This window comes from Sciurus carolinensis, chromosome 9 (genome assembly GCF_902686445.1).
Source record: "Sciurus carolinensis chromosome 9, mSciCar1.2, whole genome shotgun sequence".
NCBI lineage: Eukaryota > Metazoa > Chordata > Mammalia > Rodentia > Sciuridae > Sciurus > Sciurus carolinensis.
The window spans coordinates 66,336,989-66,480,853 of NC_062221.1; the positions used below are offsets into that span (position 1 = coordinate 66,336,989).

The 143,865-nt window shown below is 39.3% G+C and overlaps 1 protein-coding gene and 3 pseudogenes across 1 annotated transcript; 3 read left to right on the forward strand and 1 right to left on the reverse strand.

The window, feature by feature from the left end:
* Positions 1–47,665: 47,665 nt before the first annotated feature.
* LOC124993839 (uncharacterized) lies at positions 47,666–47,793 on the forward strand (annotated as a pseudogene).
* A 5,741-nt stretch (positions 47,794–53,534) lies between these two features.
* Positions 53,535–75,968, reverse strand: LOC124992681 (UAP56-interacting factor-like). The gene is made up of 4 exons (XM_047563817.1): positions 75,519–75,968; positions 71,991–72,119; positions 54,289–54,378; positions 53,535–53,871 (listed from the first exon to the last, which is right to left on the reverse strand). The coding sequence occupies exons 1-3, from the start codon at positions 75,619–75,621 to the stop codon at positions 54,335–54,337; spliced, it is 276 nt and encodes a 91-aa protein (XP_047419773.1). The 5' UTR covers positions 75,622–75,968; the 3' UTR covers positions 53,535–53,871; positions 54,289–54,334.
* Positions 75,620–121,590, forward strand: LOC124993643 (GATA zinc finger domain-containing protein 1-like; annotated as a pseudogene).
* Positions 121,591–138,298: 16,708 nt separating this feature from the next.
* On the forward strand, positions 138,299–138,426 carry LOC124993838 (uncharacterized; annotated as a pseudogene).
* The last annotated feature ends 5,439 nt before the right edge of the window (positions 138,427–143,865 follow it).

The following is a 143,865-nucleotide window of genomic DNA, read 5'->3' on the forward strand; positions in this document are numbered from 1 at the left end:
AGCCTCGATCCGCAAACAGCCTCTGGGATTAGGGCAGGGCAGCCAGAGACCTCTTCAGGCGGCTCTGCCCACTCCGGCTGCAGGCTCTCTTCACGGGGCGATCCAAGATGGCGGCCTAGAGGGAGACTGCACCCCCAGTCGCTCCAGAACCCTGGAGTTAAGAAGGGGAGGCATTGAGAGACTAGGACTGAAATAGAGCCACGGGTGAGTCTGCCCACTGGGTAAAGCTCGGCCCGGGTGGCAGGCCCAGATAGAGGTGGCTTATTGGAGCCGGGCAGGGCAGCTAGAGTCTTCCCAAGGTAGCCTTCCACACTCCGGCAGTGGGCTCCTCCCACACGCCAGCTGCACGGCGCAGGCCCACAGTGAGAGCATTTCCGCACAGAGCCAGTTCCAAACCGTGGAACCAGTAGGGGGCTAGGGGCAGTTTTCTTTGGATGCGCTGCTTTATCAGATTCCTCCAAGACATTAGGCTACTGAAGGCTGGGAGGTGATACACTGGAAATCTACCGGAACACTATAATCCAGTAGCGGAAAACTGCAATATCTCAGGGTCCCACTGACAACTGACCAATATGAGAAAACAGGGGAAGAAAATGTCCCAAACAAACCTAGATACTACATCAATAAAACCCAATGACAGCACAGCAGAAGAAATGTCAGAAAGGGAGTTCAGAATGTACGTAATTAAAACGATCAGGGAAGCTAATGAGGAGATGAAAGAGCAAATGCAGGCATTGAAGGAGGAGATGAAAGAGCAAATGCAGGCATTAAATGATCGCACCAATCAACAGTTAAAAGACCAAATACGGGAAGCAAGAGATCATTTCAATAAAGAGTTAGAGATACTGAAAAAAAAACAAACTGAAATACTTGAAATGAAGGAAACAATAAACCAAGTTAAAAACTCCATAGAAAGCATAACTAATAGGATAGAACACCTGGAAGACAGAACCTCAGACATTGAAGACAAATTATTTAATCTTGAAAGCAAAGTTGGCCAAACAGAAAAGATGGTAAGAAATCATGAACAGAATCTACAAGAATTATGGGATATCATGAAAAGGCCAAATTTAAGAATTATTGGGATTGAGGAAGGCTTAGAGAAACAAACCAAAGGAATGAACAATCTATTCAATGAAATAATAACAGAAAATTTCCCAAATCTGAAGAATGAAATGGAAAACCAAATATAAGAGGCTTATAGAACTCCAAACATACAAAATTACAACAGACCCACACCAAGGCACATTATTATGAAAATACCTAACATACAAAATAAAGACAGAATTTTAAAGGCCGCGAGAGAAAAGAATCAAATTACATTCAGAGGGAAGCCAATAAGAATATCAGCAGATTTTTCAATCCAGACCCTAAAAGCTAGAAAGGCCTGGAACAACATATACCAAGCCCTGAAAGAAAACGGATGCCAACCAAGAATCTTATACCCAGCAAAACTTACCTTCGAATTTGACGATGAAATAAGATCCTTCCATGATAAACAAAAGCTAAAGGAATTTACAAAAAGAAAGCCAGCATTACAGAACATTCTCAGCAAAATATTCCATGAGGAAGAGATGAAAAACAACGATGCAAATCAGCAACAGGAGGCGCTAGCCTAAAGGAATAGCCAAATAAAGGAGAAACCAAATCATGTCAAAAACAAATATGAGTCAATTGACCGGGAATACAAATCATATCACAATAATAACCCTGAATGTTAATGGCCTGAATTCATCAATCAAAAGACACAGACTGGCAGATTGGATTAAAAAGAAAAATCCAACAATATGCTGCCTGCAAGAGACTCACCTCATAGAAAGAGACACCCATAGACGAAAGGTGAAAGGATGGGGAAAAACATACCATGCACACGGACACAGCAAAAAAGCTGGAGTATCCATCCTCATCTCAAATAATGTGGACTTCAAACCAAAACTAATCAGAAGGAATAAAGAAGGACATTACATGCTGCTTAAGGGAAGCATAAATCAGCAAGACATAACAATCATAAATATCTATGCCCCGAACATTGGCTCATCCACGTACGTCAAACAAATCCTTCTCAATTCCAGAAATCAAATAGACCACAACACAATAATACTAGGCGATTTTAACACACCTCTCTCACCACTGGATAGATCGTCCAAACAAAAATTGAAAAAAGAAACTATAGATCTCAAAAACACAATCAGCAATTTAGACTTAACGGACATATATAGAATATACCATCCAACAAAGAACGAATACACTTTCTTCTCAGCAGCACATGGATCCTTCTCTAAAATAGACCATATTTTATGCCACAAAGCTACTGTTAGCAAATACAAGAAGATAGAGATACTACCTTGTACTCTATCAGATCATAATGGATTGAAATCAGAAATAAATGACAGAATAAAAAACAGAAACTTCTCCAATACCTGGAGACTAAATAATACACTATTATATGATGAATGGATAACAGAAGACATCAGGAGGGAAATAAAAAAATTCTTAGAAGTAAACGAGAACAAAGACACATCATATCAAAATCTCTGGGACACTATGAAAGCAGTACTTAGAGGAAGATTTATTTCATGGGGTGCATTCAAAAAAAGAAGTAGAAATCAACAAATAAACGACTTAACACTACAGCTCAAAGCACTAGAAAAAGAAGAGCAGACCAATACCAAAAGTAGTAGAAGACAGGAAATAGTTAAAATCAGAGCCGAAATCAACGAAATCGAAACAAAAGAAACAATTGGAAAAATTAACAAAATAAATAGTTGGTTCTTTGAAAAAATAAATAAAATTGATAAACCCTTAGCCACACTAACAAAGAGAAAGAGGGAGAAAACTCAAATTACAAAAGTTCGGAATGAACAAGGAAACATCACAACAGACACGAGTGAAATACAAAACATAATTAGAAGCTATTTCGAAAATCTATACTCCAACAAAACAGAAAGCCTCGAAGACATCAACAAATTTCTAGAGACATATGAACTACCTAAACTGAACGAGGAGGACATACACAACTTAAATAAACCAATTTCAAGCAATGAAATAGAAGAGGTCATCAAAAGCCTACCAACAAAGAAAAGTCCAGGACCAGATGGGTTTTCAGCTGAGTTCTACAAAACCTTTAAAGAAGAGCTCATTCCAATACTTCTCAAACTATTCCATGAAATAGAAGAGGAGGGAACCCTCCCAAACTCATTCTGTGAAGCCAATATCACCCTGATACCTAAACCAGACAGAGACACATCGAGGAAAGAAAATTTCAGACCAATATCCTTAATGAATATCGACGCAAAAATTCTCAACAAAATTTTAGCAAATCGCATACAAATATATATTAAAAAGATAGTGCACCACGATCAAGTGGGTTTTATCCCAGGGATGCAAGGTTGGTTCAACATTCGGAAATCAATAAATGTCATTCACCATATCAACAGACTTAAAGTTAAGAATCACATGATTATTTCAATAGATGCAGAAAAAGCATTTGATAAAATACAGCATCCCTTCATGCTCAAAACACTAGAAAAAATTGGGGTAGTGGGAACATTCCTAAACATTATAAAGGCAATCTACGCTAAGCCCATGGCTAATATCATTCTAAATGGTGAAAAACTGAAAGCGTTCCCCCTAAAAACTGGAACAAGGCAGGGATGCCCTCTTTCACCGCTTCTATTCAATATCGTCCTTGAGACTCTAGCCAGAGCAATCAGACAAACCAAAGAAATTAAAGGGATACGAATAGGAAAAGAAGAACTCAAACTATCCCTGTTCGCTGATGACATGATTATATATTGAGAGGAACCTGGAAATTCCACCAGAAAACTCTTAGAACTCATAAGTGAATTCAGTAAAGTAGCAGGTTACAAGATCAATGCTCATAAATCCAATGCATTTTTATACATAAGTGATGAATCTTCAGAAAGAGAAATTAGGAAAACTACCCCATTCACAATAGCATCGAAAAAATAAAATACTTGGGAATCAATCTCACAAAAGAGGTGAAAGACCTCTACAATGAGAACTACAGAACACTAAAGAAAGAAATTCAAGAAAACCTTAGAAGATGGAAAGATCTCCCATGTTCCTGGATAGGCAGAATTAATATCGTCAAAATGGCTATACTACCTAAAGTGCTATACAGATTCAATGCAATTCCAATTAAAATCCCAATGCTGTACCTTACAGAAATAGAGCAAGCAATTATGAAATTCATCTGGAAGAATAAAAAACCTAGAATAGCTAAAGCAATCCTCAGTAGCAAGAGCGAAGCAGGGGGTATTGCAATACCAGATCTTCAACTCTACTACAAAGCAATAGTAACAAAAACGGCATGGTATTGGTACCAAAATAGACAGGTAGATCAATGGTACAGAATAGAGGACATGGACACAAACCCAAATAAATACAATTTTCTCATATTAGACAAAGGTTCCAACAATATGCAATGGGGAAAAGATAGCCTCTTCAACAAATGGTGCTGAGAAAACTGGAAAACCATATGCAATAGAATGAAATTAAACCCCTATCTCTCACCCTACACAAAACTCAACTCAAAATGGATCAAGGACCTCGGAATCAGACCAGAGACCCTGCATCTTATAGAAGAAAAAGTAGGTCCAAATCTTCAACTTGTTGGCTCAGGATCAGATTTCCTTAACAGGACTCCCATAGCACAAGAAATAAAAGCAAGAATCAACAACTGGGATAGATTCAAACTTAAAAGCTTTCTCTCAGCAAAGGAAACTATCAGAAATGTGAAGAGAGAGCCTACAGAGTGGGAGAATATCTTTGCCAACCATACCTCAGATAGAGCGCTAATTTCCAGAATCTATAAAGAACTCAAAAAACTCTACACGAAGAATACAAATAATCCAATCAACAAATGGGCTAAGGAAATGAACAGACACTTTACAGAAGAAGATGTACAAGTAATCAACAGATATATGAAAAAATGTTCAACATCCCTAGTAATAAGGGAAATGCAAATCAAAACTACCCTAAGATTCCATCTCACCCCAATTAGAATGGCGATTATCAAGAATACAAGCAACAATAGGTGTTGGCGAGGATGTGGTGAAAAAGGAACACTCATACATTGCTGGTGGGGTTGCAAATTAGTGCAGCCACTCTGGAAAGCAGTGTGGAGATTCCTCAGAAAGCTTGGAATGGAAACACCATTTGACCCAGCTATCCCACTCCTTGGTCTATACCCAAAGGATTTAAAATCAGCATATACAGAGATACAGCCACATCAATGTTCATTGCTGCTCAATTCACCATAGCCAGATTGTGGAACCAACCTAGATGCCCTTCAGTTGATGAATGGATAAAGAAACTGTGGCATATTTATACAATGGAATATTACTCCGCAATGAAGAATGATAAAATTATGGCATTTGTAGGCAAATGGTCGAAATTGGAGAATATCATGCTAAGTGAGATAAGCCAATCTCAAAAAACTAAAGGTCGAATGATCTCGCTGATAAGCGGATGAGGACATATAATGGGGGGTGGGAGTGGCTAGCATTAGGTTTAGGGTTAGGTTTAGAGTTAGGCTAAGGACAGCGGCAAGAATGAAGGAAAGAAGGACTGTGTAGAGGGAAAAGAGGGGTGGGAGGGGTGGGGGGAGGGGAATAATAAAATAAACATCATTACCCTATGTAAATGTAAAAAAAAAAAAATATGAAAAAAAAAATATCTTTTTTCCTGCTGTAAAAAAAAAAAAAAAAAAGAGAGAATGTTCTGTAGTGCAGACTTTCTATTTGTGGATTCTTTTAACTTTTGTTTATCATAGAAGGTTTTTATTTCATCTTCAAATAACTTAATTTCCTGGATATAAAATTCTTGGTTGGCATCCATTTTCTTTCAGACCTTGAAATATGTTGTTTCATGGCTTCCTAGGTTTGAGGGTCTTGGTTGAGAAATCAGTTGAGATCTTAATTGGTTTTCCCAATTGCTTTTTTCTCTCAGTCTTTAAGATTTTATCCTTATTCTGTATTTTAGTCATTTTCATTATAATGTGTCTTGGTGTGGGTTGGCTGTAGTTTTGTACATTTGGGGTCCTTTAGTCTCCTGTATTTGATTTTCCATTTCATTCTTTAGGTTTGGAATATTTTCTGATATTGTGTCATTGAAAAGATTGTGCATTCCTTTGGTTTGTATCTCTGTGCCTTCTTCTATCCCAATAACTCTTAAATTTTTTTTTCATATTATCCCATAATTCTTGGAAGTTCTGTTCATGGGTTCTTATCATCTCCTCTGCATGGTTGACTTTATTTTCAATATTAAATATTTTGTCTTCATTGTCTCAGGTTCTGTATTCCAAATGGTCTAGTCTGTTGGTGATGCTTTCCATTGAATTTGTAAGTTGGTTTATTGATTCCTTCATTTTGAGGATTTCTGTTTATTTTTTTTCCCACAATCTCTCTTTATTGAAATGATCTTTCACTTCCTGTTATTTCCTCTTCAATTTCACTCTTTATATCATCCTTTACTTTGAAGATCAAATTAACTATGTACATTCCAAACTCCTTCTTGGACATTTCTTTCTATTGTGTTGTCAGTGGTTTCTCTTATTGGGATATCTTTGTTTGTGGCACTTTGTTCCCTTGTTTTTTTCATATTGCCTGTGTGTTTATAAACCACATATTGCCTGTGTGGTATGTGGAGAAAAATGTAGAAAGGGAATCTAGGGAGACAGACAAGCGAGAGGAAGAATACATAAATTTAGAGAAGAAAAAATTAAAAAGAATATACAGACTATATAGCAGAACTGCCAAACACCATGCATATATAGTCCTGGTCACTTAGAATAGCAGCATAGGCCTAAACTCAGAAACTTTTAGCTGTTTGACCATCTCAGGGTAGGTCATGGAATTGCGTTTTATCTAACTAAGTGCACATGAATAGAAAGGTCATGTGCCATTTTCAGCTCTGGGGGCTAAAAACCTGGTATGGGCATTCCTCTAAGTTCATTTTCACTAGGATAGTAACACTCATAGCAAACTTGGAAGTCACATGTTGTAATGGAAAGGGCTATTACAAACCTAGTCTTTAGATGACTGAGCGAAGATTCATTGCTAACCTAGTTATCATAAGAAAAAAATAAACATCATTGTGTGTGTGTGTGTGTGTGTGTGTGTGGTGTGAAAGCCATTGAATTTTTGAATTCTGCTTGCTATAGTCATTTACAATAGTTACATTAATCAGCTTTTTGTTGCTGTAATAAAAATACCTGACATAAGCATCTTAAATGAGGAAAGATTTATTTTGGCTGACAGTTTCGGAGGATTCAGTTCACGGTCAATTGGCTCCCAGGCAGAACATCATGACAAAAGGGCACAGAGTAGGAAAGCTGCTGAACTTGTGGCAGTCAGGAAGCAGAGGGAGAGCAAGGGGCCAGAGAGAAGATAAACCCTTGAAGGGCATGCCCCAGTGACCTATTTCCTCCAACTAGGCCCCACCTCCTAGTAATCCGTTCCACTCTCACTGAATTCATCCACTGATGAAGACAAGAGCCCTCACAATTCAATCACTTCCCAAAGCTCACCCCTGAACACCTGAGGCTTGGGGGACATTCCAAGCCATAACAGCAGTTTACCTCACTCCATCTCACTATAGTTCTTTCTTTCATGAACATAGAAGTTTTCTGCATTCATTGGAAACCCTCCCAACAGCTGATGGTCTCAATGGAGTCTATTTCTCAAATTCCCCCTCCAAACTTAAATATCCTTAGTTTCTTGCAAATGTATATGAGCTCTTACTACATAGTAATCACTTCACTTAGTATCTTTGTCTTTTCACACTTACATACCCCTCTCATCTCAACAATCTTAAAATTTCTTATCTTTTACTTCTTTCTTCTGTCAGAAGAGATAATCTCATGGGTGTATTCTCCATTCCAGCTTCTCTCACCTTCCAAAATAACTTTGTATTTCTTATAACACCAATCTCTCCTTCTATGTCGGGTTCAACCTTTCTGCCTATGACAGTGTTTTTCTAGATCTTATCAGCCAATGAATCCCCTTTCCCTCTTTTTGCTTCACTCTTTTTTGACTGCTATCTTTACCTCTATTCTTCCTTCACTTATCACCAAAGTATGAGGAATTTGAACCCCCCCACACACACACACACACTGCATTGACTCTGCTTCAGGATCTCCTCTTTCCTCTTGAGATTGGCTTGTCCCATGCTTACCTAAGAATTGCTCTTGCAGAAGTCACAGTTACAGTGTCAGAGGTGTTTTCTGTTTTACTTTTGACTTCTCTCCCTTTTGACCTATTTATCATTTTTTTCCAAATGAAATATCTCCTTCCTCTCTCACTAGTTGGACCTCCAGTTTCTCTACATTTCTATTTCTTCCTGGTTGATGCCTCTCTCTCTGGCTCTATGCTGAAAGCATGTGTTCCCTAAGGATTTGACTCCAGCAACTTGACTTTAGGTCTGTGCCATTGCTCTTGACTTTCTCAAATATTCAGTATGGTCATTCACCTTGTTACCAACCAAATGCTACAACCTCTATGAAGCTTTCTCTTGAGTCCCTCAGACAGCAAAAACCTTATCTGTTTGAATTCTTTTATGTATTTTTATTCCTAAGTCAGGGAATATTTGTATAATGTGGTTATTTGAGTACTTCCCAACATGTAGCCAGTCCTTATCAACTTTCTCCTTCAGGGAAAGAAGATGAGAATGTTCTCCTGTGTAATCACAAACAACCATCAAGATCAGGAGATAACATTTTGTCCTCAGATCCCATTTCAGTTCCTCCAAATGTTCAAAGAATGTTCTTTACAGCAAGTAATGCATTTAGTTTTGTATTTAGACATTCTCTTTAGCTTCTTTCAGTCTGGAATAATTCCTCAGCTCCATTTGACTTTCATGACCCTGGCATTAGTAAAGGATTACAGGAAAGTTATTTTGTAGAATACCTGGTTTTTATTTTTAATTATTAATCTCATGGTATATACCTTTGGCAGGGATAGTATTGAAATGACATTGGGTCCTCCTAATTGTATCCTGTTGGGTCACAAATGATTTCTACTAGTCCCATACTTGTGATCACTGGATTAAGTGGGTTCTTCCAGGCTTCACCACTGTAGAATTTTTCTTTTTCTATTGTGGTTAAAAAATGGTTTGAAGGAGGTACTATGTATAAAACTATGTAAATACATCATTACACATTAATCTTTCAATTTATTCATTGATATATTTATATCAGCACAAACATTGGGATTCTTATTTTACTCATTAATTTTTGGTATATTGCTCTATTTTTGAAACTTTAATTGTCTGTCACCAGGGAAGCCCCTGTAAGCTGGCTTATGTGCCCCTTTGTGTATCCCCATCCATCTTTGATGACTTCTTTATACCCTGGCCAAGAAATATATTCCAGGCTATCTTGTACTTTCCCTGTCTCAGGCTTGGGATCAGTCATTTCTCCACAGAACCTAAGTCCTTTAAGTGTGAAACAATATTTAGAAGCCAAGATGTGGTTGCAATGTGTGCTCATCATGATCAGAATGGTACTGACCCTCCACTGTGGGTGAAGCTAGGGAACAGAGTCATTTTTACATACATAAATGTGTGTATATGCACATTTACATCTTACTTGCTATGTGTATTCACTAATCTAATGAAAAAAATCACAAGATTAAATCAATACCTCCAATTCCACATCAGGGTCCAAGGTTTCATTCTGGTTTTCTTTTTCTATTTTTATCTTCCATTTCCAATTGTGAGAATATAGGCCCCCATTATCCTTAATATTTCCGCTTACTTAATCAATCTCCTGAAAACAATCTCCTCTCATAGCTCTGTTGCTCACTTGGGCAAAGTCCACCCGCTATTCTGCATGGGTTCTCATGTCCTCCACTGGGTCACTGCCCAGTTGGTGACACTTTAGGAACACCTTCTCAGCCTGCCAGGCTCTGACATACCTATTTGCCAATACTGATGCTCCTCCCCAGTGTAAGGATACCATCTTCTCACTTGGGGTCCAGTACTGCAGGTTCAGCTGCTGTGGTCTCTGGGTCTGCCATTCTCTGCATGGGTGACTCTGATACTCTGAACTGGTGCAACACTTTCCCTTCACATAGAAGCTATCCTCATCATCTGGAGCTCTGATACTGGGTCCTCTACATAAGCATTTTCTCATCCTTCTTGGACTCCAGTGCCCCATGGCAGGTTGACATCACATCATCCCTCTAGTGCAGGCTCGCTTACCCTTCTCAGAATGAAATAACCCTACAGAATACTATCACCACATAAGGGTCCTACAGAGGCTCTACGACCCAAGCTGCTTTCTCACTCTAAGGAGTTACAACACCCAGTTTAGGCTCAAACCCTTTGTGTTGGGCTACCCTGCCTAGTAGATACCCTTTTAATCCTGTGCTAGGCTCCCTTGCTCTGCCCCTTCCACTCATCTGCCCAACCCAGCACTCATCTAGTCATTTTCGCATGGCATTCTTTGGGAAGGAAACAGGAAGAGAAGTTTTATTAAAAGGATAGAATAGAGAGAATTCTCCACAGAGAAGGGGCCCCAGAGCTGGGTATATAAGGAAGTGGGTGGGACCTGTTCCTTTTATGCATTTTAGATTTTTTTGTTGTTGTTCTTATGCGCTTCTTCTTCTTTATCTTGCCTACATGACCAGGGACCAAAAGATGAGCCAAAAGGTGAGAAGGAAGGCTTCCAAGGGTGTCTTCTCCATGTCTGCCCAAATGGACAGGAAAAAAAGTTGTCTAGGAGTTGCTTAATAATGTTTTGGGAGGAACCATTCCCTATAGGCAGGTAACGTTGGTAATGGGTGGAGGAGGAGGGGGAAGGGCTCTGATGGTATTAGCATTTCAATTCCCAGAGGCAACCTCCATCATCCAAGACCCAAACCAGCTTCCATTTTCCAGAACCAACTCAAATACTTATTATTTACACTGCCTTTGGTCCCTGGGCATCAGTCCCCGCTCTGAGAATGCAACTCTAATTGCTATGAGAGGAAAATGGGCTATGACCGCTCTAGTGGCTTCAAGTTGAGGGGGGGTGATAAAGAGCAAACAGTTTGGGCTTCAATTTTAGGAATGTTTTGGGTCAGTCAAGAGGTTCGTGGCAAAAGTCTGGTTCAGAAAAAAACAGATTGTAAAGTCATCCAGGGTGAGTGCTTCTATGAGAGAAACAAAAGACATGTGTACTGGAATGTGATTAATACAAAATAAATGTTGTAGCATTTGGAATATGTCAATAAATACCATGATGACAAAAACCATTAATCTTTCACCAGGAGGTGCAAGAGCTAAAAAGTTGTCCCCATGAAAAGGCCAGTGAGGACAAGGCCTTTATTTGGGAAAGTAAAATTTAAACACTGCCAGACTTATGTAAATACAACACTTAGTTTTTATAATGTCACAGATGCCCCCAGAAGATGTAGTTATCTAATGTCATCCGTTTTGGTAAAATATCTTTCTATTGGCATGACCTCTTTTATCTCTGTTACTTACGGCTAGATAATCAAACTAGCAAACACAGGTTAGGAAGATGTATAGGCCTTAGATTGACTATTGACTAAAAAGCTTTCTGATTCTGATAGTCTCTTTTGATAGTTATCAAGCACTCCTGTCTAAGAATCTGTTTTATAGCCTCCAGTCTTATTCTTGGTGGGGCTAACACAAGTGTACATCTTAAGTTACATTAAAAGAGTTAGTCTCTTTTCTTTTAAATGCCAGGTATGGCTGTACTTTGGTTATAACTTCTTTTGCTAGGTGTTTAAGACAAAACTGGTCAAATTGATCTTGTTCCTATCTGTTGTTAAGAGTCAGCTGAGGGCTGGGGCTGTAGCTCAGTGGTAAGCATTTGCCTAGCATGTGTGAGGCACTTGGTTTGATCCTCAGCACCACACAAAAATAAATAAATAAACAAGTAAATAAATAAATAAATAAATGTATTTTGTCCATCTATAGCTTCAAAAAATTAAAAATAAAAAGACTCAGTTGAGTTCCCTCAGGGGGTTACTCTTGGGAATTTGAGAGCAGACTCTTAGCTCCTTTAGTGCCATCTGCCAGGATGGGTCAGGGTCTTTTGACCATGTAGTTTACCTTCAAAGCATCAGGGATATCTCCTTCTCCAATGATCCTTTTCTTTGCAGCATGTGCACTTGTTGGTTTTCTGTCCTCCAGGGTCTTATTGATATCCCTGATTGGGAGCTCATATGACCCAGAGTTGTAAAGTCCTTAGAGAAATCCTGTTGTTCCATTGGTTTGAGTTGACCTCATAGGACAAGAGCCAAATATTGGGACTTGTCCCTTTTACTTTTTCTTGACCCTTTTACTTCCTAACTTTAGTCTCCAAGTTTGGGTTTTAAATATCCAGCAAGCCAGTTTCACCAGTCTTAAAGAAAGAGTACAGGGTTTTAACTTTAATGTTTATAACTTTATAGTTATTTATCTTTTCATTTAGTTGTGGATCAGTATTAGTACTGGAAGTCAGCCTTACATCTTGACTGTCCTATAGGTGATGGCCTATTACCTCAAATCAACTCAGTTGCTATTTAGAAGTTGTATTTTTGTAAATCATTAATAGACAATAGTTATAAAGTTTATAAGAACAATATAAAACAAAAACATATTTAGTTTATAATAGCTATGGACCAAGAAACACAATTTTTATAATCCCAAACCTTTACTTTAAACTTTAGTCCAAGGAACACCAGCTTGGAAAAAATGTTCTCCTAAACCTTATATTTTAAAAATTTGTATATGTAGAAGATATGAATATATCTATTAAACCAACAGTCCAGTAACAGCACCACTGATGTTCTTATATTAACCATGTTTAGTTTTTAAGGAAAAATTTAGACTCTGTAATGTAGTGTAATACTCTAAAATAACAGTTGTTCAACCAGAGTTATACAAACCATATTTCCTTTAAGATTAGTTCCTCTAAATAACAAAACTTAAGAGACACAGATCATCATCTTGATGGATAAGAACAGATTAGTGTTTTAACAAATCCTTTTCACTTCAACACATAAATTAAACTTTGGTTTATATAGTACATTAATATTTGACTTAAGAAAAGACTTGAGTGGCTTTAACTGATCATGCTACTTATATATAACCAATTTAGTTACAAACTTTTTGAAATTTACCCTTCATAAACCTTCTACAACTTACTTAGACATTCTATCACTTTTTATTTCACCATACGAAAGACTTTCTCATCCTGAAACATTTTTTTCCTTCTACTTTCCATACTAAAAGAGATTTCCATATCTAGAACCTTTCCTGGCTGTTGATCCCTTTTTAGAATTCATAATCTGAAACAATCCTTATGAAATTTCTGAATTTAGAGAAATTACTTCACATTAATAAGGTGAAATATCTTTTTGTGGTACTTTAATTGAAAACAAACTGAAATCTTTTGTATTCTTTGTATCTAAAATTATACCTGATAGAATTTCAATTCCTAGTAAGCTTTTATCAGTGAAGACACAGAAACAAAGCAATCTCAAACCTTTTTTCATTTATCCATTTATGAAAACACACATAATGTTTAAATATATTACCTTATAGAATTTAAGAAGTCAAGAGTACTTGATTCTTATTGTTGATGTTTTAGCATCTTGCTCTTTTAATAACAACTCACTCTCACAGGAACAAATGGTGCCCCACGTGAAGTTCATTACTTCCAAGCGCATCATCCCCTGTGACAAAATTACCTACCTCACATTAGGCCCCACCTCTTAAAAGTTCTACCACCTTGCCACCACCACACTAAGGACCAGACCTCCAGTCTATGAACCTTTGGGGAACACACAACATCCACATCATCACAAGCTCCAACAAAGCCAACAATGTAAAAGCAGTCTGCAACAAGTGTGTATGAGGCGGTGGGGGAAGGTTGCTCTCAGAAGTCACTGGAAGCAGTCAAGCCCCCATTCCTGAACCTCTGTGATGTCACACTTGATAGTTCTTCCCTTCCATCCTGTAGTCATAGCACTCTGGATGCCAACCCAGAAGAGGTAACTGATGATTTCATTTCTCTGAAAACAGGAGGCCTAGCCATGTCATTCTCAAAGAGTGTCATGCCCCTACTCCAACCTCTGGTCAGATATTCCTGGTTTCTGACAAGCCTGTTTGCTGCTTTTAATGTAGTAGCACTGGTCACTCTCACTGGCCTCTTCTTTACTTTCCTGTGAGTCTCCCATGCAAGCTGTCAGGTTTCTTTTAAAGAGAAGGAAAAATAGACAATTGATAGTGCAGAGAAAGGGAAGTGAAGAGAGGGTCAGGAGGGGAAAGAAGTGTATATAATTAGAAGCGCAGAGGTCTAGAGTACCTGATACATTTGGGGAACTGTGGGTAGCTGGTAATGCTGGTGACATTTGGTGGAGTCTTCATGTTCTGTCTCTAGCCTGGATATTTAGATCTGTCCTTAAGTTGTGTGAATCCTACCTCAGGTGAGCCAGGCCTTGTAGGGAGATCTGGGCTGCCTCAGACCAGAACTGAGTCTGGCTCTGGTTTCAGATGCAGAATGGGAAGAAGGCCTTCTCTTTGTCCAAACTTTCTGCAGTTGTCTTGTGCTTAATTTCTCAGATCCTGGTATCTTGCATTGAGGTAAATCCTTAGATTCCTGGGAGAAGGAGGTGGCACCCCAAGAGTTGATGTCTACAGGGGTGATTTCTAAAGTGCTAACCCCACCTATGGTCTCAGGATCCCTTCCCTCTGTGTCATCATTATTTAAAACCTGGCACTTCATATCCCAAGTCACTGAGGTGTGAAAAAAAAAAAAAAAACAGAATCCTGGAGGTTTTCCAGTTGCTTTAGAAGGGGGACTGGGCAGGCTGGCAAGAGAGGCCAGCAGGCTCTTCCAAACCACGCACTTCACTCTTCATCCTTCCCATTTCACAACTTCAAGCACTGTTCACTATTCCAAAGGGTGGAGCTACATGTAGAGCTCTTCTGACTGGAAACTTTGACTGCCAGCCCATCTGGCAATAGGGACCAGGATTCCCTTGCCCATTCCTCCCCATTCTTCTTATTGTCCAGTGATGCTATGGGGATGTCTGAGCCAGCAGAGTAATGTAAGAGCCTCCTGCCACTGCCCAAACCTCTTCCCAAGCCAGGCTTCTTTGAACAAGACCCCAACACGCCATATGTGGCATGGATGTACTGGAGGACCTTCCTAATGCCATGATGCCTAAAGTACTGCTTCCACCATGAGCCCAGAACCTCCCACTGATCCTCGTGAAACTTCTGTGTGGGGGTGAGTACTCCTCCTCCCTATCCACTCAACAACCCATCCCCAGGTACCTGTCCAGGATCAGGCACCCCACATCATATGTGGGCCAGGAGTGGGTATGAGATCATCTTCCTAGACTACTAAAAGTGACCCTCAGTCACTCTTTGTCACATATGTGACCGCCTCTGTGTCTGCACCTGCCTGAGAGGCTGGCCTTGCTTGCACAGATGCTGACCTGCAAAGGGCATCACATCTGTGCTGAGTCTGGTGGAGTCATGGGTAGGAAAGGCAGCCCCTGTCCCATGCCCTGGCTTGCTGATACCCAGAACTTTAGGCTGGCTGCTGCCCTGTTCTGGGGATCTTTGCCTGTCCCAGTTGGAAGACTTCCTGGGTTCTGAGAGCTCTTCTCTCATGTGCACACCCTGCATAGGTTTACAAGTACAGAAGGCTGTCTGGGAAAGGGGGTTCTTTTTATCCTTATCCAGTGTCTGAGAAAATAGAGGTCCAGAGTTATTCTATATTCTGCTTGAAGTGACACCAGGCAAGTCTAGTCTCTAAAGACCTCACTCATGATAGGTAATGAGCCATGGAGTACTAAATGTGCTCTAACAATGAAAATGCCAGTTTTCCCATGGAGATGGGAAACTATGTGTAGGGCCAAGAGCAGAGGTCGTGGGGGGCTGAGTTGGGGGTGGCCTCAGCTTTCGGGGTGAAGGATCCCAGGTCAGATAGATCAAGTCCTGCTTTCTCTCCCCTAGGAGTTTGACCACCATTGCAAGTGGGTCAACCAACTGCATCTGTCATTGGAACTTCCCCATCTTCCAGCTGCTGCTCATGTCCCTGTGCTTCTGCCTGGTGCTCTGCTGGCTACCTGTAGTGATATTCCTCCTGTGCAGGAGACACATGCCCTTCTCCCTGGACAAAGTCATGGCATATCCACATAGTTCCAAGGGCCCACACTGGGAAGGGCACAGGCAATGGGGAGGCAGAGGTAACCAAGGACAGTGCTGACATGGGTGAACTACAGGGAGAAACCACTTGAGAGGACCTGTGAAGGACATGTTGAAGGCAAGTGGGGTCAAAAAAAAAAAAAAAAAAAAAAGGATCTGGCCAGGCCACTGAGTCAGGTAATGAAGGTGAAAAGGGAGAGGCAGGGTGACAGTGCAGTGCAGTGGGGTTTCACTTGGGTGTACTGCACTAACTATTCAGTCCAGGGAGGAAGGGTGGGTGGGCAGGGCTACCTGGGGTGGAACCAGGGAGGGATGAAATGGGAGGAGGGGCAGGGCCAGCAAGGAACTGTCCCTCCCCTTGGCTTCTGAGCCCACACACAGCTTCATAGTGGCTGTGCCTGTCACACCTCCTGCTGCCAAACATCCTGCAGGTGCTGATCCAGGCCAAGGAGGTGGGCGCAGGCCAGGCACCCCTATGAGAGCCAGGTAAGAGGGGCTATGTGTGTGTGCCATGAGACCCAGCTGTGCAGAGGTGTGTTGCACCTCTGCTCCTTGGCACTTTCTGCGCTTTCTCCACTGCCTTTAGCCTGATGGTGCCTCATGAGTCCTTCCAGATCCACCTCTTAGGATGCAGCTCAGATCTCTCCTCCCTCTGGAACTCAGTGGTCATTCTCCCTCCTGGGTGCATTGAATGGACAGCCTACTGTGCTAGGCTGCGTGTTATTTGGGGGATGGGAATACAAGTGAGTAAGTACATTCTGCACTTGTGCTGGTAAGCAACTTGCAATCACAATAACATCAGTAGACACCCAGGAATACTGAGAAGGGGTCAGTCCTAAGTGTTGGAGCAGACTGGAAGAAACAGCGTTTGTCAAGGCCTGCTTTATAGAGTAGGACAAGACACTCTGAGTGTCCTAGGTATGATTTTGGAGAGGCAGAGGACAAGAGGGCATTTTATGTGAGAGGCACACCTTTGCAAAAAGGCACAGAAACCCCAAAGTAGCTGTTACTAGAATGATGAAATGGCTCTAATCCAAGCACAAGGTGGCATGGGCAATCAGGTTGAACCTGATGAGGGTCAAGATTAGAAAAGTCCAAAAAGTCAAGTATGGAATTTAGTTTTTTGAAGTGGAAACCTGGGAGCCATGGAAAAAAATTTTTTTAAACGTTGTTTATTAAGAAATAATTTACAAACAGTAAAATTGACCCTTTTTTGTCTACAGTTAGGCATTTTGACAAATGGATACCATCCTGTATTCTCCACCATGATCAAGATTAGACCAGTTTCATTAACCCAGAAAATCCTTCCATCATCTTTTGTTGTGAATTTCTCTCCCTACATCCTTGTGGTTTTTCTTTTTCCAGAATCACGTATAAATGGAGTCATTGCCTTTTTCGTCTGGCTTCATTCATTCAGCACAATGAATTTGAGATTCATCCACGTTGTTGCTCATATTAGTTTATTTCCTTTTAATTTTTTATATTTGTTCTAATTAGTTGTACATGACAGTAGAATGCATTTATACATTTTGAAAGATCATACACAGAGTGTAATCTCTTGGTGGATGGTAGAAAGGACTCTGGAGCCAGACCACATAAGTATAAATCACAGCTCAAGAACACACCAGCAGGGAGATCTTGGGTAAGCTACTGAGCCACCTGCTCATTCAGTTTCCCTATCTGTAAAACAGGGAAGTGTGGGTTAATTCAAATAAGACACACAGAACAGTGGCTGGTACCAGAAACTGTCCTACATGCTGCTGTTACCATTACTACCATTCCTTCCTGTGGTCATTTACACATGTTAGTGGCTAATTTTAAAACCAGGTAACCCCCACCTTTAACATCCCAGGCCTCCCCTCCACCTATTGTACCCTCTGTGCCTTATTCCCTCAAAGAGTTGACCCTGCTCACTAGCCCCACCCTTCACTTCCTGGCCCACAGCAGCACAGCCCCTGCCCTTGCTATCATGATGATGCTCTCCTCAATGGCCAAAGCCAGCAGGCCTTCCTCAGACCACTCTTTCTGGACTAGACAGTCACTGAAACTGGAAGTAGCTGAAATATCCCTCTTACATTTCTTAGCACTTAACGCTCTGGGCTTCTCCTCTGCATGTACCTGGTGCTGTGGGCTGGGTTGCCTGCTCTTTCCCATGATACCCTCTCTCTGCGCTCCCCTGGCCACTCCCCACGGTGCTCAGGGCCTCCTGTGGCAGCTGCCGTCACCACCCTGAAAGTAGGCTGGCCGTGCTGTTAGCACTGTGCTATCAGCCCCCAGTGCAGGGACTGGACTTTATTTTTTTGCTACTGGGTATTGAACCCAGGGGCACTTTACCACTGAGCTACATCCCCAGTCCTCCTATATTTTATTTTGAAAGAGGGTCTCACTGTTGGTGAGGCTGGTCTCAAACTTGGGATCCTCCATCCTCAGTCTCCCAAGTCACTGGGATTACAGGCTTTTGTCACCGTGCCCAACTTGACTACGGCATTTTTGATGCCCTGAAATATTTTTGGCTGGAAGTGTATCTGAATGGTACAGCATGTTCTTAGCATGTGCAAAACCCTGGGTTATTCAATCCCCAGCTCACAAAGAAAAGAAACCTGAATAAATGAGTGAACCAAGAAACAAAAGAGTCAAGATCTGGGGATAGAAGAAAAGAAAGGAATACAGAGAAGCCTGATGCTCTGATCCCCCTGGGCTAAGGGGAAAAGGAGAAGCAGGAAGTCAGACAGAAGATGGGGCAAGAAGATGCCACTTGATTTTGGTCCTGTGGAGTGTGTGGGCATTTCAGACACAGAATTGGAGCAGCAGTCCCAGGAGTAAAGCCAGTGAGAGAGGCTAGTCTGGGTGCTTCAGAGCTGTTGGATTCTATCTGTGTCTGATAGGGTTCCATGTGGAAAAGGAAGTTATTCAAATTATTGCTCAGTTCTTAAAAATTTATAATCATTCCTTTAAACATTTTTCTATAACCTATATACATTTTCTATACTTTATACACATCTAATAAAATTTTTCTCTAAATTTAAAAATTCTGTAAAAATTTTTAATACTGTGCCATAAATTGATTTTTTCCTGCACTAGGGATTGAACCCAATGGTTCACCACTTCACCACTGAAGCTACATCCCCAATCCTTGTTTTATTTTGAGATAAGATTTCACTAAGTTGCTGAGGGCCTTGTTGAGTCTCTGAGGCTGACTTTGAACTTGTGATCCTTCTGCCTCTGCCTCCCACATCACTGGGATACAGGTGTGTGCCCACTGTACCTGGTAGGATACTAGTTAATTCTTAAGTGCTGTGAACACCTTAAAGGAGGCAGAACCTCATAGAACCCAATGGTTCATGTTGTTTTGGGACATGGTTGGATATTCCAGAGCTGTCCTCAAGATCAAAGTCTTCGTGCATGGACCATGGGAGAGTTGGGGGTGGACAGAGGTGCTTCTGGGCCACTTCCCATTGTGACAGAATATTTGCTAGCTAATGCTCTTGAAGTTGGGGTGAGACTCAACCTGGTCTGGGAGGAGGAGGGGATGAGACTGATGGAGTGGGGGGAAGAGCAAAATGGCATAAAGGATAGCAGAAGCCAGTCAAAGGGGGGGGCCTTGACTTTTGAGCTTGACATTTATGGTTTTGTGTACTGAAAACCTTCACCCCAGATTTTCCTGGACCATGTGATTTTTTACTAGGAAAATATGATGGGGCATTCCCACTGCCACTGCCCTCCCAGATAGGGAAATTCAATGAAGGCACATTTTTAGAAAAAAAAGAATAGTTGGGAAAGTGAAATGGGAGTGGGTGGTGACACTGTCTTTGAAGAAGTTGAGAAGCATAAGGAGGATTTTAAAATGTATCTGGAAGCAAGTGGCGGAAGGACATGTGTGTCCAATGGAGACAGAGCAAGGATGCTGCAAAGAGAGGTGCAAGGTGATGAGAGCGCCCTGGGAAGGCAGGAGAGGTCAGTGCACTCATCTGGGGAGAGCTGCTCATAATTGTGTCGAGGGAGGTCACTGTTTCTAAGAGCCCAGGAAGGCAGGAGGCTCTGGCTCACTCTTGGGTTTCCCTACCCTTGGGAGTCTTGCTACAGGCCTGGGTTGATCCCTGGCTTAGTTAGCTGGCCAACTTAGCCAGGGTCACTGTGAGATGGTCTTGCCCAGTCCTGCTGGTTCTGAGCTCCTCTTCCCATCCCCATCTCCCTCCAGGGTAACAACCCCTTTGACCAGGGTTGTGCCAGAAACTATTTAACACTTTGTGCACCACTAGGACCCAAGTGAGTTGATAAACCAGAGGCTCAAGTGGTGAACCCTGAAGCTGGTGGGGTAGGGTGAAGTTGGGTCTTCTCCCTACCCTTACCCCAGCTCCCAGGCCCTGACACTTATGGTTCCTTTCCTTTGGGGTTTTCTCCAGGGCACTCAAGGAGCCTCTGGGAACTTCCCTCTCCCTTGCCCTCTGGAAGGTGCAGGGTCCAGGTCAAAGGGCTTCAGAACATAAACCTTGCCTTTGTATGTTCTTGCCCCAATAAATGAGGTACAGGGAACTGCAGCCTGAATGAGTCTCCTGGATGAGAGCCCTGGGCTCTGTGCTCTCCAAGCTGAGGGGTGAGGGTGGTCAGGGAGAACAGGCCAAGGTGGGTAGTGACCCTTTTCATTTGGCCTGTTACTTCCCAGTATATATTGAAAGCTGTCTGGCTGCAGAGAGAGGAAGGAACTGAGTGGAATCCCATGGAAGCCTTGTGCTCACCAAGATACTCCTCCCCATACCATACCACAGACCTCCCTGGGCCCAGGTCTCTAACTATGGGTTTCTACACAGGTGGACAGGCCCCCGCAGGTAGTAGTTAGACTGAAGTTTTCCAGGAGGTGAGGAGTAGTGGGTGTGCATTGGGAAAGGGGTGTCTGTGGGTTGCACATGTGTTGGGGGAAGGCCCTGAAGTTGGGCTGGCCCTGAAGTTGAAATGCTTAGAGCTTAGGGGGTGAGATTATGGACCTGGAGGGTGCAGGGTCCAGGACACAGGGCTTCAGAGCACACAGGTGTCCCTGGATAGACAAAGAGAAAAAATTGTAATGTGAACTTGTTCCTTGGCCTTGAGTCAGTCCCTTACCTTTCTGAGCCTCAGTGTTTTCAGCTATTAATGAGGACTGAGACTAGTCCAGTAGTTTATCATGTTTTAAAGAATATTTCTTTTCTTTAATGGAAATTTTTACTTAAATTCCCATGTGAAACATATGGAGGGGAGCATCAGGAGTGCAGTGGGGTGGGTAATCCACAGTGCCACCCACCAAGGGCCCTGCAGTGAATTGTGGTGCCAGTCCTCTCCTCTGTCCTGCCTCCAGAGCCCAGGGACTTGACTGTGAGTTGCAGGGTGGAGGTTAGGGAGAGCCCCCATGTACTGACTCTGTGTTTAGCTTCCCATCAGCCCAATCCAGCAGCAGGAGGCCCCCAGGGGAGGCTCAGCCTTCCATTCATCCTTTCACATCTAGTGTTGCCAGGACATGCACCTCAAGTTTATCTCCTGAGCCCCATATGGAGGTATCTCATGCCTGAGCCCTTAATCACTCCCATGATGGAAGTACCATGACCCCCATGCCCGTTAAATTTTCATAAATATTTTTTGTTTCCTATGTCTGCTCTGCAAGTCTCTTCTAGGTTCAGAGAAGCATGCTTCCTGGGGGTGTGAGGGAGGCTCTGAAGGGCTGGGACAGAACCCTCCTAGAAGGGAAGAACATTGCTCTCTGGAGACCCAAGGTCAGGAACCAACACCGTCTGGCTCTTTAATCTTGGGCAACACAGTGAGCATTTCTCTCATCCTTAAAATGTGGCAACAGTAATAATCGCAGTTACCAACTTGGCTGGCTTTCTGGCAAGGTCTGGAGATGAGAGGAGAGAAAACCCACCAACTTAGACAATACCAAATGCACCTCAAACTATTCCATAAAACAGAAAGGGAACTTATTTACTATTAATTCTAATACGCTAGTATATTAGTCAGAAATTAAAAGTTTCAGTTAGACATGAGTAAGTTCCTGTGATATAATGGACAGTACAATAGTTGCAGTGAATTTACTGCACACTTGAAACTGGTAATAGAGTTGGGTGCAGGGGTGCACAGCTACTCAGGAGGTTGAGACAGGAGGATTACAAGTCAAGAATCAGCAACTTAAAGACAATTGTTTTGTGTCTCAAAATAAAAAATAAAAACAACCCCAAAAGTCCTGGGGATGTAAACAGTCCTGGATTCAATCCTCAGCAGTGGGAAAGAAAAACTGACAAAAGGTTTTGTGGGCTTTTCCTTTGTTTAAGATGAAGTACCACTATGTTGGCCAGGCCAGTCTTGAACTCCTGAGCTCAAGCAATCCCCCTAAATCAATGTCCTAAGTGCTGGAAGGCAGGGGTATACCACTGTACTAGTTAGAAAACAGATTTTAAACCAGGTTTGGGTATATGACTAATTCCAGCAACTCAGGAAAAGGAAACTGAGGCAAGAGGATAAAACATTTTAGGCCAGCCTCAGCAATTTAGCAAGACTCTATCTCAGAATAAAAAGGGCTAGAAATAAAGCTCAGTGGTAGAATGTCCCTGGGTTCCACTCCCAGTACTAGAAAAAAAAAAAAAAAAAGGAAATAATGTAACTGTTCTCACTATAGGAAAAGTGAGAATTAGTATGTTAATTTGCTTGAATAAACACAATGTATACATATAAATATCACAGTGTACTCCATAAACAGATTTTTGTCAATTCAAAAATTTTTTTCTTTTGGCATTGCTGAGAATGGAACCCATGACCTCGCACATGCAAGGCAAGAAATGTCCTATAGAGCTACCTCCCCAAGATGCCCAGCCCTAAATTTCTTAAAAAATGACCTCCTATATGTTTCTCTTCACAGTTTTATAGAAATGATTCACATATCACAAAAATCACCCTCTTAAAGAGTACAATTCAGTTAGACTTTGTGCATGTACAACTATGTAACAAATCCCACTATTATATATAATTATAATGCATCAATAAAAAGTGGGGGAAAAAGTATGATTCAGAGTCAGAACAACATCACTACTACCTCATTCCAGAACACTTGCATTATGCCATTAGCAGTCACTTCCCATTCTCCCCTCTTCCCAGGTTCTGGCAACCATTACACTTTACTACATTTGTCCATTCTGGACATTTTCAAGTTTATGGAATAAGATTATGATTTAGAGTGGTGTTTTAATCCTGACTGACATTTATTGAGTTTTTCTAATTTGGTTACTTTTGTGATGCTGGCGATGGACCCCAGGGCCTTAGGCAAGTGCTTTACCACTGAACTACATCCCCAGCCCTAAGACTTTGAATCTGAAGACTTAAACTTTTCTCTATAGTTCTGGAAAATTTGCTGTGCTATTTTTTTTTTCAGTTTCCCTCCCATCATCTCATTGATACCCCCATGAGATAGAAGATAGAACTTTAAGCTCCTCTTTAAAGTGAAAGAAGAAAAGACAATTGACAAGTAATCTGTTACAGAACCCTGAATTTTCATATTCTACCTCAAATCTTTTAGGGTTGTCTTGTACAAGTGTAACTCAGTATTCATCCTTACTGTAGCAACTAGTGATGGTCATTAAAAGTGTTTTACTTGAGTCAGGTGTGGTGATGCATACCTCTAATCCAAGCTACTCAAGAGGTTGAGGCAGGAGGATTCCAAGTTCAAGACCAGACTGGGAAAGACTGTCTCCAAAAAATAAACAGGGCTGGGGAATGCAGCTCAGTGGTAGAGTGCTTATCTACCATGGACCAGGTCTTGGGTTCAATCCCAAGACCACTGGGGTCGGGGAAGCACTCAACTTGGTTTTTCAAGAGAGTAATTTTCTTTTTATGCTCATTTCAATTCAAGCAGTATTGACTAAAATTATGAAATTGCAATAAGTTTCCCATAAGTACAACCAACTCAATAAATGTATAAATCAACAGAAAGGAGTATGATAGTTATGGAAGAGCCAGCATTTAGCATCCCATGGAACTGAATTCTGGCTAATGCTACAGAAGTCAGTTAAGGGACTGTGCCCACTGCCCTACACTGTTTCCTCTTCTGATGACTGTACTCATCCTGATGACTCAGGTTCATTTCTTCTATGTGGTAATTTTGTCTCTCTGATTGCATTGACTCTTTTCAGATAGATAAGATCATAAGCTCACCTCTATTTGGGGACTTGTTAGGGTAAGGAACTGTGATGGGCAGTAGCTGGTGCTCTGCTCTGAACTACTTTCAGTGGGAGTGGTGATGCTTGCCATGTGTTACAGGGGTGGGGGAAAATGTCCTGTCTCCTGTCAAATTTTGATTTGACAGTTGTCCTCTTTGCCAATATGTAACACAGGCAGAGAGAGATTTTCCAACTATTCAGTCTTTTACTATGGGTCTCTCCTTTCACCTACTCCAGGAAATGAGCACCTTTAATATTTCACCATTTCCCTGCACTGATTTTCCTTTTCTCCCTCTGGATCTTCCCTTTATTTTCTGCCTTGTGGAATCTTCTGAGTTTCTCAACCACCAACACATTCCTTGTTTTTGAGCATGGAGATAAATGTGCTTCGAAGATATTTTTCATAATTCCTATGAAGTGGGTAGGAAGAACAGGTTCCATGTATTTAACTTTATCCTCTTAAACCTGGAACTCTTATGGGTTTCTGAAAAATATTCTTTACTAGGTAAGGTAAGTGAAGGACATTTCCTTTGATCCTAGTTGTTGTTGGTACTATCCTGAGGACCCAGGGGACTTTACCACTGAGCTACATCCCCAGCCATTTTAATTGGTTATATTAAACAGGGTCTTGCTAAGATTAAGACAGGGTCTTGCTAAGTTGCTGAGGCTGGCCTCAAACTTTTGATCCTCCTGTCTCACCCTCCGAAGTTTCTGTGATTGCAGGTGTGCTTCACAGTGCCTCGCTATTTTTGGTTTTCTGAAAGATTTAGCCTCAAGAGGGAAGCTTAGTCTTATTTACAGGCTTTTTAAGACTAAGATGCCATGTTTCTCCTTTAGCCTACTAAAATAATAAATTACAGTGTGTGTCACTAAATGGGTATTCTGTAAGAATTCCTACTTCTTCAGGTCATGTTACAGTTTTACTATATGCCATATTCTAGTTTGGAAATATTACATTTTTTAAAATTTGACTGGTATTTGTGGGTAAAAGCTTTTTTCAGTTTAAGTATTATAATCCTGCTAACCTTTTATTAAGAAAATTCATTTTTATTCTAGAACAATAAACATAAATAATTCTTTTAAAGATTTACTATAGGTGCGGCACCAGCCTCTGATCCCAGTGACTCAGGAGGCTGAGGCAGGAGGATTTTTCAGTTGGGGGGCAAACTCAGTAACTTAGTGAGACCGTATCTGAAAATAAAAAATAAAAAGGGCTGGGATGCAGCTCAGTGGTAAAGCACCCCTGGATTCAATCCCCAGTATCTAAATATATATATATGATTTGTTAGCCCTATATTTTTTGTCTCCTTTTTTTTTAATTATACAAATAATTACATCAAATCATGTTTCAGCTTGCTATCTTAATTTTACATAGATATCTTTCAATATCAAAATACAAATAAAGCTTGCTTATTTAGTGGTGCTGGGGACTGAACCCAGGGTCTAAAATATGCTAGGCACTCCTCCTACCACTTAGATACAACCCAAGGCCTAAAACATATTCTTAAACAGTTGCATGATACATATAATTTCCTGAATGTGCCAAAATTTATGCTTCAATAGAATATTACTATTCTTTTATATCTAGGATAAATTTCAAGCAGGGGGATGGATCAAAGACTATTAACTACCATATTGTCTTCTATAAATGTTTATGCCAATTTAGTGCCCGATGTAAACTTTTGACTAGATAAGGTTTTTTAAGACTTGACGTAAAAACTAGAAGCCATAAAGCCAAAGACTAATTACTACTGAAAATTTCTGTGAAGCAAAAACGCAAATAATTTGGGCTATTGAAGAATTTTACCCTTTGGAGGCACAATTTTTATAACCTTTACAATTAATAATTAATTTAACATCTTTACAACAAAAATGATGCTGTGATTCATGAAGGAAGAAATCAGTATATCTTGCTGGATGTAGTGGTGCTCCCAACTGTTCAGGAGGCGAGGCCGTGGGATTACAGGTTTGAGACCAGCCTTGGCAACTTAGCAAGACTGTTTCAAAAAATAAAAAATAAAAAGGTCTGGGAATATAGGTCATTAGTTTAGCACCCCTGGGTTCAATCCCCAGTATTAGGGGGAGTGAAATCAGTGTATCCTGTTTGTTGCCACACTCTTAAGAACCAGCATAGTGGCTGGTATACAGGACCTTCTTATCTTTTAAAAAAATGAAATAGGAGCATTCCAATAGAAAAACAGATACAGGAAAACCATGCACAAACAAAACCTGTTTAACACATAAAAAGATGTCCAAAATTAAAAATGCCAAATTAAAACCCTCATATCATCCATAAGACTGGCAAAGCTGACTGGTTTAACTTCTTGGAAGGTAATTTAACAATTTTCTTAAAATTTTAAGTGTGAATGTTCTTTCACCAGTAATTCTAATACCAGGAATTTAACTTACAGAAACAAATGTGTAAGTATCAAGAATTTCATTGCACTGTTATAGAAGAAACAACTGGAAATCAGTGTTAAGTGTCGATCAAGCAATTAAGGATTCATGAAATCGTTTGTGGAGCTCTACGTAATACAGCAATATAAAAGGTCTCAAGAAAAATATCCAAGTGGCTAAAGGGAAAGCCATGTATGGGAGGAAAAAACTGGACTCTTCTAAGAAAAGCTAATGGTCAGCAAGTGTGGGTCAGAGGTTGAGGGAGAAGAAAGGAAGAGTGCATACCAGAAAGGCAGACTGAAAGTTGTTCATCATCCACTGAAGATGCTTTTGGATTGTTCTTCCCACCTCCCAGTTGATTTGAGTTCATTGTACACCAAGAGAGCTTCCAGTGGACTTTTACAATCAGGGTGGTTCCAGCAACTGAGAACTAATTATGTTCTGCTTGAAAGATCCATCCTCCTCCCTCTGGCAGGAGTAACCATTTTGAAGTTTCTTCAGACAGGCCCATCTACACTTCTCACAGATTTATCTTCTCTGGTCACTGACAGCTTTACTCTATCATCACTGACAGTGCCAAGTTTCCTGATCCAGAGTCATAATTTGTTTTTCAGTTTCTGAAGTGAACCTCTTACTAGAACGATGTTCTGATAAGGGTATATCATGAATCAGCTCTGTACACTCCCACTTAGGAGAGGAACAAGGTGATTGGTCCCAAGTGTATGTGGCGGTACCGTTCTGTTGGTCAAGAAATGCTCCACCTAAATTAAGGTCCTTATCCAATAAAGAGCTTCCTTTAGGGTGGCCATTGGGCACAAGGAAGTTCTTTCCCTTCACAACATTGCTACCATATCTGGGAAGTATGGCTGATGCTGACAAGAGGGTCTTTAGGTTTTGGGGAAGGAAATGAGCTGCAAATGCCACCCTTGGTATTGTCCCTAAGGATGTCCTGGTGGTACCCAGTGACTTTCTGTACCCAGCTTTGCTGGGCTTTTCTTGACTTGCAAACTTTGCTTTTGTTCTGAAGTGCTAGGATCTGAGAATCCTATACTGATATCTAATCATGGATAATTTCTCAAACCTCATCAGAGGAGACACTTTTATTCTTTGATGTTGATTAAACTGGAACTTTTTGGAATCAGGGGTTCCTCACTCCTGTGGTGCAGTAGCCCTTGGTAGCAGTCAAAACAAAAGCGCTTTCTCTTATGATTGCTCAAGGTGATCATAATCTTGCCACTCTCACCTGGACTTTGGCTTTCCCCAATGAACTTCATGTGAAATTCGGAAACCTGTGGCTCTGTCCTAGGTCTATGACCATTGGTCTGACCTAACGCACTACTTGCTGGCAAGCCAGAGACTGCCTTCAAGGGACTCTTCTCTCCACACTATTCATGATATGAGTTTTTTGTTGATGATAGCAACTTCTTTGCTTGGAGTTTCAGAAAACTCCTCAAGTAAGAAATGAAGTGATCTTTTTTTCACTTTAGAGGACAAAGTACTAGCATTTTGAGTAGCCACACTGGATTTCGTCTTAGCACAAAAGGATTCACCTGACTCCATGATTTTGGATTTGAAGAGCCCTCTTTCTACAGTGGAAAACTGACTCAACTGTCTATTCTAAGTAAATGGCCTTCCCAACTTAGCATTCAGAATGCATAAGTATTGATGAAAGTAGAATTTCTTAAAGCCTCCAAACCCAATATTCCGTTTCTCAGAAAAGACTAAGTGGATTCCTCTCTTCCACAGAATTTTCTTCTGTTTTTTCATTTATCTGATACGTAATGAGATCTGGATGTAACTACAAAGAAGAAAATATTAAGAAATGTTACATATCAATCTAAAAATAAGATCATAAAGGTATTCACAGAAATGAAAGCAAAAAATTTGAAAAAGGAGCATATAGACTTCAATGTAGGACAAATGAAAAATGAAATCCTACCTGATGAATGTTTTGATCACAATGAAAATTGGGGAAGAGGGAAGACATGAGCACTCTAACAAGATCCTGTTTACCATATACCTGACTTGCGTAGAAATCAATTTCAAAAATCATTTCTCAGGATGGAGTCACAGGGAAGGGAGTCAGAAGAGAACTTTTTAAGTGTTGGCTCTGCTTCTCATTAACTAAGCAACATTAAGGAAGTCATCCAAATTTTGTGTTCTCATTTATAAAATGAAGAACAGAGAAGGGAAAGGGAACCAAATACCACTTAAAACTAATTCCATATCTTTATGTTTTTTTTCCTGTTTCACTGGGGACTGAACCCAGGATCTTGCATAGGCCAGGTAACTGCTCCACCACTAAGCTACATCCCTAACTCCCATATCTATTTATTTAGAACTTGCCCATAGCAAAATAACTTGTTTCATATAGCAAATTTTTAAAAGTGAAAGTACATTTGCTCTGTAGAGTCATCCACAGATAAAAACTCCATCAATACATGAAATCAGTATCTCAACAGAGATCACAATCCTTTTTGGGGTGGGGGTAACTGGGGACTGAACTCAGGGGCACTTGACCACTGAGTCACATCCCCAGCCCTGTTTTGTATTTTATTTAGAGACAGGTTATCACTGAGTTGCTTAGTGTGTTGCTTGTGCTGAGGCTGGCTATGAACTTATGATCCTCCTGCCTTAGCCTCCCAAGCCACTGGGATTACAGGTATGTACCACCATGCCCGAAAGACCAGGTTGCTCTTTGCCAGCCAGTCCAAGACTCTGAGTGACTATGCAGGAAGAAGATACCATCAGGTGTTCTCACCCAGGTATTCTGGCTCTCAAGTGAATATAAGGAACAAGAACCAATACAAGCACACACACACATGAACTTCAGAAACACAAAGTGGCAAGTGCTCTACCACAAAGTTACTATAGAACTACATCCCCAGCATGTAAATTGAATTTTTTAAAAGGCAAAGCCCCTGCAGGATGAAGACAAGAAAGAGGGGATTAACTTTTTGAAAGAAGCAAGCAGATGAATGGGTAATAGCAGACCCAGCAGGCCAAAAGGACTGAAATCAAAACCAATGGTAGGGAAAGCCAAGAAATAAGCTATAGTTCAGAAAGGTTTAAAATTAGGAATGACAAGTATGATGAAAATCAGGAGTATGGGTGAAGCTGAAAAAGGAAGAACTGGTTGAAAATCTAAATAAGCAGGTGGCCAGCTGGGTACAGTAGCACAAGCACGTGATCCCCATGACTCAGGAGGTTAAGGCAGGAGGATCCCATGTTTGAGGTGAACCTCAGTAGTTTAACAAGACCCTACTTCAAAATATTTAAAATAAAAAGGACTGGGGATGTAGCTCAGTGATGGAGTGACTGTGGATTCAGTACCCCACAACAGCCAAAAAAGCAACAGTACTTGGACCCCCACAGCCCTTTCCCCTACAACAAAATAACAAAATTGGGAGCAAGGATAAGCTAGGTTAAGATACGATAAGTAAGTTTACACAGTGAACTCCTTGTCCACCTACTTCCCTATTTGGCTTCCAGAAGACTGGCAGCCAGGTGTATATACCTATGAAGGAAACCAGTACATGGGGTGGGGCAGATGGAACATAATACCTCAATAAAGCCTGAACAATTACTCTACCAGATGCTCTAAAGGTTAAGAAACAAACTCCAGATCCCTCCTAATTCTACTGCTCCTCCGCTACCCAAGACTTAAATTATTCAGAAAGAGTAAAACAGATGATCTGCAGACAGGGATTCCAGGCAGTTTGAAAATGAAACTACACAATGAATATGAGATTGCCAACATTTCTTCCCCTTGTTTCCCAGAACCCTGGCAGTCTTGTCTTATCCATTCAAGCAGAAGATTGAAAGATGATTCTCTGGACAATCTTTTTAGTTCACAAGAAAACCCATAAAGATACAGATATTCCCCACAAAATGGCCCAGCATGGCTCACAGTACACCCCAAAGGAAATGTCCCACCATGTAGTCAAAATTTCCAAGTAGCTTCTTAGTGGCCATTCTTTTTGTTTGTTTTGTTTTTTTCTTTTGGTGCTAGGGATTTGTTCAACCAGGGTTTCAAGCCTCCTACATATGTGCCACCATGAGCTGCACCCTGAGGCCCTTAGTCATATATATATATCAGGGATGGAAACCAGTGGCACTTAATCACTGAGCCACATCCCCAGCCATTTTTTTTATATATTATTTTGAGACAGGGTCTTGCTAAATTGCTTAGGGCTTCATTAAATTGCTGAATCTGACTTTAAACTTGGGATCCTCCTGCTTAGAGGTGTGCACCACTGTGCACAGGCTTAGTGGTTACTATTAAAAATGATGTAAAAAAATCAAGAATCACCAGACTTCTAGGAATGTAAACCAGACTAAAACAAGCAGAAAAAACAAAAACTATATATAGATTAATCAAAAATTTTAAAACTAACAGAAAAAAAAGTTGGAGATATTATCTGTGGTTACTGGTTTTAATCCTCAGTATCACACAACAAGGAAAGAAAGAAAGCCAAACAGAATCAAAAGATAATTGATAAACCTAAAGAAAATACTTGTGATATATATCATAGATTTAGAGCTATAATATTCCTAATGAATAAAGAGCTCTTAAATTGAGGAATAAAGCACAAAAAGGTTGATGGTCTGGTGGAAAGATGAAAGAAAGACATAAGAAGACAATTCACAAATAAAATTTTCTAAATGGCTCTTAAACATAAGAAAAGATGTTCAACTTCACTCATAAGGTCGGGCATGGTGGCACACACATATAATGCCAGTGACTTGGAGACAGGAGGACTGCAAGTTCAAAGCTAGCCTCAGCAACTTAGAGTGACCCTAAGCAACTTAGTGAGGACTTGTCTCAAAATAAAAAGTAAGGGGCTGGGGAGATAGCTCAGTGGGTAGAGTGCTTGCCTTGTAAGCACAAGACCCTGGGGGGTTCGATCCCCAGCACCCAAAAAAAAAAAAAAAAAGGCTGGGGATGAGCTTAGTGGTCAAGTGCCCCTGGGTTCAATTCCTGGTAACCAAATAAAAAAGGCAAAAAAAGAGCTCACTCATAAGATAATTGGCAAAGTTCTGGCCATATAGTTCAGTGGTAGAATGCTTGTCTATATGCATGAAACCCCAGTTTCTATCCCAGGATTAAAAAAAAAAAAATCAAGTCAGAGAGAGAGAGAGAGACATTCTGCAACTGGGGAGAAAAGACATACTTTCCTTCACACTTTGCTGGTGGAATTACAAACTGATATAATACTTTTAGAGGAGAATTTGGTAATACTTAATAAAACTACTAAAGTATTTATCTTTACATGCAGCATCCCAACTTTAAGGAATTTACCCTGAAGACACACCTGTAACAATGCAAATACATATGTACAGGACTATTCACTGCAACATTGTTTCTAATAGCAAAATACTGGAAACATAAATACACATACACAGGAAAGTGCCTGAATAAACTATGACTCATGCACATGATGAGTGAAGCTGTAACAGAACAAAGATTTAGCCCAGCATGATGGCACAGGCTGTAATCCCAGCAATTTGGTAGGCTGAGGCAAGAGGATGGCAAGTTCAAGGCCAGCCTGGGCAATTCAATGAGACCCTCTTTCAAACTAAAATAAAAAGAGAGGAAGACAGAAGACAGAAGTAAAAAATTAAAGGAAGAGTGAAAATGTATATTTTGCTCCATGTATATTTTTTCCTCTATCTGTTTGCCTTGATTCTCTCTTTTCTTCTGCTAACAGAAGGATAGGCAAAACACATACCATTCACATGGATCTCATAAACAAGTAGGGGTTTCTATGCTCACATCGGATAAAGTGGATCTCAAGCCAAAGTTAATCAAAAGGGACAGAAGGACATTTCATACTGCTTAAGGGAATTATACATCAACAAGACATAATTGTAAATATTAGGCTCCAAACAATGGGGCATCTACATACATCATACAAACCCTTTTCACTTTGAAGAATCTAATAGACCACAACACAATAATACTGGGTGACTTTAATATGCCTCTGTCACCACTGGATAAATTCTCTAAACAAAAACTAAATAAAGAAACTATAGAACTAAAAAATACAATTGATAATTTAGACTTTGCAGACATATATAGAATATTTCATCCATCAATGACTGAAAACACTTTCTTCTCAGCAGTACATGTATCCTTTGCTAATATAGACCATTTTATGTAAACTATCATATATATTGGCATGCAACTGTAATATTACCTTAGTATATTTTTAGCATCTGTAGGGTTATTTTGATGCTTACTTTTCCATTGATATTAATTTTTGTGTTCTTGCTTTTTTCTTGATTAGACTTATTTTAATCAACTTTTAGCTGTATTATTTCTTCTCCATTTGATATATTTATGCTATTCTTATTTTGTTCTTCCTACTACCTACTATGGAAATAATGTTAATCTAGTTTCTTTCTGATACAAGTACTTTAAGTTATAAATGTTCATCCAAGTACTGTTTCATCCCAGAGATTCTGTTATTTTAAGCATTTATTATAACTTAGTTTAAAGCACCTTTTATCTACTTTTCTTGTGCTTTCTTCCTTGACCTGTGAGATATTCATAAGTGTGCCATTTAATTTTGAAGTAGTTTACATGTGGAAGTGAGGTTTATATATCTCAAGGTGATTGATTTTTAATGTAATAAATCACACAGGAAACAGTTCACATAATTTCAAATTTAAAAATGTAATGGAAATGCTTTTTATATTGATTGTATTGGTTACATACATGTCAAAACATGTCAAAACTGATCAAATTGCACACCCGAAATATGTGCATTTTATTATACTTCAATTTTAACTCAATAAAGTTATGAAAAAAAGACTAAGGTTACATGGCAATAAAATATGTAATCCTAGATTGAATCCTAATCTAGAAATGGAAATTAATGGGACAACAGACAAAATTTGAACAAGACTTGCAGACCAATTAACAGTACAATTTCATAGTTTTGATTATGTGTCAATTACATAATACTGTAGAAAACAGGTGAGGTACATATGAAAATTTTATATTGTGTTTTGTAAATTTTATACACACATACACACATATTTGAGGAACTAAGGACCGAATCCAGGGGTGCTCTATCACCAAACTACATCCCCAGTCTTCCTTTTTTTTTTTTTGGAAGTGCTGGGACTAAACCCAGGGCCTGTACATGCTAGGTAAGCACTCTACCACTGAGCTACATCCCCAGTCCCCTAGTCCTTTTTGTTTCTTTTGTTGAGATAAGGTCTCGATAAATTACCAAGGCTGGTCTCAGACTTGAGGTTCTCCTACCTCAACATCCTGAGTTGCTGGAATTACAGACATGTGCCAAAATTACCTGCTTTGCAACTGTTTTTGAAAGTCTGAAGTTATTTCAAAGTCCCATTTTTTTTTTAAAACAAACATTTACAATAGAGGAAATCTCCCAGAAAGTACCAAAAGACAACAAAACAAAGTAACAATAAAATACTGGATCAGGCCAGTAGATCAAATATCCAAATGAGGCTGGGCATGGAGGTGCACACCTATAATCCCAGAAGCTCAGGAGGCTGAGGCAGGAGGATCACAAGTTCAAAGCCAACCTCAAATAACTTAGTGAGGCACTAAGCAACTCAGCGAGACCCTTTCTCTAAATAAAATATAAAAAAAGGTGACATTGCTTAGTGGTTGAGTGTCCCTGGGTTCAATACCTGGCACCAGGTACAAAAGGAGCCAGTGTGATAATGTACACCAATACTGCCAGCGAGTCAGTTGGCTGAGGCAGGAGGATCCCAAGTCTGAGGTGAGCCTGGATAACTTAGCAAAGTCCTAAAGCATTTTAGTGAGCTCCTGTCTCCAAAATAAAAAAAGGAAAAAAAAAAAAAAAGATGGAGGATGAAGCTCAAAGGTAAAGCACCCCTGAGTTCAATCCGCACTATCAAAACATTTTGAAATTTAAAAAATAAAAAGGGCAAGAGTCTAGGAATTAACTCCAGAAAGAAGGCTAGAGTTTCCCACCTTTAGCTTATAAATTTACACTTTGTTCCTTTATAAAGCACTGTGCCTCACAACTATGCAAGGTATCTGTCACTCCAAATAATAATCATCCACTTCAGATAATTCATGTGTTAGTCCTATTAACATGTATTGGGAGAGGCCAAAAGATCAGATCTGGAAATATTTTTCTATAAAGATCTTCATGTAACTCCTTTTATTTTTTTGTTCTACTTCCACCTCCACAGTACATGACGACTGGGGATATAGAGAGATGGTCTGCATACAGAAGGCCCTGGGTTCAACGCCCAGCAACACCTTGGATAGGGGTACTGGGTGTGGTGGCACATACCTGTAGTTCAGCATTTGGGAGACAGGGGAGGATGGCTTGAGCCCAGAAGCTTGAGACCAGCCAGGGTAGCATAGTGAGACCCTATCTCAAAAATAAAAAAAAAAATAAAAACATGATGTGCTTTGTTAGCACATCATATGACTAATCCTAATACTTAAAAGGCTTTCTGGCAGGGGGCAGTGACAGACACCTGTAATCCCAGTAGTTGGGGAGGTTGAGGCTGTCAGCAACTTGGCAAGACCCTGTCTCAAAATAAAATAGGCCCTGGGGATGTGATTCAGTGGTTAAGCACCTCTGGATTCAATCCCTGGTACAGGGGGAGGAGGAGAAAGATTTTCTGACTCTCCAATGTCTGCTTGATTCAACTTTCTCAAGGCTACTAAGAAGTTACTACTAGTTTTTTCTGCTTTCCAGCTTCTAGAATTTTGTTATCCTTTCTTCTCTTGTTACTTCTCATTCTGAGGCCAAAAAAAAAAAAACAAAAAACAAAACTCCTCTACTCTTTTAATGGCATTTTCAGGCTGGCACAGAATTACATATATATGTCCAACCACTCCACCATCTTTAACATGACATATTGTCAAAAAAAAAAAAACAGTCTTGGACAATTAAGCAAGACCTTGTCTCAAAAAATACAAAGGGCAGCCAGGTGTGGTGGCACCCTCCTGCAATTCTAGGTGCTCAGGAAACTAAGACAGGACAATCCCAAGGTCAAGGCCAGCCTCAGCAATTTAATGAGACCCTTAGTAATTTAGCAAGACCCTGTTTAAAAAAAAAAAAAAGAGCTGAAGATGTAGTTCAGTTGCTCTTCCCATTATTGTTGGAGAAAAAAGTCAAGTTGCTAAATAATGTATATGAACCATTTTTGTTAAAAGGGGAAATTATTAACTGTAAGTTTGAATAGAGGTAAATGTCTAAAAGAATATACACCAAAATGCACCAAATTATTAAAAGCTTAAGGTCACAGTTCCCCAACTGCAACCTAGGGTTTTGCAGTGAATTCACAAGGGTACCACAAGATATTCTAAACTAGAGGGGACAATAAATAATAAATAAATAAATAAACTGAAGGTAAAAAGCAATTTTGCATCTGTCAAACACCCAGTAAACACTAGTTCAAGACAGTTCAGTTTAAAAAGTAGATCATGATAGTGCATGACTCTAATTCCAGTGACTAATGAGGTTGCAGTAGGAAGCCTGCAAGTACAAGGCCAACCTCAGCAATTTAGTGAGAACCTGTCTCAAAGTACAAAATAAGCCAGGAGTGGTGGCTCATGCCTGTAATTCCAGTGGCTAAGGAGGGTGAGGCAGCAGGTTCAAAGCCAGCCTCAGCAACTCAGAAAGGCTGTAAGCAACCTAGAAAGACCCTGTCTCAAAATAAAAAATAAAAAGGGCTGGGGATGTGGCTCAGTCGTTAAGTACTCTTGGGTTCAATTCCTGGCATGACAATAAAAATAAAATAAAAAGACCTGGTGCTGCAGCTCAGTGGTAAATCTACTGGGGTTCAATCCCCAGTGCCACTACTAATACTAATACAGGTAAGATGATTGGGAGTACAGTGAAAGAGACTTCCCTATTATTTGCCAAGACTCTGGATTCAATCCCCGCTAAACAACAACAAAAAACTATCACACACAAACAAAAAAGCTGCATAATTTTGATTTCACAACGAACTCTGAATGAGTAGGAGGAAAGCATATAATTAAGTTCTTAAATATCCTCATGAAATTATAAAAAATTACCTCACTATGCCTTTAAAAGTTAAACTAATCAAACATGATTTGGGTGGTTGTTTTTACCAATAATGCTAAAACTGTAAAGAATACAAACATCAATTAACATTTTAATTCAATAAATTTCAGCTAACATGAAGGCATTGAGCTTTCAAAGAATTTGTAGGCTAGTAGGAGAGTCATTGCCAACAAATATTAACAAATGTGATGCATACAAAAAAGATAAAATTTAGGGAGTTATGTGTTAGGGCATTCCAAGGTGGCTGGATGGGGGCAGGGCATCAGGCAGTCCATGTATTAAAGCACAATCAGTCAGACCTTGGCAGGTAGACCCAATGGCGCCTTGCACTCGCCTGTCAGTCAGCGGGACCACCCAGCCAATCCCAGAGGGACAGGGGTCTCAGCAGGGTATCCAGCAAACCCCAGGAGGACTCTAAACCCTTAAGCCTTCCCCTGCCTATCCCGGACTACAAAAGCGCCACCCAGGCAACCATGCTGGCTTCCACACCCTTCACTCTGGCAGAATGGTGAACCTCTCCCAGGAGCCCATCCCAATTAAGCTTTGTTAAGTCGCTTTTGATCTGACTCCTTTTTGTCTAACTGCAATCGATATCACATTATGAAAATGTCTAGTAAATGGGTCAGGGACGACCTCTCCAATTAATTATTTTTCAGTTAAGACAAAAAGTGACAGGCAAAACAAATCAACAAACAAGTATCCCAGAGAGGGAATACAGTATTCCAAGGAACGGAACAAACTTCAGTACGTCTTAAAAGAGAAGCTAAAGAGGTAGAAAAGAAAAATGATGGTATTTAACAAGAGGGTGGTATGAAGTCACTGAAAAGGGAGTACAAGATCTGGTTTGTATTGTTGAAAAGATCACTCTAACTGCAGTATGCAGGATGGCTTGAGAGAAGGCCACAAGGCAACCTGTTAGGCTGTTACAGGTAAATGTAGGCACGGTGTGACAGCTGCTTGGATTAAGGGAAAAGTTGGGAAAATGTGGCAAAGTAAATGATCTTGAGATCTTTTCAGGACACATTTCCTGAATGACACGTCTTCAGGAAAGCCTCTGGTTGCGGGGTAAGAGCCCTGACATAGGTAGATAGTGATATGATTTATATGGAACATAAATGGAGAAAGACTAAGGAAAGGTTACACCAGCTATGCCCTCAGTTTTTGTGACATTTTGAATGTGAGGTGTCTATTAAGATATCCAACTGGACACATATTGTTGAACATACAGTTTTAGCTGTAGTTAACAAATGTTCATAAGTCCATCAGACAGCAGAGCCCAGAGAGTTTTTCTCAAACTGAGTTCCACAGGATACTAGGCTAATACTACACAGAAAGTGGTCATGCATACTAGGAGAGAGGAGAAGAGAGGGGAAAAAGTCCATATACAGAGTCTTTATGATAAGCCAGAATATGAAAAATAAATTGGTACTAGAGATTGAACCGAGGGATTGCTCTAACACTGAGCTACAATGCCAGCCCTATTTATTCATGTACTTTTGAGACAGGGTCTAAGTTATCCAGGCTGTCCTCTAACTTGTGATCCTCCTGCCTCTCTGTTCCTGTCTCAGCATCCAGAATTGCTGGGATTGCAGAGGTGCACCACCATGTTTAGTGCAAAATACTCTTATATCAGAATTTTTCCATGGTTTTTGAAAGCTCTGCATAAAAGTATAATTTTATGTAATTCTGTCAACCAACAAACCTAAGCAACATTTGGTAAAAAATTTCAATGTAATTTTTACTACTTTCATCAAAAAAAGTATTAAGGAGTTTAACTGGTTAAGAAACTACAAAAACAGAATTCCACAGAGAACTTTTTTCCCTTCTGGGCTCAAGGCACAATAAAACCCAAAATAGAGCAAAGCACTGTGGTGTATGCATGTAATACTGGAGATTTGGGAGACTGAGGCAGGAGGACCTAGTTTGAGGCCAGGGTGGAAAAATAGTGAGACTGTCTGAAAAAACAAAAACAAACAAGCAAAAATACCAAAAACTGAAGTAGAATTTTTGATTCAAGTATTGTTATTTGTCAAAGAAAGAAAAAGAGAAAAAAATTAAGGTAGCAAACTATTGGATATCTTGCTGAGCCTGTTTATAAACAAAAATGTGAAACCTCATCTGTATCTATTTTCAAGCCATGAGCACCACCGGAGAAGCTGTGTGTGTGTGTGTGTGTGTTGCTAGGGATGGAACCCAGGGCCTTTTGCATGCCAGGCAAATATCCTATCACTGAGCTACAACCCCAGCCTTTGTGAACTTTTTAAAAAAATTCAGAGTTGGGAATACAGCTTAGTTGCAAGGTGCTTGCCAAGGCATTCATGAAGCCCTGAGTTCCATCCCCACTAGTGAAATAAGTAAGTCAATAATATAAATGCCCACATAGCACTTGAGCCCTCTGAAGTAGGGTATAAGCATCTGGAGCTTTTATTATTATTACTATTATTATTACTTTTATTATTATTACTATTATTATTATTACTACTACTATTATTATTACTATTATTATTATTTTGTGACAGGGTCTATGCTGTCTAGGCTGACGCCTGGGCACAAGCAATCCTCCCACAATAGCTATAAGCATAGGCAAGACTCAAGTCTGACTTAAAGCACTGACTGCATCTCTTTCCCTTCTCTCCTAATTCTTGTAATTTGCAGTTGGTTTGCAAGAACAACCAGCTGAGTGACTAAGTAACTCACTAGAGAATACAGCCAAGCCAGAAGTGGTCCACAGTGACCACCTGCTACAGTGCCAAGTTGTTCTCTGGAGAGTGCTAATGAGCTTGAATGGAACACAATAAGTAGTCTCTGGGTGGTAGAAATTTCATTTGGAGCCAGGTGCAGAGGCACATACCTATAATCCTTGCTACCCAGAAGACTGAGGCAGGGGGACTGAAAGTTTGAGGACAGCCTCAGCAACTTAATGAGACATTGCCTAAGATTTTAAAAAGATAAATAAAAAGATCTGGTGATGTAACCCAATGGAATAGTGCCATTGGGTTTAATCCCCAATACTAAGAAAAAAAAGAAAGGAAGTTAGAAAATTGTTGTTTAGTGATACCTTTATAAGCTTGCCATGCAAAAAAGTTTGAAAATAAGATAAATTTTTTTTTTTTTTCAGTTCTGAGGATAAAACCGTGGGCCTCACACATGCTAGGCAAGTGCTCTACCATGAAACTACATTCCCAATGCCTGAATTTAACTTTTTAGTTTTTTAATGTTTTTTTTGTTTTTTCTTTTTTTTTTTTTTTTTTTTGCAGTGCTAGGGACCGAACCCATGCCTTTTTATGTGCAACCTGTCTTTTGTTTTTGCTGCACAAATATTGGATACAATTCTGCATTAAACTTCAGTATACACTAATTAATCGCCACTGAAATGAGGTGATTCCCATCCCTTCTTCTGGTCTGTGTTAAATAAGAGAAACCTTTCTTGTTGTTTATTTCTTTTATAGAATGGTAGAATATTCCTCTTTCACACACATCAGAACTTAAGGCTAAGAGCAGACCAACAGACCTCATAGTGAATATATAATCAGGTGTCACTCCCAAAGTCCTTCACATCTCAGAGTCACAACTCAGGCTATGAAGATCATCTAGTCCTCCTCTGGTGTGCTCCTTTCCCACCTTTGGCCACAGCAATTAACTTATAAGCTTTTATTACCTACTATCTGGTTCCTGAATTGTGTGAAGCACTTTTCCTCATCACCTTGGAAGTCATTTTGCTCTAAACTTCTTATTAGTTTGTTTTTTTGAGACAGGGTCTCAATTAATTGCCCAGACTGGCTTTGAACTTTTAGTCTTCCTGCCTTGGCCTCCTAAGTAGCTGGGATTACAGTACTCGCCACCATGCCAGTCTCCAAAAGTTTTTGAACAATTTTTCCTTCCTCTGTACTTGAATATCCTCTCTTTGCTTTATCCATTTAGGGCTGGTGACCCAATCTTGCATTCTCTAGTTGGTTCCAACATCCCACTTCCCTGAGATGTTGCCTCCCAAGTTGTTCCTCAGTTGCAGGCACCACAAACCCAAAATCAAACAACTGCTTGCCCAAACCCTGCCCAGTCTCTGCCCAGCACTCAGCTCTCAGCCCTGGAGCCCATCTCCCCAAGAGTTCTCATGCATGGACATGATGGCACTACTTCTCAGATCTACCCAGCCAGTGTGACTAGGAGAGGCACATTATGTGGAAACTCCAGAAAATTAATGTGAATATCTTGAACACCTCTCAAGAGACCTGATGGTATCACAATGCCAAACATTTGGGATTCAGAAGGAAGAGACTATCAGATTCTCTTTCTTAAAGATTCAATAATATTAAATACAATGTGGCATCTGGATTGGATCCTGAAACAGAGACAGGACATTAATGGACAATATGGGGAAATTTGAACAAAGTCTATAGTTACTTATTGTACCATTTTTTTGTTTTAATAAATTCAATGATTAGGAAGATGTTAAAATTGATTGAAGTTATCTGAAGGGTAGATGAGCTCTGTCTACACTATTTTTTTGTACAGGTTATTGAATTCAGGGGCACTTTGCCACTGAACCACATGCCTGGCCCTATTTTTATATTTTATTTAGAGATAGACAGGATCTCAGTGAGTTCCTTAGGGCCCACTAAATTGCTGAGGCTGGTTTTGAACTCAAGATCCTTCTGCCTCAGTCTCCTGAACCCCTGGGATTACAGCCATGTGCCACTGCACTCAGTTGTTGCACGTTATCTGGATTGGTTAATGTAATTTGAGAGATGCTGCAGACTTTTGTGTGAACAGGGTGTCAAAATCTAGTGTGGCCTGCAACTTGAACCCTTAAGAATGCACTTCAGGGCTGGGGAGATAGCTCAGTCGGTAGAGTGCTTGCCTTGCAAGCACAAGACCCTGGGTTAAATCTCCAGTACCACAAAAAAAAAAAAAGAATGCACTTCATCAATCCCTTCATGATCCAGTGTACTGGATCCAGCCACTGGTCAAGATGTCTGGTTACATGATAGCATCTTGAAGAGTAACAGAATCCTGGCCTCTGAAATGTTTCCTTCTCTGCCTCAAGTGAACTTTTCAGGTAAGGTTATAGGCAGAGCGCTTCACAGGACCAAGAGCCCCAGGTTGTAGTGAGCGACAGAACAGGCTGAAGGAAAGCTTTCACTTCAGTGTTTGTGAAACTCTCTTCTAGGTGTGTAATAGAATTTGGTCAGACACTTGCTCTCCTTACAATTGGTAATGAGGTTGTAAGTTATATACTAAAGTTCATCTGCATGGGAAATACTCAAATTTGCAAAAGAATTATCCTGAACAAGATGGAGAGGAGGTATAGTGTCTACTCATGTCTTTGATTCCTTTTTTTTTTTTTAAATCTTCCTCTAAGAAGCACAATGATGGGTCTTGAATTGGGGATTTAACCCAGGGGTGCTTAACCACTGAGCTACATCCAGTCCTTTGTTATTTTTTTTTCAGACAGGGTCTTGCTAAGTTGCTCAGGGTCTGACTAAATTGCTGAGGCTGGCTCTGAAACTGCCAATTCTCCTGCCTCAGGCTCAAGTCCCTGGGATTACAGGTGTGCACCATGATGCCCAGCTTAAATGCAAAGGTTTTTATTTATTTAAATAATTAATTTATTTTGTCATTCTGGGGATTAAACCCAGGGCATCACACATGCTAGACAACTACTCTTAACACTAGCAAGTCAAACCACCGGGCCCCACCATTTTTTTTAACACTAATGGACTCCAAAATCCTACCTAAGATATCTTAGGAAGCAGGCAATATCTGTCAAGACTATCGCTTCTTCCAAAATCATTGCCCAGTAGCTGGGCATTGTGGTGCACTCCTGTAATCCCAGCAGCTTGGAAGCCTGTGGCAGGAAGGTCATGAGTTCAAAGCCAGCCTCAGCAACTTAGCTGAGGCCCTAAGCAACTTAGTGAGACCCTGACTTAAAAGGAAAAAAAAGACTGGCATGTGGCTCAGTGGTTAGCTGCCCCTGGGTTCAATCCTCAGTATCTACTACTACTAGTACTAGTACTACTACTAATAATAATTTATTGCCCAATTTTCTGCTGGTTTAGAGTCAGTGCTGTTAAGGTCCTCCTTACCTTAATTACTTTTCATACTCCAAAACTCAACTTCCAGTCCCAAACAAAATATCCATTCTCTGAAGGATAAACAAAGCTGCACTGGAATCTAGATTAACAGGTTAATGAAATTGACAACAAGAGAGGAGTGGTGGTGGTGTCTAAGTCCCCAAAGGATGTTCACAAGAAGAGACTCCTAGTTCAAATAGGGCTCCTGCTTGTAGAACTGGGACACAATTTCAACACCCATATGCCAGAGGAAAACACCTGGAACTGTTTTTCTGTTTTAACTGTTCTCTCACATCTCTTCAGCAAAAGGAGATCTCAGGGGCTCCATAAACAAGTGAGAAGAGGCTTCTAGAATTTAATCAAGTTTTTTGATTGGTGGTCTGGTTAGAAGCTAGTAAGAAATGTGTCTCAGTAGCAAGCAGATCTCCACAAACAACTGAGAGCAGCAAATGGGTGGGTACATTCCACATTGACAGAATGAGATACACAAACCAAAACTGCTATCAAAAGGGGCTCGATTAGTACACAAATCACTTCATGGCTTCTAGAAAGTTCTGCTACAGCTTCTAGGGACACTATATTCTGACTTCAATATTTTGTAAATCTGAGTTAAATAAAAATCCTTGGCAGCACATTCTGGGCAAGTACTCTACTACTGAGCTACACCCCCAACCCCAAATTGCTTCATTTAAAATTTTCAACAAGTCCAACAATTTAAACTAGCCCATCTGTAAAGTTTCCAATTTAAAATCAAAATCTTTCAATAAAATCTTCAATGTTCTCTATAAAGCATTATACATTTCTGTCACTTATGTATAGGTAATTTATATTTTTGCTCAAGTGTAGATTTTTAAGATTACATTTTTTTGTTGTCAACATTTAATGATATAATTGACTTTGGCACATTGATTTGTATCCAGTAAACTTGCTAAATTTCTTAATAATTCTAATAATATATCATATGTCCCTGTGTTCTCATCTTACCTGGGAATAATGAGTGTTTTCTTGTTTTCCAATTCTTATGTGTTTGATCTACAATTTCAAATTTAAGTGGTGATAGTAAGCACACTTGCTTTGTCTTGATTCTGAAAGGATTAAAGATTTTGATTTTGAATTGGAAACTTAATGGATGGGCTAGTTTAAATTGTTGCACTTGTTGAAAAGAAAATTTTAAATGAAGCAATTTGGGATTGTGGGTGTAGCTCAATAGTAGAGTATTTGCCATACAAAATGAATAGAACAAAGGGAAACAAAAATAAATTTTCAGTGCTGGGGTTGTGGCTCAGTGGTGGAGCACTTGCCTGGCACATGTTAGGCAATGGGTTTGCTACTCAGCAACATGTAAAAATAAATAATTAAAATAAAGGTATTGTGTCCATCTATGACTAAAAATATTTTTAAAATAGATTTTCTTAGTATGCTCAGTCTGGGTGTGGTGGTGCAAACCTGTAAACCCAGTGACTCAAGAGGTTGGCCAAAGAGGATTGTAAGTTTGAGGTCAGCTTTGGAAACTTAATAAGACATTGTCTCAAAATAAAAAAATAAAATAAAATAAAATAAAAATAAAAAGGTCTGAAGATGAAGCTCAATGATAGAGCAATCTGGGTTCAATGCCCAGTACAAACAAACAAAAAAGCTGCTTGGCCTATATAATACACAAGGGATCAATATTCATAAATTATGAACGGGAATGGTCTGAAAAAATAGGAACCAGTATTGGTTCCCCTCCTGGATAGACTTTGGGTTGGGAAAAACAACTTTATCTGAGTTGCTGAAATTTAAAATATGAGAATGTATTTCTGTATTACGTAAGTACTTAGACATTTATTTGTTTTTCATGATGGTGAATACAGGACCTTGTGTACCCTGGGCAAATGTTATACCACTGAGATTTACAGCCCAGGCTCCCATTAAAAAAAAATTAAATAGTATAAATGATTACATCAGCCAGGCACAGTGGCCCACACCTGTAATCCCAGCAGCATGGGAGGTTGAGGCAGGAGAATCACAAATTCAAAGCTAGCCTCAGCAACTTGACAAAGCCCTAAGTAACATAGCAAGACAATGTCTCAAAATAAAAAATAAAAAAGGGCCTGGGATGTGGCTCAGTGGTTAAGTGCCCCTGGTTTTCAATACCCAGTACCAAAAAAATAAAAAATAAAAATAGAAGATTACAACAGTATAAGCTTTCTGGAACACTGGGAATTTAGTGTACTAGACCTGTTTGCTACCCCTGAAAAAATGTGGCCTGCTGATTCTGAATTTGACTCAAGATGCAAAGGGGCCCCAGGCTTCTGGACAGCCAGAAGGTACATTTAAGTTCTTGCAGAATGGTGGTGTAAATCTGAGTGTAGTGGGGGCAATGCAAGCACTGGGTTTTTCACCTCTGATAGGATCCCTCTGCGAAGAGAGTATCAATGGTACCAGCGCCCCCTGGAGGGATCTCAGGGGCCAGAAGCTGCCATGATGAACTTGCTCAAGGTCCCCTGTGTCCTGTTTCGGTCTTCTCCCACTAAATGTGCAACCCTTTAACTCTATTCAAGTTGCATGTATGGCTTCAGAGGTTATGAAAACAATTACATTCCTTCAAAATCAGCTATACAACTGAGATGAGTCCTGGAGAGTTGAAAAGTTCTTTCCAGTTAACTCAGAGAGGCTGAGGATAGTGGATAGGTCAAAATGCTGTCTGAGAAATACTGAGCAAGTTGTTTAACCTCTCCTGCCCTTTTCCTCATATCAAAGAGTGAGCATAACAATCCCTATCAACCATGTGTAAGTATTAGGGGAGAAAAAAGATGTGGAAGAAGGTGTGCTATGAAATGTTAGAGAAGAATTATAAAAAATTGAAATTAAACAGCTTTCACAAGCAAGCAATGATGGGCACTGCTCTGCATTATTTCTATTTCCTTTCCTTACTAACAATTTCTTTTTAAAAAGTAATTCTATGTTTAGTTTTTAATTTTTTTTTTTTTGAGAGTCTTTTCATGTTGCCCAAGATGGCCTTGAACATGCAATCCTCCTGCCTATCTCCTGGGTAGCTGGAATACAGATGTACACCAGAGCACCCAGCTGTACCGTTTTTATATGTGTGTGCATATAAATATTTTTATTTAGTTGCTGATGGACCTTTATTTATGAGGTGCTGAGAATCGAGCCCAGTGCCTCAGACATGGTAGGCAAGCATGAGCTAGAAAACCACTGAGCTAGAAAACCAGCCCTACTCAGCTTTTTTTGTTGTTAATTTTCTTAGATGTTGATATACCTTTACTTTATTCATTTGTTTATATGTGGTGCTAAAAATCGAACCCAGTGCCTCACACATGCTAGACAAGCGCTCTACCACTGAGCCACAACCCCAGCCCTCTATTCAGCTTTTAAAAACACTTTTCCTCAGAATATCTTAAAGCAGTGAGGTGCTAGGTGAAAATTCTTAGTGGGATAGAATTAACTGTTTCTGGAAAAGTTTCTACCTTTTTGACATAAGTATTACTCCTTCTTGCTTTTCTTTTGTCTCTTGCACATCCTTGCTTTTTCCTGCCTGACATCTGAACTTGAGACTGGAGGTATGGCAACACGCAGAAGGATATAAGCCTACATTCTAAGTATCAACAGAGCCCATGATCCTGGTGGCACTGCTGGACTACAGGACAACCCTACACTACCACATTTTTTTTCAATTTTTTTTTTTAGTTGTAGATAGACACAGTACCTTTATTTTATTTACTTATTTTTTATATGGTACTGAGGATGGAACCCAATGCCTCACACATACTAGGCAAGCACTATACCACTGAGCTACAACCCAAGCCACAGTGGACTTTCCTACAAGTGAATTACATTTTGTCTGTGTGCGTGTGTGTTGCTGGGGTTTGAACCCAGGCCCTTGCACATGCTATGTACACTTCAACACTGAGTTACATTCCCAGTCAAGTCCTATTGGTTAAGGTAACTCTTCTATACCTGTTACTTAGTCATCTCTCTCTCTCTCTCTCTCTTTGGCGGGGTACCAGAGATTGAATACTCAGGTTATCCCTGAAATTCATCCCCAGGTCTTTTTATTTTTGAAACAGAATATTCTTAAGTTGCTGAAGCTGGCTTTGAACTTGAGATTCTCCTGACTCAGCCTCCTAGCCACTGGGTGTGTACCACTGCACCCAGTGCAACATCATTTCATAAGACAGAGTATGAATACCTTTTTTATTTTAAACAGATGAGAGGTGGGGAAAGGACAAACAGCTCCGTGCAGCAACCTCAGTTTGTTAATTCTCCATTAGCTCCTTCATTTATCATAAAGTGTTGTCCAAGGATACAGTTTTTTAAAAATGGCAGGGGTGTAGCTCAGCTGCAGAACTCTTAACTAGAATATACAAGGCTGCAGGACTCTGGGATTTAATATTCCAGCATTGAGGGTGGGTGGGGGAGGAAGAAGAGAAATAGAAAATCACACTTCTCAAATCCCTACTATGTGCTAGGTACCATTCTAAATATGGGAAATTACCTCATTTAACATTAAAAAAAGGTCCCTATGATGTAGGCCTTTGTATTATCACCCAAAACAAATAAAGAAATAAAACCCCACCAATTTATGGTAACACTTTCCAATGTACACACTGTGAGACTAGTGCTGTTACTAAAAGTATCACTGCTTTTCCCATTGGCAGCAAAATTTTAATTACATACCTCATTTTTATTTAGCATTCTTAACTGCAAACATGGTTATATGATAAAACCAAGCAAAATTAAGCTTTATTAAAGTTCTGAATCTTGCAGTGCTTGTTGATGGAGAAATGTGCAGCCAGAATACTCAAATACCTCTACTCATGAGGCCCAGTGTGCATTGGCTGCAAATAACAGCCTCCTAGAAGTGTACAGAGTGGTTGTTTTTTTGATTTACCGTAAGAGACCCTGGAGATGGCCCTTTCCAGAGCTCTGATCCATGTCGCTGATCTACTGCTATTCCCAATCTAGGCTCCAGACAGGAGTATAGGTGCCTTTGGAAAGCCCCAGGGCAAAGTGGCCAGCATTCACATTGGCCCAGTCATTATGTCCACCTGCACCAAGCTGCTGAACAAGCATACAAGGAGGCCGTAGGTGGGTCAGGTTGAAGTTCCCTGACAGCCAGAAAATATACATCTCAAGTAGAGCTTTACTAAGCATAATGAGGATAAATTTAAAGACATGGTGGCAGGGAAGCAGTTCACACCAGATGGCTGTGGGATCAATATATCCCTAATCATGAGGTTCCCTGGACAAGTTTTGGGCCCTGCACTCCTGAGGGTTTTCATTGCCCCCTCCTTAATCACACACTTACCAATAAACTCTACTCCCTTTCTAAAAAAGTCCTCAAATACTCAGATGAGTAATATCTTGAAGAACTGTGCTGTCATAAAAAAATCCAGAAACAGGTCAGAGAAGGATACATGGAATATATCAGTAGCAAAACATGCATGGGTGAAATAAAATAGAAAAGTATTTGCTATACCTACAATGCAAATTATATAAAAGGGATTACACACATACACACACACACACACACACACACACATTTTCCTCCTGTGGTGTTGGGGATGGAACTTAGTGCTCCCTTTTGCATGCAAGGTCGGCATCAACCACTGAACCCCACCCAAAACCCACCGCCCCCATGGCCTAGCCTTAGTTTTAATGACACAATCATTGTCTGGGGACATGCCCCAATAGATCTACAGAGGAAAAAAAAGGTCAAACATTTAAATAATTCTCATGTCACAAGAGTGTGAATAAAATCGTGACAATGTCTCTAGTAAGAACTCAAATGCTTGAGGTTGTTTTTAGTTTATTGAAAAACAAAGTTACTAGCAGCCAATATTAAAGGATCCTAACATTTAAGGAATATTGAATGTAAGATGTCTTCTAGTTTCAAAAAAACTCAAAGATTTTAATGACAATATAGTAAAGCAATCAGACCAGATTTGTTGTTATTCATTCCTTCCTGTTATAGCCCAGATCAAGTAGAGTTTGAAAGCAGTTAACTTTTATTTTTAAATATAGGAAAAGACGAAGTGAAGTAATTAAGAAACAGAAAGACATTTTTTTTGCAATGCATTTGATACTGTATATAATTACAGAGTTAAGAATGAAAGACAGGCATGCAAGGCATTCTCAACTCTATTTTGACTATTAAATAAAAAAGGCAGCACAACTAGGAAATGTTTCACATGCTACAGAGCACAAACTAGGATAGACAGATAAGGTAATATGACAGAGGCTGAGGAAGGAGAATAACAAGTTCAAAGCCAGCTTCAGTAACTTAGTGAGGCACTAAGCAATGTAATGAGATCCTGTCTCAAAAAAAAAAATACGAAAAGGGCTGGGGATGTGGCTCAGTGGTAAAGTGCCCCTGAGTTCAAGTCCCAGTATCCGCCCCCCCAAAAAAGGGGAAAAAAAAGAGAAGAAACAAATACAGGTTAAGCAACCCTAATCTGAAGTCCCAAATGCTCTAAAATATGTGACATGACGCTACCAGTGGAATTCCACACTTGCTATCATGTGATATTTCACAGTCAATGCAGGCGCATTAGAAATATTGTATGAACCAGGCAGGGTGGCACATGTCTATAATCCCAGGAACTCAGTAGGCAGAAGCAGGAGGTTTACAAGTTGGAAGCCAGCCTCGGTAATTCAGCAAGACCTTGTCTGGAAATAAAATATTTTAAAAGGACTGCGTATGTAGCTCAGTTGGTAAAACCCCTGAGCTCAATTCCCAGTATAAATAAACACATACACACACACATATACACACACACAAAAACACACACACACAGTGTATAGACATGCAAAGAATTGCCTTCAGGTTGTATGTGTAAGGTGTACATGAAACATAAACTTTTAGACATGGATCTCATTCCCAAGATATTATAGGTAATGCAAGTATCCTGAAATCTGAAAATATCAGAAATCTGTAATATTTTAGTTCCCAGTATTTTGGACAAGGGATACTCAACTTCTATACCAAAAATTATATACCTGAGTATTGTTCCTTTCCAAATAATCAACATTTTGAGTTATAATATAAATGATATCATTAATTACTGAACAATTTTTTTTCTAGAAAGAAACATTTTTAGTCTTTTTCCCTAACCTTGAACTAGCATATACAGGTAAAATGGCTATACTCATTACTAAAACTAAAAACCTCTTACGAAGATACAGGCACTTATCAACTTTTATTTTCTTACTAGGAATGCAAGCTGAGCCAGCCTTCTCTCCACTTAACCATACACCTAGGTAAGCTTAGGTAAGCCTTCAGCATTCCTCTGGGTGTTCACATTGCTGTTCTCAGGAATGTAAACACTTTTTTGGGGGGGAGGGGGTGGGGTACTGGGGATTAAACCCAGGGGTGCTTAACCATGGAGCCACATCCCCAGACCCTTTTTATTTTTTGAGACAGTTGAAGCTGGTCTTGAACTTGTGATCCTCCTGCCTCAGCCCCCTGAGATGCTGGGATTACAGGCATGTGCCACCATTCTCAGTCTGAAAACACATTTAGTATCACACTACACAAAATTACCTGGAAGGTAAATCTGCTGCACGAGTAATGCACACTCTAAGTTGTGAGGAAAGTTTAAAGAATTTTCTTTTTTTGACTGGGTGCAGTGATGCACACCTGTAATCCCAGTGACTCAGGAGGCTAAAGCAGGACAATTGCAGTTTGAGATCATCTTGAGCCACTTAGACCCTGTCTCAAAACAAAAAGAACTACAGATGTAGCTCAGTGGTAAACCATCCCTGGGTTCAATGCCCATTACTAAAAATAAATTTCAGAATTTTGATTTTTTAACCACCCTTACCACTGCGTCCTCCCAGTCGCTAAGATCACCAGGAGTGCATGCATGTTGTGTGTTCACAGTATGTAGTAGACAGTCCTTCAAAGAGCTTACCAATCCATACTAACTTCATGTTTCAGATCCCTCCCCCAAACAAATGGTCACAGAATTTAAAAGCTAGGAATTCCCATGCACAGTGGTGACTCTGGAGGCTGAAGGAGGAGTGCAAATTCAGGCCTGCCTCAACAATATAGTGAGATCTGTCTCAAAATAATGAATAAAAAGGGCTGGGGTTATAGCTTAGTGGTACAGTGCCCCTGGGGTACTATCTCCAGTATGGGATTAGGGGTTTAGCTAGGAATAAAGTCCTTTATTTCACAAGGAAATCTGAAGAAAAGCTTTAAAAAATTTCAAAATCCCTATCAGTGATCCCATAGGCTAACACGTGGAGGGAGCCATCATATATATATTTTTTTGGGGGGGGTGCGGGGGGAACTGGGGATTGAACCCAGGGGCACTGAAACACTAAGCGACATCCCCAGTCTTTTTATTTTGAGACAGGCTCTCAAAAAATTACCCACACTGGCCTCAAACTTGTGATCCTCCTCCTTCAGCCTCTTAGTTGCTAGGATTACAGGCATGTGCCACCATGCCCAGTGAGCCAACTCTTAATGTAAGAATCCTCTGGAAATTCAGTGACAGTTTAACAACCTGAATCTCTTGAGAGGAAGAAAAATAAATTGGAGCTGTTTGCACTTCAGGATTGCCAACATTACCCTCCCTTGAACTCTTTCATAGTCTCCTCTCAGAGTCAATCATTTATACCAAAGCTCAGAGATTGATATGCAAATCTGTGCATACTACAAATCTATTTTAAAGTAATAAAATAAACTAAAAATGAAAAGCAAATGTTACTCCTTTCCTGAAAAGCAGGGGCGGGGAGCTGCTTCACAATGCCTTAGGTCTGACTGTGGTGGTAACAAGCCAAGGGTAAGCCAGTCAACTTTTACTGAATGTTTGGTGCAAGTCACATTCGACAGTGGAAGTATTCCCTTTGCTGGTGTGAAAACAGCAGCCTCCCAGAATACCATGAATCCATGACGACTTGTACTTCAAGCTGCTTCATGGTCACGTGGGATCTCAGAGGCCACCATCCTAAGCTCTTAGCCTCTCCACCAGTCCCCTCCAAGGTAGGAAATTGTCTTGCTTATAACAGAATCAGATGTCTGTGTGAGATTTTTTCTTTTTCCAGAAGAGGAGGGGAGCTTATTATATCATAGGCTGTACTGTTTCATTTTGTAATAACAGTAACTTTTAAAATTTTTTTTACCGGGACCAGAGACGGCCCAGGCAGTGAAGATTTTTAGCCACGCTGAAGAAGGAGAGTGTTTTGTAACTTAGAAAGGTCACTCAACAGCAGTGTTGCCACAATGAAGTGTGGTGAAGACCAAGTAGTTATAAAGCTGATGCAAAAATAATTCAGCCTACAATGCCCAAGGGACAGAGAGGAACAGCTCCAAGAGTATTAAGGAGGTGGAATCTATAGGACATGAAGTTTCCAGACACGGGAGCCCAGAGAAGAGGCAGAGCCCCAGATGAGTCCAGAGGCTGATGGCAGTGCCAGCCACTTGGTCTTCCTATGTAGGTGATATTGAAACCAGCTGTGCACTGAGGTGTGAAGGGTCTGTGTGATGTCCAGCATTTACCTGAAGTACAAAAGAGGTATTTGAAAAGGTATGTCTGGAAGTGACAAGACTCAAATCCAATTGTCTGGGAACAGCAAATTGGGGGAATACAGAGAGTCAGGGGAAGAATGGCCAGAAGTGCAAGGGAAAAGTCCAGAGAATGGTGCCTCAGAAACAGAGGGACTCATTTGAGGGAGGCAGATTAACAGTGTACGGCATCACAGAAGTCATTCAGCAGGACTAAAAGGGCCCAGTTGGAAAGGATATTTAACGACATGTTGAAAAGGCAGACACACTGACAATGAAGCAAAAAGAGTAGGTATGGTCTCTTCTTTCCAAAACTTGAGATGAGAAAAGTCCAAGTGAGTTTGTTTTAAATGCCAAGATTTGTGAACATGCCTTGGTTTTGCTGAGGATGAGACAGCACAGGGAGAGATGGCAGGTGCAGCAGAGCCAGGATAAGACTGTGTGGCCCGAGCACCTAGGAGATTATAGGATATGGAGGGCAGGTCCTTGGTGGCTTAGCTACTGAGAGGAAGAATATCTTCACTGAGACTGGAAGATGGCAAAAGTAGGTAGATAGACATAATTATTGTTACTGCTTATTTAGGAGAAGGTTACATTCTTTAAAATAATATCTTTAAAGATTTTTTTAATATATACATGCTAAAATTATTTTTATATTTTATTATATTTCTATTCTTTGTCTACAAATTAAATCTCAAAGGTCAAAACAAATAGAAGTTATGTAATTATTATGTTAAAATAGTTCACTGCAGTAGCAAATAAGAAAATTAACTCTTTTTATATGGTTTCCATTTGTCATACCTTCTGTACTAAAGAACGCTGCCAGCATTAGGTTCAAATAGTTTTCTTTCCTGTACTCTGCTAAAAATCATGCCCTACTAAATGTGGACCATGTCCACATTTTATGTTTTGTTTTCCAAAAAGTAGCCATAATTGTTAACAGTTTAATCTCAAAACCTGATAATTAAGAGTGTTACAACTCACATTTGGGGAGTGTAACAGACAGAAACAGATTTTTGCATACAGGGGAAAAAGGATTACGGTGAAGGAAAAATGTTCTATTGTTTTCAAGGTTTTACGAATTTATATAAAGGTCTACTAGATTTTCTTCTATTCATATAAAAGCAGTAAAATGGGGGGGAAAGAAGAAAAAAACTGTTTTATTAAAGTAAAATAATAGGCAATGAAAAATAAATATGCTAATTTACCTGGTGGTAAAACTATTACAACAATGACATATGAAAACTCAAAACTCAAAAGTGTTTGAGGGAAAAAACGAAAATAAAATACAATTTATTTTGGACTTAATTTCATTTTGGGTCTCATTTAATTTCTTTCAGACAGGGGCACATGGTAAATGGAGTAGCTGGTGTTCTGTGAATTTTAAAATGACATCTTGAAAAACAAACTGAAACTTACTGACAAGTTCTCTTTGCTACTGCATCGTCTAGCAGTTGTTCTGTGTTCAACTGGTCCTGAACCTAAACAGAAAAAAAAAAAAAAAGAGCAGTAGAACCCAAAGAATTTGGATCCAAGCAGCTACCATGCACTATAAAACTTTATAACCCAGTGTTGCATATGTGTGAGTGCAGGAGAGGGGTCTGTGCTATACAGGCAATACCTGTCTGTTGGGGGTTATTATATTAGAAAAGTGGCAAATACAAATTTATTACTAAATAACAAATTATAAGAAGTTGCTACTAAGGGCAAGAAAAGAAGAAATGTAATAAAGAAGTTGCTACTAAGGGCAAGGGAAGAAGAAATGTAATAAAGAACTAAGCTAAAGTTGTTCCCCAAATTCCAAATGTAATCCCTGCCTCAACCAAGAGCCATTCCTATGATTAAGAGTAGAGAATTCTCTTTAGGTAAAAGAAAACACCATCAAGGCTTTTTAATACCTTCTTCTGAAAAGAAAAGTTGCCTGATGAGTGTCTTTTTGATGGCTTAATATATTTCCACTTCTGGTAAAATTAGCTGGGATGTTATTTCTGCAACAAAAACAAATTTATCATGAGTAATCTCAGACACTTTACTTTTAAACATCTTGAGAAAAAGTAAGCACATAGTTAAATTCATAGGCTGAAAACTTGATGAACATTTAACAGACTTCAAATTGTTTATTTACATGAGGGTATTGAGATATGATTTACAAATATTTCCTACAGCATATCACATAACAAACTAATTTTGAACTCATGATCTTCCAAATATTTAATTCTCCAATATTCCACCTTTCTTCTGAAGACATTTACAAGATTACATTTTAATGCTATTTCTTGTTTATAAACTTGGTGAAAACATAAATATATAGATTTGTGTGTAGGATTAGTAAAAGATAATCATACCTAGGCACATTCATGCCAAACTGAAAACAAACATAGAATTTGAAAACAACCTTTCCTCCTCTTAGCTTTCTCTTCCTTATTAACACAGAAACTTTTATATATTAATATGAACTCACGGAGATACACTTTTTCACTTTCTTATTGTTTCAGGCACAGAATGCACTTTGTAAATTATATTTGACTTGACTTTCACCACTTCCCTTCTATTTTCTATAGAAAGTTGGTGAAGTATGAGAAAACAAAAATTCTTATCTACTACAGAAACAGGTGCTTAACAGGTTACCTAATCCTACTTCCAAATGCAAAATTTCTCTAATTAGCCTAATTAACACATAAATCTAACATTCTTATTTGAGAAGGTTCCCTTTCAAAAAAGGTACTACTAGATGATTCTCCAAAATGAAAGTTAAGTGAAACTGCAATTGTACCCATTCCATTCATACAAAGACCTCATTCCCAATTTTTTTTATGCATTATCTTCTATTAGATAAATAAATGGTATTGGACACTGAAATAATAGGGCAATTTCAGTTTGTCAGCTTCCTTTCTGCCTACTTTGTCCTTAAAGAGAACAGATGCCACAAGTATAACTTTTAGTTTTGTGCTATTTCTTTTAATTTGGTATAAAAATAATTTCAGCCTAAGAAACATTCACACAGAATTTTTTCTTTCTAGTTTGCTTTTTCCTCAAATAATCTACATTATGATTCAGTGTTTTAGTAAGAGACACAAGACTGAATAATCAATTCAACTTTCAGAACTCCCAGTCCCTAGGGCTGGGGAGATAGCTCAGTTGGTAGAGTGCTTGCCTTGCAAGCACAAGGCCCTGGGTTCAATCCTTAGCACTGAAAAAAAAAAATTCCCAATTCTGAATAATTCTAATTGAGGTGTTAGAATTTTTACCAAAATGATCCGTTTTACAATTTTATTCTCTTTGTCAATGGAGGTAAAGAAGAGTGATGCTTTTAAAAATTTTTATATAAGTTTAAGTCATCAATAAAACTGTCTAAGAAATAAGGAAACTACTATTAAATGCTTCCATGTAGGATTTCATATAAGACATCTAAAATATTTGTCTTGAAAATAACAAGAATCACTGTAAATGTGTTCTTCTGAACACCTACTAAAAGAAGTATTTATTAATGCAGGACAATGCATTATTGACTTACATCTGAATACTTACTTTCTGTTTATCTGGTATGTCTCTTGAGAACTGCAACGGGTTTCCTTTGCATTTAATTTTGTCGAGAAGTTTTGCCTTCTTTTTAATATTTTTTTAGTTGTTGATGGACCTTTATTTTTATTTATTTATTTATATGTGGTGCTGAGAATAAAACCCAGTGCCTCACATATGCCAGACAAGTGCTCTACCACTGAGTCACAATCCCAGACCCACTGCCTTCCTTTTTAAACTGGAAAATATCATTCTATATTCTTTCAGAAGGCAAAAAACTATACTAATCAGATTGCTTTTTGCTAATAAACCATACTACAATAAATATTTGTAATGAAGAATGGACAGAGACTAACAACTGCTTTAATCAATAAATAAGGGTGATGGACAAACTAAAATGATTTAAAAATTTCCAAAGTGATTGAATAAACAACAGCCACATTATACTTAAAATTCTTGTGGTACTCTGGGGGATGATGGAAAAAATGTGATTATGGAGCTCAAGAAAAGAATCAAAAACAGATGAAAACTAAGGAATAACTTATATAAATGTGATTCTGATTCTAAGTGCTATGGTTTGGATAAGCGTCCTTCCCAAGATTCATGTTACAGGTAATTCCCAGGGTATTGCTACTGAGAGGTTGTGGAAGTTTCAGGAGGTAGAGCTTATTGAGAAAGCCTTACATCACTGGAGGTGTCCCTTGAAGGGGACTATGGGACCTTGGCCTCTTCCTCTTCAGTCATTTGTTCTGCTACATGCTCCTGCTATTATGTGCTGACCTGCCAAAGGCCCAAAGCTCTGAGTTCTGCCCCTCCCAGTCTTGGACTGGAACCTCCAAACTATAAGCTAAAATATACCTTCTTTATTTGTAAGTTAATTATCTCAAGATAGTTTGCTATAATAACAAAACACTAACACAAAGTGAAGGGGTAAGAGGGCCAAATTCCAAAACAAATATGTGAAAAAGAACAAACAGAGGTTATAATAGCAAAGAATTCAATCTGAAATGGTTAGAGGGGAAAAGAAGAAAATTTAATATGATAAAAAACATAAGTGAATGAAATGTCCACTTTTCTTTCCTTCATATTAAATTAAGTCCACCATTAAAGCCTAATTCATATTTCCATATCTTGCATGAGGACTTCTCTAAAATGCTTGAGCATATGGATGTTATCTTATACTTTACTGAATTCCCCTGTTATTCTAAGCATATGAGAAATGCTTATAAACATCTACTGACTATACAGGTAAACCATGAAGTCTTCATTTTCATAAACATTTAAAAGAAGTAAATGTAAAATCAAAGATAAAGATTATCAAGAACATAGGGGAAAAGACACAGATCAGACTGATGGCCTATTCCAGGCTTTGTATTTTGTCTTAATAACACCAAGGACATATTCTATGATGCTGTTGTTCATGTAATTTTCCTTCAAGTATCTGGCACATTATAATCATATAATTGTGATAACTTTATATCTTGAGTTTATTAAACATAACAGACTTATTTTTCTTGTCCCATTTTTCTAAATAATATAGTAAAACAATTATTTACATACCATTTATACTGTACTTGGTATTATAAGAAATTTAGAGATTATTTAAAGTATATAGGAGGATGTACATAAGTTACATGCAAGCACTACACCATTTGATATAAGGGACTTAAGCAACTACAGACTTTGGGGTTTGAGGGGTGTCCTAGAACCAGTTCTTCACACATCTGGAGGGATGACTGAGAATGTGGAAGTTTAGATATTCTTCATGACTAGAAATTATTTGTATTTAGTTATTAAAATTTTTATATAAGCCCCAAAATACTGAAAAAAAAAATTAAAATTAGCTGATCATGGTAGTGCGTGCCTGTAATTCCATGATTTGGGAGGATTGCAGGTTCAAGGTCAGCATCAGTAATTCAGCAAGGCCCTGAGCAACTTAGTGAGACTCTGTCTCAAAATTTAAAAAGTAAAAAAAAAAAAAGGGCTGTGGATTAGTGGTTAAGTGCTCTTGGGTTCAATCCCACGTACCAAAAAGAAAAAAAAGTTTTCTCAAGTTTATTCATAAAAATGTAAGTACAAATAAAGGAAAAGTATTTCTATCTTAGGATTAAGTCATCATCCTACCTTGCCACTTAGAGGTAGACTTAGAATTCTAGTCAGTTAGAGGTCAACTTAAAATTCCAGTTGCCTTCCTACCCACAAAACCAGTGATAACTACATAAGGACATCTCTTTCCAGGTGTTACTCTTCCTTTACGGTTCAAATTAGTTTTACTAAAACCTGTAAAAGGAAAAGAATAAGACACAATTGCTGGATGTGGTAGCATGCCTTTAATACCAGCTACTTAGGAGGCTAAGGCAGAAGACAAGTTTGCAGCCAGCCTGGGCAATTTAGTAAAACCCTGTCTCAAAATAAAAAAATAAAAAGGGATGGGGATGTAGCTCAGTGAAGAAAGTACCTAGATTCAATTTCCAATACCTCAAAAAAAGAGAAGGAAAAGGAGAAGAAACTATTAATTTAGGAATGCAATTGTGAGGGTCACAGGATACTCAATTGCTCAAAAGAGTAGATGAGTACTTTATAACTTATTATTTCCATATTTTTTGAACTACACAAAATATTTCATTTTTAAATGGAATAGAAGTCCATTGGGAAGGGTTCTGTGGTTATACTCAACTGCAAAGGAACAGGTGATTCTCACACGTTCCCTTTAGCCTTCTCTTCTGTCACTACTTCCTCAACAGGACAATCTAGACTGTATCTGTGCATTGTGGTAGACACTAAACACAAAACTACTAAGCTCTGTCTGTGTGTGTGTGTGTGTGTGTGTGTGTGTGTGTGGCAGGGGTGCTGGGGATCTAACCCAGGACCTGGTGCATTCTAGGCAAGTGCTATATAACTAAGCCAAATCCCCAGCCCTATATGAGGCTACTGAATGTTTGAACTATTATTAGGCTGAATTGAGATGTTACAAATAGTGTAAAACACTTCACCAATGATTTTATATTAATTATATGTTTAAATGATAATATTTTGAATATACTGAGATAAATAAAATTTATTACCATGTGATTCACATTTTGTTTCTATTTGATAGAACAGAAACTCATCCAGAGTAGAATCACTCTCTCATCTTCCATTTACTTACTACTGCATTGCAATCTGACTTCTTTTCTTTCAGCTCTACTCTATTCAAATTGCTTTTCATCAGTCCTCCAATAAGTGTTCGTGGACATTATTTTAATTTCTGTGGCAGGTAATATTACTGTGCTTTTCCATCCTGATTTAAACAACTTTTCCTTAACTACTAAAGACACATGCTCACTGCAGAAATTCTACAAATACATAACATTAGTTTCAACTATATTTAAGCAACTCAAAATTGACTAGTACATGCAGTACCATGACTACTGCACTATAATACTACCATTTTGTATTAGTAAATAAATAGGTGAACCTTATAGTAATCTTGTAGCAATTATAATTTTAAATTCTATGTACTGTCTTATAGTCTACGTTAATACTACTCTATGAATATTATCCCATGTTTTTATAGTCTTTTCTTGCATTACTTTTTAATGTACATTTGATCTAACACATTTCTTACTAATTGATTCTTGTTTTGAACATTTTTTACACACATCCATATTTTCTCAAGACATAAATTTCAAGAAGATGAAATACCAGATGAAAGATAAAGCAAACTCTTAATGATTTTTACTTATATTGCAAAAATCTCTTCCAGAATGAGTGCATTCATTTATATTCTGAAAAACATAAAGAAGGGTGCTACTTTTTCTCTTATCACTGACAAGTAAGAAGATTATCATTCTTAATAACTTTATTGCTTAGTGTTTGAAAAAAAATCTGCCTTATTTGGTAGTTAGATTACTAGTGAGAATAAACATTTTCCATGTGTTTTTATGGCCACCTGTATTCTTTCATTCATGAACTGTCATGTTCATGAGTCAGTTTTCTGTGGTTAAGTTCTAATTTCCTTCAATGTTTGGACAGAGGAATTATATTAATTTTTTTAAGAACTGACATCTTGACCAGCTCCGACTCCCAGAGCCAGTGGCAAGCTCCAACCCGCAGGCAGCTTCAGGGACCAGGACAAGGCAGCCAGGGACTTCCCCAAGCAGCCCTGCTCCCTCCAACGGCAGGCGCCTTTCAAGGCTAGCTTCTCGGAGCAGATTGCCCAGTGAGAGCCTTTCTACACAGAGCCAGCCACAAGTCCTGGAACCAGCGGAGAGCTCCGGCCCACAGGCAGCCTCTGGAACCAGGGCAGGGCAGCCAGAGACTTCTCCAGGCGGCCCTTCTCCCTCCAGCGGAAGGCTCTTTCCATGGGGTGATCCAAGATGGTGGATTAGATGGTGACTGCATCTCCTGTTGCTCCAGAACCCAGGATTCAAGAAGGGGAGGCACTGAGAGACTCAGACTAAAATAGAGCCAAGGGGTGAGTCTCCCCAACCGGGTGAAGCTCGGCCTGAGCGGCAGGCCCTGATACAGGCGGCTTCTCAGAGCAGGGCAGGGCAGCTAGAATCTTCCCCAGGTAGCCCTGCTCCCTCCGGCAGTGGGCTCCTCCCACACGGCCAGCTTCTCAGAGCAGGCCCCCCAGTGAGAGCCCTTCTGCACAGAACCAGCTCCAAGTACCTGAGTCAGCAGCGAGCTCCGGCCTGCAGGCAGCTTCAGGGACCAGGACAGGGCAGCCAGGGATTTCCCCAAGCAGCCCTGCTCCCTCCAGCGGCAGGTTCCTTTCACTGGCCAGCTTCTCGGAGCAGACCGCCCAGTGAGAGACTTTCCACACAGAGCCAGCTCCAAGCCCTGGAACCAGTAGGGGGCTAGGGGCAGCTTTCTTCGGAAGCATTGCATTATCAAGTTCCTCCGAGACTTCAGGTTACTGAAGGCTGGGAGGTGATATAATGGAAATCTAAAGGGACACTATAAGCCAATAGAGGAAATCTACAATATCTCAGAGTCCCACTGACATCTGACCAATATGAGAAAACAAGGGAAGAAAATGCCCCAAACAAACCTAGATACTATATCAATAAAACCCAATCACAGCAGAAGAAAAGTCAGAAAGGGAATTCAGAATGTACATAATTAAAACAATCAGGGAAGCAAACAAGGAGGTGAAAGAGCAAATGCAGGCATTGAAGGATGAGATGAAAGAGCAAATGCAGGCATTGAATGATCGCACCAATCGACAGTTAACAGAGCAAATTCAGGAAGCAAAAGATCATTTCAATAAAGAGTTAGAGATATTGAAAAAAAACCAAACAGAAATCCTTGAAAGGAAGGAAACAATAAACCAAATTAAGAACTCCATAGAAAGCATAACCAATAGGATAGAACACCTGGAAGACAGAACCTCAGATACTGAAGACAAAATATTTAACCTTGAAAACAAAGTTGACCAAACAGAGAAGATGGTAAGAAAACATGAACAGAATCTACAAGAATTACGAGATATCATGAAAAGGCTTAGAGAAACAAACCAAAGGAATGAACAATCCATTCAATGAAATAATATCAGAAAATTTCCCAAATCTGAAGAATGAAATGGAAAATCAAGTACAAGAGGCTTATAGGACTCCAAATATACAAAATTACAACAGACCTACACCAAGGCACATTATAATGAAAATACCTAACGTACAAAATAAAGACAGAATTTTAAAGGCCGCGAGAGAAAAGAATCAAATTACATTCAGGGGGAAACCAATAAGAATATCAGCAGATTTTTCAATCCAGACCCTAAAAGCTAGAAGGGCCTGGAACAACATTTACCATGCCCTGAAAGAAAACGGATGCCAACCAAGAATCTTATACCCAGCAAAACTTACTTTCAGATTTGATGATGAAATAAGATCCTTCCATGATAAACAAAAGCTAAAGGAATTTACAAAAAAAAAGCCAGCATTACAGACCATTCTCAGCAAAATATTCCATGAGGAAGAGATGAAAAACAACAATGCAAATCAGCAATGGGAGGAACTAGCCTAAAGGAACAACCAAATAAAGGAGAAACCAAATTATGTCAAAAAACAAAAATGAGTCAAATGACTGGGAATACAAATCATATCACAATAATAACCCTGAAAGTTAATGGCCTGAACTCATCAATCAAAAGACATAGACTGGCAGATTGGATTAAAAAGAAAAATTCAACAATATGCTGCTTGCAAGAGCCTCATCTCATAGAAAGAGATACCCATAGACTAAAGGTGAAAGGATGGGAAAAAACATACCATGCACATGGACACAGCAAAAAAGCTGGAGTATCCATCCTCATTTCAAATAATGTGGACTTCAAGCCAAAACTAGTCAGAAGGGATAAAGAAGGACATTACATACTGCTTAAGGGAAGCATAAATCAGCAAGACATAACAATCATAAATATCATGCCCCGAACATTGGCTCATCCACGTACGTCAAACAAAACTTTCTTAATTCCAGATATCAAATAGACCACAACACGATTATACTAGGCGATTTTAACACACCTCTCTCGCCTCTGGATAAATCCTCCAAACAAAAATTAAATAAAGAAACCATAGATCTCAATAACAAAATCAACAATTTAGACTTAATGGACATATATAGAATATACCATCCAACAAAGAACAAATACACTTTCTTCTCAGCAGCACATGGATCCTTCTCTAAAATAGACCATATTTTATGCCACAAAGCTACTGTTAGCAAATACAAGAAGATAGAGATACTACCTTGGATTCTATCAGATCATAATGGATTGAAATTAGAAATAAATGACAGAATAAAAAAACAGAAACTTCTCCAATACCTGGAGATTAAATAATGCGCTATTATATGATGAATGGATGACAAAAGACATCAGGAGGGAAATAAAAAAATTCTTAGAAGTAAACAAGAACAAAGACACATCATATCAAAATCTATGAAAGCAGTACTTAGAAGAAGATTTATTTCATGGGGTGCATTCAACAAAAGAAGTAGAAATCAACAAATAAACGACTTAACACTACAGTTCAAAGCCCTAGTAAAAGAAGAGCAGACCAATACCAAAAGTAGTAGAAGACAGGAAATAGTTAAAATCAGAGCCGAAATCAACGAAATTGAAACAAAAGAAACAAAAGAAAAATTAACAAAATAAATAGTTGGTTCTTTGAAAAAATAAACAAAATTGATAAACCCTTAGACACACTAACAAAGAGAAAGAGGGAGAAAACTCAAATTACTAAAATTCGGAATGAACAAGGAAATATCACAACAGACACAACTGAAATACAAAACATAATTAGAAGCTATTTTGAAAATCTATACTCCAACAAAACAGAAAACCACGAAGACATCAACAAATTTCTAGAGACATATGAATTACCTAAACTGAACGAGGAGGATATATACAACTTAAATAAATCAATTTCAAGCAATGAAATAGAAGAAGTCATCAAAAGCCTACCAACAAAGAAAAGTTCAGGACCAGATGGGTTCTCAGCCGAGTTCTACAAAACCTTTAAAGAAGAGCTCATTCCAATACTCCTCAAACTATTCCATGAAATAGAAGAGGAGGGAACCCTCCCAAACTCATTCTATGAAGCCAATATCACCCTGATACGTAAACCAGACAGAGACACATGGAGGAAAGAAAATTTCAGACCAATATCCCTAATGAACATCGACACAAAAATTCTCAACAAAACTTTAGCAAATTGCAAACAAAAATATATTAAAAAGATAGTGCACCACAATCAAGTGGGTTTTATCCCAGGGATGCAAGGTTGGTTCAACATTCGGAAATCAATAAATGTCATTCACCATATCAACAGACTTAAAGTTAAGAATCACATGATTATTTCAATAGATGCAGAAAAAGCATTTGATAAAATACAGCATCCCTTCATGCTCAAAACACTAGAAAAAACTGGGGTAGTGGGAACATTCCTTAACATTGTAAAGGCCATCTATGCTAAGCCCATGGCCAATATCATTCTAAATGGTGAAAAACTGAAAGCATTCCCCCTAAAAACTGGAACAAGGCAGGGATGCCCTCTTTCACCACTTCTATTCAACATCGTCCTTGAAACTCTAGCCAGAGCAATTAGACAACCAAAGAAATTAAAGGAATACGAATAGGAAAAGAAGAACTCAAACTATCCCTGTTCACTGATGACATGATTATATATTTAGAGGAACCTGGAAATTCCACCAGAAAACTCTTAGAACTCATAAGTGAGTTCAGTAAAGTAGTAGGTTACAAGATCAATGCTCATAAATCCAATGCATTTTTACACATAAGTGATGAATCTTCAGAAAGAGAAGTTAGGAAAACTACCCCATTCACAATAGCCTCGAAAAAAATAAAATACTTGGGAATCAATCTCACAAAAGAGGTGAAAGACCTCTACAATGAGAACTACAGAACACTAAAGAAAGAAATTAAAAGAAAACCTTAGAAGATCTCCCATGTTCTTGCATAGGAAGAATTAATAATGTCAAAATGGCCATACTACCAAAAGTGCTATACAGATTCAATGCAATTCCAGTTAAAATCCCAATGATGTACCTTACAGAAATAGAGCAAGCAATTATGAAATTCATCTGGAAGAATAAAAAACCCAGAATAGCTAAAGCAATCCTCAGTAGAAAGAGCAAAGCAGGGGGTATCCCAATACCAGATCTTCAACTCTACTACAAAGCAATAGTAACAAGAACAGCATGGTATTGGTACCAAAATAGACAGGTAGATCAATGGTACCGAATAGAGGACACAGACACAAACCCAAATAAATACAATTTTCTCATACTAGACAAAGGGGCCAAAATATGCAATGGAGAAAAGATAGCCTCTTCAACAAATGGTGCTGGGAAAACTGGAAATCCATATGCAACAGAATGAAATTAAACCCCTATCTCACCCTGCTCAAAACTCAACTCAAAATGGATCAAGGACCTTGAAATCAGACCAGAGACCCTGCATCTTATAGAAGAAAAAGTAGGTCCAAACCTTCAACTTGTTGGCTTAGGATCAGACTTCCTTAACAGGACTCCCAAAGCACAAGAAATAAAAGCAAGAATCAACAACCGGGATAGATTCAAACTAAAGAGCTTTCTCTCAGCAAAGGAAACTATCAGAAATGTGAAGAGAGAGCCTACAGAGTGGGAGAATATCTTTGCCACTCATACTTCAGATAGAGCGCTAATTTCCAGAATCTATAAAGAACTCAAAAAACTCTACACCAAGAATGCAAATAATCCAATCAACAAATGGGCTAAGGAAATGAACAGACACTTCACAGAAGAAGATCTACAAGCAATCAACATATATATGAAAAAATGTTCAACATCTCTAGTAATAAGAGAAATGCAAATCAAATCTACCCTAAGATTCCATCTCACCCCAATTAGAATGGCGATTATCAAGAACACAAGCAACGATAGGTGTTGGCGAGGATGTGGGGAGAAAGGTACACTCATACATTGCTGGTGGGGTTGCAAATTAGTGCAGCCACTCTGGAAAGCAGTATGGAGACTCCTTAGAAAACTTGGAATGGAACCACCATTTGACCCAGCTATCCCACTCCTTGGCCTATACCCAAAGGACTTAAAATCAGCATATTACAGAGATACAGCCACATCAATGTTCATAGCTGCTCAGTTCACCATAGCCAGATTGTGGAACCAACCTAGATGTCCTTCAATTGATGAATGGATAAAGAAACTGTGGTATATATATACAATGGAATATTACTCCGCCATAAAGAATGATAAAATTATGGCATTTGCAGGCAAATGGATGAAATTGGAGAATATCATGCTAAGTGAGATAAGCCAATCTCAAAAAACTAAAGGACGAATGATCTCGCTGATAAACGGATGAGGACATATAATGGGGGGTGGGAGGGGTTAGTGTTAGTGTTAGGGTTCGGGTTAGGGTTTTAGGGTTAGGGTTAGGGTTAGGTTTAGGGTTTAGGGTTAAGGAGGGTGGTAAGAATGGAGGAAGGAAAGATTGTACAGAGGGAAAAGAGGGGTGGGAGGGGTGGGGGGAAGGGGAAAAAAATAACAGAATGAATCAAACAACATTACCGTATGTAAATTTATGATTACACAAATGGTATGCTTGACTCCATGTACAAATAAAGAAACAACATGTATCCCATTTGTTTACAATAAAAAAAAACTGACATCTTTACAACACTGTTATCATTTAGGAACACGGCATACCCTTCTACCTATAGAAATCTTTATTTTGTCACAAATTGGTTCAGTATAGCTCCCTTTTCTTTACATAAATCTTGCATGTTTCCTTTTAAACTTGTTACTATTTTATACATCTTGTTGTTAGCTCTAAAAGATTCGGTTTTAAAAATAATTTTCATACTGTCATTCCTTGCATTACTGAAAGCTACTGAGGTTTTAAATACCATTTTATAATTAGCTGTTTCACTGAAGTCACTTATTAATTTTTATAGTCCTTTTCAAACTATTTTCCCGGGATTTTTTCCTCCCCACCCCCCACCCCCACTGGTGCTGGGGATTGAAACCTAAGTGTCACAAATACTAAACACATACTCTACAACTGAGCTACACCCTCCAACCTGACATTCTTTTTTCCTTTAATATTTTTGGGGTAGTGGGGTGATAATTATGTTACTCTCAATGATATGGTCTTCCCTCTTCCAAGACTTATACCTCAGTTTTGAAAAAATTTCTTAATGCAACATCCAGAAATTTCAGATGATCATGCCAAGTAACAATTTTGATAGAGGTCACTCTCATCTTATTTTGGGGGGTAATGTCTTTAGAATCTTATCTGATACTTTACATCTGCACCATGGTGGTAAGTCTTGCAACAAGAAAGTTTCACAGCTAAAAATAAAGTTAAAATGTTTTCTTTAGTATAGGATTTCTTAGGGCTAATGTGTACTACGATTCTCTAAGAGAGGGCTGATTGCATACATCAACTCTTAAAACTTTTTGTGTAATGTCTCTATTAGTAATTTTGAGACTAGAGTCCAATAAGACAGTTATAAAAGCCTATGTTAAGATGACTGAACCACTTACCAATTTATTGCCTTTTCGCTTCCAATTCACCCCTTACTGCCCTGGCTTCTGATACTGGAAAAGTATTTTCTTGTCAACTATGTTAAGTTTTATCAGTAGAGGGCGCTGAAGAGATCTGAGGATAAAGGGGCTTTTCTTTTTCCAGTACGCTTCTCAAGGTGTATTACTGTGTCACAGGATGTCAAGTGATACCAATCCTTGGTATGCATCAGGCTAATACTAGGTGAGGCCAGAGAGAAAAATGTTAGTTAAATTTTGTCCCTTAGGCGTCTGCCTAGTTCTTGGCCCTGCTGACTCCTTCAGTGAATTTAAGCTAGCCATCCCCATAGGCAGCCTTCCACTAAGTTCCATCAACATGGACATTCAATGAACTTCTTTCTATCCAGAGGCCCCATGGCCCCACCCTCTCCAACAAGGTCAGGGGCTCAGAAGGAGGAAGGTGGGGGGCAGCGGTCTTCAAGATCTATTCTTTTCTCAGGGGCTGGGGTTATAGCTCAGTGGTAGAGTGCTTGCCTACCATGTGTAAGGAAGGCACTGGGTTCGATTCTTGGCACCACATATAAATAAATAAAATAAAAGTTGTCCATCAACAACATATCATATATATTCCTTTTCAGGTGTTATGCCTCGGTCCTAAAGATATTTATTTTATAATCAGAAAAAAGGCAATAAAGACATAAATTCTTTAAAAATTTTTAATCAAATAACTGCTGTCTTGTGTAGGTTTATGTTGGGGGAACCTATACATTAATTCAAATCTATAACTTGCTATTTTTATTTGTATTAAACAATGAAACAGCTATCCCTTACAATGCTAGACACTGTGTTAAATACTTTATATTGCTTAAGAACCTGAGGTTGATGCTAAAATCTTAATCTTGCAAATGAGCAAAGTGAAGCAAAGAACAATGATTACCAAGAGGTCACAGTTTGAAAGAGTAGAGATATGATCTAGGTGCAGGTGGGTATGTCTCCAAAAACTGAATGTATGTTCAAACTGGGATATAAATCTTAAAGGGCAATAAAAAGCACAATATAATCAATAATACACTTCAAAGGAAAAAAAACTATTACAGAAAAAGTAATACAAAATTACTTACAAAATGGGTATTATGAAATTAGCAAGATATGAATAGGGAGATAGACATGATTAAGTCTGCATGATTAAGTACAAAGATATGGGCAACCACAGCATATTGAGAGATAGTCTGGGGAAAAGGATAAAAGGTGAATGGACATGTTGAGCTCAAATCACACAGGGCTTGGAACAGGGATAAAGACTACCATGACGAGGAGGAGGGGGTCACTGTATTCACACTCAGACTACAATAACCTACAAGGAGAACTATGGAATGATTGAAAGAGGGAAACAGAAGGTAGGTAAGACCATTTCAAATGCTACTGTACCACTCAAACATGACATGATAAAGAACTATGAGAGGAATGGAGTGTGGGGGGTCCTCCTTGCCACGACCCATGTGGAGAAAAGGCTTAACTGCCAGAGAATGATGCTGGTGGTTTTTCTATCTATTATCCAAAAAACTTATCTACTCAATAAACACACAAGAACCAATACTCTTTTTAAATGAGAGGGGGCATGACGGGTCTGGCCATACCAGCTCTGGCCTCTTACAACAACAACTTGCCCAACTCTCTTTTGATTATAATATACAGGTAAAGGGGGCAAGGGCAGGGAGGAACTGCTTCTGTGATGGACAGGACAGGGTGGAGTTAGGGGAGCCATTCTCTTAAGGGGGAATATTCCAGAAGGAGACAGGGAACCACTCCCGCCCAGCAGCACCACACGCTTCCCAAGAGTTCCTAGAAGCCAGGCATCTGCGTCCTATGGTTCAACCTAGTCTGATTCTGCTAAATAAGGATGGCTTCCATAATGGAGAAATTTGATAATATTCCAAAAGAATGAATTGGTAGGGCAAAAAGAAATATTAAAGGGAGAAGAAATCTGTTATAATGCTATGGTTTCAGGAGCAGATGAGACTGATGAGAAAGTCACTTAACAAGAATAAAATTGATTAAAACAATAAAAATAAGTGGTAGAATACTATCCCTTGGTGCCTTCTATTTCTATCTGTTTACAGTACATGGTTCCCATACATATCATCCTTTTTCACTGTCTTCTATTTCTCTCTTTGAAAACAACTAAAACTAGAGAGAGCAAATTTCCTCTTTTAAATCCCTAGGCTAACCCCTTTAATTCATTAATTAAAATGAATTAATTTCACACATACATCATTTGCCTCAATTGTTTGAGGACCCTTTAAGAGGTAATTAAAGACACAAGGGTGGAGCCCTAATGAACAGGAACAGTACTCTTATAAAAGGGACCACAGAGAGTTCTGTATCCCTCTTTCTGGCATGTAAGGTTATCATAAGACATTCATAATCTGCAACCCAAAAGGTAAGTTCTCACCAGAACCCAATATGGCTGGCATCCTAATTCAGGTCCAACCTACAGAACTGAAAAACAAAACTTTTGAGATTTACCAGCCACCAAGTTATAGCAGCTTGAAATAAGTCACTGCTTCCACTTCAATCTATTTTAATTATCACAACATATAGATTCAAGAAAAGTCTACTGTATATTCATGAGAGAATAAAAACACAATTAAGGTCCTAATATAAAAATGGTTTTGACCTTGTGGACCCTTGAGTTTTGGGGATTCCCTTGAGGTGCCCAGACAACATTTTGAGAATCACTGCTGTATGACTCTACCACTGAAGGACAGTTAGGTTGTTTTAAGTACTTAATGAGTGTCTAAATCGTATTTCAGGCATGGAGTTAGAAAGACTTAATTTACTTACTTATGCAACAATCAAAAATGAGTATCTGCCAATGCCTCTCAGGTCTCTTACCTCAAACTAATATTCTCACTAACGTTACATGTGGAAATCTAAAGTACTCCCAATTAGAACATAAGACAATCCCACATCTTTCTTTACATTCAGTAACAGTGGCAGTTGTTCTTTTTTAACCTGTCACATGTAAGCAGAGAATGAAACCAAGTACAGGCTCAATTTTGTGATATCTAAGCTGTTGCTAGATATCACTTATCTTGAGACTCAGATCATAAGTCCCATAAAAGGAAAGTTTTTCTGATCTTTTATGGACCACAACATATTTCACCTTATCTATTAAATCACCCCTGATCTTTATAGCACAAAATTCCTATTTGAAGTCCTATAAAACTATCCAAAATTCTCTTATGACATTTTTCACACTCTACTTTTCTATTTTACTTCTGTTACTAGAAAGTAATTTCTTAGAGCAACAGACTACAACTTTACATATACCCAAACCCAGTCAGTTCAAAGCATTTAAAAATATTAGTTACTTTTGGTTTCAAAGAACTCTAGTTACTTTAAAATATACAGTATACATATAACATATGTAAAATCACATACAAAAATGGTATATTTAACATTTATTAAAAATCTTTAAATATAAATCAATGAAATTACATATTCATTTGCTACAACTAAATGCCCCATCATAAAATTTACTAGCTTAGGTTCAGCTATTTAAAAAATTATTGAGAATAAAGTATTTTATATAGAGTCTAATCTCTGTTACACATATTTTGAGGACATCCTGGCATATTAGCTGTTAAATATAGAACAAATTATTTTCAACCTACTGGGGATTACATTTTGTTTTTCAACATATAGAAAAAAATTAATTGAAAAGTTAGTTTGTCAAAGAATTTTTTATATATGAAAAAAATTTACTTTTTATTTGAACAAAGGTTTATTCTAAAATGCTGATGTGACTACCAAAAAAGTTGATGAATCATATATATGTTCAGTTACTGCCTTCAATTCATTTTAGAACAAAATAAGCTTCCAGATTACCAAAAGTAATCATATATATAATTTCAGATTACATCTAAAGCATTCAATTTGGAGTGTCACCTCTGTAGGATTTAATAAATCCTAAAGGTTTGAAACGATAAAAAAAAGAATCTGGATGTAGGGGCTGAGAGATTAGTTCAGTGGTAGAGCATTTGCCTAGCATGCATAAGGCCCTAGGCTCAGTCCCCAGCAGTGCAAAAGAAGAAAAAAGAAAAAAAAAAAGGTTTGGATGTAATTTTCTATGCAAAATATATAGCAGTCTCCATACACTAAAAGGATTCTCATTTAGAAAAGGGAGTTTGCTTCCTATAACATTGTAGAAGTAACAGACAGGCATGTTTTAATTCAAATTAAGAGAATTTTCTAGTAAGTAGAATCATCTCCAACAACAGAATAATTTGTCTTGGAGGTGGTATGCTTTCACTAAACATTTAAACTGGAGTCAATTATTCTATCAAACAGACTGTTAAATGAACATGTCACTGGGAAGAAGCTAGGATCTCATGATATATAAAATCTTTCCCAATTTTAAACCCTAAGTATGATTGACTATTTATATATTAAGGTGTCCTTAAAATGACTTAGTATTTTTAAAAAACAGTATCATCACCTATTTAAGGAAAGTTAAATTTTTTTAAAACAAGGTTTTAAGTATATGATATAGGGCAGATCCGTGGGATCCAGAGGGAAAAAAGAGGAAGAAAACAGGGAGGAAATACAAGAATGTATTTAACAAAATCATACTATGAGTATATATTTATACCACAGGAAATTCCATCTTTAAGTATATGTAAAAAGCACCAATCAAAATAAATGAATAAGGGCTTGGGTTGTAGCTCAGTGGTAGAACACTTGACTTGCACAGATGAGGCACTGGATTCAACTCTCAGCATCACATAAAAAATAAATAAATAAAGGTTAAATTATTTTTAAAAATGAATGAGCAAAAGGAAGATCAGTAGAATAGAGAAAGGAGAATATGGGGAGGGTGGGGGAGGAAAACTGGGACTGCAATGGAGTAAATCAAATTTCACGCATGTATGACTTTGTCAAAATGAATCCACTGCCATGTGTAATTATAATGCTCTAATAAAAAAAAATAGTATACTAAGAATCCACAAATAACAGCATTCCATTAAAGTTTACTTTCAAAACTTACCAGAATTCTGTCGGATCCTCCACCATACTCTCATCTTGAATTGCTGGATACTAGTTTGCTGGAGTTCTCTATTTAGTCTTAGAAAATTCTGATTCTTTCCTTCCTTTCGATTCAACTTGATAATATCATCTACAACAAAGGAAATACCATAATTACTTTCATTTGAAGTTACTGACTAAATTACTCAGTCTCATTTTTTAGTTAAGAGACTTCCTATGTCCCTAACTTTGAAAGCATTGCCAATAAGATGTTAATAATAATAAGATAAAGCCCAAATCAGCCATTTTGCTTAGTGTTCTGAAGAAAATTTTTAGGAAAAATTCAAATCAATATCCTAAACAGATCTACTAACAAATGAAATGTTTTACTGTCCACAGCACTTCTTTCCCTAATGAATATAAATAAGCAAAAAGTCATTCACAAAAATTATTCATACTGTGCTTACTTTCCATACCACAGAAGTCTCCATTTTTAAAAGATGACCACCTTTATTAAAATCATAGGCAGTCAAAAAATAAGTAAATCATTCAATCGCAGACCAAAATTTCTAAATTTCATCTCAACAAATACTTATTGAGTATGTACCTTGCACAATGATTGTATATGTAAGGCTGTGCTGTAATAGAAACAACAAAAGTATAATATAGTTCCTGACCTCAGTAAAAGTATTGATGAAATAGATGTGCAAATAACAAATATGAAATTAAACACAAGTGCCATGATAAAGATACAATATTTTAAAAAATGGTACTAGTTCACCTCCTTTAGCAAAGTCACTCGGGGTTACTTTATTTTTCTTTTTATACTGATTTCTGTAATTCTGTAAGCCTCATTATTTCCAAAAACCATGTTCAAGGATAATTCATAAACATCACATTATGCTAATACAACAGAACAATGTGAAGATCAGAACACTAAATGTACTCCAGATTCCTATTTATATCTGTTAAAGGTTACTAGAAACCAACAATACTTATTTGAGAAACATCCAAACACTTTCTCCACAGTTCAAACTCCAATATTAATTTTAATGATTGATACATCAAATGAACCAAAGAAACTGTACATAATCAACTTCATAATAAAACTTAACAACGATTAACTTCAATTATCTTTTCCAAACTGCTTTAAGTACAAATAATCTATGTGACTAGAATCAGACTTTTCTAAGTCAGAAGGAAATAGGTTATAAGGATCAATGCTAATATATTATGGTTCTACCTCACCCATTTGTAATCTTTAAGACTCTTAATCACATTCAAAAAACTATTCATATAAAATACTTCAAATCTCTCCAAAGTATGTCTTCCTAAGATCAATCTTCAAGCACAAAAGGTCTGCCAGCCAGGCATGGTGGTGCACGCCTGTAATCCCAGCAGTTGGGAATCCCAGTGGCTCAGGAGGCTGAGGCAGCAGGAGGATCACAAGTTCAAAGCCAGTCTCAGCAACTTAAGGAGGCCCTAAGCAACTAAGCGAGACCCTGTCTCTAAATAAAATACCAAAAAAGGACTGGGATTGTGGCTCAGGGTTTAAATGCCCGTGGGTCAATCCTTGGTACCAAAAAAAAAAAAAAAAAGAGAGAGAGAGAGAGAGAGAGAGAGAGAGAGAGAGAAAGAGACAGACAGACTGACTCTGAGCTGTATTTTAACTCTCCACAATGAAGAGAATTACCCTTCAGTTTGCTTGAATATCATAATTACCAAATAAAATACAAAAATTACAAGCTTAAGAAATGTATTAGTTTTGAGAATACATATTTTACATTTCCCTACACCACCTATAGCTTGAATCTAGAGGCAAACAAATCCTGGTTCTACCACTTATGAGCTTGGCTATATGACTTTTTGCACGTTACCTAATTTCTCTATGCCTCAGGTTTCTGTAAAATGTGAATAACAACGATAACTTACATACAGTGTGTATAAAAATAAAGTACAGTGCTTACTGTGTACTAGGAACTGTTCTAAGCAGTTTGTACATGCACATTCACTCTTAATACTTAAAAGAAACCTATGAGGTAGATAAACTGTTACTATCACCTTTTAACAAAAGAGACACTGCCAAGTAATTTGCCCACAGTCACATGGCTGGTAAGTGGCACAAGAAGCAGGGTCCCCACTTAAGACAGTGTGTCTCTGGATTCCATGCTGTTTATCTCTAGGAGTATAATCCTCATGGGGTTATTATGAAGACAAACCAAAGCAGCTCATAAAAATGTCTAGTCCAGGGCCTAGCAGATAGTAAACAATAAATATTGCTATACATTTTCTTAGCTTTAGGTCAAGATTCTTCTTATCTTTCGAGCTTTCTACTGACTAACAGTAAGACAAGACTTGAAGGCAAGCATACTATTTCTGATAATTTAGTTAATTCCCACACTGGGTTATGACCTGTGGCAATCCTAGAAAACAAGAGTTCTTGACGTTTGACCAAGAACTTCCCAGATAAACCACAACAAAAGAGAAAAAACAAATGGAAAGAAATGTTGACTTAAAAAGAATGTTTCCAGGCCCAACACTATCCTAAATACCGTCCTTAGAAAGTTTACACCTCTAAATCCACTTAGGCATTTACTTTTCAAAACTCTGAAAAACTTCAGGAAAGAGAAAGAGCAGGCAGACCTGACTACATACATACAAAACCATAACTTGAATCCCGACAAAAGCATAATTACTTTGGGACCAGCTAAGCCAAACACACAAAGAATGGTGCCTCGACAGTGTGAGACCTACTGTTTTAACGGAACCACTGATCCTGCTTTTCTGTAATCAGCACCAAGCCATGCCACCCTTCTCACTCGAGCGGGACCCCCCACGCTTTACCTTGCTTCTCAGCGATCCACCGAAATCCCTCGGTTTTGCTTCCTTTTCCTAATTAGCTAATAACTTCGGGGCCAGGATAGGGAGAGTGCGCTTTCCCAGACACACGAACAACAAGCATCTGACGCGGTCCTCGCCTCACCGTATTCTGACAGCCGCTCCAGGCGCCGGCAGAGCCAGCCGAGGCCTGGACGGTTATGCCCAACAAGCCTCGTCGGGAACCACTCGCGCCGAGCGGTCACGGACCCGGCTGCGCTCTCCGAGCTCTCCCGAGAAAGCACAGCTCCACGAGTCCCCACTCCCGATAATGCCCCCAGCGAACACGCTCCAGGGAAGCCCTCGGAGTTTCCCCGACAAAGAGCGGGGTAACCGGCGAGGGGTGGCGCCGCTCTGGGGAACACGAGGGCACACGCGCCCCCGGACCCTCCAAACCTGCGGCCCGTAGCGCCCCCGCCCCACGGTCCCTCGTCAGACACCGCCTCCGCCGAGGGGGCGCCCGGATCCCTACGGCTGGACCCCGGCACCTGGCGTCTAGCCTGCGCTCCGGGTTCCTCTGGGGACCCCAGCTCGGTTCCGCCCACCCCCACGAAAACTCGATCTGCAAACGCCGTCAACGGCCCCCTTCCCCCACAGACCGCGCCACTTGGTTCCACCCACACCTCCCCCCACACCTCCCCCCACTCCAACTCGGTCCAACTCGGCCCCTCACCCAAAGACATATCGATTTTGTCGAGGTTTTCGTTACTGCGGGCTTTCGGCGGCGGCGACGAGGTCGCGGTGGCTCCCACCAACCGGGTACCAAACCGGTTCATGGCTGGAGACGTCGCGCTGGAAGAGTCAGCCGGGAAGGCCAGAGTCAGAGACCTGCCACCTCCCACTCACGCACGCAGACTAGCTGCACCGAAGGAGCGCGCACGCGCGCTGGCGGCGTCCTCGCTCTCCCACCCGCGGCCGCGGGCGGGGGAAGGGGCTACCGAGACTAGCTGTCGGCCAGAGCGGCCCACGCCGGCCTCGCTCCTAGCGGCCCTTGCAGTCCCGGCGAGGCATTCGAGCCGCTGCCCTGGGCGCTGCGGGGACGGCGGCTTTAACAGTTCGTTATTCGGCCCCGGTTGGGGCATGCCAGACCCTGAGCACCTCAAAATGTCATGTTCTAAATGGTACCATGATTCTCCGTGTCCATCGGTCCCTCCTGCTGCGGAAAGACCCCTTGTGCCTCGGCACACACGAACCTTGCACACCCTACTGCACTGCAGCCTGGGGAGGCAAAGCAGACCCTTGCGAGCATAGGTTGCAGTACTGCGTCCCGGCTCTCCTCTCCCTGGCACGCGGCTCCACCTGCAGCATGCGGAGTTGCCACGTCCGGTCCGAACGCAAAAACTGCAGTGACTGCTCTTGCGTCACCTTAACAATAAAAGTAAATGCTAACGTTTCCCTGTCTCCACCACTTCTCAATCAGCACTCTCAAAGTATTTGGCACAGTACCACCTTAATAACACCTCATCTTTCCTTCGGAGGGTAAGTACCTCTGCTTATTTAGCTGCGTTTTTCTCTAATTCTTTTGCGTTAGAAATTGGTAGGACTCGGGATTTTTTCTAATTATTCCTATAGGAAAGCTTCTTAATATTTGGTGAATTTCTTTTTACTGTTCATTCATTCTGTTTACAAAATGTGATATCCCCTTTCTTCTTACCTCATTCTTCCCCCTCAGAACGCTCATAAGGAAGTATTATTTTATCTTTATAATAGACTTTGGCATCTAAAGGAAAAACGACTACAATAACAACAACAAAAAACAGCGGCAACTATTCTGTCCACCAGAAATATCCGCAGTCTTTCCAATTCCTAAAATTTCTTTAGCATAGAAACAAGCCAGAACTTTATGATGACCTAAAGTATCTCAAAACCGCAGTAGCCTATGCTTAATTTAGTACTGTCACAATGTCATGTGGTTTCCAACTTCAACAGCAATGACACAATTGGCTGTTTTTTGCTTGGGGATCCCATGTCTTTAAATATTTCTTATTTTGCACATTGTGTTTGTTAGTAACTTATTTCCCAATGTTTATTAACAACAACAATGACAACAAAAAAACATTTATGGCCCATCATCCCTTTCTGTATCTGAATTCAAAGCAGAAGATTGCAGTGATAATTTTGGAGTTATCTTAACAATAAACTGCAAGTGAGTGTTCTTTGTATCTGTAGCATGAATAAAACCAAGCACCATTCCAGAGAGTTACGTCTCTTAATTATAAGCAAAGAACCATGACATTTGTGGTGTGTGTGTGTGTGTGTAAACCTGGATAGTCTTGAAGAAATGTATGGTTTTTATTAAACTTTTGGAGAATTTATAAGTTAACTGCTTATTCTCAAAGGTCAAGTTGGCTTTCTTCCCAGTGCCAAAAATATAACTCTTCAAAAAGAGTGAATCAGCTGGGACGCACCTGTCAAGATTACAAGGAATTTTAATGGCAAAGGAAGGTTTTAACTAAGAAAGACCCGAGAAGGACTGGAGATGTATCTCAGTGGTAGAGCACCTACTTAACATGTGTGAGACCCTAGGTTCGATCCCTAGTCCTGCAATAAAATTAAAAAATAAATAAATAAAATAAAATAAAAATTCAGCTTGTCAAGGAGAATAGCATGGATTCTCTTGGCACAAGGTTTTTTGTTTGTTTTGTTTTGTTTTTGTTTTGTTTTTTTTTTTTTTGACATACGGGTCTTGATTTTACTACTTCACCCTATAACCTCCACCCTTCTCTGCACTGCTAACAACTAGGGAAAGTGGGTTGTACAGTTAAAAGTCAGTGGAACACCTAGGTTTTATTGAGTGATAACTTTTTCACTCATTTCAGTTATTCACCATGTGATCTTGGGAGTACTTCTTCCTTATACTCCTCTTCAAAACAAGAAAGTAGTGATACTAATTATATAAGTTATACTAAGTTATTTCTAGAATTCCTTACAGTTCTAAAATCCTCTTCTCACAAGACACTTTTCCCCACATTAGCCTTCTCTCAATAGAAATAACTTCTGCAAACTCTGTTCATTTGTAGGAGTAAACTACAGAGAGGAACCTTAGGTTATATTTCTAATTTTATGTAAGAAAATTAATGTACTTAGCATTTGGAAGCATTTTATATTTAGGTATTTATAGGACACATAACAAAAATCCCAAATATGTAAAGTCCTATCATAATGTAATATAGATTTCCTTTTATTTTAGTCTTCTGTTCAAACTTAAGCCCTAACCCAAATCTTAACTCTAAAAAGACATGCCCCAATATTTTCATTAAGTAATTCTTGCTGTTGTGTTTTGGACTTTAAAGTTTGCCCCTAGACTGAGGGTCTCAGAGCCCAATCTCCTCAGATTCCAAAGGGAAAAGCAAGAAAACAAGAGTGAAAGGCATTGTGGGTAATAGTAGGTCTGGTTACACACAAAACAAAACAAAATAGCAACCTGAAAAACACACAGCAAAGTGAAGAAGAAGACAAGCCAGGATATCAGAACTGGGCCTTGTCCAAGAATTCTATCAGCCAGCTATAAGGGCTGGGGTTAAAGGGTCAACCCTGCAATTTTTCAGGGCATGAGAGTCAGCTATTCATTTAATCATGTATTCATTGAGCACCAGGTATTGTAATAGGCCCTAGGGATAAAATGGTAAGCAAGATGGATGCAGTGCTTATCTTCTCACAGCTTGCAGAGCAAAAGGTATTTTCTGAGCAGCTACTATGAAAAATGCAATATGCTGGACACAGGAATACAGCAGTTCAGTAACTTCATCTAAATCAAAATAAACAATTCAAGCAGTCACCCTGTTTAGAGATTCGATTTCATAATGTAGATAAGACAACATCTAGGAGAGCAGGGTAAATAAAAGACCCATTAAATTTGGATTTCACCTATAAATAATGAACAATTTTAGTGTATGTTCCAGGTTTTTAGATAAACCACATTTTCTAACTACACTGTTTTATCAATATTTGGGATGTATTTATACTAAAGAATTATTTGTTTATATGAAATTCTAGTTTAACCAGGAGTCACTTTTATTTGCTACATCTGACAACCTTAACAACATACTATACTTTCCTAGTAACACTTTCTGCCTCTCATTTTACAATTATATAGAAATCTACATTCTCAAAGATAAGCACAACTTATATAATCCCCCGCCCCTTAACTTTTTCCTTTTCTTTTTCTTTTTCTTTTTCCTTTTCCAGGGCTTCATACTTGCTAAGCAAGCACTCTCACTGAACTACATTCTCAGCCCCTTAACTTTTTAAAATTAGTTTGATATGCCTTTAAATTTTCTTTTTCTCAGTTTTATTGAGATGTTAATAGGCAATAAAAGACATTTATTTAAAGCATGTAGGAATTTCAGGCCAGTCAATGCACAGGGGAGCAAAAGTCCTTTGAGTTGAGCAAACTCCTCAGGACAGTAATAGGCACACTGTTTGAATGGCTTAGAGATGCTCTGCAACTCCTCTGTCCTTGAGGCCTGAAGACATTATCTTGTTATAATACCATTTGGTACTAGTGTGCTCTGAGAAGCAAGCAAGTTATGTGACCTGCCCATGCACAAAGCTAGCTGCACTACTAACCTAATGTAACTTGATATGACCCTGGAATAGATAATAAACTGAACTGGCTTTCCCTTGGCAGCCACTTCTTGCTGTTCACCATCCTGTGTTCTTGCCTCTTTATTAGCTCTGCCCTTAACCCTTATAGCTGGACCCCAATTAACCTTTACCAAAGTGTTCAATATATATAGTATGCAGTGCATATACCTATGAAAAATACCACAATAATTGGAATAATAAATGTGTCCACCATTCCCAAAAGTTTTCCTGTGCTCCTTTGTAATCCTTCCCCTCACCTACTGCCTACGCAACCACTGATCTGTTTTCTGTCACTATAGGTTAATTTTCACTTTCTAGAATTTGAGAAGAATGGAATCATATAGTATGTACTTTCTAAAAACTGGATTATTTCACTTAATGTAATTGTTTTTAATTTGTATGTTTCAAAATTTCTTAGTGGATTGAATAGAGACTCTAATACCATGTTTAATCATGGTCAAATGAAAGTGAGTGTTTTTGCCTTGTTTCCAATCTCAGAGGGGAAGCATTCATTCACCCTTAAATATGATGGAATTATTTTTTAGATGTCCTTTGTTAGGTTAAAGAAGTTCCCTTCTGTTGCTGGTTTGCTGAGGGTTTTAATAAAAGAATATTGAATTTAACACCTTTGCTGAACCTTTTACAAAAATCAAATGTTACTAACATGGTGAATTACATAACTTTTCCATTGTTACATTTCTGAGATAAATCTTCTTGGTCATGATGTATTACCATTTTTACATATTGTTGCATTTAATTTGTTAGTATTTTGTCCAGGAGTTTTGTCTTTTCATGAGTGATACTAGTATGTAAGTTCTTTTTCTTGTCTTTTGCATTAATTCTTCTGCTTTTCACAAGAGGTTTTCTAGAATTCTTTTGTTGATGTAATGTGTATAAGTGAGTGGTAAAATTTGTATTTTACATGTGAAAAACAAAATACTAGTTAGTACACTAATCAGTAAGCTTATATATAAAATACAGTTTTTTTCTCTTATCTGCTCAATTCTTCCCATTGTCTTGTCTTTGCCAGTGCTTTCTGCTATCTTAGTTTTGATTTTGTTTTTGTTTTTGTTTTTCTACCTTGTTAAAACTTTATTGTTCCTCTCCTGTTTTGCTCATTCTTTGGTTCTAACTTTTGCCATTCTAGTCTTTTGCCTTTTAATCTGAGGATTCATTTGTTTATTCATTCATTCAGCAAACAGGTTGAGTTCCTGCTGTGTACAAGATAGTGCTAGATGTTGGGGATACAATAGACCATGACAGCCAGGGGTTCAGGCAAAACTGCTGCATTTAAAAAAACTCAGGAGTTATTGAAGAACCTGCCCACCCCAGCTAACCCATTTAAAGGACTAGTACTGATCCTGACTTTATCAGTTTTTCTGTAACTCTGGGAAGCTGCTTTGGGTAGACAGGAGAACTTGAAGGGGAATTCTTCCTGGACTCAGGGCTGGAACCTCTCAGCTCTCTCCTATTTAGGTCTTGCCTTCTCTGGACAGGATGGGGGTCTTGACTACCAGGGGTTCTAGATCCATTCACTAAATGGCCGACTGTAGAATTTTCTAAAACTAAAATTTTCATAAATCACATAGTTTCCCCCTACTTAGATAAAATTTATTTCTTTAAAAAGATAACCTCAGTTCATACTGGACTGATTAGTAGTCTTGGAAGGTTCAGTGGAACCAGAATCCTAGAGTCATGGGGCCTTTAGGCATTCCTGTTTGTCCTTATGCTTCTTCTCTTTGCTCCTCAATTCCCTGCTCTGGAATGAGGAACACAATCTTGTCTGAGGACTAACTGTTCTCTTTCACAGAGGGTCTTTCCTCTGGGTTCAGCATCCAGCCAAAACTTTAAGAAGTTGGAGCAAGGACAAATTGAACATTCTTCAACTGTTAAGGTTTGGCTCAGTGTATAAATAATTTTTATTCATTTTCATTTTAAAATTAAAAATTCCAAATTTGCATGGTTCAAGGCTGGCAATAAACTTTGCTGTGTAAGTGAATAAATGCTTATAAGGGGTGGATATTTTTTGTAAAGACAAAATAAAAACCAGGTAATTAAAACTTGGCAAAATCCTTTTTTCTCTTTCTTTCTTTTTTTTTATTTATTATTATTATTTTTTTATTTTTAGCAGACTGGGTGTGAAACTCAGGGCCTTACTCAGACTAGGAACTGCTCTGCCACTGAGCCACACCCTAGCCCTCAAAAGTTTCTGAAATCATAAAGTATATGACTAAAATAAAAAGAATTTTGGTAAATCAGTACATTTGATAAATTAAGTAAATTGATCTTTTGGCAAAATTGGCTAGGAAGACTTATAAAAGTGACAAACTACTTGGAAAACAAATTAATTTTAAAATATATTCAAAATTAATCATAAGCTAAGCTAAGAAATTTCCATGTGAAACACTAACATTTTGATTATATTGATCAGGATACAATCATATGAAAATAAAACCATACTAAGATCCTTGCTTACTTTTTAAACATTTGAATCTAGATAAAAGTTGCAAAACATAGTACATTGAATACTCTTCACTTAGAGTTACAAATTATTAAAGTTTTGCCACATTTGCTTTGTCTACATGTAGGTAGGTAGACATAATTATTGTTAGTTTATTTTGGAGCATGTTACAGAAATCATTATTCTTTAAAATGTATGTTTAAGGATGTTCTTTAATGTAAACATGCTAAAATTACCAACTTCAGGAAATTTAACATTAATGTACAGTACAATTGTAGTCCATAACCATACAATATATAGTCCATAACCAAGTTTTGCTAATACTGAAAAAGCCTTTATAGAATTTTTTTTCCAGTCCAGGATCTAATCCAGTTTCACATGGTGCATTTCTTTGACCTGTCTCTCCTTTAATCTGAAAAAGTTTATCAGCCTTTATTAGTCCTTTATGATATTTATTTATCTATTTTAACCATGCTGGGGATTGAAAGTGCACTACCACTGAGCTACATCTCCAGGCCTCTTTTAAAATAAAAATTATTTTGAGACAGGGACCCCCTAAGAGTTGGCTGGCCTGGAACTTACCATCCTCCTGCCTCAGCCTCCAGAGTAGCTGGGATTACAGACCTGCATCACTGCACTCAGCCGATATTTACATTTCTGAGGCTTGAAGGCAGTTGTTGCATGGATTATCACTTCATTTGGTTTTGTCTTATTATTACTTTGGATTAGTTGGAAGTTATTATTTTTGGCAGGAATACTATGCAAGTCACATCATGCCCTTTTCAGTGTCTAACATAGGGAGACACATGATGTCATTTTGTCATTGGTGGTCTTAATTTTGATCATTTTGTTAGGGTGATGCTACCAGGTTTCTCCACTGTAAAGGTGTTTTCCCCCATTTGTAATGAAGTCATCTGTGGGGAGATATTTTGAGACTGTGTAATTATACTGTTCAGAACAAATTCTTTGTGTGTGTGTGTGTGTGTGTGTGTGTGTGTGTGTGTTGGTTACTGGGGATTAAAACCAGGGCCTATGCCTGTTAGGCAAGCACTTTTCTACTGAGCTGTATCCCATCATAGTTGATTCTTGACTGAATCAATCAATTATTACTATGATGGTTGCAAAATAGTGATTTTTCTATCAATTCCTCTATATTCATTAGTTGACATTCTACTGTGAAGAGGTTTCCCTTCCCTCTTTCTTCCTTCCTATTTTTATTATGTATTTATTTGTTTCATAGAAACTGAAGGACTCATTTTGTGTTAAAAAATTCTACTCTGAAAATTAAAGGGGTTAAGAATGTAGGGTTGTGTTTACCTTTGAAGATAAGGTAGATATGTATATACATCATGAGTTTTGAAAATAATTTTCAAACTCAATTTGATTCTAAAGTTCTTTCTGATTTGGCCACTGATTTGGAAGACATTGCTAAACTTTTAAAATTTGAATACTACAAAAAAGTTGCTAAAAATAATTTTAGTGAATATATTTAAAGAGAACATATTCATGACTATATTACTAGTTGTTTAATATATTCAAGAATACTAATCCTTAAAAGCATTTGGCAAGTAGATAAATGTTATTTGATTAACTAATCCTTGAGTAAAATTAGCTTTCTGCCAGTGGTTCTGTAAGACCTACTGTTTGTATAAAAATAGCATTCTGGTAAACTTGAAAACAAACAGACTGATCAGGATCATATAAACTTCTTCAGGTTTTGTGACTTTTAGAATACGAATTCAGGAGTGGAGGTGTAGTTTAGTAGTAGAGTGTTTGCTTAGCATGTGAGAGGCCCCAGGCTCTATCTCTAGCCCTGCAAGAAACTAAAAATTTTTTATTAAAAAATCAGTAATTGCTAAGTAAGGCCACTGCATTTCTGTGACACTATTGAACCATGATGCTAGATATTTTTGTATATTTGGCAAAAATGCACAAAATTGGGTTAATCATAATTCTTGGTTCATGATATACTCTCATCAGTTTCCAAGCATGGTATTTTCATTTAGTTGGTTAATTAGTTATTTTAAATAACTGACTATGATTATTCATAACTTAATAACTAGTTATTTTAAAAATCATGCACCTACCCATGATGCAAATATGAACTAGAACAAGCAATTCTACTCTTCATATGCATTTAAGAGAAACTCTTGCTTATATTCAGAAGGAGACCTGTATGACTGTTCACAGAAGGAGTTTACAAATGCAAAACTCTGGAAATTCAAATGCCTATCAATGGGAGAGAGAATGAATAAACTGTGATACAGTGGACTAATGTATGAACTAACTGTTCATACAGTGGACTAATATGCAGCTGTCAAAATCAACGAACTGTAGTGTCATAACAACACAAGTGAATCTTATCAATGTTAAGCAAAAAAAGTGAGACCCCTATAGAATACCACTTAATACCCTTTTTATAATGTTACAACACAAAAATATCTAAATAATATTCTTTGGGAATATAGATAGATGCAAAGAAACCATATAATAAGGGAAGCAATGGAATAAACACAAAATATTTAGGTTTATGACAGTCTGAGATGATGGAAAAGCACAGAGTGTGGATACACAGCTAGTGTAGATTATTGCCATGTTTACTAACTGCTTTAAAGAAAATACATGTAAACCCAGACTTGGATATAAAAAGAAAATCCTGTTTTCCATAACTTTTACTATAATCATAGTTTTAGGATTCCCTAATAAAGCTGATTGTAAGTATATGTTGAGATCACATTGCATTGCTTTGGGATTATACTGTATGTCAAAAAGTGAATTTCATACATTTGTAGAAGCAGAAAGTAGTGAAATTCCAGTGACTAATGCTGCCTCTTTATTTAAAAAGCATAAGTTCTTTAGTAGGAAAATATGAGAAAGTTTGAACAAAGAGAATTTTTATATAAATGAAATCATAATTTTCTTTAAAAGCTTCTCTCATTTCACTTTTAATTCTCGCACACACACACACATTTTCCCAAGTCTGAAATTCCTAAGTTGTGTTAATAGTCATTAGTTTTTCATGGAATTATCCTTGATCCCTTCCCATCCTTCCCTTGCCATATCCACTCCTTCATAGATAAGCACTGATTCTATTGTCCTAGTATTGCCACTGCTTTAGGCCAGCACTTGCAAACTAACAACCCAAGGGCCAAAGGCCACCTGCAGCCTACAGACAAATTTTGTTTGATCTGTGCAATGTTGAAATTTTTAAAAATTTGTTGCCCCCCCCTCAAATGTTGACAACATTTAAAACCTTGGAAATTGTACCTAGACAAGATTTCAGCTGCTTTTTCTTTTTTTTTTTTTTGTTTTGTTTTTGTGTTTGTTTTTGTTTTTGCAGAGCCTTATACATGCTATGTAAGCACTCTGCCACTGAGCTACATCCCAGCTTAGGTTCCAGCTTCTTTTGAAAAAATCAGAAGATGTGGCAACTCCAGGCTCATATGCTGATTTGACAATACTCAGTTACAGCAAAGGTGAGACTTCCCTTCTTGGGTGAGGTCTGAGCTTTCCAATTAGGAATTCCTGCTATTTCCTATTGTTTCTGGAACAGGTTCACTTCACTCATTGGCATTACCTGCTTGGTTTCTGTAAAGATTCCAAGTCTCCTCAGTCTTTTCTTCCACCCTTACCTTTAACATAGGGCATCCCTGTCCTGTCTCCACGTTTCCAAAGTTAGCTTTCAATGGTTTGATCAAATCCCATGATATTGTATGTCCTTGATATACTAATTGCTTCAGTATAAAATCCAAGTTCCTTAAAATGGCATTTCACAATCTGGCCTACCTGCTCCGGCATGCCACATCATTGTCACCCTTTCCCAGCTTGGATTACTACTCAGAATCAGCAGTTCCCAAACCAGCATACTTCCTTATGTCTGCCTGTGCTGTTCTCTTCACCTCGCTTCCCCTTTTCTCCTGGTTAACTCGTGCTCATCCTTAAAAACTTTGCGCTGACTTCAGTCTTCCAGGAAACCTTCCCCCAAAACCTTTTCCTGTCACTTTAATTTTGTGATCCCAAAGCGATTTGTGCCCTTCAGAGTATGTGCACCCTTTATTTCAATCCTTGAGGTCTCCCAACACTATCAACAGGTGTTAAACCAGGGTGGGCTGAACTGGAGTTAACCTGAGTCCAGTTCCGAGGGTAAAGAGGATAGAAGTGCCTAAGCGTCTGCACCCTCATGACTTCCTGAAACCAGGCTTCTACCAGATCTAGATCCCACCTGCCAGCCAAGCGCAAACCCCGCCCACCCGCCGGTGAGGTCTGCAGTCCGTTGCGAGCGACATGATTCCTTCATTTTTCCCAAGTGAGAATGGCTATAAAAGTATATAGATTAATTCTTACAACATATCCAACTTAAAAAATACATTCCTATTGATTATACTTCACTTTATCTAGTTTTCTTCCTAAACAAAAAGCTAACATAATATCTAGACGTCTGAAAAAGTTGTTACCTTCTGCCCCAGAGCCACATCAGTAGCGGTAAAAACTGTACGAGAAGTCCTAGGGAGAAAAAAGACACAATCAGAATTAAGATTTCTAAATCACTGCTATTAATAATATCCAAAGACTTTAAGTTGAAAAAGGATCAAAGGACACTTAAGATTTAGCATCTTAAAAACAAAACAAAACCAAAAAAAAAAAGGGAAAAGCCAAGGCAAACCTTGTGGCCAAAATTTTTATTTGAAATACCTCAGACCTACAAAAACATAGGGGAAAAGATAAGGAAAGAAAAACATACACTCATGAATACCTTTCCCTGGTTAAGAAACAAAGAACTGCAAATAAACTTGAAGATTCCCACTATGCCCTTTCCTACCTCCAGCATTCTCCCTCCACCCAAGAGGGCTGAGGTTGTGGCTCAGTGGTAGAACACTTGCCTACACGTGCAACCTAGGCAAGCGCTCTGCACTGAACTACATACCCATCCCAAAATGAATGTTTTTATGGCCTATAATCCTGCAATGAAATTGTCTTTTAAGTATGTGATGGGCAATTTTTCCATCTAATAATCCCTTACCATCTATGAGAAACAATATTAAAGAGGAAACAATAATGTAAAGTTATTGCTAACAAGTAGGATTTTTTTGACAATTGCATTATATATTTACACAAATTCCCTAGGGTACCACTCATTGAATACAGTGAGTGCTCAGTGTCAGGGGGATAAAAGAGAGATTATACTGAATACCCAGTAAGTAGTGAATATTATCACAAGAGAATCATAAACACTTAAACCTTGTCCAATTTTTTCATATCTTGTATATTTTTTCTTAGGGTCACCTATGCTCACAATAGTTCCTATTTTAAACAAAAACAACGTTGAAAGCTCAGTCAAGCTTTTTAAATACAAATTAATTTTGGTATCATTATTCCTTGTAATAAACTCTACTGATTTTAAAACAATGGTTTTCAAACACATCAAGTTTCAACAACAATTTGTTTCAAATGAAACACTGAAGGAACTTAATAAAAGCAAAAAAAAAAATGCATCAGAAACAAGACGATACATAATCTCCATTAGATTAGGACTCCTAACTAACCGCTTTCTCAAAAATCATGACACTTCAGAACAGCCAATTGTTTTAGTCTGCCTGAGACTTAAGGGGATTCTCAGGATATACAGTTTTCCAAATGGCAATTCCAGTAGGGTATAGTTGGAACATGCCTGTAATTCCAATTATTCAGGAACTGAGAGGCAAAAGAATCACAAGGTTGAGACCACTCTTGGAAACTCAGTGAGACCTTGTCTCAAAACAAAAAATAAAAAGGTCTGGAGTGTAGCTCATTGATGAAGTACCCCTGGGTTCCATTCCTAGTACCAAAAACAAACAAAACTTGGCAATTCCTGGTAAATTGGTCACTCTACTTTTCTACTCGACTGCATGTATTACACACTAGTGATAAGTTATGAAATTACTTACTATCAGTAATAATAAATGAATGCTATCCAAATGAATAACTCTAAATGCTTCTCTAACTATTCCAGTGTATCTTCTTTTAATATATTTAGGAAACCACCTGCTACTATAGAGATCACTCTAATAGGAGCAAATCATATATCTATTTTAGGAATGTTCAATGTCATAAGCAAGAAATTGTAAAGTTGGAGACTGGATATAAAATCATAACTAATTCTTATGACCAGTAAGTCAAAACATAAAAAAAATCACATTAAATTTTCACTTACTCAAGATAAAAGAAGACAGGGACATATCAAGGAAACTCACATAAATAATCTTTTGTAGGTACTCAATCTAATGTTAGCCACTTAGGTTCAAGCCAAGAAGCTAAGGGCAAAAAGATAGGGGATATGATAAAAAGGTCACAAGTGAATAGTCACAACTTCTATTCTAGTTCATTTTTTAGAAGCAGCAGCCCTCCTAAAATAAGGACTATTATATATAAATAACTATAGGATACCACAGTCAAAGCAGTTTTATATTTGAAAATATTGAGGATTCAAGAACAAATAAATATACAACATATACATGGAATAGTCCTCTGTTTCTCAGAAAAATTCTTTCCCCTATGATTCTTCTATATATGCCACAGTCAAAATTCATTTCAGCCAAAACAATCAGAATTTGAAATTGCTTCCTTGCTAGGGTTTCTCCTTTTAGTGTTACCTGCTTCCATGTGGCTTCAAATTGTTCTGTAGAATTCTCCAATTTCAGATTAGAGTGGAAAAAGTCTTCATTTAACAACCACCACCATAAAACCTTTCTTTCTCCCCTCAAGAACTAAGTTAACAGAGCAAAGAGAAATGCCAGTGGGTGTGAGGCTTAAAATTTGTGGAATCTATTTCTGCTGAGTTTTGTCATTTTATTAGAATTTGAGGAGGAGTTATTTTAGATATGCAGTAGCAATCTGTTGGCAAGAAACACTGGACCTAGAGAAGGCCTGTGGAGGGAGATGGAAGGACTGGATTCCAATCCTGACTCTTCTCCTGGCCTGCTATGCCATCTTGGTAGAGTTTGTTAAACTCGCTGAACCTTGGTTTTCACCATCAATGCATAAAAATGGTGATTGCTTTTGAAAGGGTTGCATAAGTGAAAGCCATTTTCCCTTAAATATATCTATCATTTTAGAAAATATTTGCCCCTTCCTCTAACCATGTACCTGTGACAGCACTGTGAAATGTAGGAGACTAAAGAGAGATGGGCCACATTCTGGCAGGTCCCACAAACTTGTGTATTAAGCAGATTTTAAACATGGGACCTCTCTCAGTCTTAGTGCCTGTAAACTGGGTAACAATGATGGTCTCTGTTGTTCCTACTTCATAGAGTATTTTAAGGTGAAGAGGATAATGATTATGAAGATTCTGGAAAGAGGTAAACAGCTCTTATTTTATTATTTTGGTAGTCCACAAAGGTATTGAGAAAGCCCACATGGGTCAAAACTGCCATGGCTCATATTCATCTTCTTTGTTTATGTTCCTTAATACTTTGGAGTTTCTTAGCCCCAATGTTCCTCAACACAACTCTTGGAAGAGGATAAGTTCAAGAGTAATTCATCATTCTGATTTCTGTGGAAATGTTGCATTCCAAATGAGACCTTTCCAGGTCAAACTTGGGGAGTAGAGAATGAAACATCTATCTAAAGAACATCCAGATGACACTGCAGAGTATTTGACATATCTTCAAACACATATGTGGGAAAGGTCTGTCATCCTCATTTCACAGATGAATCAAGCAAGCTTCAGAAGGTTTTATTGAACCCACAAGGTCATAAACTTGTTAAATCACAGGAGTATGATTCAATACTTTTGATTATTTCTTTATTAAAAATCCTAGGTTCTATTTCCAAAGCACACCACTCCTTATTCAACCAGGAGTATAAAAATGGACAGAGCACTCAGGGGAAATTTCCTTTACAATAACATGAAGGTGAGCACCACCTGCCAGAGGAAGGGCTGAAGGGTCAACCTGAAGTGTAAACATAGCCAGGGGAAGGCATGCAGTTGGGCTAAGTCTCCTCTTGAGGACTATGTGAGCCAGGATTTGTCACTACCTAGAGGCAAAGCTCCCCTTTCACTTAGCCATGGTTCAATGGATATTCATTCTTTCATTTTTCTTCCTAAAATGGCCATGCCTTGCTCTGTTACTATGTCTTAGTCAATTCATGCCGCTATAACAAAGTACCACAGGTTGGTGACTTATAAACAAAAGGAATTTATTTCTCACAGTCCTGGAGTCTGGAAGTCCAAAATCTGGGTGCTAGCATGGTTGGGATCTGCTGAAGGTTTTCTTCCAGGTAGAAGACCATCAACTTCTTGTGTCTTCAAAGGGCAGATGTAGAGCTAACTAGATCTCTGGCCTCTTCTTACCAAGACTCTACTCCCATTCATGAGAGTTCTACTTTCATGAAATAATTACCTCCCCAAAGCCCACCTTCTCATCACCTTGAGGTAGGGAATGCAAATATTAAGTTCCCAGCAGAAGATTTCATGAGCTACTCCCCCACTATAGGGCCCCATGGATCCATCACCTGCCAGATTTATAGCCCATCTGTTAGCTTCAGAAAACAAGAGACAAAATGCACCCAGAGTTAGAAAAAAACTGAGCATTCTGAAGGAGTGTTCTCAAAGTACACCTGTGGACAAATTATCATCATGCAAATAAAAGTACTTCGAGGAGAGATATACAGTTCACGGTTACTTTCTTAATTCTCTATAAATCAAGAATCCAGCTTTCATCATCCTGTGGAATCAAATTTAGATATAAATTGGCCAGGTACAATGGCACAAGCCTGTGATCCCAGCAACTCTAGAGACTGAGGCAGGAGGATGACAAGTTTGAGGCCTGCCTGGCCTTCTTAGTGAGACCCTGTCTCAAAATACAAATATAGAGGGCTGGGGATGTAGCTCAGTGGTGGAGTACTCTGGGCTCAATCTAGGGGAAAATCTGAGATCTAACTTTTGTTAATTCAGGTGTTCTAGGGTCCCTCCCGCTAGCCATTTAACTCCCTGTGAGTTGCCAATATCAACTTTCCTGCGGCCTTGGGCCCTCTACAACACATTTGGGGAGGCCACCACATCCTGAGCTTCTTTCCTACCCTCCACCTCTCACTGACTTACTGCTCAGACAAGCTCTGTGTGTCCTTGGCTCTAAGCCACTGGCTCACTTTTCTTCAGGAAAGGACATGCGCCTCCTCTTTTCAGAGGGGATCCCACAACAGGATGACTCAGCTCCAAGGGCAACTTGCAACCATTTTCTCCCCAGGTGGAAGCAACCCCTTACCTCTGTTGCTTAAATAGTACATTCACTGCCCTGAAGTTGGCACCCAGCTCTCCCTCCCTTCCCAGGCATGAGTTCAGCTGCTGAATCCATTTCGGTAGAGTTTGCATCAGAGGTGCTTCCCCACTCACCAACCATTTATCATAGAAATCTGGATCTATTTCCATGTCCACTTACCCCCTTTTACCCCCATTTACACCAGTGTTCGTTGGTGAAGTCTTTGTCAGAAATCTCCCAGCACAAGTACAGATGGATCTTTAGGACAATCACCTGTGGCCACTCACCAGTCAGAACCGTGGCCCACTCCATTCCACTCTAAAACAATGGAGAATCCAAATGTTGCCTGTATTATTGCCAAAACAGTTCAAAATTATAATAATTTTTGCTTTACTGCACTTCATGTATTGCATGAATTATTCCCCAAAATTCTTGCTAATTCTTCCCTTCTTAACCCCTAAAAGTATTAAAATTCAACAAAAGTTTAGCAAGTGCCAGGTGAGTGCTAAAACTTGTAGTAGGCACTTTCATATGTATTTCCCCATTGAAAATTCAGAATAATTCCCTACAGTAAATATTATTATTCATATACATGGATAAAGACCCAAATGCTCAAGAGGTTAAGAAACTTGCCAAAAGTCATTCAAGTAGTAAGAACTTTTATTTCTGCAACTCAAATCTAATAATATTCAGAGCCACTAATACTGGCTTTCATTTAATGAAGTAGCTTAGTATTTTATAAATGCAATTATTTGGGTTTGCATTTTTTTAAACTTACATGATATTTTCTTGTCAAGACATTATCAATTATTTGAGAACATCTGATAATTCTGCATAGTTGTGTGTTGGTACAAAACAAATCACCCCAGCGCATCACAGCTTAAAACTATAACTTTTTTTTTTTTTTTTTTGGTGGTACTGGGGAATCGAACTCAGGGCCTTGTGCTTTTGAGGCAAGCACTCTACCAGCTGAGCTATCTCCCCAGCCCACTATAACCATTTTTTATCTCCCAATTTTGTGGAGCAGGAATTCAAGGAAGTTTCAACTGGGCAATACTTCTCCACATGAAGTTAATTATACTGTGGGGATAGTGGTGTTCACTTGGAGGATGGGCTCCTCTGGGTAGCCCAAGAGGTTTCACTCACATGGCTGGTGACTTGGCAGGGGTGGCTGGCTGAACTGTCACTCAGGTCACTGACAATTGGAACCTCCAGTGTGGTACTCTTAAGAAATCAAATTTCACACATGGTAACTGAGGATTTCCAAGAGGCAAGAAATAGGGCCTTCTCATTTCATAAATTGACATAATATCACTTGCTCCACATTTAGTTAATCAAAGAAGTTTGCAGAGCCTGTGTGATTTCAAGGGGACGGGAGGAGTGTCAAAGACATTATAGTTGTCCTTAAAGTTCCACAGCCTCTTCCATATTTTCTAAATATGTGATCATTACATGTAAGTGGAAAGAGATAGTAATTATATTTTAAGGGCTACCATTTTTAATACCTGCAATTGGACAAACATAATGTAAGGCAGATTTTCTCCAACTCAGCACTGTTGACATTTTGTGCTAGTTAATTTTTGTTGTGATGAGCTATCCTGTACATTGTAAGATGTTAAGCAGCATCTTCCACCTCAACCTGCCAGATACCAGTGACCTCTCCCTTAATTTATGAGAATCAAAAATTTCTTTGGACCTTGCCAAATGTCTCATAGAGGAAATATTGCCCCCACTTGAGGTTCCTGCTCTTTGTTAAAGACTAAACATAAGGATATGTTCTAGTATAGCATATAAGTCTCAGTAGAGTATAAGACAGATAGTATAATTATTCCCACTTTATAGAGAAGTAAACCGAAGTCCATCTTCCCCCATCACTCCAACTGCTTGGTCTTGCTGGTTATTTGGCCATTACTGCTTCTTGCATCAGAAAAGCAGAGACAGCCTCTCTGGCAAGGACACAAAAGAAGCCTGTGTGGGAGGTGACTCAGCTCAACACTGCTCTACCATTGGCAACCAAAAGTGAGGCAGTGCCCCCAGCAAGCCACTGCCTGCAGGGAGGCTGCAGGCCAGACAGTGCCAGCTCTGTCATGAGTGCAGTGGTACAGCACTGCACAGGACATAAGCACAAGACCTTGACCTGGGCAGGTTTTATATCCTGGCCATGTGTGGCACTGCTCTGTCACCTGGACAGTGACCCTGAGAGTAAGCATATGACTGGATAACTCATGCCACATGGCCCCCAAACAGGTAGGTGACAATGCTCTGAGCTAAGGAGAGAGGAGGAGTTTTGTACAGATGTGAAGATGTCTTCCCCACTGACTTCTGATGGAGGCTCTAGGACCCAGTGGAAAGGACACAGGTGTGGGAGCCACCTGATAAGCTTGGAAGCTTGCTCCAGCCCCTCACAACCATGTGACCAGAATTCGTCTGCACCTCAACATCCAGTTAAGTGGAGGAAAGAACAAGGAGATGGAGCTAACTGACATTGGACTAGGTACTTGACTGCTCTCATCTGGCTGTACCTCTCTACCACATGGGAGACAGGTGTGCCAATCTTGTCTCACATGTGATCATACACCCACCTCACGTGTTTGTGAAAATTATGAAACAATATAGGTGAGAGCTTCATTACACTGCCTATTATTGTTATAATTATTATCGCTAAGTGCTATTCCCATTCTATAGATGAAAACCCTGAGTCTGGGAAGCCACATAGCAGGGATCCTACTCCAGCTCTACCTAGTTTTAAGGGCCCTGTCCTGAATCACATAAAACAATTGCTTCCTTATCTCTCTCCTCTTTCCCCAATGTTGGTGAAATCCATAGAAAATGAGTTCAAAAGGAAAAAAGAATTTAGTCCAATGATTCTTGAACAAATAATTTAATAATAATTAGTTTTAAGAAAGTATTACTGTATTTATTTTAAATTTTTTCTATACATATTTATAAATTGCTATTTATAGTTGGTTATATAATGTCTATGGGACATTAAAAAAATACAATTAGCCATGAATTCTTCCTGCCCACAGTTTGTAGTCTAATAAATACATGCAGAAATCACTTTAGTGGTAGTGGGAGTAGTAAATAATAATCATAATACACTGATCTGTACTGATGTATGCCATATTTCAGACATAATCCTCAGCATCTATATACACTTTCTATGAGTATTTAGAATAATTCTCTGTGATAAAAATTACTCCAGTTCTACACAGAATAGAGCCGAGCTCAGCAAAGTCACATAATTTGGCTAAAATTATGTAACATAGAAGTGGGACAGAACCAAGAAGCCAGCCCAGGTCTATCTGACCCAAAGACACCCTCATAGCCATTGTGTGGCTCTTCCTCACCCTCCCTCACCACCCTGTCTACTTACAACTGTGAAACAAACTGGTTTTACTGAATGGCTTTAATAAAGAGCAGAATCCCACCAATCAGCGATAACAGACAATGCTACCAAATAAAATCTTGGGAACTCCTGTTGACCTTCCAGTTTACTATTTTATTCTACCACCTCTGGTCTTCCTCCACGTACAAATGCAGGTCCCAGGGCAGCAGCGACCCTGCTCACACTGCGGTTCACACCAGCCTTTCATCTGTGGCAGCAGACTAACTCCTGGCTTTCTTCAGGTGCAGGCCACTGTAAGCTGCCCTTAAATATTGATGACAGTTTTCATCTTTTTCATCTTCTTCCAAAGGTATATCTGAATGCCCTTATCAAGGGATAAAATAACAAGGTCATTTGTTTTTGTCTTTTTCTTCCAAGTTGTTGGAAGATAACTGATCCAAACGCAGGTAGGTTTGACGTCACATGAAGAACAGAATTGGGAACAATGTTGAGGACAGGAATTAACTGCAGGTAAATGGATGCTTCCTCGTCAAAGGCACACAGAGGCAACAACTTAGCAGAAGCACCACTCTCTTGCTGAGAGTTAGCAGTGGGAAAAATATTCTTTCTCACTAGACTCAGCGACTTTGGGGTGACTGACAACCTCTCCACCTTCTGTCAGGCAAACATGGTTGCACCTGCCCAGGGATGCTTGCCAATCCACCTCTCCCTTCGTCATGTCATGCATGCCCTCTTCAACCACACAAAATGATCCCTTAATTATTGATTCCATGTCCCCCATCTGGGAACTATTCAGAGCCCAGGTCAGAATTCACCTTATTTGTGAAGACTTCTGACCACCCAATTACTTCTGCCTTAGTATCCTGCCTCCCTCTGGGTCATAAACTAGCACCTCTGTCTTCCCAGTAAACAAGTAGCAGTATGGACAGCCTTTATCTAGATCTACTTTGTCACCCTGTTCATCATGAAAAACTAAACAGCATATGCTCTAATATGTTAGGCAGCTTTGCATCACTGTGACCAAAATACCTGACAGAACAACTCAGAGAGGGAAAGGTTTATTTTGGCTCACTGTTTCAGAGGCCCAGTCCATGGTCAGCAGGTTCCAAGACAGAAACATCAGGTGGAAATCTGCTCAGTTCTCAATAGACAGGAGGGACAGAGAGAAAGAGAGAAGGGAAGACATAATCCCTAAGTCTACCTACCCAGTGTCCTATTTCCTTGAGCCATGTACTATTTGCCCACAGTTTTTACCACCTCCTGGTAAGTCCATTCAAATTATTAATTCATCAGTGGATTAATCCACTGGTGAGGTTAGAGCCCTCATGATCCAATCATTGCTTAAAATCCCTACCTCTGAACCTTACTGCACTGGGGACCATGTTTTCAACATATAGTCTTTTGGGGGCACATTCCAGATCCAAGGCATACTAAGGACATTGTCAATGACCCAGAAAGAAAACAAGTATACAAAATATTAAAGATCATCATACCCTCTGGGAAGGAAAGTATATTGATGACAGAGTAGTGAATGAAGGGCAATGACAGCCAACTTAGATGAGTGATCCAAAAGGACTCTTGGAGGAGGCAGAATTTAAGCTGAAACCTAAACAAAGTGAATGATGCAGTCCCACAGTAGACTAGGCCGAGAGAAGGAAGCACAGAATTCCTCTATGAAAAGAGCTTGATGTCTACAAGAAAAAGAGGAGGCCAGTATGATGGAAAATGGTAAGAAAGAGTGAGAAGAGGTTAGAGGAATACAGAGGAGACCTAAGGCCAGGCCAGGCCAGACTGGCAAGACCTTGCAGGTACAGGTAGTACAGAGTTTTGATTATTCTAAAAGCAATAAGAAGTTTGTTATGAATTAGGTGGTGTTTTCCCATTTTCAAAAAATTCCCCAGTGAAATGGTGGTGAGAGGTACTGGAACCTACAGAAGGTTTTTGGATCATGAGGGCTTTGCCCTGATGAAGGGTTTCATGCCACTCTCACAGGCCTGAGTTAATTCTGGGAAAGCAAGTAAAACCTCCCTCTTCTGGGACTGGATTAGTTTCCTCCAAAGTGAGTTGAAATAAAGCAAAGGGGTCCCTAGTGTTCTGTGTCTTCTGCCCACATCCACTGGACCTTTGGCTGTTCTGCCTTGCTGCAGTGCAGCATGCAGTCCTCCCCGAAGCCAGGAAGGTGCTGGTGCCATTCTCTTGACTTCCAGCCTCCAGAGCTGTGAGCTAATATGCTCCTTTTCTATATGAGTCCCTCAGTCTCAGGCAACAAAACAAAGACATAGTCATTGAAAACCTCTTTGGGGGGAAATGACTTTATGTTTTGAAGGGTTATTCTGACCAATATGTGGGGAAAAGCTGGATTGAAGGGTAAAGAGGGATAAGAGTAGAAATAGAGAGCACTGGGGACTTTTGTCCCTTTGCTAACCACAATGTCTGATACAGCAGAGGTGCTCGATAAAAATGTTCAGAGTGATGAATAGATGAATGAGTGAATGAGTGAAAGAATGAATGGGTTAGACCACCCTGGGCTTTAACGAAAAGTGTGACCAGCCTTTATTTCTCCTGACTGGTTCTACTTTATCTCCCATCCACCCTTAGTGCCAGCAGCATATGATGTATTCTGAGAAACTGGTAAAAAATGCATCCTGGAAAATTGTCACCCATCTCAGGTCCAGATTTCCATTGTCACACACTTGGAAAAATCACCATCTTGTCCTGACAGCATTTTACCATGTTTAACATCATTTTTTGCCACTGTTCTTCATTCCTGTGAACAGAAAACAGCCTCCTGTTTCTGGTAGGGAAAAAAGGCAGGTTCTGCTTCAATCAGAGAAAGAAAACAGAAAGAGAAGTGGGGAATCAGATGAGGACTTTCATCTCCTGGTATCAGGAAGATACCTGATAGGGCCATGATTGGAGGTTTGACTTTAGACCTGAAAACCTCAGCTTCCCCAGAGGAGCCAGCAGGAACAGGCTCTTGGCACATGCAATTGCAGAACAGCACAAACATCTGCTTTTCCTCAGCAATCTCCTGCTTTATTAGCTGTTTCTCTGAAGCCCAGATGGGTACATTTCTTGCCAAGTTTAGGGTGAAAGCAATTTGGCAGGTTACGTTCCCAGTGTGCTCCAGAAAAGAGACAAGAGCTGTTGAACAGAAGCCATGCTGGGTACTTTCCTAAACCAGCAGGAATCAGCTGCTTTGACAGTGGGGTGTGCTAACAGATGGAAAAGTCTTCAGTGGGAATAGAAGTTGAGGGAACCAAGAAGGTGCTAAGCACTCTGTATGGATAGGATTCCAGCAGAGAGTTTTCCCAATATCCTGTACATCCTGTAAGGATCCTTAAAAAGAACATAGAAGTAATTCTCTGACAGATACAATTTTTAAAATGTAAAAACAAAAAGTTAAATGGACTTTCAAGCTAAAAGGGAATTTAATGTTCAAACAGTTCCATTTCTCAAGAGAAAACTGACATGTCAGGATGGGAAATGACTTCCCAAATGTACTTGCTGTGGAAGAAGTCACAGATGCTCCAGGTAACCAGACCCTACTCTGTCTAGCCTCTTTCCAATGCTATATTTTGTTGCTCAGGAGCAGTAAAAAGAGGTTATTAATGACTATTTGGATCATTAGTAAGTCAAAAAGACTTAGGATCCTGCAAAATTCCAATGGGATCTCTATGTGACACTCACAAATCTATGACCTTTGATGTGTCTCCTCCTTGGAAATACATGGACATAGTAATGGTCCCTACCTCATAGATTTAAATGAGATAATGACAATATAACATCTGTACACATAAATTATGTTCCTGTGTGTTCACCAAATATTTTACTTCCTTGTGGAATGGAGGATAATTATGCTTTCAAGTCCTTTTGTGCCTGGGTGGGGCCATATGACTAATCTGGCCAATGGAATACAGGCAGAAGAATGTGCTTATTATAGTTGGAACCTGGAATGCCCCCTAAGACTCAGGGGTTGAAGGGTCCCCAAGGCAGCAATGTTCAGAGCTGGAGCTTTTCAGAAGTCATTGGATCGTGAGGGCTCTGACCTCATCAGTGAATTAACCCATGGGTAGCTGGATGGACTCCTGGGAGGTGGTGGAAACTCTGGGCAGCGGGGCAAGATTGGACAAAGTAGGTCACTGGGGATGTGCCCTGAGAGCTCTGAAACTGTGAGCCAAAATATACTTTTCTTCCTTTAGTGTTGAGTCTTAGTTAGTGTCAAGTATTTTGGTCAGAAAAACAAAAAGCTGACTACATAGTGCTCAATCCCTGGAGTCTCCTGTGAAGCTCTGCATTTCTGTTCCTTCTGGACAATGGCTGCACTTTGTAGATGGTAGTGTCACAGCAGAGCAGGAGGTTATGTCCTTCATTCACTATTTGAGAAGAGTTGACTGATCTATAGCAACCATACCAAATTCTGTAAGAGAAAACTTTTTGTGTTAAAATATTTTTAGAGAATTTGTTTGTTAACAAATAGCAGCAGTTCATATTTACTCTGATTAATTTAGAAAGCACTCATGAAATAACAATCATAAACGGCACATTTTTTACTTACTCTGAATCTATGCCAGCTATGGATTTTTATAATCAAAACTTCTTTCTACACAGACAGCCAGCATCAACCCTGAGGAGAGGTACCTTCAGATTCTGAAGTGTTTGGCAAGAATTCAACTGTCTTGCACATGATCTGGCTTCATAAATATATCTATTGTCTTTTAATTCTTAAAAACAAAAACAGCAAGTGAGTGAAATACTCATTTTATAAAAGCATTTATTTTTTTAGTACTTACTAAGTTCCAGACATTGTTCTAGTTTTATCATTCAATTTACATGCTTTTCCTGTGATAGCCCCATAAGATTGTGAGGTCACTGTTACTCCTGTCATGGACTCCCATTTCCCGCCTTCTTTTTCTGCAAACATCAGCAGTGATGCATACCCTAACTTTGGGCAATCCCTCTGCTATCTATGTCACTGACTTCCATTCTTTCTTACTTCATTGGTTTAGATGCTGCTTTTCCTTCCCATCACTGTTTATCCCTGACACACCAGAGCCTCGTCCTTGGTAGAAAAAGTGCTCCTTACCTGAGGCCATTGGGTTCTCCTGGCCTCCAGGATGAAGAACGTTCAGTGGCAGACCTTCAGAGCCCAAGAAATCAGTAAGCCTCGAAAGCCTCTGTAGCACCCATCCATCCAGTCTTCTCACCTTCAGTCTCATGTGCACATGAGGGTCCATGGGTTGTCCCCACCACCACCTTCCATCAGTTTCTCACTGAATCTATTCCCATATCCTGATCAAGGAATGCAAAGTAGTTTTTGTTTTCGCATGTCTTTTCTTATTCTGATTCTTGATTCTTTCTGCTTCAACCTGCCTCTTTCTTACAGTCAATTCCCTACCTTTTCCCATCAACTCAAATTCAACAAGAAAATCAGATTCTAGATTAAATAAACTTGCAAAGCAATGTCTTTCTGTTTGTTCTCCATTCAGACCAGTGATGTGGGACAAACACCTGAGAAGGTCCTGAGCACATGACAGTGAAAGAAATCATACAGTTTCTTGTTTCCTTACAAGGAAACAAGGGAGCCAGGATCAGGGAAGGTAACCATGTGGATCCAGCCTGGAAGTTATCACTGAGATTGGTTTGATGACACATAGGACACACTGTGTTGAAAATTCCCCAAATGTTTAGCAATTTTAAGAGTGGATTAAGTTCCTCACTGAGAAGTCAGTTAGCAGGACTGGGGATGTCTGGAATAAAGTATTTGGGGTTCCAATGTAATTGTAGCTGGGTGTTAGGCACAGTCTATTGAACAATCCAACATTTAGGCAATGGTGTAAATACACTGAATCCTGGTAATACGCAGGTACTTAGTCCCCACAGAAGTCATCCTTTTGGAGCAGGGCTGGTGACTGATGTGTCTGGTATAAAATGCAAATTCACATTTTGTGGAAAGTGTTAAGTTCATTCATCTAAATCATTTCTGTTATAGTCTGTGATGGCTTCTGAAAATTTCCAGGGTAGGATATTTATTTGATCTTTCAGTATTATTGGAGGTCATATAAACAGGATTATATGAAGTCTTTCACTGTCAATTAGTGTAATTTTAAATCAACATTCTGTCAACAATGTGTAGATTTTATAGGTTAAGGAGGAAGAGGGAAGAGCTGGTTTCTCCCTCCAGTGGATTTGCCTGGCTTTTAGTTACTGCTTACATAAAAGGCAAGGGAGAAAGAGGAGGAGGAGAGAGGGAGGAAAGAGGAAAGGAGAAGGGAGGAATAGGGAAGGGAAGGAAAGAAAAGGAAGAAGGGAAAGAAAGGGAAGAATGAGAGAAAGAGCACCCTAGGTTATCATAAGATGCCTGAAAGATTCATCTATTCCTTGATTTCATCATAAGAAACAAAAACTTAGAGTTATTAAAAGGTTAAAAACAATTCATTTTCCATGAAAATTGGATGCCTAAATGATATTCCCATGTTATAATCTAAAATATGACTCTTTCTGATCCTAATATGCAGCAGAAATTTTTCACTAATAGATCCAGTTCTTGGCACTAATTTTTTATGGAAATAAAAAACATCAAATATCATGTATTTGAGGAATATTAGTCCTACTATTAAGTATAATTTTCTTGTCTTCCATTGACCTATAAGGATTAATGAGCATATCTGAGCCAATACTTTCCATTAGTATAAATGTGAGAAAGAACTCTCTTCATTTGAAAATCTTCATAAATGCTGGATTAAATTTTCATCCCTTCTACAACTTCATATGAAACATCCCAGCAATGGATAAGAAAAGTATTAGTGTCAAGCAAGTGATCTCACTCTGCTACAACATCCTCATAAAGCTGTGCTATGTTTCAAATTAATTAAAGTTGGGAAGAATTAATAATGAAATAAAATAATCCAATGAAGAAACACTTTTCTGATTTGATCTTTTATGATCCACCAGACCAGTTTATTTCAGGCACTGATGTTTGAACTCCGGAGTAGATTCCACCAGATTAGATTCTCCTCTATTTGACCTACTGGGGTAGAATCTGGTTCTGCTTCCTACCATTTGTGTGATCTCTAAGTTTCCATATATACAGCAGGGAAATCATATTTTCTACCTCAGCATTGTGATAAGAAGTAAATCCTATAATGAATGGACCATGATTAACATGGTGCCTAACATCCTATCATCACTTATTGATGTTGTCTTCATTCACCATAAAAGTTTCAGAATTAATCCTAGGTCTGATCTTGCCTCCCTTAAATCCATTCTTTAAAATGCAGCCAGAAAAAAATCTTCCAGGATATAAACGTGACATATTACTTCTATGCTAAAAAGCATTCACTGTTGCTCCATTTTCAAAAGAGCAGTGTCCATTATCCCAAAGGAGGCAGCCAGGCCTTTCTCCATCAAGCCCTGTACCCTCTCCAGCCTCTCCCCTCACTCCCCCTGTTTCCTGTCCCTGCTCTGGACTTCCAGCCAAACATGGTCATTTGATAATCCTAAGTGTGGGAAGCCACCCATGACCCGTATGAGAACTAAACTTAGCTGGGTCATTAACCAGGAAAATCTGGTCTTAGGAACTCTCAGTTACTAAAAACTGATGGAGATTGCCTGAGTCAAGTGGTTACCCTGCATCAACTTACCTCTGAAGTTCAAATGTGGGCCCTGGATGTGGGAATGACCCTCTAGAGCCAAAATGCTTGCTTAACTCCACCCCTTATCCTGGTTTTCATGGAAGTTGCTCCTACCAGCCCCCTTTTGATATGTACCACTATAAATAAACCAAGCAGGGGCTCCTTCAATTTTTAAAGCCAGACCGTTATGGATGACTCAATCTGTCGTGCCCCTCTCCTTCAAAGATAATTGTCTTCTGTCATTATCCCTGATAAATAAATTTCATTAGCCTTTTATTTTGCAGCCAGCCCATCCCTTCCACAGGAACCCTTTCCCTCACCCGCTTGGGTTGTGCAGTGATACCTAAGCATTTCCTTCCATTCACTTCACTCTTCTGCCTATACTTCTCCATGCCTAAACATTCTTTCCATTCCTATTTCCATAAGGTTAGACCCCCCAAAAAAAGTTCCCTTATTAGACAAGAAACTCCAGGCTCAATGATGCACAGGAGAGGGAAGATTAATCTGCTCCGGGGCTGTTCAAAGAGGAGCAGGTCCAATTTCCTTAGCAAGGCGATGATCCATTATGAACTCAGAAATCCTGCTGCTTTGCAGTTCCCATTGTGGCCTATTTGCTCACACTATTAACACAGTCATGATCTCAGCTCTCCAAAAGTCAAATGCACAGCACATCTTAAAAAGCATCTGCAACACAGATTGAGCCAACACTTTAAAAATCCTGGGAAGTGATGAACACATGATTTTGCTTAAGTACTTATATGGCTGCAAGTAAAGTTGAGGATAGTGTCTCCTAGAGTCTTGCTAAACCATACTTGTTCACATAGGCAGGAAAATAGTGACTTCTCAATAGCTTTCCTAAGTAGAAAAAAGAACAGGACAGGTGGCAAAATATATTGACTATTTCCATTTGGGATTGTGGGGAGTTTGGGTCTAGTACAGATGGTCTTTTGAGATCCATAAATACCTATGCCCTCCATGGTCCAGTCACCCTTTGTCTTTTTGTTTGTTTTGATTTTGCTTTTTAATTAATTCATTGTAGTTATATATAATATTGAGGTTCCTTTGAACATAATTATGCAGCATGGAACGTAATTTGCTCCAATTGAGTACCCGTACTTCCCTTTTCCCTCCTCTCCTCCCTCCTGCTATTCCCATTCCTCCATTCTGGTCTTTCTTTCTTTTTTTTTTTTTATTTTTTTAGTTGTCAGTGGACCTTTATTTTATTAATTTATATGTGGTGCTGAGAATCCAATCCAGTGCCTCACACATGCTAGGCAAGCGCTCCACCCCTGAGCCACAACCCCAGCCCTGGTCTTCTTTGTATTGATACTTTTTTAAAAATCTAGTGCATTATAGATATACATAAAGGTGAAATTTACTGTGACATAGTCACATATGTACTTGGTACAATTTGGTCATTTTCATTCTACCATTCTTCCCTTTTCCTATCCCTACTCCCTCAATCCCTTTCCTCTGCTCCATTGCTCTCCCTTCTGTTTTCATAGGTCCCCACCCTTTTCCCCCTTATTTTGCCTTCCCAGACACCCCTTCTTAACTATTCCCTTAGATAGGAATAATATACAAAAGAAAATGTCAGATGAGAAATCAAGTGGCACTTTATTTGGTTAGGTCAGTTCTTTGGTTATTTGACTGGAGATGTGGTTTGAAGGACATAGGTCACCAAGGCCTGAGGAGTGCTGTCTAACTTTGAAGTCCTGACAAAAAGCCATGCTTGTCTGCCTGACCCCCTGAAGAAAGAGACTTAAGAGATGAATATACTGGAGCTGTGTTTGAGTAGTGCAGAATGACAAGTGGAGCTCCTCCTACATACAAGTATTTCCTTGCCTAGATTACCACTTAAACCTCTAGCAAAGGTAAGACAGAGAGAGCCACAGCTGTGCAGGCAACACCACCACCCTGCCCACTGGTGCACCCGGAACCTGACTCCCCTACACCTCCAGCCTACCTGCATATTGACCTTCTCAAGGTCAGTGCTCTGAACTTAAAGTCACAAGTGAGTCAGTTTCAAACTTGTGACTCAGTTTCTTTTCTTTCAAGTGACATATTAGGCAACAGATACCCACTGTGATGTAATACTATATGACTATAAATAAGCTTCACTTTTTAGAAAGCAGGAGTGCTCACAAGATCTGGTACTTCTCCCAACAGCAAAACAAATTCTTTTTGGACACAGTAATATTTCAGTAATCTTCACGCTTCTACTCCTAGGCAACTCTTATACAGGAACTTGGATGAAAGAGGATGTTTGACTCAGCAAACTTCTATCCCCAGTCCTGGGATGAAAGACCCACATATTTGTACTTCAGAAAGTCAGAACATGAAAACTTAAGAACTTGCCCAATCTGTTCTCTAGAGAATTTTAAAGAGAATTGAAATAGTCAAAAACAAAGAGCAACTATTTCTCATGTAAACATAATGGAATAGTCAGGATTTTTCACTTCTCTTCAAAGATAGCAGAAAGAATAACTTTAAAAACTATTTTAAGACTTTCAACTTCTATTTTGAGTAAAACCAGGATACAGAAGTACAGTCCATAACATCCAAAGTCAGAATACCTGTAATGACACACTTCCTAAGCAGGAAGGTTCTCAACCTACTGTACAAAATCTTCCATTCTCCTTTCAAGGAGCAAAACAACTGAGTAGGCGACAGGCAGAGACCCTCAACTTCCAAAGAACTGCACAGATGAGCCATGTCTGCAGGCAAATGCCAAGTCACAGATAGACTCTAGATGTGAGGCTTCTATGCCCTTCTCCCTCCCATAGGAATCTCCTGAACACAGCTGACCTGATAAAAAGTCATCTTATTAAGAGATACATAATAAAATAGTGACAAGAACATAATATGAAGTTACTGTTAATCAATAAAGAAAACAAAAGTGAAATTTACCATGAGATGAAGATTATCCATCAGAAGAAAATTATAACCATGCCATGAATCAACATGCAGTAATGAAGCAATTGTTACTATTAAAGAAAATTACAAATAAAAAATGTAACTGCTTGGGAAAGATAATCAGACAACAGGAAAAGTTTAAAGATAAGCTAACATATCAGAGAGAAGCTGGAGAATAAAAAAGCAAAGCCATTTTACAGAGAGAGGGAGAGAGAGAAACAGAAAGAGTTGCAAAGAGTTGACTTTCCATTCTGATGTTAACAATTATCAGACATCCCAGGACAATGAATGTCCTGGGTATAGCAAGGTTATAGCAAAATGTTCTCATCACTAGCAACATTAGGATAACTGCTGCAAAATGTTTCTAGCTTTGTAACTTTTTAATGCACATAAAAACCTCTGACAACTTAGAAGCCTTGAACAACTTACAATGCCCTAATAGTTTAACTTCCGGATTATAAAACCCTATATAATAAACTAACTAGTTTCTGGAAGTAATGGTTAATATGAATTGTCAACTTGATTGGATTAAGAGATGTCAATGATTAAGAGGCTTCTGGGTGTGTCAAGGGTGTGTCTAGAAATGATAGGCACATCGGATAGTGAACTGAAGTGGAGACCCTCCCTAAGCATGGGCAGCACTGTCCAGTAGGATGGTGGCTTGAATGAATAAAAGTTGGAAGAACAAGGAAGCAGCAGCAGATGCAAACTCTACTTTTCTTGAATAGGTTCTTTTTTTTTTCTTTTTTTTTTTTTTATTATTGTACACAAATGGGATATATGTTGTTTCTCTGTTTGTACATGGCATAAAGGCATACCATTTGTGTAATCATACATTTACATAGGATAATGTTGTTTGATTCATTCTGTTATTTTTTCCCTTCCCCCCACCCCTCCCACCCCTCTTTTCCCTCTATACAGTCCTTCCTTCCTCCATTCTTGCCCCCTCCCTAAACCTAACTCTAACCCTAACACTAATTCTTCCCACCCCCCATTATGTGTCCTCATCCACTTATTAGTGATATCATTCTTCCTTTGGTTTTTTGAGATTGGCTTATCTCACTTAGCATGATATTCTCCAGTTTCATCCATTTGCCTGCAAATGCCATAATTTTATCATTCTTTATGGCTGAGTAATATTCCATTGTATATATATACCACAGTTTCTTTATCCATTCATCAATTGAAGGACATCTAGGTTGGTTCCACAATCTGGCTATTGTGAACTGAGCAGCTATGAACATTGATGTGGCTGTTTCTCTGTAATATGCTGATTTTAAGTCCTTTGGGTATAGGCCAAGGAGTGGGATAGCTGGGTCAAATGGTGGTTCCATTCCAAGTTTTCTAAGGAGTCTCCATACTACTTTCCAGAGTGGCTGCACTAATTTGCAGCCCCACCAGCAATGTATGAGTGTACCTTTATCCCCACATCCTCTCCAACACCTGTTGTTGCTTGTATTCTTGATAATCGCCATTCTAATTGGGGTGAGATGGAATCTTAGGGTGGTTTTGATTTGCATTTCTCTTATTACTAGAGATGTTGAACATTTTTCCATATGTTTGTTGATTGCTTGTAGATCTTCTTCTGTGAAGTGTCTATCCATTTCCTTAGCCCATTCGTCGATTGGATTATTTGCATTCTTGGTGTAGAGTTTTTTGAGTTCTTTATAGATTCTGGAGATTAGTGCTCTATCTGAAGTATGATTGGCAAAGATTTTCTCCCACTCTGTAGGCTCTTTCTTCGCATTGCTGATAGTTTCCTTTGCTGAGAGAAAGCTTTTTAGTTTGAATCTATCCCAGTTATTGATTCTTGCTTTTATTTCTTGTGCTATGGGAGTCCTGTTGAGGAAGTCTGGTCCTAAGCCGACATGTTGAAGCTCTGGACCTACTTTTTCTTCTATAAGATGCAAGGTCTCTGGTCTGATTCCGAGATCCTTAATCCATTTTGAGTTTAGTTTCCTGCATGGTGAGAGATATGGGTTTAGTTTCATTCTGTTGCATATGGATTTCCAATTCTCCCAACACCATTTGTTGAAGAGGCTATCTTTTCTCCATTGTATATTTTGGCCGCTTTGTCTAGTATGAGAAAATTGTATTTATTTGGGTTTGTGTCCGTGTCCTCTATTCTGTACCATTGATCCACCTTTCTATTTTGGTACCAATACCATGCTGTTTTTGTTACTATTGCTTTGTAGTAGAGTTGAAGATCTGGTATTGCAATACCCCCTGCTTCACTCTTTCTGCCAAGGATTGCTTTAGCTATTCTGGGCTTTTTATTCTTCCAGATGAATTTCATAATTTCTTGCTATGTTTCTGTAAGGTACATCATTGGGATTTTAATTGGAATTGCATTGAATCTGTATAGCACTTTTGGTAGTATGGCCATTTTGACAATATTAATTCTTCCTATCCAAGAACATGGGAGATCTTTCCATCTTCTAAGGTTTTCTTTAATTTCTTTCTTTAGTGTTCTGTAGTTCTCATTGTAGAGGTCTTTCACCTCTTTTGTGAGATTGATTCCCAAGTATTTTATTTTTTTTGAAGCTATTGTGAATGGGGTAGTTTTCCTAATTTCTCTTTCTGAAGATTCATCGCTCATGTATAGAAATGCCTTAGATTTATGTGCATTGATCTTATATCCCGCTACTTTACTGAATTCACTTATGAGATCTAAAAGTTTTCTGGTGGAATTTCCTGGTTCCTCTAAGTATACAATCATATCATCAGCAAATAGGGATAGTTTGAGTTCTTCTTTGCCTATTCGTATCCCTTTAATTTCTTTGGTCTGTCTAATTGCTCTGGCTAGAGTTTCAAGGACGATGTTGAATAGAAGTGGTGAAAGAGGGCATCCCTGCCTTGTTCCAGTTTTTAGAGGGAATGCTTTCAGTTTTTTGCCATTTAGAATAATATTAGCCATGCGCTTAGCGTAGATGGCCTTTACAATGTTAAGGAATGTTCCCACTATCCCTATTTTTTCTAGTGTTTTGAGCATGAAGGGGTGCTGTATATTATCAAATGCTTTTTCTGCATCTATCGAAATAATCATGTGATTCTTGACTTTAAGTCTATTGATATGGTGAATGACATTTATTGATTTCCGAATGTTGAACCAACCTTGCATCCCTGGGATGAAACCCACTTGATCATGGTGCACTATCTTTTTAATATGTTTTTGTATGCGATTTGCTAAAATTTTGTTGAGAATTTTTGCGTCGATGTTCATTAAGGATATTGGTCTGAAATTTTCTTTCCTCGATCTGTCTCTGTCTGGTTTAGGTATCAGGGTAATATTGTCTTCTTAGAATGAGTTTGGGAGGGTTCCCTCCTCTTCTATTTTATGGAATACTTTGAGAAGTATTGGAATGAGCTCTTCTTTAAAAGTTTTGTAGAACTCGGCTGAGAACCCATCTGGTCCTGGACTTTTCTTTGTTGGTAGGCTTTTGATGACTTCTTCTATTTCATTACTTGAAATTGGTCTATTTAAATTGTCTATGTCCTCCTCGTTCAGTTTAGGCAATTCATATGTCTCTAGAAACCTGTTCATGTCTTCGAAATTTTCTATTTTGTTGGAGTATAGATTTTCAAAATAGCTTCTAATTATGTTTTGTATTTCAGTCGTGTCTGTTGTGATATTTCCTTGTTCATTCTGAATTTTAGTGATTTGGGTTTTCTCTCGTCTTCTCTTTGTTAGTGTGGCTAAAGGTTTATCAATTTTGTTTATTTTTTCGAAGAACCAACTATTTATTTTGTCAATTTTTTGTATTGTTTCTTTTGTTTCAATTTCGTTGATTTCAGCTCTGAGTTTAACTATTTCCTGTCTTCTACTACTTTTGGTGTTGGTCTGTTCTTCTTTTTCTAGGGCTTTGAGCTGTAGTGTTAGGTTGTTTATTTTTTGAGTTTTACTTCTTTTATTAAATGTGCTCAATGAAATAAATCTTCCTCTAAGTACCGCTTTCATAGTGTCCCAGAGATTTTGATATGATGTTTCTTTGTTCTCGTTTACCTCTAAGAATTTTTTAATTTCCTTCCTAATATCTTCTGTTATCCATTCATCATATAATAGCATATTGTTTAATCTCCAGGTGTTGGAGTAGTTTCTGTTTTTTACTCTTTCATTAATTTGTAACTTCAATCCATTATGATCTGATAGAATACAAGGTAGTGTCTCTATCTTCTTGTATTTGCTGACATTAGCTTTGTGGCATAATATATGGTCTATTTTAGAGAAGGATTCATGTGCTGCTGAGAAGAAAGTGTATTCGCTCTTGGTTGGATGGTATATTCTATAAATGTCTGTTAAGTCTAAATGATTGATTGTGTTATTGAGATCTATGGTTTCTTTGTTCAATTTTTGTTTGGAAGATCTGTCCAGTGGTGAGAGAGGCATGTTAAAATCACCAAGTATTATTGTGTTATGGTCTATTTGGTTTCTAAAATTGAGAAGGATTTGTTTAACATACATGGATGAGCCACTGTTTGGGGCATAGATGTTTATGATTGTTATATCTTGCTGATTTATGCTTCCCTTAAGCAGTATGAAATGTCCTTCCTTATCCCTTCTGACTAACATTGGCTTGAAGTCCACATTATCTGAAATGAGGATGGATACTCCAGCTTTTTTGCTGAGTCCATGTGCATGGTATGTTTTTCCCCATCCTTTCACCTTTAGTCTATGGGTATCTCTTTCTATGAGGTGAGTCTCTTGCAGGCAACATATTGTTGGATCTTTCTTTTTAATCCAATCTGCCAGTCTATGTCTTTTGATTGATGAATTCAGGCCATTAACATTCAGGGTTATTATTGAGATATGATTTGTATTCCCGGTCATTTGGTTCATATTTTAAATTTTATTTATTTATTTATTTATTTTTTGACACATCTTGGTTCCTCCTTTATTTGACAGTTCCTTTAGGATAATTCCTCCCTTTGCTGATTTGCTTCTTTGTTTTTTATCTCTTCCTCATGAAATATTTTGCTGAGAATGTTCTGTAATGCTGGCTTTCTTTTTGTAAATTCTTTTAGCTTTTGTTTATCATGGAAAGATTTTATTTCATCGTCCAATTTGAAGGTAAGTTTTGCTGGGTATAAGATTCTTGGTTGGCATCCATTTTCTTTCAGAGCTTGAAAAATGTTGTTCCAGGCCCTTCTAGGTTTTAGGGTCTGGATTGAAAAATCTGCTGATATCCGTATTGGTTTCCCTCTGAATGTAATTTGGTTCTTTTCTCTCATGGCCTTTAAAATTCTGTCTTTATTTTGTATGTTAGGTATTTTCATTATAATGTACCTTGGTGTGGGTCTGTTGTAATTTTGTGTATTTGGAGTCCTATAAGCCTCTTGTACTTGATTTTCCATTTCATTCTTCAGATTTGGGAAATTTTCTGATATTATTTCATTGAATAGATTGTTCATTCCTTTGGTTTGTTTCTCTAAGCCTTCCTCAATCCCAATAATTCTCAAATTTGGCCTTTTCATGATATCCCATAGTTCTTGCAGATTCTGTTCATGATTTCTTACCATCTTCTCTGTTTGTTCAACTTTGTTTTCGAGGTTAAATATTTTGTCTTCAATGTCTGAGGTTCTGTCTTCCAGCTGTTCTATCCTATTGGTTATGCTTTCTATGGAGTTCTTAATTTGGTTTATTGTTTCCTTCATTTCAAGGATTTCTGTTTGGTTTTTTTTCAATATCTCTAACTCTTTATTGAAATGATCTTTTGCTTCCTGAATTTGCTCTGTTAACTGTCGATTGGTGCGATCATTCAATGCCTGCATTTGCTCTTTCATCTCATCGTTTGCTTCTCTGATCATTTTAATTATGTACATTCTGAACTCCCTTTCTGTCATTTCTTCTGCCATGCTGTCGTTGGATTGTATTGATGTAACATCTAGATTTGTTTGGGGCATTTTCTTCCCTTGTTTTCTCATATTGTTCATTAATCAGTGGGTCATTGAGATATTGCAGATTTCCTCTATCGACTTATAATGTCCCTGAAGATTGCTAGTATATCCCCTCTTATCCTTCAGTAGCCTGAAGTCTTGGAGGAAGTTGATAATGCTCCACGAAGAAGCTGCCTCTCTAGGGGTGGTGACCCTCAGGTGGCATATATACTGGGCTAGTGGGCAGAGGTGCCTCCACTTGTTGACCCATGGTCATCCAACGGGGAACTAGGCTGTGGGCTGATGCAAGTCCTGTTTGTGCCTGTGTCTCTGGTTTTACCGTCCCTGTGAGAAAACCTCTCCCAGCAGGGAAGACTCACTCAGTGGGGACGTCTCGCTGGTCAGTTCCCCTCCTAGAGGTTCCCCTCAATCTATAACTACCGCCTGGGCTGGGCTGTCTTCCTCTGCAGCGTTCCCAGGGGCCCGGACCTATCTTCTGGGCCTGGGAGCCCCACCCTCTGCAGGCGAGTCTCCTTAGGCTGCCTCTCCCAGAGAATCTGCCCGCAGTCCTGGAAACTTCGCTCCGCCCCTAGGCGTGTCTCTGTGCGGCTCTTCCAGCAAGAAGCCACCTAGCTCCTGGGACCCTGCTCTGCACCTAATCGCCTGGCTATGCAGCCCCTCCTTTGAGCCGCCACCTGGAGCCCCATACAATAGCTCCGAGACCCAGAGACCCGCCACACACCTCCTCCTCCGGACAGCGGTCCGGTTTCCGACGCAGTCACTAGGAGCCCAAGCAACTCACTTCGCGTCTCCTCCTCCCGCCAACCGCCCGTAGCCCTAGGCAGTCACTCCAAGCCCAAGTGACCCGCCCTGTTCCTCCTCCTCCTCCTCGGGGTAGCCCCCCGGTGTTCAGGAGCAGTGGCTCCAAGACCAAGTGACCCACCGCGCTCCTCCTCCAGGCAGGCCACTGGTGTTCAGGAGCGGTCGCTTTTAGTCCAATCAACTCACCACTCGCCTCCTCTGGCGACCGCCTGTGGCTCTGATGCAGTCACTCCTAGACCAAGCGACCCACTGCGCTTCTCCTCTTCCTCCAGGCAACCCCCCGGGTGTTCAGAAGCGGTTGTTCTGAGTTCAAACAGCTCGCAATGCAGCTCCTCCTCTGGCGACCGCCTGTAGCTCTGATGCAGTCACTCCTAGACCAAGCGACCCGCCGCGCTTCTCCTCTTCCTCCGGGCAACCCCCCGGTGTTCAGAAGCGGTCGTTCTGCGTCCAAACAGCTCGCCACGCAGCTCCTCCTCAGGCAGCCGGCCAGAGCCCCAGTGGTTGCTCCGAGTCCAAGTGCTGTGCTGAGCCGCCTCCTCTACGATGATCCCAGTTGTCCGTGTTTAGTGCTCTAGTGGGGGGAGGGGCGTCTCGCCAAGCAACTCTACTTCACAAAGTTCCCTGCGTTCCAGGGCTACTGCCCCATCCGGGACGCCTCCCCAACGGGAGAGACTCACCCGGCGGCCTTGAGCTGGTCCCAAGTCTCTCACTATCTCCTCTTTTGAATCCTGCGTCCTGGAGCAACGTGAAATGCAGCCACCCTCTAGGCCGCCATCTTGAAACTCCCTCTTGAATGGGTTCTTGATTGCTGCTGGGATCACCTAAGAATATCAGACTCTTGCTTCTTCACTCTTCCAAAGTGGACTTCTGATCACATAAGCCAATCTAATAAACCCCCTTTTTATAATAATACTTCCTGTTGACTGTGTTCCTCTAGAGAACCCTGACTAGTACACTGGGTCACTGCTACTCCACCAGAGTGCAGTTTTCCCACCTGGCCCCAGCTTTTTGTGAAATTATCTTTTTTTTGTTTTGTTTTGTTTTTGTCTTGATGTTTTTCTTCATCTCCGTTCACCCTACATGAGAATCCTTTGTTGTGTGGGTAGCTGCCTGTGGGTGTCCAAGTTGGTGCCTGAGGGCGTGGGTCTGCCCTGCATCTTTTATACTTTTTTCTCATGCCCCCTCTTCCCCTTATTGCCTATGTGACAAAAGGTGGGAAAGGAGACTTCCAGGAGTGCCTCTCCGTATTTGCCCAGAAAAGGAGGAAGGGAGTCACCCAGGAGATACTTCATTAAAAACTCCTTGTTGCTTTCCACGGGGCGATCCAAGATGGCGGACTAGAGGGTGACTGCATCCCCAGTCACTCCAGAACCCAGAAGTCAAGAAGGGGAGGCATTGAGAGACTCAGACTAAAATAGAACCACGGGTGAGTCTGCCCACTGGGTAAAGCTCAGCCTGAGTGGCAGGCCCAGATAGAGGTGGCTTATCAGAGCAGGGCAGGGCAGCTAGAGTCTTCCACAGGCAGCCCTGCGCACTCCGGCGGTGGGCCCCTCCCACACAGCCAGCTTCTCCAGGTTCTCACAGCAGGCCCCCTACTGAGAGCCTTTCTGATCAGAACAAGCTCCAAGTCCCAGAGTCAGTGCGGCGTGCTCCAGCCCACAAGCGGCTTCAGGGACCAGCACAGGGCAGCCAGAGACTTCCCCAAGCAGCCCGGCCCCCTGTGGTGAGAGGCACCTTTCAAGGATAGCTTCTCGGAGCAGACCGCCCAGTGAGAGCCTTTCTACACAGAGCCAGCCACAATTCCCCGAACCAACGGAGAGCTTCGATCTGCAAGCAGCCTCTGGGATCAGGGCAGGGCAGCCAGAGACTTCTACAGGCAGCTCTGCCCACTCTGGCCGCAGGCTCTTTCCACGGGGCGATCCAAGATGGCGGCCTAGAGGGTGACTGCATCTCCAGTCGCTCCAGAACCCAGGACTCAAGAAGGGGAGGCATTGAGAGACTTGGACAAAAATAGAGTCACGGGGTGAGTCTTCCCCACTGGGCGAAACTTGGCCTGGGCAGCAGGCACAGATAGGGGTGGCTTATCAGAGCAGGGCAGGGCAGCTAGAGTCTTCCCCAGGTAGCCTTCCACACTCCGTCGGTGGGCTGCTCCCACACAGCCAGCTGCATGGTGCAGGCCCCCAGTGAGAGCCTTTCCGCACAGAGCCAGCTCCAAGCCCTGGAACCAGTAGGGGGCTAGGGGCAGCTTTCTTCGGAAGCACTGCATTATCAAGTTCCTCCAAGACTTTAGGCTACTGAAGCCTGGGAGGTGATACACTGGAAATCTACCGGGACACTATAAGCCAATAGAGGAAATCTGCAATATCTCAGGGTCCCACTGACAGCTGACCAACATGAGAACACAAGGGAAGAAAATGTCCCAAACAAAACTAGATACTACATCAATAAAACCCAATGACAGCACAGCAGAAGAAATGTCAGAAAGGGAGTTCAGAATGTACGTATTTAAAACAATCAGGGAAGCAAATGAGGAGATGAAAGAGCAAATGCAGGCATTGAAGGAGGAGATGAAAGAGCAAATGCAGGCATTAAATGATCCCACCAATCAACAGTTAAAAGACCAAATATGGAAAGCAAGAGATCACTTCAATAAAGAGTTAGAGATACTGAAAAAAAACCAAACAGAAATCCTTGAAATGAAGGAAACAATAAACCAAATTAAGAACTCCATAGAAAGCATAACCAATAGGATAGAACACCTGGAAGACAGAACCTCAGACATTGAAGACAAAATATATACTCTTGAAAACAAAGTTGGCCAAACAGAGAAGATGGTAAGAAATCATGAACAGAATCTACAAAAATTATGGGATATCATGAAAAGGCCAAATTTGAGAATTATTGGGATTGAGGAAGGCTTAGAGAAACAAACCAAAGGAATGAACAATCTATTCAATGAAATAATATCAGAAAATTTCCCAAATCTGAAGAATGAAATGGAAAATCAAGTACAAGAGGCTTATAGGACTCCAAATATACAAAATTACAACAGACCCACACCAAGGCACATTATAATGAAAATACCTAACATACAAAATAAAGACAGAATTTTAAAGGCCATGAGAGAAAAGAACCAAATTACATTCAGAGGGAAACCAATAAGAATATCAGCAGATTTTTCAATCCAGTCCCTAAAAGCTAGAAGGGCCTGGAACAACATTTTTCAAGCTCTGAAAGAAAATGGATGCCAACCAAGAATCTTATACCCAGCAAAACTTACCTTCAAATTTGATGATGAAATAAGATCCTTCCATGATAAACAAAAGCTAAAGGAATTTACAAAAAGAAAGCCAGCATTACAGAACATTCTCAGCAAAATATTCCATGAGGAAGAGATGAAAAACAACGATGCAAATCAGCAACAGGAGGCGCTAGCCTAAAGGAATAGCCAAATAAAGGAGAAACCAAATCATGTCAAAAAACAAATATGAGTCAAATGACTGGGAATACAAATCATATCACAATAATAACCCTGAATGTTAATGGCCTGAACTCATCAATCAAAAGACATAGACTGGCAGATTGGATTAAAAAGAAAAATCCAACAATATGCTGCCTGCAAGAGACTCATCTCATAGAAAGAGATACCCATAGACTAAAGGTGAAAGGATGGGGAAAAACATACCATGCACACGGACACAGCAAAAAAGCTGGAGTATCCATCCTCATTTCAGATAATGTGGACTTCAAGCCAAAGTTAGTCAGAAGGGATAAAGAAGGACATTACATGCTGCTTAAGGGAAGCATAAATCAGCAAAACATAACAATCATAAATATCTATGCCCCGAACATTGGCTCATCCACGTACGTCAAACAAATCCTTCTCAATTCCAGAAATCAAATAGACCACAACACAATAATACTAGGCGATTTTAACACACCTCTCTCACCACTGGATAGATCGTCCAAACAAAAATTGAATAAAGAAACCATAGATCTCAATAACACAATCAACAATTTAGACAACGGACGTATATAGAATATACCATCCAACAAAGAACAAATACACTTTCTTCTCAGCAGCACATGGATCCTTCTCTAAAATAGACCATATTTTATGCCACAAAGCTACTGTTAGCAAATACAAGAAGATAGAGATACTACTACCTTGGATTCTATCAGATCATAAATGATTGAAATTAGAAATAAATGACAGAATAAAAAACTGAAACTTCTCCAATACTTGGAGTTTAAATAATACACTATTATATGATGAATGGATAACAGAAGACATCAGGAGGGAAATAAAAAAATTCTTAGAAGTAAACAAGAACAAAGACACATCAAAATCTCTGGGACACTATGAAAGCAGTACTTAGAGGAAGATTTATTTCATGGGGCGCATTCAACAAAAGAAGTAGAAATCAACAAATAAACGACTTAACACTACAGCTCAAAGCCCTAGAAAAAGAAGAACAGACCAATACCAAAAGTAGTAGAAGACAGGAAATAGTTAAAATCAGAGCTGTAATCAACGAAATTGAAACAAAAGAAACAATTGGAAAAATTAACAAAATAAATAGTTGGTTCTTTGAAAAAATAAACAAAATAGATAAACCCTTAGACACACTAACAAAGAGAAAGAGGGAGAAAACTCAAATTACTAAAATTCGGAATGAACAAGGAAACATCAAAACAGACACGAGTGAAATACAAAACATAATTAGAAGCTATTTTGAAAATCTATACTCCAACAAAACAGAAAACCACGAAGACATCAACAAATTTCTAGAGACATATGAATTACCTAAACTGAACGAGGAGGACATACACAACTTAAATAAATCAATTTCAAGCAATGAAATAGAAGAGGTCATCAAAAGCCTACCAACAAAGAAAAGTTCAGGACCAGATGGGTTCTCAGCCGAGTTCTACAAAACCTTTAAAGAAGAGCTCATTCTAATACTCCTGAAAGTATTCCATGAAATAGAAGAGGAGGGAACCCTCCCAAACTCATTCTATGAAGCCAATATCACCCTGATACGTAAACCAGACAGAGACACATCGATGAAAGAAAATTTCAGACCAATATCCTTAATGAACATCGACACAAAAATTCTCAACAAAATTTTAGCAAATCGCATACAAATGTATATTAAAAAGATAGTGCACCACGATCATGTGGGTTTTATCCCAGGGATGCAAGGTTGGTGCAACATTCGGAAATCAATAAATGTCATTCACCATATCAACAGACTTAAAGTTAAGAATCACATGATTATTTCAATAGATGCAGAAAAGCATTCGATAAAATACAGCACCCCTTCATGCTCAAAACACTAGAAAAAATTGGGGTAGTGGGAACATTCCTTAACATTATAAAGGCCATCTATGCTAAGCCCATGGCCAATATCATTCTATATGGTGAAAAACTGAAAGCGTTCCCCCTAAAAACTGGAACAAGGCAGGGATGCCCTCTTTCACCACTTCTATTCAACATCGTCCTTGAAACTCTAGCCAGAGCAATTAGACAAACCAAAGAAATTAAAGGGATAGGAATTGGAAAAGAAGAACTCAAACTATCCCTGTTCGCTGATGACATGATTATATATTGAGAGGAACCTGGAAATTCCACCAGAAAACTTTTAGAACTCATAAGTGAATTCAGTAAAGTAGCAGGTTACAAGATCAATGCTCATAAATCCAATGCATTTTTATATATAAGTGATGAATCTTCAGAAAGAGAAATTAGGAAAACTACCCCATTCACAATAGCATTGAAAAAATTAAAATACTTGGAAATCAATCTCACAAAAGAGGTGAAAGGCCTCTACAATGAGAACTACAGAACACTAAAGAAAGAAATTAAAGAAAACCTTAGAAGATGGAAAGATCTCTCATGTTCCTGGATAGGAAGAATTAATATTGTCAAAATGGCCATACTACCTAAAGTGCTATACAGATTCAATGCAATTCCAATTAAAATCCCAATGCTGTACCTTACAGAAATAGAGCAAGCAATTATGAAATTCATCTGGAAGAATAAAAAACCTAGAATAGCTAAAGCAATCCTCAGTAGCAAGAGCGAAGCAGGGGGTATTGCGATACCAGATCTTCAACTCTACTACAAAGCAATAGTAACAAAAACGGCATGGTATTGGTACCAAAATAGAAAGGTGGATCAATGGTACAGAATAGAGGACATGGACACAAACCCAAATAAATACAATTTTCTCATACTAGACAAAGGGGCCAAAAATATGCAATGGAGAAAAGATAGCCTCTTCAACAAATGGTGCTGAGAAAACTGGAAAACCATATGCAACAGAATGAAATTAAACCCCTATCTCTCACCCTACACAAAACTCAACTCAAAATGGATCAAGGACCTCGGAATCAGACCAGAGACCCTGCATCTTATAGAAGAAAAAGTAGGTCCAAATCTTCAACTTGTTGGCTTAGGATCAGACTTCCTTAACAGGACTCCCATAGCACAAGAAATAAAAGCAAGAATCAACAACTGGGATAGATTCAAACTAAAAAGCTTTCTCTCAGCAAAGGAAACTATCAGCAATGTGAAGAGAGAGCCTACAGAGTGGGAGAATATCTTTGCCACTCATACTTCAGATAGAGCGCTAATTTCCAGAATCTATAAAGAACTCAAAAAACTCTACACCAAGAATACAAATAATCCAATCAACAAATGGGCTAAGGAAATGAACAGACACTTCACAGAAGAAGATCTACAAGCAATCAACAGATATATGAAAAAATGTTCAACATCTCTAGTAATAAGGGAAATGCAAATCAAAACTACCCTAAGATTTCATCTCACCCCAATTAGAATGGCGATTATCAAGAACACAAGCAACAATAGGTGTTGGCGAGGATGTGGTGAAAAAGGAACACTCATACATTGCTGGTGGGGTTGCAAATTAGTGCAGCCACTCTGGAAAGCAGTGTGGAGATTCCTCAGAAAGCTTGGAATGGAACCACCATTTGACCCAGCTATCCCACTCCTTGGCCTATACCCAAAGGACTTAAAATCAGCATACTACAGAGATATAGCCACATCAATGTTCATTGCTGCTCAATTCACCATAGCCAGATTGTGGAACCAACCTAGATGCCCTTCAGTTGATGAATGGATAAAGAAACTGTGGCATATATATACAATGGAATATTACTCCACAATGAAGAATGATAAAATTATGGCATTTGCAGGCAAATGGATGAAATTGGAGAATATCATGCTAAGTGAGATAAGCCAATCTCAAAAAACTAAAGGACGAATGATCTCGCTGATAAACGGATGAGGACATATAATGGGGGGTGGGAGGGGTTAGCATTAGGGTTAGGGTTAGGTTTAGGGTTAGGGATAAGGAGTGTGGTAAGAATGAAGGAAAGAAGGACTGTATAGAGGGAAAAGAGGGGTGGGGGGGATGGGGGAAGGGAAAAAAATAATGAATCAAACATCATTGCCCTATGTAAATGTATGATTACACAAATGGTATGCCTTGACTCCATGTACAAATAGAGAAACAACATGTATCCCATTTGTATACAATAATAATAAAAATTAAAGAAAAAAAAAAACTCCTTTTTGGGAGGAAAAATTCCCTGGAGGCAGGTAAACTTGGCAACAGGGTGGAGGAGGGGGAAGTGCTCTGGAGGTGTTAGCATTTTATTTCCTCTTAAATTAGCCCCCATTCTCTTGACCCAGTCATTCAGTACCTACATTGACTGGCCTTTTGCTCTCACCCCCACCTCAGTCTCCCCTCTGAGAAGGGCACCCTTATTGCCATAAGGAGAAATGGATGATGACTGCTCTGGCAGCTTTGAACTGAGAGGGGATGATGTGGGGCAAGCAGTTTGAGTTTTCCTTTTAGGAATGTTTTAGGTCAGTCAAGGGGTCCATGGCAAAGTCTGGTTTGAAAGCAACAGGTTGTAGGGTCATCTGAGAGGTGGGTGCTATTATGAGAGAAACAAGAAGATATGAGCACTGGAATAAGATTAATACAACAATCAATGCTGCAGCATGTGAACATGCCAATGAATATGATGATGATGAGAGAAACCAGTAATCTTTCACCATGAGGTACAAGGACTGAGAAGTTGTTCCCTTAACAAGGCCAGTGAGGACATGGACTCTACTGGGGAATGTAAATCTTTAGTGATATTAGTACATTGTCAGAGTTTTCAGGAATGTAAACATAACTTAGTTTTTATATCACAGATGCCCAAGAAGATACATCTTAAGATATCTAATGTCATCTCATTTTGTAAAATATATTTTTATTGGCATAACTTCTGTGTTTAGTAGAGATCCCTTTATCTCTGCTACTTAGGGCTAGGTAATCAGACTAGCAAACACAGATCAAGCATACCTGTGTAGGAGGTTGAGAAGATCTGTAGGCCTTAAATTGACTATTGACTAAAAAAACCTACTGATTCTGATAGTCTCTTTTGACACATACCAGGCACTCCTGCCTAAGAATTCCTTTTTTGTTTTTTTTGTTTTGTTTTGTTTTGTTTTAAATTTTTTTAATTGTTGATGAACCTTTATTTTACTTATTTATATGTGGTGCTGAGAATTGAACCCAGTGCCTAGGCAAGTGCTCTACCATGGAGCTACAACCCCAGCCCCAGAATCCCTCTTTTGTAGCCTCCAGTCTTACACCTGGTGGGGTTAACACAAGTGTACATCTTAAGTTACACTAAAAGAACTAGTCTCTTTTCTTTTAATTGCCCAAGTATGGTTGTGCTTTTGTTATAACTTGTTTTGCTAGGTGTTTAAGACCAAGCTGGTCAAACTGACCTTGTTCTTATCTATTGTTAAGAATCAGCTGAGAGAATATCCACCCCCCTCCCCTATGGGCTGCCCAGGGCTGGTGCTGGGGCCAGGCTGTGTGCCTGCAGTGGACAGAGGCAGGTCCTTGTGTGGACAACTCAGCATCTCTGCCCTCACCCTTGTTTTCTTGCTAGGATGATGGGCTGACCAGTGGGTGGCCAAGAAAGGTGGCCATCATTCCCATGTCTCTGTGCATGCAGGCAATGCCCCAGCTGGCCACCGTGCAGTGGACCTAAAGCCCACCTGCAGGGACTACAAGACCACATTATCCCCCATGTGGAAGAAGGGCCTGCAGGGGGATATCCTCTGCCACCACTGCACTGGCTGGGGCAGCACAGGTGGTTGGGTCACGGTGGCCACTAGCACAGGGGGCAGCAGTGGGAGGGGCCTTGCCAGCACATAAACTGTGACTCTGCTGAGCAACAAGGGCTGAGGCAGCAAGCAGAATAAGCAGAAAATTCACAGGAGGTCTGCCCAACTCAGAAACACTAAATACAAATCTGCTCTAGCTGCTGAAAAGAAAGTTTCTACTAAAGGAAAAGCGAGAAGACATATTTTTAAATTAAAAAATCCTATCAAAGCTCCTGAGTCTCTTTCCACCATAATCACTGCAGAATCAATCTTCCACAAGGGAATATATTAACAAATCGGTAATGTCATTTCTGTAATTGATGAATAAGATGGAAATCCCTACTATGCTCAGATCAGGGGTTTTATCCAGGACCAGTATTGTGAAAAGAGCACAGCACTGACATGGCTCATTCCCACTCCCTCCAACCCTAGAGACCAGTTTGATCCTGCATCCTATGTGATTGGGCCAGAGGGAGATCTTCCAAAGAAGATGGAATACTTGGAATTTGTTTGGCATGCACCTTCTGAGTATTTCAAGTCATGGTCATCATCATTTCCCACAGTCCCCACCAGACCAGAGAAGGGCTACATGTGGACTCATGTTGGACCTACTCCAGCCCTATTACAGAAAGAGTTCTCAACCATTCGTACTTGCAAAATTTAAACTGGAGCTGAGGATATAGCTCAGTGGTTGGGCACTTGCTGAGCATGCTTGAAGCCCTGGGTTTGATACCCAGCATTCAAAAAAAAAAATTAAAACTGGATTTCTAGTTTTCTAGTTTTCATCTATCATACTACTATGAGATATACCATATGTTCCTTTCATGAAATACAGGGAAAAATGACAAGAAAGTTTTTTCTCCTAAACACCCAGTAATCGATATCTTATTATCAGTTACTTAGAAAATTACAAGGGATAAAAAAAATAGTGAAATATATTTGAAGGTAAATATTACATTTTGTATATATATCTTCCCAGGCAAAGGGTGCAGTTTCCCAGGAGACCATTAGGAGCAGACACAGTGACTATTTTTCTTCATAATTTATTGTTAGAAACTCATAAAATGAATTCTATTTTTATATAAGTACAAAATATTAGTTAAGTTTTGGATTTCTGACCAAAAGCTTAAATAGAATAAAATGTATCTGTGATCTATTGTATCTGTCATAAAGCCAAATAAAACATATTTTCTCATCAAGAAAATGCTGTGACAAACTTCTGGCTGCGTTAACCATAAGGAGTGATTGCTAGATGATTTTATTAGCCCAGACTTTTTAAAACTTTCATGTGATTCTTTTGTAGCAAATAGACTCTCAGAACTATTCAGCTGCTCTCAATAGAGCTGCTTTTCACTCTTCTCACCTATCTTCTCTGTCAAATGGAGGTTTTGGGTTAAACCATAGACCTGCAGTGCAGATGTCACCTACACTAGAGCACCTAGGAAACCTGTGTGGCTTATGCAACCAGCTTGGGTTTCTTGACTACTGTGAGAACAGCTGGCAGTCATAAAAGTGATAGGCCATTAGCTTTGATAGCTAAAAATGTCTACCCCCAGGTTAAACCATCTGGCATGGACTCCTAATAACATGCTTTGGAAGACCTGCTGTGTATGCCTCAAGTGCAAATCAGTTAAGTAAAGGAGCAACAAATGTAAAAGGAGTAAAGGGAACACACTTCCCTCCTCTATCCTGACTCAATCATAATGATTATAACTGTAGCACCTTTCACCCTAAACCTCTTTCTATACAATTGCAGTTGTAAATTGAAAACAGGCAACTGTAGATGGTTCTATGTACATGGTCATCTCTCTGCTCACAAAAGTTACAGTAAAATAGATTGTAAATACCATTGAAAATAGTTTTCTAAATGCTTATAATCAAAACTTTTGTATTAAAATGTATTTTTCACAGTGTTAAAAAAAGAATCAGCTGAGAACAGGAGCTGTAGTTCAGTGATAAAGCACTTGCATAGCAAGCGTGAGGCATTGAGTTTGATCCTCAGCACCACATAAAAATAAATTAATTAATTAAATAAAGGTATTTTGTCCATCTACAACATAAAAATTCTTTTTTCAAAGAGTCAACTGAGTTCCCTTAGGGGGTCACTCTTGGGAACTTGAGAGCAGCCTCTAAGCTCCTTTAGTTCTATCTGCCAGGATGGGTCAGGGTCTCATTGACTATGTGGCTTCCCTTGGAATCATCAGGGATGTCTCCTTTTCCAATGACACTTCTCTTTTCAGCATGTGCACTGGTTGGCTTTCTGGTCTGCAGGGTATCATTGATCCCCCTGATTGGGAGGTCATGTGGCCCAAAGTTACAAAGTCCTTAGAGAAGCCTCCTTGTTCATGGATTCAAGTTGACCTCAGAGGGCAAGAACTGAATATTGGCTATTTTCTTTCTTGGCCCTTTTACTTCTTAACTTTAGTCTCCAAGTTTGGGTCTTAAACATCCAGCAAGCCAGTTTCACCTGTCTTAAAGTAAGAGAACTGGGTTTTAACTTTAATGTGTTATTTATCCTTTTATTTAATTGGGAATTAGCATTAGTACTGGAAGTCAGTCTTACATCACGACTCTTATAATTGTGATGGCCAATTGCCTCAAATTAACTCAGGTAATTGTATTAGAAGTTGTACTTCTGTAAAGCACTAACAAACAATAGTTATAAAGTTTATGCTGGGCATAATGGTACACACCTGTAATCCCAATGACTCAGGAGGCTGACAGGAGGATCGAGAGTTCAAAGCCAGCCTCAGCAACAGTGAGGCACTAAGCAACTCAGTGAGACCCTGTCTCCAAATAAAATACAAAATAGGGCTGGAGAGTTGGCACAGTGGTTAAGAGCCCTTGAGTTTAATCCTTGGTACCAAGGGAAAAAAAATTATAGTTTACAAGAAAAATATAAAATGAAAGTAAAAAGAGTAAAAATATATTTAGTTTGTATAATAGCTATGAACCAAGAAACATAATTTTTAATGGAAATTTTTTTATTTTTATATTCAAGATATTTTATTAACAGCTACTACAAACAGTAAGATAACTCAATTAGATTACCAAATACAAAATCAACATACAAAAGTCAGTAGTTTACATATATTCAAACAATTTTTTGGAGGATTAAATGGAAGAAAAGATTTCATATATAACTAACAAAAATTATATTAATATTTTTGTCAATAAAAATGTGAGACCAATTAAAAATAAAAATTAAATTACCACTGAAGTCAAAGAAAATAGCCTTTCTCCAAATAGGAGGACCATATTATTGTGTAATTAATTTGTAAATTTAACAAAATCTCAATGAAAACTTAACAGTTTTAAGATATATCACCTGATAAATTTAGTGAAAAAATAAACATAGAAGTGGGACCAGCACTAAAACACATTCATTAAGACATTTTTAAAAGCCTAAATAATTTAAGAGTATCATACTGGTCCATCAGCAAAACAGAATGCCCAGATGTAAGTACACTCAGATACATATAGAAATTGAATGTATAAAGAGGACATCATCTCAAATCACTGGGGAAAAGAAGTAGTCAATAAATGCTATAGGGATAAGTAAAGCAATATCCCTGCCTTATGTACCAAAGATTTTTTTTAAATAACACAACCATTAAATAATAAAGTTTTCTTCTTATCTCAAGAAGAAAACTTGAAAATTTTTCTTTACAAATCTGGAGTTAGCAAGAACTATCTAACCTTTCATTACTCAAAATCCCCAAGTCATAAATTATTTCACTGGTACTTTTTGTTACATTAAAATCAATTTTTTATGAAAAGAAGCATCATAAACAAACTTTTTTTAAAAAGACAACCTAGGGAGATATTTACAACTCATATCACAGAGAGCTATCCTTCCTAACATGTAAATTGACAAAATCATAACTCTTTTGAAACATAGAAAAAAAGAAATAAAATTTGCAATTAATAAACAACAAGATAGTTAACTTCACTCATTAAAAAAGAGAAATGTAAATTAAAACTGCATATGAAAGACCATTTTCTCTCTATTGGCAAAAATCCAAAGTTAGCTAACATACTCTATTGATAGAACTCTGAAGGGGAAAGCATTTTCTCATGCATTCTAACAGTGGTATGTTAAAACCACCCAGAATTATTGTGTTGTGGTCTATTTGATTCCTGGAATTGAGAAGAATTTGTTTGATGTATATGGATGTGCCATTGTTTGGGGCATAAATATTTATGATCACTATGTCTTCTTGATTTATGGTTCCCTTAAGCAGTATGAAATGTCCTTCTTTATCCCTTCTGACTAACTTTGACTTGAAGTCCACTTTATCTGATATAAGGATGGAAACCCCCGTTTTTTTCCTGAGTTCATGTGCGTGATATGTTTTTTCCCATCCTTTCATCTTTAGTTTATGGATGTCTTTTTCTATTAGATGAGTCTCTAAAGCAGCATATTATTGGGTCTTGCTTTTTAATCCAATCTGCCAATCTATGTCTTTTGATTGAGGAGTTTAGGCCATTAACATTCAGGATTATTATTGAGATGAGATTTGTATTCCCAGTCATTTGGGCTTATTTTTGGTTTTTAACTTAACTCAGTTTCTCTTTGATTGGCTTTTCCTTTAAGGTAGTTCCTCCCTTTGCTGAACTACATTGTTGTTTGTCATTTCTTTCTCATGTAATATTTTGCTGAGAATGTTTATCATGGAAGGGTTTCATTTCATCTTTAAATCTGAAGGTTAGTTTTGCTGGGTATAAGATTCTTGGTTGGCAACCATGTTCTTTCAGACCTTAAAATATGTTGTTCCAGGCCCTTCTAGCCTGTAGGGTCTGTACTGAGAAATCTGCTGATATCCATATTGGTTTCTCCCTTTATATAATCTGATACTTTTCTCTTGCAACCTTTAAAATTCTATCTTTATTTTGGATGTTAGGCATTTTCATTATAATTTGCCTTGGTGTGGATCTGTTGTAATTTTGTACATTTGGTATTCTGTAAACCTCTTGTATTTGATTTTCCATTTCATGCTTCAGGTCTGGGAAATTTTCTGATATTATTTCATTGAATAGGTTGTTCATTCCTTTGATTTGCATATCTGTGCCTTCCTCAATCCCAATAATTCTTAAATTTGTTCTTTTCATGATGTCCCATAGTTCTTGGAGGTTCCATTCATGATTTCTTACCATCTTCTCTGTTTGGTCAACTTCATTTTCAAGATTAAATATTTTGTCTTCATTTTCTGAGGTTCTTTCGTCCAAGTGATCTAGTCTGTTGGTGGTGCTTTCCATTGTGTTTTTTATTTGGTTTATTATTTTCTTCATTTCAAGGATTTCTGTTTGTTTTTTTTTTTTAGAATCTCTATCTCTTTGTTGAAATGATATTTTGCTTCCTGCAGTTGCTCTTTTAACTGTTTATTGGAGTGATTGTTCATTGCCTGCATTTTCTCTCTTGTCTCATCCTTTGCTTCATGAATCATTTTAATTAAGTATGTTCTGAATGCCTTTTCTGGCATTTCTTCTACTATACCATCATTGGATTCTATCAAAATAAAATCTTGGTTTGTTTGGAACACTTTCTTCCCTTGTTTTTTCATGCTGTTCACGTATCTTCCCCTCTAGCAGTGCAGATCTGGTGCATTGCAGTTTCTCTCCTATAGGCTTATAGTGACCTTGCAGGCTTCCAGTACCTCTTCTTTAAGGGGGAGATCAATCTTAGCAGCACTCAGCACAGACAATATGCAGTCCTAAACCAAATAACCCCTACAAAGATGTTAACAATATTGTCATAATAAACAGAGAGAATGAGTTCAATTATTATCTATGGTATAACAGATTTGCAATAAGGTCTGCAGTTTCTAATGGAGGACAAAAAGGATGGGGAGAGGTGTAAGATGTAACTGTTAAAGGGATAAGAAAAAAAGTATATAGAAGTCCTAGATCATAGGAAGAGTGAAAGCAGAATCAAAAGAAGTTGGTTTTTAGCATGAGAAAAGGGAGAAAGAGACTCTGAGGAAACAAGTAAACAAAAAGGAAAATAAAGCAAGAAAAATAGAGAAAAACTTAAAAATTCTCAGTCATATACAATTCAAACTTCCCAGTCCTCAGTAGCCTGATGCATTTGAGGTCAGTTTGGCCCTGAAGCTGAAGGACTTGGAGCTTAAGGAGCAGGTATGAACCTGGAGGGTGCAGGGCCCAGGTCACAGGGCTTCAGAGCACACCCAGGTGTCCCTGGATAGATGAAGAGAAAAGACTGTGTCACTAACTTTCTGGTTGGCCTTGTGCCAGTCCCATACATTTCTGGACTTCAGTTTCCTCAGTTATTAATGAGGACTGAGACTAGTCCAGTAGTTTATCACATTTTAAAGGTGATTTTTTAATGGAATTTTTTACTTGAGGTTCCATGTGAACCATAGGGAGTGCAGTGGGATGGTTAACCCAGCGCCCCCCAAGGGCCCTGCAGTGACTTGTGGTGCCCAGCCCTTTGTCCCGCCTCCAGGGATCAAAGGCTTGACTGTCAGCTGTGGGTTGGAGGTTAGGGAGAGCCCCCATGTACTGACTCTGTGGTTAGCTTCCCATCAGCCCAATGTGCAGTGGGAGGCCCCCAGAGGAGTCTTGGCCTTCCATTCATCCCTTCACACCCAACAATGCCAGGATGTGCAGAAGAAGTTCATCTCCTGAACCCCACACTGAGGCCTCTCATGCCTGAGCCCTCACTCACACCCCCATTGAGAGTGCCAAAACCCCATGCCTGTTATATACTCATAAATATTTTTTGCTGCTTTCTATGGCTGCTCTGTCTCTTCTAGGTTCAGAGAAGCATGTTTTCTGGGGGTGTAGGGGAGCTTCTGAGGTGCTGGGACAAATTCCTCCTGGAAGGAAGAACGTTGATCTCTGGAGAACGAAGCTCAGGAATGAACACTGTCTGGCTCTTTGACCTTGGGAATGCCACTTAGCGTTTCTCTCATCCTTAAAAATGTGGAAACAGTAATAATCACAGTGACTGACCTGTGTGACTTTCTGGCAAGGCCTGGAGATGAGAGGAGAGAAAACCCACCAGCCTGGATAATACCAAGTGCCCCTCAAACTAGTCCATAAAATAGAAAGGGAATATATTTATTATTAGTTCTAGTTGTGTCTGCACATATGTATGTATTCCTTAGGATTTTCTTATGTGTGTGTGTGTGTGTGTGTGTGTATGTTTCTTTCCTAATCATGGGAAGGTAATAGATTTTGTCAGATGTTTTTTCTGCATTGAATGATCATGTTGATTTTTTCCTTAAATATTAATGTAGTGTACTACATAATTGACATTATTCCATTATTTTTAGTGTTTAATAATTAATAGCATGACTGACCAGGTCCAAGACACGAAGATACTATGTTCCGAACTGGGGGAAAATCACTCTATAAACTAATTATATATTATGTGATAAGAATACACATTATATATATAACCTTTCTACACATAGTAGTTAGCTACAAGAAACCATTCTTAGCATAGGAAAATGGTGTTCCAGATTTCAATGTAAACTCCTTGCAATCTTCAACTCTTTTGTGTGGCAAGTACCTTGTTTCTGTTTTCAAACTCTTCCACCCTGAGTTATGAGGTCTGGAGTATTTTTCTCCAATCACTGATTTGCTGCACAAATACTGTATTGACTTCTGTATTAAACTTCAGTACACACTGATTAATTCACCACTGAAATGAGGTGATTTCCTTTCTCCTGGTCTTTGTTAAACACAAGAAACCTTGCTTGTTGTATATTTCTTTTATAGAATGGTAGAATACTCCTCTTTCACACACATCAGAACTTAAGGCTAAGAGCAGACCAACAGACCTCATAGTGAATATATAATCAGGTGTCACTCCCAAAGTCCTTACATCTCAGAGTCACAACTCAGGCTATGAAGATCATCTAGTCCTCCTCTGGTGTGCTCCTTTCTAGCCCATCTATCACCTTTGGCCACAGCAATTAACTTATAAGCTTTTATTACCTACTATCTGGTTCCTGAATTGTGTGAAGCACTTTTCCTCATCACCTTGGAAGTCATTTTGCTCTAAACTTTTTATTGGTTTGTTTTTTTGAGACAGGGTCTCAATTAATTGCCCAGACTGGCTTTGAACTTTCAGTCTTCCTGCCTTGGCCTCCTAAGTAGCTGGGATTACAGTACTCACCACCATGCCGGGCTCCAAAAGTTTTTGAACAATTTTTCCTTCCTCTGTACTTGAATATCCTCTCTTTGCTTTATCCATTTAGGGCTGGTGACCCAATCTTGCATTTTCAAGTTGGTTCCAACATCCCACGTTCCTGAGATGTTGCCTCCCAAGTTGTCCCTTGGTTGCAGGCACCACAAACCCAAAATCAAACAACTGCTTGCCCAAACCCTGCCCAGTCTCTGCCCAGCACTCAGCTCTCAGCCCTGGAGCCCATCTCCCCAAGAGTTCTCATGCATGGACATGATGGCACTACTTCTCAGATCTACCCAGCCAGTGTGACTAGGAGAGGCACATTATGTGGAAACCCCAGAAAATTAATGCCAACCAATCCTAAAACAGAGATAGGACATTAGTGGACAATCTGGGGAAATCTGAAAAAAGTCAGTTATTATACCAATTTTTTTGGTATTCATAAATTCAATGATTAGGAAGATACTAACATTGAGTGAAGCTATCTGAAGGGTAGATGAGCTCTGTCTACACTATTTTTTTGTACAGGGTATTAAATCCAGGGGCACTTATCCACTGAGCCACATCCCTGGCCCTATTTTTATATTTTGTTTAGAGACAGGGTCTCAGTGAGTTGTTTAGGGCCTCACTAAATTGCTGACGCTGGTTTTGAACTCAAGATCCTTCTGCCTCAGTCTCCTGAGCCCCGGGATTACAGGCATGTGCCGCTGCTCTCAGCCGTTGCATGTTATCTGGATTGGTTAATGTAATTTGAGAGATGCTACAGACTTTTGTGTGAACAGGGTGTCAGAATCTAGTGTGGCCTGCAACTTGAACCCTTAAGAATGCGCTTCATCCATCCCTTCATGATCCAGTGTACTGGATCCAGCCACTGGTCAGGAAAATGTCTGGTTACATGATAGCATCTTGAAGAGTAACAGAATCCTGGCCTCTGAAATGTTTCCTTCTCTGCCTCAAGTGAACTTTTCAGGTAAGGTTATAGGCAGAGCGCTTCACAGGACCAAGAGCCCCAGGTTGTAGTGAGCAACAGAACAGGCTGGAGGAAAGCTTTCACTTCAGTGTTTGTGAAACTCTCTTCTAGGTGTGTAATAGAATTTGGTCAGACACTTGCTCTCCTTACAATTGGTAATGAGGTTGTAAGTTATATACTAAAGTTCATCTGCATGGGAAATACTCAAATTTGCAAAAGAATTACCCTGAACAAGATGGAGAGGAGGTATAGTGTCTACTCATGTCTTTGATTCCTTTTTTTTTTTTTTTAAATCTTCCTCTAAGAAGCACAATGATGGGTCTTGAATTGGGGATTTAACCCAGGGGTGCTTAACCACTGAGCTACATCCAGTCCTTTGTTATTTTTATTTTCAGACAGGGTCTTGCTAAGTTGCTCAGGGTCTGACTAAATTGCTGAGGCTGGTTCTGAAACTGCCAATTCTCCTGCCTCAGGCTCAAGTCCCTGGGATTACAGGTGTGCACCATGATGCCCAGCTTAAATGCAAAGGTTTTTATTTATTTAAATAATTAATTTATTTTGTCATTCTGGGGATTAAACCCAGGGCATCACACATGCTAGACAACTACTCTTAACACTAGCAAGTCAAACCACCAGGCCCCACCATTTTTTTAACACTAATGGACTCCAAAATCATACCTAAGATATCTTAGGAAGCAGGCAATATCTGTCAAGACTATCGCTTCTTCCAAAATCATTGCCCAGTAGCTGGGCATTGTGGTGCACTCCTGTAATCCCAGCAGCTTGGAAGCCTGTGGCAGGAAGATCATGAGTTCAAAGCCAGCCTCAGCAACTTAGCTGAGGCCCTAAGCAACTTAGTGAGACCCTGACTTAAAAGGAAAAAAAAGGCTGGGATGTGGCTCAGTGGTTAGCTGCCCCTGGGTTCAATCCTCAGTATCTACTACTACTAGTACTAGTACTATACTACTAATAATAATTTATTGCCCAATTTTCTGCTGGTTTAGAGCCAGTGCTGGTAAAGTCCTCCTTACCTTAATTACTTTTCATACTCCAAAACTCAACTTCCAGTCCCAAACAAAATATCCATTCTCTGAAGGATAAACAAAGCTGCACTGGAATCTAGATTAACAGGTTAATGAAACTGACAACAAAAGAGGAGTGGTGGTGGTGTCTAAGTCCCCAAAGGATGTTCACAAGAAGAGACTCCTAGTTCAAATAGGGCTCCTGCTTGTAGAACTGGGACACAATTTCAACACCCATATGCCAGAGGAAAAGACCTGGAACTGTTTTTCTGTTTTAACTGTTCCCTCACATCTCTTTAGCAAAAGGAGATCTCAGGGGCTCCATAAACAAGTGAGAAGAGGCTTCTAGAATTTAATCAAGTTTTTTGATTGGTGGTCTGGTTAGAAGCTAGTAAGAATTGTGTCTCAGTAGCAAGCAGATCTCCACAAACAACTGAGAGCAGCAAATGGGTGGGTACATTCCACATTGACAGAATGAGATACACAAACCAAAACTGCTATCAAAAGGGGCTCGATTAGTACACAAATCACTTCATGGCTTCTAGAAAGTTCTGCTACAGCTTCTAGGGACACTATATTCTGACTTCAATATTTTGTAAATCTGAGTTAAATAAAAATCCTTGGCAGCACATGCTGAGCAAGTACTCTACTACTGAGCTACACCCCCAACCCCAAATTGCTTCATTTAAAATTTTCTTTTCAACAAGTGCAACAATTTAAACTAGCCCATCTGTAAAGTTTCCAACTTAAAATCAAAATCTTTCAATAAAATTTTCAATGTTCTCCATAAATCATTATACATTTTTGTCACTTATATATAGGTAATTTATATTTTTGCTCAAGTGTAGATTTTTAAGATTACATTTTTTTGTTGTCAGCATTTAATGATATAATTGACTTTGGCACATTGATTTGTATCCAGTAAACTTGCTAAATATATGTCCCTGTGTTCTCATCATATCTGAAAACAATTAGTGTTTTCTTGTTTTCCAATTCTTATGTCTTTGATCTTCAACTTCAAATTTAAATTTAAGGGGCACTTTGTCGCGTTCCTTCTGCCCGCAGAGAGAAACACGACACCTCAGTTGTTCATCAGAGCTCTTTATTCTTCTCTCTTTCTCCTCTGATCATCCTCTGGTTCTCTGATGATGATGATGATGATTTTACAAGGCAGTTACGGTTATATATATATGAATTGTGAGACAATCAGGTTACAGAGTTCAATAGTAAGATTACAGTATATCAAAAAAGTACATAGTGGGCACAGATACAAGAAGGTACAGAAGAACAATCAGTTATAGAATATGCGGGGAGAGCAAGATTACAATATAATACAATCAGAGCAACTAAAAGGCGTATGCAAGCATGAGTCACTTTCTTCTTGGCCCTGGCTTAATGCCGGGGCCGCTTTCCTAGATAGCATCAGCTGCTGGCTTAGTGCCGGGGCCAGTTCTCACGGCAGTATCAGTCATATGTTGCAGACCAGGCTGCCCCGGCTTAGTGCCAGTCCTCAATGTTGCAGATCATGCTGCCCCGGCTCAATGCCAGTTCTTGATGTTGCAAACCAGGAGCCTCGGCTTAGTGCCAGGTGTCGCACTGAAGTCATTGTCATTCCTTGATGTTGCAGTCTGTGTTGCCCCGGCTCAATGCCAGGGTACAGTCCTTGTTGCAATCTATGTTGCCCCGGCTTAATGCCAGGGTACAGTCCTTGATCAGTGTCAGCCTACTGGCTCAGCGCCGGGGCTCCTTCTTCAAGCAGTGTCAGCTGTTTGTTGCAATTCTTTGTCTCAGCATCAGGGCTACACTGATGTCCTGCATCAGGGCCACACTGAAATCCTCAAGCCAGGCTAGGATGGGGTCTGCAGCCCCCGACAGCACTTGTCTTGTTCTGATTCTTAAAGGAAGGCTTTCAACCCTTCACCACTGAGCATGATTTCTTGCTGCAGTTTGTTTTGTAGATATACTTTATCAGATTAAAGAAGTCAACTTCTAATTTGTTTAAATATACATTTTTAAGCTAGGAATTGATATTGAATTTTACTAAGTGCCTTTTCTTCATCCACTGGGATGCTCACAATCTACTAATATAATGATTAGTATTTTTAATTTGTGTGTGTGTGTGTGTGTATGTGTGTTTACTAGGATAAACTGAACTATCTTTTTTATCATTTGTTTAAAATCATGGTTTTTCCTTCATTTTTTGTTTTTTTGTTGTTTTTCTTTTTTTTTTTTATTGTAAATAAATGGGATACATGTTGTTTCTCTGTTTGTACATGGCGTAAAGGCATACCATTTGTGTAATCATACATTTACATAGGGTAATGTTGTTTGATTCATTCTGTTATTTTTCCCTTCCCCCCCACCCCTCCCACCCCTCTTTTCCCTCTATACAGCCCTCCTTCCTCCATTCTTGCCCCCCTCCCTAACCCTAACTCTAACCCTAACACTAACCCCTCCCACCCCCCATTATGTGTCCTCATCCACTTATCAGCGATATCATTCGTCCTTTGGTTTTTTGAGATTGGCTTATCTCACTTAGCATGATATTCTCCAATTTCATCCATTTGCCTGCAAATGCCATAATTTTATCATTCTTTATGGCTGAGTAATATTCCATTGTATATATATACCACAGTTTCTTTATCCATTCATTAATTGAAGGACATCTGGGTTGGTTCCACAATCTGGCTATTGTGAATTGAGCAGCTATGAACATTGATGTGGCTGTATCTCTGTAGTATGCTGATTTTAAGTCCTTTGGGTATAGGCTGAGGAGTGGGATAGCTGGGTCAAATGGTGGTTCCATTCCAAGTTTTCTAAGGAATCTCCACACTGCTTTCCAGAATGGCTGCACTAATTTGCAGCCCCACCAGCAATGTATGAGTGTACCTTTCTCCCCACATCCTCTCCAACACCTGTTGTTGCTTGTATTCTTGATAATCGCCATTCTAATTGGGGTGAGATGGAATCTTAGGGTGGTTTTGATTTGCATTTCTCTTATTACTAGAGATGTTGAACATTTTTCCATATGTTTGTTGATTGCTTGTAGATCTTCTTCTGTGAAGTGTCTATTCATTTCCTTAGCCCATTTGTCAATTGGATTATTTGCATTCTTGGTGTAGAGTTTTTTGAGTTCTTTATAGATTCTGGAGATTAGTGCTCTATCTGAAGTATGATTAGCAGTTTTTCTTGTTTTGTTTGTTTGTTTTGATAAAGGGAATGAATTCAGGGGCACTTAACTACTGAGTTACATCCCCAGTCCTTTTGATTTTGAGACATGGTCTCACTAAGTTGCTTAGGTCCTCACTAAGTTGCTGAACTGACCTCAAACTTATGATCCTCTTACCTCATCCTCCCAAGTCTCTTGGATTACAGGTATGTTCTTCCATGCCTGACTTTCATACTATCTTTTTAAAATTATTTTTTAGTTGCAGGTGGACACAATACCTTTATTTATTTTTTTTTAATGTGGTGCTGAGGGTCAAACCCAAGGCCTCATGCATGCTAGGTGAGCCACAGCGCCAGCCCTATACTATCTTTTTAAAGAGATTCCAAGATTTGGTTTACTAGTGACCTGTTTATTAAATGTTCATTTATATTAATGAATGAGATTGCCCCATAAATTTCCCTTTCCCATTTTGTTTTGGTATCTGGGTTATGCTTTATCACAATAGAATTCAGAGAGTGTTTTCCATATTATGCAATACTTTGTACAGGATTGGAATGACTTTTCTTTGAGTATTTGTACAACTCACTGGCAAAACTGCTTCAATTTTTGTACCAAATTTCATCCAGGATGGAGAACAAGCCATACAAAATGAATACAACAGAAGAAAACAAAAATAAATTTGGGGGGCTGGGGTCATGGCTCAGTGGTGGAGCACCTGCCTGACATGTTAGGTACTGGGTTTGATCCTCAGCACCACACAAAAACAAATAAGTAAAACAAAGGTATTGCATCCACCTATGACTAAAAATCTTTAAAAAAAAATTTTTTTTTTTGTATGCTCAGTCTGGGTGTGGTGGTGCACACCTGTAATCACTGGGATTACAATCAAGAGGTTGGCCCAGGAGGACTGCAAGTTCGAGGCCAACCTTGGAGACTTAATAAGACATTGTCTCAATATTAAAAACAAAATAAAAATAAAAAGGTCTGAAGATGTAGCTCAGTGATAGAGCACCCTGAGTTCAATCCCCAGTACAAACAAACAAAAAGCTGCTCAGTCTATATAATACACAGGTGATCAATATTCAGAAGTTATGAACAGGGAATGTTCTGAAAAAATGGAAACACTAATGGTTTCCCTCCTGGATAGACTTGGATTTGGGTTGGGGAAAATTACTTTATCTGAATTGCTGAAATTTAGAAAAATGAGGATGTATTTTTATATTACTTACATACTTAAACATTTATTTATTTATTTTTCATGCTGGTGAATCCAGGGCCTTGTGCACACTAGGTAAGTGTTCTACCACTGAGGTTTAGACCCCAGGCCCCCATTTAAAAAAAAAAATTAAATCATATAAATGATTACATCAGCCAGGCAGAGTGGCACACTCCTGTAATCCCAGTGACTTGGGAGGCTGAGGCAGGAGGATCACAAATTCAAAGCCAACCTCAGCAACTTGACAAAGCCCTAAGTAACTTAGCAAGACAATGTCTCAAAATAAAAAATAAAAAAGGGCCTGGGATGTGGCTCAGTGGTTAAGTGCCCCTGGAGTTCAATCCCCTGTACCAAGAAGAAAAAAAAAAAAAAAAAGGATTACAACAATTTAAGTTTTCTGGGGCACTGGGATGTTGCTTTTCTAGACCTATTTTGTACCCTTGAAAGAATGTGACCTGCTGATTCTGAATTTGACTCAAGATGCAAAGGGGCCCCAGGCTTCTGGACAGCCAGAAGGTACATTTAAGTTCTTGCAGAATGGTGGTGTAAATCTGAGTGTAGTGGGGGCAATGCAAGCACTGGGTTTTTCACCTCTGATAGGATCCCTCTGCGAAGAGAGTATCAATGGTACCAGCGCCCCCTAGAGGGATCTCAGGGGCCAGAAGCTGCCATGATGAACTTGCTCAAGGTCCCCTGTGTCCTGTTTCGGTCTTCTCCCACTAAATGTGCAACACTTTAACTCTATTCAAGTTGCATGTGTGGCTTCAGAGGTTATGAAAACAATTACATTCCTTCAAAATCAGCTATACAACCGAGATGAATCCTGGAGAATTGAAAATTCTTTCCAGTTAACTCAGAGAGGCTGAGGATAGTGGATAGGTCAAAATGCTGTGTGAGAAATACTGAGCAAGTTGTTTAACCTCTCCTGCCCTTTTCCTCATATCAAAGAGTGAGCATAACAATCCCTATCAACCATGTGTAAGTATCAGGGGAGAAAAAAGATGTGGAAGAAGGTGCGCTCTGAAATGTTAGAGAACTATAAAAAATTTAAACAGCTTTCACAAGCAAGCAATGATGGCCACTGCTATGCATTATTTACATTTCCTTTCCTTACTAATAAGTCTGATTTGCCCAACTTCTTTTTAAAAAGTAATTCGATGTTTAGTTTTTAATTTTTTTTTTTTGAGAGTCTTGTCATGTTGCCCAAGATGACCTTGAACTCGAAATCCTCCCGACTGTCTCCTGGGTAGCCGGGGAAACAGATGTGCACCAGAGCACCCAGATATATATATATATATATATATATATATTTTTTTTTTTTTTTTACTTGCTGATGGACCTTAATTTATTTATATAGTGCTGAGAATCGATCCCAGTGCCTCAGACATGCCAGTAAGCACTCTATCACTGAGCTACAAACCCAGTCCTGTACCCAGCTTTTAAAAAAACTCTTCCTCAGAATGTCTTGCAGCAGTGAGGTGCTAGGTGAAAATTCTGCCCAGTGGGACAACAATTGAGGGTTTCTGTGGAAGTTTCTGCCTTTTTGACATAAGTACTACTCCTTCCTGCTTTCCTTTTATCTCTTGCACATCCTGCTTTTTCCTGCCTGACACCTGAACTTGAGACTGGAGGTATGGCAACAGGCAGAAGGATGTAAGCCTACATGCCAAGTATCAACAGAGTCCATGTTCCTGGTGGCACTGCTGGACTACATGACAACCCTATACTGCCACATTTTTTTTCAATTTTTTTTTAGTTGTAGATGGACACAATACTTATATTTTATTTACTTATTTTTTTATGTAGTGCTGAGGATGGAACCCAGTGCCACACACATGCTAGGCAAGCACTATTCCACTGAGCTACAACCCCAGCCCCACTGGACTCCTCACATGTGCATTAGAGTTTCATTGTGTGTGTGTTGCTGGGGATTGAACCCAGGCCCTTGACATGCTATGCACACACTCTACCACTAACTTACATTCCCAGTCACATCCTATTGGTTAAGGTCACTCTTGTGTACCTGTAACTTACATTCGTTTCTTTTTTTAAATTTTTTTATTTTGTACCAGGGATTGAATAATCAGGTTTCCACTGAGACAGGGTCTTGCTAAGTTGCTGAAGCTGGCTTTGAACTTGAGATCTTCCTGTCTCAGCTCCTGAGCCACTGGGATTACAGGTGTGTGCCACTGCACCCAGTGCAATATCATTTCATAAGACAGAGTATGAATACCTTTTATTTTAAACAGATGAGAGGTGGGGAAAGGACAAACAGCTCCGTGCAGCAACCTCAGTTTGTTAATTCTCCATTAGCTCCTGCATTTATCATACAGTATTGTCCAAGGATACAGTTTTTAAAAAATGGCAGGGGTGTAGCTCAGTGGCAGAACTCTTAACTAGAATATACAAGGCTGCAGGACTCTGGGATTTGATATTCCAGCATTGAGGGTGGGTGGGGGAGGAAGGAGAGAAATAGAAAATCACATTTCTCAAATCCCTACTATGTGCTAGGTACCATTCTAAATATGGGAAATTACCTCATTTCACATTAAAAAAAAGGTCCCTATGATGTAGGCCTTTGTATTATCACCCAAAACAAATAAAACAAAGAAAGAAAACCCCACCAATTTATGGTAACACTTTTCAACGTACACACTATTAGAATAGTGCTGTTACTAACAAAATATCACTGCTTCACCCATTGGCAGCAAAATTTTAATTACATACCTCATTTTTATTTAGCATTCTTAACTGCAAACATGGTTATATGATGAAACCAAGCAAAATTAAGCTTTATTAAAGTTCCGTATCTTGCAGTGCTTGTTGATGGAAAAATTGTGCAGCCAGAATAGTCAAACACCTCTATTCATGGGGCCCAGTGTGCATTGGCTGCAAATAACAGCCTCCTAGAAGTGTACAGAGTGGTTGTTTTTTTGATTTACCGTAAGAGACCCTGGAGATGGCCCTTTCCAGAGCTCTGATCCACGTCGCTGATCTACTGCTATTCCCAATGTAGGCTCCAGACAGGAGTATAGGTGCCTTTGGAAAGCCCCAGGGTAAAGTGGCCAGCATTCACATTGGCCAAGTTGTTATGTCCATCTGCACCAAGCTACAGGAGGCTGTAGGTGGGCCAGGTTGAAGTTCCCTGACAGCCAGAAAATCTACATCTCAAGTAGAGCTTTACTAAGCATAATGAGGATAAATTTAAAGACATGGTGGCAGGGAAGCAGTTCACACCAGATGGCTGTGGGATCAATATATCCCTAATCATGAGGTTCCCTGGACAAGTGTTGGGCCCTGCACTCCTGAGGGTTTTCATTGCCCCCTCCTTAATCACACACTTACCAATAAACTCAAAAAAAAAAAAAAGTCCTCAAATACTCAGATGAGTAATATCTTGAAGAACTGTGCTGTCATAAAAAAATCCAGAAACAGGTCAGAGAAGGATACATGGAATATATCAGTAGCAAAACATGCATGGGTGAAATAAAATAGAAAAGTATTTGCTATACTGACAATGCAAATTACATAAAAGTGATTACACATACACACACACACACACACACACAATTTTCCTCCTGTGGTATTGGATTGGAACTTAGTGCTCCCTTTTGCATGCAAGGTCAGCATCAACCACTGAACCCCACCCAAAACCCACCACCCCCATGGCCTTGCCTTAGTTTTCAATGACACAATCATTGTCTGGGGACATGCCCCAATAGATCTACAGAGGAACAAAAAAAAGGTCAAACATTTAAACAATTCTTATGTCACCGAGTCCGAATAAAATAGTGACAATGACTCTAGAAAGAACTCAAATGCTTAAGGTTGTTTTTAGTTTATTGAAAAACAAAAGTGTCCAACAAAGTTACTAGCAGCCAATATTAAAGGATCCTGACATGTACGGAACATTGAATGTAAGATGTCTTCTAGTTTCAAAACAATGACACTATAGTAAAGAAATCAGACCAGATTTATTGTCAGACATTCCTTATGTTATAGCCCAGATCAAGTAGAATTTGAAAGCAGTTAACTTTATTTTTAAATATAGGAAAAGACAGTGACGTAATTTAGAATCAATGCATTTGATACTGTATATAATTATAGAGTTAAGAATGAAAGATAGGCATGCAAGGCATTCTCAACTCTATTTTGACTATTAAATAAAAAAGGCAGCACAACTAGGAAATGTTTCACATGCTACAGAGCACAAACTACGATGGATGGACAAGGTAATGTGATAGACAGAGGCTGAGGCAGGAGGAATCTCAAGTTCAAAGCCAGCTTCAGCAACTTAGCGAGGACCTAAGCAATGTAATGAGACTCTGTCTCAAAATAAAAAATACAAAAAAGGCTGGGATGTGACTCATTGGTAAAGTGCCCCTGAGTTCAAGCCCCAGTATCCAAAAGAAAAAAAAAAAAAAAAAGAAAGAAAGAAAAAAAGAAACAAATACAGGTTGAGCAACCCTAATCTGAAGTCTCAAATGTTCCAATTTTGTGACATGATGCCACCTGTGGATAATTCCACACTTGCTCTGATGTGATACATCAGTCAATGCAGGTGCATTAGAAATACTATATAAACCAGACAGGGTGGCACATGCCTATAATCCCAGGAACTCAGGTTTACAAGTTGGAGGTCAATCTCAGTAATTCAGCAAGACTTTGTATGGAAATAAAAAAAATTAAAATGGTTAGGTATGGAGCTCAGTTGGTAAAGCACCACTAGGTTCAATCCCAAGTATATAAATACACACAACACACACACACACACACAGTATATAGACATGCAAAAAATTGCCTTCAGGTTATATGTGTAAGGTATACATGAAACAAACTTTGTTTAGACTTGGATCTCATTCCCAAGATATTTCTTTATAGATAATGCAAATACTCTGAAATCTGAAAATATCAGAAATCTATAATACTTCTGGTCACAAGCATTTTGGACAAGGGATACTCAACTTCTACACCAGATATTATATATCTGAGTGTTGTTGTTCCTTTCCAAATAATCAAACTTCTGAGTTACAATATAAATGATGTCATTATTTATGGAACAAAATTTTTTTTTCTAGAAAGAAATATTTTTAGTCTTTTCACTAACCTTGAACTAGCATGCACAAGTAAAATGGCTATACTCATTACTGAGACTAAAAACCTCTTACAAAGATATAGGCACTAATCAACTTTTATTTTCTGACTAGGAATGCAAGCTGGGTTTGAAGTATGGGCCAGCCTCTCTCCACTTACCATACTCCTAGGTAAGCTGTTATCAGGAATGTAAACACTTTTTTTTTGGTACTGAGAATTAAACCCAGGTGCTTAACCACTGAGCCACATCCCCAGACCTTTTTATTTTTTATTTTGAGACAGGGTCTCACTAAGTTGCTGAGGCTGGCCTTGAACTTGTGATCCTCCTGCCTCAGCCCCCTGAGATGCTGGGACAGGCATGTGCCACCATGCTCAGTCTGAAAACACATTTAGTATCACACTACACAAAATTACCTGGAAAGCAGATCTGCTGCACGAGTAATGCACACTCTAAGTTGTGAGGAAAGTTTAAAGAATTTTCTTTTTTTTGACTGGGTGCAGTGATGCACACCTGTAATCCCAGTGACTCAGGAGGCTAAAGCAGGACAATTGCAGTTTGAGATCATCTTGAGCCACTTAGACCCTGTCTCAAAACAAAAAGAACTACAGATGTAGCTCAGTGATAAAGTATCCCTGGGTTCAATGCCCATTACTAAAAATAAATTTCAGAATTTTGATTTTTTAACCACCCTTACCACTGCGTCCTCCCAGTCGCTAAGATCACCAGGGGTGCGTGCATGTTGTGTGTTCACAGTATGTAGTAGACAGTCCTTCAAAGAGCTTACCAATCCATACTAACTTCATGTTTCAGATCCCTCCCCCAAACAAATGGTCACAGAACTTAAAAGCTAGGAATCCCATGCACAGTGGTGACTCTGGAGGCTGAAGGAGGAGTGCAAATTCAGGCCTGCCTCAACAATATAGTGAGATCTGTCTCAAAATAATGAATAAAAAGGGCTGGGGTTATAGCTTAGTGGTACAGTGCCCCTGGGGTGCTATCTCCAGTAAAAGTCCTTTATTTCACAAGGAAATCTGAAGAAAAGCTTTAAAAAATTTCAAAATCCCTATCAGTGATCCCATAGGCTACCACGTGGAGGGAGCCATCATATATATTTTTTTGGGGGGCGGGGTGCAGGGGGAACTGGGGATTGAACCCAGGGGCACTGAAACACTAAGCGACATCCCCAGTCTTTTTGAGATAGGCTCTCAATAAATTACCCACACTGGCCTCAAACTTGTGATCCTCCTCCTTCAGCCTCTTAGTTGCTAGGATCACAGTCATGTGCCACCATGCCCAGTGAGCCATCTCTCAATGTAAGAATCCTCTGGAAATTCAGTGATGGTTTACCAACCTGAATCTCTTGAGAGGAAGAAAAATAAATTGGAGCTGTTTGCACTTCAGGATTGCCAACATTACCCTCCCTTGAACTCTTTCATAGTCTCCTCTCAGAGTCAATCATTTATACCAGAGATTGATAAGTAAATCTGTGCATACTACAAATCTATTTTAAAGTAATAAAATAAACTAAAAATGAAAAGCAAATGTTACTCCTTTCCTGAAAAGCAGGGGGGGGGGGAGCTGCTTCACAATGCCTTAGGTCTGACTGTGGTGGTAACAAGCCAAGGGTAAGCCAGTCAACTTTTACTGAATGTTTGGTGCAAGTCACATTCAACAGTGGAAGTATTCCCTTTGCTGGTGTGAAAACAGCAGCCTCCCAGAATACCATGAATCCATGACGACTTGTACTTCAAGCTGCTTCATGGTCACGTGGGATCTCAGAGGCCACCATCCTAAGCTCTTAGCTTCTCCACCAGTCCCCTCCAAGGTAGGAAATTGTCTTGCTTATAACAGAATCAGATGTCTGTGTGAGATTTTTTCTTTTTCTAGAAGAGGAGGGGAGCTTATTATATCATAGGCTGTACTGTTTCATTTTGTAATAACAGTAACTTTTAAAAATTTTTTACCGGGACCAGAGATGGCCCAGGCAGTGAAGATTTTTAGCCACACTGAAGCAGGGGAGTGTTTTGTAACTTAGAAAGGTCACTCGACAGCAGTGTTGCCACAATGAAGTGTGGTGAAGACCAAGTAGTTATAAAGCTGATGCAAAAATAATTCAGCCTACAATGCCCAAGGGACAGAGAGGAACAGCTCCAAAAGTATTAAGGAGGTGGAATCTATAGGACTTGAAGTTTCCAGACACGGGAGCCCAGAGAAGGGGCAGAGCCCCAGATGAGTCCAGGGGCTCATGGCAGTGCCAGCCACTTGGTCTTCCTATGTAGGCGATATTGAGATCAGCTGTGCACTGAGGTGTGAAGGGTCTGTGTGATGTCCAGCATTTACCTGAAGTACAAAGAGGTATTTGAAAAGGTATTTTTGGAAGTTAAGTGCAATTTTCTGGGTACAGCAAATTGGGGGAATCCAGAGAGTCAGGGGAGGAATGGCCAGAGGTGCAAGGGAAAAGTCCAGAGAATGGTGCCTCAGAAACGGAGGGACTCATTTGAGGGAGGCAGATTAACAGTGTTGTTGTCATAGAAGTTATTCAGCAGGACTAAAGGGCACAGTTGGAAAGGGTAGTTTACAACATGTTGAAGTCAGACACGCTATGATAATGAAGAGAAAATAGTAGGTATGGCCTCCCCTTTCCAGAACCTGAGATGAGAAAAGTCCAAGGGAGTTGGTTTTACTGAGGGTAAGAGAGCCCAGGGATCGATGGCAGGTGCAGTACAGCCAGGATAAGACTGTGTGGCCTGAGCACCTAGGAGGTTATAGGATATGGAGGGCAGCTCCTTGGTGGCTTAGCTATTGAGAGGAAGAATATCTTCACTGAGACTGGAAGATGGCAAAGATGGAAACCAGAAAATTCTGGCAGTAGGGTATTAGAAATTAAGTGTTGAGATGGAGGGATACAGGAGTTGGGAGTCGTGAGATAGCTTTGGATAAAAAGGGAGAGGAAGAAAGACCTAGAAGCAAAATCAACAATTGCTAGACAGTATCAAGAGCTTAGCGCTTGTCTGAGTTCGCTGCAGTTGGCGCAAACCTGTAATCCCAGTAGCTTGGGAAGCTGAGGCAGTAGGATCACAAGTTCAAAGCCAGCCTCAGCAACTTAGGCACTAAGCAACTTAGCAAGACCCTGTCTCAAAAGAATAAAAAATGGGCTATGGATGTGGCTTAGTGCTTAAGCCCCGCTGTGTTCAATTCCTGGTAAACTGGTACCAAAAAGCAAAGCAAACCACTGGGGGTGAGGAAGGGAGGGACCTGTGTGTGTGTGAGAGAGACTAGGACTAAACAGCCTGATAGTGACAAATACAT

Coding starts and splice junctions, on each gene's coding strand:
- LOC124992681 (XM_047563817.1), bottom strand. CDS start 75,621: ATGAACCGGTTTGGTACCCGGTTGGTGGGAGCCACCGCGACCTCGTCG. Junction 72,120..75,518: donor CAAAATCGATATGTCTTTGG/GTGAGGGGCCGA, acceptor CCTTTGTTGTAG/ATGATATTATCAAGTTGAAT. Junction 54,379..71,990: donor GAGGATCCGACAGAATTCTG/GTAAGTTTTGAA, acceptor TTTTTGTTGCAG/AAATAACATCCCAGCTAATT.